The following is a 144179-nucleotide window of genomic DNA, read 5'->3' as shown; positions in this document are numbered from 1 at the left end:
AAAATGGTGAATTACATCATGGCTCGTGCTCTGAATTGCCGACAGTTTCAAGCACTTCTCGAGGAGGTTCAGGCACAGTATAATTGTTTACTTATGTACAATAATGTCTGGTGGCTAAGCAGAGGACGAGTCCTGGAGAGATGCATGCCAAATGCAAACTTTTACCTTTCAATAAAAAGTTGTTTGTATCATTGAAACCTCTGTTATTGTGTTTTTCTTTTAACGCAAAATATGTGAATGTATGAGTTGTTTTTTCTAAACTAAACCCTCAGTATTCAGGTTAAATTGCCGTATTGGCACTTGGCGATAAATAAGTGGGTTTTGGGTTGCAGTTTGGGCACTCGGTCTCTAAAAGTTTCACCATCACTGTTCTAGGGTCAGTTCAGGCTTGATTTGATCTATAACCCAGTGATTTGTTTTCTAAGGCAGTGTATTTCCACTTAATATTGATGGATTGATTGCAAACATTTCTGTGCTGCCTTTCCACCCAAGCAGGGTCCCCAAAGTGGTGAGCATTCAGACATTAAAAAGGTAAAGGTTCCCTGTGCAAGCACCAGGTCATTCCTGACCCATGGGGTGACATCACATCCCGACATTTCCTATGCAGACTTTGTTTATGGGGTGGTTTGCCAGTGCTTTCCCCAGTCATCTTCCCTTTACCCCCAGCAAGCTGGGTATTCACTTTACCGACCTCAGAAGGATGGAAGGCCGAGTCAACCTTGAGCCGGCTACCTGAAACCAACTTCCATTGGGATCGAACTCTGGTCATGAGCAGAGCTTGGACTTCAGTACTGCAGCTTACCGCTCTGTGCCACGGGCTCTTATATTCAGACATTAAAGCAGCATTTAAAATATTTAAACAATTTGATAAAAACATATAAACATACAAACGCCACCACCATCATCACCACCTTTATTAGGCATTTATCACACCATAGTCATAAAACAAGATTACAAAAACCAAAAAATCTACACCAGGGCTTCTTAAACATTTTCCACTCGGGACCCCTTTTTGCCCGAGAAATATTTTACGCGACCCCGGGTGTATAGGTATATTAAATAGGTATAAAAATCAAACATCTACTGATAATAAATAATAAAGATTTTTTTAAATTATTTGGTATACATATAATGTTACTATTTACTGTTACCAAATTTGTCACTACCCCCCATATGGAGTCACGACCCACAGTTTAAGAAGCTTTGGTCTATAGAAGCATTAAAATAATATTGTTAGTAACATTATCTAGGAGCACATACGAGCAGTTTGTGTATCATTGATACAGTTAGCAGGTATCTGGCTACTTGTTGAGTAATAAAAAATTTCTGTCTGATAAAAGATATACCACCAACTGCTGGTCTGAGAAACTCTGAGTACTCGATGACAAAGGTCTGATATAAACATTCTTCGGCCTCAAGTAAAACTTACAGTGCAGTAACATATGAATTAAGTGTTCAGGTACCCCAGCCATGCATGGACAACATCTGCCACTGAGAAGAATTATCTTAAATCTATCATATAAAATGGCTGATGGGAGAATAGTAAACCTGGCAAGCATAAATGCTCTGCGGACATCAGGTGATTCCAAATGAGATAAGTAAGTAGTTACATTTCCATAGACAGGAACAACACCATGAAACATGGGAGAACAATGTTACAAGTAGGGTTGTCAGCTTTAGGCTGGGAAATACCTGGAGAGTTTGGGGGTGGAGCCTGAGGAGGCCGGGGTTTGGAAAGGGGCGGGACTTCAATGCTATATAGAGTCCAATTGTCAAAGCACCATTTTCTCCAGAGGAATTGATCTCTGTCAGCTAGAGATCAGTTGTTGTAATAGCAGGAGATCTCCAGCCACCACCTGGAGGTTGGCAACCCTACTGCTGGCAGAAGACAACAGTAGAGGGATGCAGACAAATCTCCCTGGGGGCGGGGGGGAAGTCCAGACTTTCAATACCATGACCTAGAATGCTTTTTTCTCGGGTTGCCACCTGTCTAGCCTGTGTTGGAAGGAGGGCAAAAATCAATATGAAACATGGTCTCTGCAAATGACCAGAATGGGTGGGTATGTTAATATGGGCGTAGGCCATCCTTCAGGTATGCTGACCTGACAAATGACTGAGAGCACATCGATCGCATTGTCTGCACTTCTATTTGAGAACCAATTGCAAGATAAGATGACAAGTTTGACTGGCTTCCTGGATAGAAGAGAAGAAGAAGAGTTGCCCTATGAGGAGTGGTTAAAATGTTCAGGGCTATTTAGAAGAAGAAGAGTTGGTTTTTATATGCCAACTTTCTCTACCACTTAAGTGAGGCTCAAACTGGCTTACAATCACCTTCCCTTCCCCTCCCCACAACAGACACCCTGTGAGGTAGGTGAGGCTGAGAGAATTCTAACAGAGCTGTAACTTGCCCGAGGTCACCCTGCTGGCTTCATGTGTAGGAGTGGGGAATCAAACCCGGTTCTCCAGATCAGACTCCACCACTCCATGCCACCGCTCTTAACTATTACACCACGCTGGCTCTTCCAGCGTGAAGCTGGCTCACCCAGCTGGCTTCATGTGTAGGAGTGGGGAAACAAATCCAGTTCACCATATTAGCCTCCACCGCTCATGTGGAGGAGTGGAGAACCAAACCCAGTTCTCCAGATCAGAGTCCACTGCTCCACTGCTCCAAACCACCACTCTTAACCACCACACCACGCTTGGTGTAGCTTGGAAAGAAGGCAGTTAAGGGGAGACATGGTAGAGGTCTATAAAATTATGCATTGTATGGAGAGAGTGGACAGGGAGAAGCTTTTCTCCCTCTCTCATAATACTAGAATGTGGGGTCATCTACTGAAGCTGGACGGTGAAAGATTCAAAACAGATAAAAGGAAGTATTTCTTCTCACAACACATAGTTAAAGTATGGCACTCCTTACCCCAGGATGTGGTGATGGCTGCCAACTTGGAAGGCTTGAAGAGGGGAGTGGACATGTTCATGGAGGAGAGGGCTATCCATGGCTACTAGTCAAAATGAATGCTAGTCATGATGCATACCTATTCTCTCTAGTATTAGAGGAGCATGCCTATTATATTGGGTGCTGTGGATCACAGGCAGGATAAATGCTGCTGCAGTCGTCTTGGTTGTGGGCTTCCTAGAGGCAGCTGGTTGGCCGCTGTGTGAACAGACTGCTGGACTTGATGGGCCTGGGTCTGATCCAGCAGGACCTTTCTTATGTTCTTATGAGGCTTTCCTTTGGGATTCCTTTCAGCGGGTTTTGTCTCTCACAACTTTCCTTTGCCATCCATCAAAGGACACCTCCGCAGATTTGGTTATGTCTTTGTGCTTTAATCCTTTGCAAAATTCCTGCTTTTATGTCGCCTGGGGTGAAGAGGAAATTTCAAAACCTTACCTCCAGACTGAGTTTATAAATCAGGGGAAGAAGCAGCTCTCAATTAATAACGACATAAAAATCTCTTACGGGCACGGGGCGATTGTATCCACAGTGCAGGGAATCGTGTGTATCACCATAAAAGGCAATTTCCAGTACCCATAAAACATTTGTTAACGGGTACTTATGCAGTTTAACTAACAAATAACGGGGCCGACAATATGGGATTGTGGGCACCGACAGAAACGAGATGCGGCCGCTCGATGCAGTTCTCTGGAGCGTCAGGAGCCGTCAGATGCATTTGCATCTCAGAGCGAAAAAAGAACCGAAGAACTGGCTTTCTGCACCAGAAAATAAAAAAGAGACAGAGAGAGTGAGGCAAAGTCTGAAGCAAATGTTACCAGTTGCCATGGAGATGACGCAGGAAAAGGCTTCTCCGTGGGCAACCATCTTTTGCCCACAGAGATCAGGAGCATCGCTTTGGGAGTTCTGCAACGCATTCTTGCTAGGGATGTCAAAGAAGTCCTTTCATTTGTTGGTTTAACAGAAATCAGGGTGTTCCATGGGTTTTGTGCTCATGGGTGTGCAGGCCCATGCATGCACCATGAGGCAGAACAGCAACAATCCAGCATGGTTGACCATCTGTTGAAGTCTGAGCAGAAGTGTAGTTCTGCGTGAGCCAGCGTGGTGCAGCAGTGGTTAAGAGCGGTGGTTGGGAGCAGTGGACTCTGGAGAGCTGGGTTTGATTCCCCACTCCTTCACATGAGCGGCAGAGGCTAATCTGGTGAACTGGATTTGTTTCCCCGCTCCTCCACACAAAGCCAGCTGGGTGACCTTGGGCTAGTCACAGCTCTATTAAGAGCTCTCTCAGCCCCACCTACCTCACAGGGTGTCTGTTGTGGGGAGGGGAAGGGAAGGTGATTGTAAGCCGGTTTGATTCTGCCTTAAGTGGTAGAGAAAGTCAGCATATAGAAGCCAATTCTGCTGCTGCTGTTTCTTCCCCCTCCTCCTCCTCCTCTTCATCTTCCTCTGCTTCTTGTATTTCTGTTCTGTTTTTCCTTCGTTGACTTTTTAAAAAAAAACCTTCACTGCCTTTGTTACTCTTTGTTCCTTGAAATGTCCTTATGGTCACCTAATGGGTGTATTCTCTCAGGGACTTATATTTAATAAACTGTAATAGTAGTGGTGCAACTGTTGGCTAACTATTGTTTTCATTGGGTTAGAGACTCAGATTTACTCCCTGATATCTTCCCAATGGTACTAATTATTGGACCAACTGCTCCCAAATGAACTTGCTCATTCATTGAGATTATCTTCTCAGGTCTTAGTTAGGTGCTTCACCCGTTAGAGTTTAGACTAGAGGTGATCTTCTTCAGCCTTTGTGTACCAGTTGTGGAAGGGTTTAGGCAAGGGCTGTGAGTCTGTTTTCATGTTGGTGTTCTGCCTGAGGACAGTCATGCCCCAGTACTTGCTACAGTTATCTCACATTTTGCTCGCCAGTCGAGAGCCAAGTGATGTCTGGACCCATCGGAGTGACTTTGGATGGTTAAGAGTGGTGGTTTGGAGCGGTGGACTCTGATCTGGTGAACTGGATGTGTTTCCCCACTCCTCCACATGAAGCCAGCTGGGTGATCTTGGGCAAATTACAGCTCTGTTAGAGCTCTCTCAGCCCCACCTACCTCACAGGGTGTCTGTTATGGGGAGGGGAAGGGAAGGTGATTGTAAGCCAGTTTGATTCTTCCTAAGTGGTAGAGAAAGTTGGCATATAAAAAACCAACTCTTCTTCTAAATAGCCCTGAACATTTTAACCACTCCTCATAGGGCAGTTGCTCTAGCCCCCTGATTATTTTGGTTGCTCTTTTCTGCCCCTTCTCAAGCTCTGCAATATCCTTTTTTTAGGCGTGGTGACCAGAACTGTACACAGTATTCCAAATGTGGTCTCACCATAGACTTCTACAAGGGCAGTATGATAGCAGCAGTTTTATTTTCGTTGATGTTGCCAATCAAAAAGGGACTAGATCGCAAAGAGAGCAAAGGAGGGGGGGCAGGAAACAAACTAGTATTATTAAAGGAAAAGAAACACATTTATTAAGGGAGCCAATTACTCCTGCAGAAAAGGAAGATGAACGCATGCTGTTAAGACCAGGCAGACTCAAAGGGCAGAGATTTTCTTGTGCGACACAGATCGGCATGGGAAATGGAGCCATAATAAAAGCCAGAAGTCGGAAACTTACAGGCGCATATCAAGAAAGGAGCACATTGGAAGAGACAGCTCCGGTGTGATTGGTGGCTGGATGACGCCCGATGAATAATGCATCCGGCAGATGAATACCTGCTGCTGAAAACCTTGCAACTCTGGGGGCTGCGTCTGTGGACTCAGTGGGGGCAAAATCCCATGTAAATCTTTCCTTTTAAAGCACGATGTCTTTAAAGGGAAAGAAGGCATTCCCCTGGGATATTTCAGGTTGGGACAAAATCCAGTTAGGAGAAATTTTGCAGTGGATTTAGCCCCCACCCTTTCACATAAAAACATAAGAAAGACAATGCAGGATCAGACCAAGGCCTATCAAGTCCAGCAGTCTGTTCACACAGTGGCCAACCTGGTGCCTCTAGGAAGCCAACAAGCAAGACGACTGCAGCAGCACCATCTTGCCTGTGTTCCACAGCACCTAGTATAACAGGCATGCTCCTCTGATCCTGCAGAGAATAGGCATGCATTATGACTAGCATCCATTTTGACTGGTAGCCATGGATAGCCCCGTCCTCCATAAGAACATTCTCAGTGGGTAGCCGTGTTAGTCTGTCTGCAGTAGTAGAAAAGAGCAAGAGTCCAGTAGCACCTTAAAGACTAACAAAAATATTTTCTGGCAGGGTATGAGCTTTCGTGAGCCACAGCTCACTTCTTCAGATACTGAAGAATACTTCAGATACTGAAGAAGTGAGCTGTGGCTCACGAAAGCTCATACCCTGCCAGAAAATATTTTTGTTAGTCTTTAAGGTGCTACTGGACTCTTGCTCTTTTCTACTACTCCATAAGAACATAAGAGAAGCCATGCTGGGTCAGGCCCAGGCCCATCGAGTGCAGCAGTCTGTTCACACAGGCCTTTAGGAAGTCCACAAGTAAGACGACTGCAGCAGCATTATACTGCCTGTGCTCCGCAGCACCTAATAGAATAGGCATGCTCCTCTGATTCTGGAGTGATACTAGTATCCATTTTGACGAGTAGCCATGGATAGTCACGTCCTCCATACGGATATAAGAGAAGCCATGATGGATCACACCAAGGTCCATCAAGTCCAGTTGTCTGTTCACACAGGGGCCTACCAGGGGCCTCTAGGAAGCCCACAAACAAGACGATGGCAGCAGCAGCAGCATTGTCCTGCCAGCCTGGAGAGAACAGGTATGCATCGTGACTAGTATCCATTTTGACTAGCAGCCATGGGTAGCCCTCTCTTCCATGAACATGTCCACTCCCCTCTTGAAGCCTTCCAAGTTGGCAGACATCACCCCATCCTGGGGCAGGGAGTTCCACAATTTAACAATGCATTGTGTGAAGAAATAATTCATTTTCTCTGTTTTGAATCTCTCACCCTCCAGCTTCAGCAGATGACTGCGCGTTCTAGTATTATGATAGAGGGAGAAAAGCTTCTCCCTGTCCATACAGTGCATAATTTTAGAGACCTTTATCATGTCTCCCTTTAACCGCCTTCTTTCCAAACTAAACAGCCCTAGATATTTTAACTGCTCTAGTCCCCTGGTCATTTTGGTCGCTTCACTAAGGGACACCTTAGCACTCAACACCGCCCCCCCCAACACTAGCATTTTGTGGGGTTGATTGTTAGTGTCCCGCCATGATGCGGTGCTTCTGAGTTTACCCCCGGAAGTGACATAATAGTGTCCAGCGCATGCACAATCACCACTCCAAGCAGCATGGCGGATTGGTGGGCAGTTGCCTGCCGAAAATGCCAACCTAACAACCCTAGAGGTATTCCCCTCTTGTGGCAACCATTTTGGGTCTGGTTCCACTTTAGGGTTGACAGGTCCTTCTTTGCCACTGGTGGGAAGTTTTTGGGGTGGAGCCTGAGGAGGGCAGAGTTTGGGGAGGGGAGGGACTTCAGTGCCATAGAGTCCAATGGCCAAAGCGGCCATATTCTCTTTATCGGCTGGAGATCAGTTGTAATGGCAGGAGATCTCCAGCCCCTACCTGGAGGTTGGCAACCCTACTCCCCTTCTGGGGGCAGCCATTTTAGTGTGACACTCACCACACCCTCTCAAAATTCCACATGCACCCACAGGTTCAAAAAGGTTGGGGACCTCTGCTGTAGAGACTGTGGAAACTGGGTTGGGGGGAATTTGAAAACCAACGTCACATGAACGCATGAAGCTGCCTTATCCTGCATCAGACCCTTGGTCCATCAAAGTCAGTATTGTTTCCTCAGAATGGCGGAGGCTCTCCAGGGTCTCAGGCAGAGGTCATGAATATTTACAAGTTTTCTACAACATTTCTACTTGCTGGAGATCAATCATAACAGCAGGAGATCTCCAGCCACTTCCTGAAAATTGGCAACCCTACTTTAACTGGAGATGCTGGGGATTGAACCTGGGACCTTCTGCATGCCAAGCAGATGCTCTACCACTGAGCCACTACCCAGTGAAGGGAGAATGTGTCTTTCTTTGTGCCTGGAGTTCTGCTCCTCAGAGTTAATAAACTTCGATAGAAAACCTTTGGCTTGAATCCCCAGGAGGGGAAAGAGATTGACTCCTAACCTGTCCAGAATTGTGGGCATTGCAATCATCGCTAATTCCAAACCAGTGAAAAGCTCCCAGATAAGAGCATCTCTGCTGGGGTAGCTGATAAATTAAAAAAAAAAATCTAGACTATTAGTGAGATAACAATATCAGATCAGAGTCCACGCCATCCAAAGTCCAAAAGTAATCTCTGTTGGTAAATCTACCAAGGCCTGTCTGGGTTAATTCAGTCCTGGCAGGATAAAGCAATCTCCCTCCTCTTATCACTCGCCCCCCATGTTATCCATTCATTTGGTTAAAAATGTTTAAAAATGCAATTGCAACTAGTACTGCTAGGGTTGGCAACCTCCAGGTGTTGGCTGGAGATCTCCTGCTATTACAACTGATCTCCAGCTTTGGCAATTGGACTCTATGGCATTGAATTGGACTCTAGGGTATGTTTCTTGTACAGAAGGATTCCAAAATTCATGACAAATTTGGATTTAGGCAGAATTTCAGTGATAATTACTGATAAGGTTACCTCATAGCCGACGTTTGCTTGGTAATTCAGCACAAGAGGCTGCTATGGAGCTGTCTTCAGGCAACATGACCCCTTTGCCTACACTCCCATTCATTGCGACCCAACGATAGAGTAAAAATCTGAGAGCAACTTTATTATCAAAAGACAAGACTGACAGGAAAATGAAAGGAAGATATTAAACGATCGCGCCATTCTGACATTTGAGTTATAGACTATTCACATCGAACTGACAGGAAGAGAGCAAGAGGCTTTTTTGAATGGCAATCTGCCCTGCGACGGCTTTTCATGAATGAAGCGTGTTATGGCACCGGCTGCTGTATTAGGAAGTGGAGATGGAGCCTCAGGAAAATATACAGAGGCTGCCACTCACAGGTTACAAAATGCAGCTATTCGTGCCAATGACAAGAAAAGGAATCTCGGGGGGGGGGGGAGAGAAGAAGAACAACAACAACGAGAAGGAGAAGGAGGAGAAGGAGAAAGAAGAGAAGGAGAAGAACAGGAGGAGGAGGAGCAGCAGCAGCTGGTTTTTATACCCCAATTTTCTCTACCTTTTTTAAGGAGACTCAAACCAGCTTACAATCTCCTTCCCTTCCTCTCCCTTCCTTGTGAGGTAGGTGGGGCTGAGAGAGTTCAGAGAGAACTGTGACTAGCCCAAGGTCACCCAGCTGGCTTCAAGTGCAGGTGGGGAAACCTAGGGCTGTTGCAAAATAAAATTCAGTATAATTCGGATTCAGGCGAAGTCCGAAGTCCGAACTCCCCCGCTTCGGATCCCCGAAATTCAGGTGAGATCCGGAGTTCGGGGGAAATTCCCCCCCCCCCGCGTGCCTTCAGGGGGCTTCCCTGAAGGCATGCGGGGGGCCCTGTAAATAGATCTGAGCCTCCCGGCCAGGAGGCGCACATCTTCCCCCGCCCCCGCCTGCCTTCAGGGAGCTTCCCTGAAGGCTCGCGGGGGTGTGTGTGTCTTTAAACAGATTTGTGTCTTCCGGCCGGGAGGCGCAGATCTGTTTAAAGACCTCCCCCCGCAGGCGGGCGGTGGGGGGGAGATCTGTGCCTCCCTGCTGGGAGGCACAGATCTATTTAAAGGGCCCCCAGTGCGCCTTCAGGGAAGCTCCCTGAAGGTGCGCGGGGGGGGGGGGGGAACAGATCTGCGCCTTCCAGCTGGAAGGCGCAGATTTGTTTAAAGAGCCCAAATTAGCCAAATTTATTCAGGAACACCCTGAACTCACTGAATTCGGCTCCCTGTTTCCCCCCTTTTTTGAGTTCGGTTCAATCCAAACCAAAAATCGCCGAATCGGGGGAAATTCAGCTGTTTTTCGGTTCAGGCCGAACCGAATCGACAGCCCTAGGGAAACCAACCCAGTTCACCAGGTTAGAGTCCGCTGCTCATGTGGAGGAGTGGGGAATCATACCCAGTTCTCCAGGTTAGAATCCGCTGCTCTTAACCGCTAAACCATGCTGGGACATGTGACGACCATAGGGGAAAGGCACACCTGTCAGCTAACTAGCGGTTCATTTCTAAAAGCCCTCGTCCCACCAAAGGGCTCTTATCTTGGCCTATAGCCAATTAAAAATGGCAGTGCAAGAAAATCTCCAACAAAAACAATCACCAGTAAAATAAATTGCGGTTTGTTCCAACAAATTCTAGAAATGCTGCAGATAAAATCTTTCCTTCCCCGTGGTTTTGGCCTCCACTGTTTCTGGGGTTCAACATCAGAGTGATGTTCGGAATTCAGTCATATCACAGTTACTTTGAAGATGTGTGGTTCCTGCAGCCGACGGTGCTGACACGCTGGAGGGAATTTGACCTACCTCCTCTAGCTTTTTACATCTGCCTGGAGGCATTTGCCCTGTGCAGTTAGGTCCAGAGATGGAAAATGCTTCTTTGTGAGAGTGTGAAGGTCTCACTGCCTTGAAGGAGATATTTCCACCTACCTTTGCCCACCCAAGCACAATGGAGTGGGGGGAGCAAAATGGGGTGGGGGGACAGCATAGTGTGATGCTCTAGGAATCCCACAAATCACTATGGTTTTTACCATGGAATTTTGGGGAATTCCTTCAGTGTCCTTCCCCCCCTTCCCCGCTGCTGAGCATCACCCCTTCTATACCATCTTAGGGGGTGATTAGATTCCTGCTACCTGCAGATTGCTATTTTGGGGGGGGGGGTTTAGCGCCATTGAGTGGTATTATTGGGCTACTTTAAATTGTATTTTAAATTATATTTTTAAACGTGTTATTGTTTTTTATTATGTTTTAGATTGTGTAAGCCGCTCTAAGCCTGACCTTCGGGTTGGAGAGAGCAGGGTAGAAATGCAAAAGAATAAATAAATAAATAAATAAATAAATAAATAAATAAATAAATAAATAAATAACTGGCTCTCTCCCCACCCTCAAATGCTCCTGCCCCCCATGCCTTCCTCTAGATTGGACTAGGGTTGCCAGCTCCGGCTTGGGAAATACCTCGAGATTTTGGAGGTGGAGCCTGAGGAGGGCGGGGTTTAGGGAAGGGAGGGACTTCAGTAGGGTATAATGCCATAGATTCTACCTTCCAAAGAAGCCATTTTGTCCAGGTGAACTGATCTCTGTTGCCTGGAGAGCAATTGTAATAGCAGGAGATCTCCAGCTAGTACCTGGGGGTTGGCAACCCTACTCCTGTCCCACATGTTTTTTGTCCATGATTTCCCTCCACCTGGAGGCTGGCAACCCTAGATTGGACCCAGTCAGCTTTTTCACTCAGTCTTGGCTAAATCTTCTGCTTATTACAGCCTAGGGTTGAATTGGACTTTTTGGCATCCCCTTTCGAGGTTTCTTGTTCAGAAAAATTCCAAAATTCCCAACAGCTCCATGTTGAGAAATACCAGGAGATTTTGTGGGTGGAGCCTGAGGAGGGCAGAATTTGGGGAGGGGAGGGACTTCAATGCCATAGAGTCCAATTACCAAAGCGGCCATTTTCTCCAGGCAAACCGATCTCTGTCAGCTGGAGATCAGGTGTAATAGCAGGAGATCTCCAGCTAGTACCTGGGGGTTGGCAACCCTACTCCTGTCCCACATGGTTTTTGTCCATGATTTCCCAGAATAGTCTTTTTTGGTAGTCCAAAGAGACCTCTTCCTCCTCTCTTCACCGCTCGAAAAGTCCAAGCCAACACCCTCCACCTTACTCTTTAGCACATTTGTGCCTCGTGTTCTAACCCCGGACGCCCCTCACATATTCCCGGCAATGCAATTCTGAGGGGAAAACGAATCTATATCCTTCCTAAGAAGAGTGACCCGAACTCTGTGCTCGATACAGGCTGTGGATGCTCCGTGGATTTAGAGCCCGGCTTTACAGTTCATCTCAGCCTTGCCTAGCTGCTACAACCTGCACATACTGAAGCCCAGAGGGCAATAACAGTGCGCAAAATTGGCAACTGGGCGGGGAGCGGGGAGAGAAAGGAGTTCTGGTGTACTGCTCTGACCTTTCCTAAAAACTAATTTGTCACTTCCTAGCTTGTCGTTTTGCCACACCAAAAAAACACTGCGCTTTTTGCACCTGCTTCGTCTCTGTCGGCTCCCACTGGGCTCCGGAGAAGGGGCGAAAAGCACCGTTTGATATATATATATATTGGTTAAAGAAACTGGCTGTTATATGTTCTTCATGTATTTATTCATGGGACTGTCTTTTTTGAGCATCTGGCCTTTTCGACAGGCTTATTAGTGAAGCCCTGGAAGAGTCGGCGGCCTGCCTTTCTTAGGGCCCACGTATGCCCCCCCCCCCGGCTCCATTTCCCCTCTTTCTCTGTCACGATGCTCGTGGAAAACAGTGCACTGGAGGTGATATATGGACCATGAAATAGCCCAGGAACGGCTTCTCCTGCGCTGCTTAAACTTCATTTCATGAAGCTGATACACAACGCCATCCGCTGGAAGACGGAATGGGGATCGGCGTCCCCGCCTCAGCTTAGCACCTGCTGAGCTGATCCGATGTTGTCGTCTCTGCAAGGCACGCCACGGCAAAAGCGCAGCTATTTTTGTACCCATTTCCATTTTGAGGGATAGGAAATGGAGCTGAATGGGTGGGGGGGGCGGGCAGTGAACCGATCTGAACCAAGCTAGAAACAACGTTCATTTTAGAAATTAAATCCCAATGCGGCTTGGGTAGGGTGTGGGCTTTGATGGACCGAGGGTCTGATTCAGTATAAGCATCAGCTCCCTGCCTTACCTGGAGCTGGGTTTGTGGGGTCCGTGCCCTCCGCTTTTCCTCCTTCCATGGGGGGGGAGTGCCGGCAAGGCCGCCGCTGGTGAGCTTCTCCCCACCCTGGTTGAGCATTGCCCTGCTCAACTCCAAGGTGCGGGTAGGGTTGCCAAGTGCCCGGTGGTGGAGGGTAAAATCCCGCCAATTCACCGGGCTGCCCGCTGGCCAGCTGATGGCCGGCAGGCACTGCGGGCATGCATGAGCACATACACGCACACGTCACTTTGGGGTAAACCCAAAAGTGATGCGGACGCTCTGGGAATCTCAGAGAAAACTCTATGGAAACCATAGAATTTTGCCGGAGATCACTAGAGCATCCACGTAGCTTCTGTGTAAACCTGGCCTGCGTGCCCCCTTTTCCCAGGCTGGGGACCCCAATAAGGGGTTTTGGGGGAGGCTGGATTTTGACATGCCCAGCTAGGGGCTGTAAGGGTTGGCCTTCCCAAGTGGCAGGGGACCACACAGTGGCTGCCGTCCAAGTGGTTCCTGGATACTGCCATCGCCCAGCAAGGGTGGCTGGCGCAGCGGGCATCACATCGGGCCACCTGATGTCAGGATTCTGCCTCCATGCCTGCCAATGCCTAATGTTGTAGCTAATAAAATTGTGGCCTGTTTCAATCCATCCATGATCTTGTATTCTTATAAGGTCTACCTTGCGCTTGTATTTGCTTGGGGTTCTGGGCCTGTGGTGGGGCGGGGGTGGGTGCCACAGGGTGGAGCGGGACCTCCGGATCCCTTAATTGGCCTGGGCCCACAAGGCAGCTTCATGTATTCATGTATTCTTGCCAAGATTTGAATTCTATAGCCAAACTGAGCTTTGGATCTTCATCATTTGTGAAGGTTATGGGGTGAGTGTTTCAGACTAGGAAGCTGTTATTTTCGGTAACCAAGATTGTGGCGTGAAAAGCTAAGAAAATCTCAGACTGAAGCTCCGATCCATCTTGGCTTTATCCCACGTGAGTCAGATGCTATCTTTCCACAGCTGACTGAAAGAAAATAGAGTGTGGGGTGTGATGACCCACATTATAGAGCTAAATTTGTAGTAACAAAAAAAAAGTGAATATAACTAGACACCAAGTGCCACAAATAAATATACTGCATAAAATGTGGATATTTTAATACTTGTTGGCCTTTTATGCACAGGATGTTTCCATTGCAATCACCCTCAACTACTTTGGGGCTATTTTTTTCATTATGCTCGTCTTTCTCAACTTTTAGAAGTCACTTTGCTCTTTCCCCTCATTTACCCTGAGTTTTCTGGATGCTGTTTCTGGGGAAACACTAGGGTTGCCAGGTTCCTCTTTGCCACTGGAGGGAGGTTTTGGGGTGGAGCCTGAGGAAGGCGGGGTTTGGGGAGGGGAGGGACTTCAATGCCAATGGCCAAAGCAGCCAATGGCCAATGGCCAAAGCGGCCATTTTCTCCAGGGGAACTGATCGTTATCGGCTGGAGATCAGTCGTAGTAGCAGGGGTTCTCCAGCTAGTATCTGGAGGTTGGCAATCCTACCTCAAAATCTTGTAGGTGCTACTGGACTCGAATCTCACAGTGTTTACGAATCAGAGCAATGGCCCTATTTGCAAAGGACAGTCTACTCTGACTTTCCAACAGATACTTTTTTGTAGTCGGGCTACTTGAATTCTTTTAACTGTGGATGTCAGCGGCTGAACCTAGGACCTTCGGCATGCAACACAGGTGCTCTGTTTCTGAACTATGGTCTTTTCTCTGCACAGGCTCATGAAAGGTTGCACTGGAGGATGAAAGAAAGCGGCTAACTTAATATTTTTGTGTTGCAGTTTTGGGGTTTCAGCCTCACAAATCTCCCAGAGACTCAGAGGAAAGCTTCGTTGTTTACAGGAGGGGGGAAAATCTAATTTGGACATTTTCTGAGGAATTCACTTCTAAAAATTCTCAGCCAGGTGCAGATAAACCCTATGTTGCAACTGTCAGCCCCCTGTTACAAAGGGGCTGAGGGATGTTTTTTTTATTTTACTCGACAGGTTGCTCGAGTGTAAAGAGTGGCGTTGCTCCAGCAGGTAATTGGATTGCAATGTTAGATGTCTGGTGCTTTCCACTTTTTCATCTTTCAGATTTACAGACCTCTGCTAGCTCTTCCCAGTAGCTGGCTGAGCAGAGACCTGGTGGCAGGGTCCTCACCTCAGTTGACAGCATTCTACTCATAAAGCCCTAAAAGCGACAATGCTCATTGAATGTGAAAAAAAAATCACACCTTATAGTTTTCTTTCTTTGAAACAAAGGGAGAGCCACATTCACTTTTCCACCTTTGCAGGATCCATCCAGTTCAGGCAAGAGGCACCTGCAGCATGGTGTAGTGGTTAAGAGCAGCGGACTTAATCTGGAGAACTGGGTTTGATTCCCTGCTCCTCCACATGAGCGGCGGAGGGTAATCTGGTGAACCAAGTTGGTTTCCCCACTCCTACACATGAAGCCAGCTGGGTGACCTTGGGCAAGTCATAATTCTCTGAACTCTCTCAGTCCCACCTACCTGACAGGGTGTCTGTTGTGGGGAGGGGAAGGGAAGGAGATTGTAAACCTGTTTGGTTCTCCTTAAAGGTAGAGAAACTTGGCATTTAAAAACCAACTCCTCCTCCTCCTCCTCCTCCTCCTCCTCCTCCTCCTCCTCCTCCTCCTTCTTCTTCTTCTTCTTCTTCTTCTTCTTCTTCTTCTTCTTTTTCTCGGTTATCTCCTTTCTGGGATCAGCCTCGGCACTTTTCAGATGTGCTGGATTGTGGCTGTCACCTCGTGTTATTGTTCCAGAGACAGCAACACCAGGCAAAAACGGGTAAGTGACAGGAAAAAGCCTGTAATGAACTTGGAATACGACTCAAGCGACATCCTTGTGTGGAAAGTCATTTTCTTCTCATTGCCCTGACTGCCCTCTTTCCCCTCGCCTACCCGGACCTGAACTTTGGCTCGAATACCATCTCTCATTCCCCATAAGTGGCCTATTACAGTTCTGCTCAGCAAAGACCGCTCTTTGCTTCTGATTCCTCTTGAACTCATGCAGTCCAGCTGACATCTGTGCATTTGTGTATGCGTGTGCTTTTGCTAGGGGTGATTGCCCCTTTTAACTTTCGCTTTGCACCAAATTTACTAAGCGCAGCAGAGTGGTGAAGAAGTAGAATCCCAAAGCATATCGGCGTCTGAAAGATTATAAACCCGGCCGGTATTATCCTCAAACCTGAGAAACTCATTGTTGGGTTTGGTCCTTGCCGTACCACAGATTACACACCCTCCCCAGTTCTCCTCTGCCTCCTTCTTTGCTGCTACAAATTAGATGAGAAGCCGGTGAGCCTTGATTCGATCTTCCCTCCTTCCATCTCCAGGCTGACAACATTATTACTGGCCCTACTTATGTCAGCCGGACCATGGGGGGGGGGGTCATACCGCCACTCGCCTTCCAATGTGATCTATGCCATCCTCTGTCAACAATGCCCTTCTCCAGCTTACATAAGGGCAAACCAGTCCTTTGGGGCACATGACAATAAATGGACATCGCTTTGACATAAACAGATTTGAACACATGAACACACGAAGCTGCCTTATACTGAATCAGACCTTTTGGTCCATCAAAGTGAGTGCTGAAGGCGAGGGGAGAAATTTTAGTTTCCTCTATAATCCACAATCTGGAGAGGCAACAGCTCAATAGTGATCAAGGGTTGCCAGCTCCGGGTTGGGAAATACCTCGAGATTTGGGGGTCGGAGGCTTGGGTTTCTCCTAGGGTTGCCAGGTCCCTCTTCGCCACCAGTGGGAGGTTTTTGGGGCGGAGCTTCAGGAGGGTGGGGTTTAGAGAGGGGAAGGACTTCAATGCATCGAGTCTAATTACCAAAGCAGCCATTTTCTCCAGGTGAATTGATCTCTATCGGCTGGAGATCAGTTGTAATAGCAGGAGATTTCCAGCTAGTACCTGGAGGTTGGCAACTCTAGTTTCTCCCTCGTTCCTTTCAAATAGCTCTGTTTTTTGTTTTTGTTCTTAGATGCTTTTTTTATGCGGCAATTGGGCTTTGGGGGGTCTTTTCTCTCACTACAGCCAATTACAAAGCAGCATTTCAAGGGGCGGATATTCAGATGCTTCCTGATTTGAGTTTGGAGACTGCTGGTGCATAGACTCCCAACAGGAAAGAGTGGGTCCAGCGAGCAGCGAACCTCAGGTAAAACTCCCACGCATCAACAACCTCAGTGTTGCAGAATGGGACTTTGGCTGTTCACAACACCCACCGCCTTAGGCACGGTCACCAACTTTGGACCCTTGACTTGTTTCTCACAGGAGTGCATTCACCGAGTCTGTGATGCTTGTCATTTAATTCACTTCCTCTTCACTGCCAACAATTGGGGCCTCCCGGGATCTGCTGCGTGCAGTTACCTTTCCTCTAACATTTTCCTTCTTCCCCCGAGACATTTGAGGACATTCAAAGAATCCTTTAGAGGCCTCTTGTGTTCAAAAACTCATTCCACTGCTTCCACTAAAGTCCCCCAGCATCTGTACGGATCTTTTCAGAGCAGACATGTGACGTAGGATTGCCAGCCTCTAGGGTTGCCAACCTCCAGGTACTAGCTGGAGATCTCCTGCTATTAGAACTGATCTCCAGCCGATAGAGATCAGTTCCCCTGAAGAAAATGGCCGCTTTGGAAATTGGACTGTATGGCATTGAAGTCCCTCCCCTCCCCAAACCCCACCTTCCTCAGGCTCTGCTCCCAAAACCTCCCACCGGTGGCTAAGAGGGACCTGGCAACCCTACCAACCACTAGGTGGTAACTGGAAATCTCCTGCTATTACAGCTGATCTCCAGCTGATAGAGATCAGTTCACCTGGAGAAAATGTGCGTTTTTTCCATTGAACTCTATGGTATTGAAATCCCTCGCCTCCCCAAACCCTGCCCTTCCCAGACTCCACCCACAAAACCTCCTGCCAGTAGCGAAGAGGGACCTGGCAACCCTAGCAATAGAGCCAACATTCACAGCGGTCATTTTCTCCAGGGGAACTGATCTCTGTTGCCCAAAGATCAGTTGTGATATCGGGAGATCGCCAGGCCCCGCCTGGAGGTTGGCAACCCTACATCAGTGGAAAGTGGACCCCTGAAACGGGCGGCATAAATCAAAACAAACAGAAACACAGAAATGAAATAGAGAACATTTGCACAGCCCTTTTCTTCCACAGCTATCGTTTGCTTAAATAAAGCCGAGCGGTTTCTCGAAGGGATCCTTCTCCGTTTCCTAGCGGCTTTCCCCTTCCTGAGAGGCCACCATTCTGATGGGTTTCCACGCTCCGACAAAGATTTATTTTGATGTGGGAAGTACTTTAAACCACCCTGTAGGCGACTAACGGACAGTAGGAAGAGACATTTTTGGGAGATGTATCAAGATATATGTCCTCTTTTGCCACTCGGAAGAAGCACCTGGAAATGCCAGAAACAAACGGCCTCATTTATAAAAAGGTGCAGTTACGGAGTCAGTTAAGAGGGAACGTTGCAAACTACGCACCAATAAACGGGACGGCCTTTCACTCGGAGCCGTCATCTGCGCTTCAGATTGCGAAGGCGAGGTGTGTTGGGTTTTGACTCTGATAGACGAGGTGGTTATGCTGTCCATTAGCACCTGAGAAGTGGCTTGTCGGAAAAGAAGGGAGGTTTCCTGAAGCTCAGATGCCCCTTCCTGAAGACACATGGTTTGACCTAGCATCGTGAAATGGATTTGAGGGTCACTTGTCAACAGCATCTCGGGGATTTGGGAACCAGCTTGGTGTAATGGTTAAGAACAGTGGTTTGGCGAGGTGGACTCTGATCTGGAGAACCGGGTTTGATTCCCCACTCCTCCACATGACCGGGGGAGGCTAATCTGGTGAACTGGATTTGTTTCCCTGCTCCTACATATGAAGCCAGCTGGGTGACCTTGTGCAAGTCACATTCTCTCAGCCTCATCTACCTTACAGGGTGTCTGTTGTGGGGAGGGGAAGGGAAGGGAAGGTGATTGTAAGCCGGTAAATGGTAGAGAAAGGCATCATATAAAAACCAATTTGTCGTCTTCTTCTTCTTCTTCTTCTTCTTCTTCTTCTTCTTCTTCTTCTTCTTCTTCTTCTTCTTCTTCTTCTTCTTCTTCTTCAATGCCTGAAATCATTATATGTTATTGAAAATGTATTCTTTCACTGAAGAAATGTATTCATTCACTAAAAATGTATTGGAAACGTATTCTCTGATTTTAAATATATTCGTTGTACTCAATAAAGTATATCTGCACTCATGAACATGCCACGCTCAGCATATTAGAGGTGGCTTGTATAGTTACACCAAGCACTTGCATATGTTACAGGCCTCAAGTATAAGAGGCTCACTGTTGCTCCTTAGTTAGAAGCTAATTAAAGATCCATAGATGGCCTTAGTATGCTTGCATAAGCTGGTTTTCCAGAGATAAGAACCAGCTAGGAACCCTCTTAGTTAGCCTTGGCAGCTGCCAGGGTCCAAGATAAGAAGAACTGCAGTAATTTAGGATCAAATAGAGAAGCACCTGGGAATGTGGGTCTTCACTGCTCATTAGTGAGAATGAGATCACCATTTCTATGTAACGCCTCCAAATCTCTAATAGGGTATTCAAATCCTTAAATATCTATTATTGGTTCTATGTATTGGCGCCATGCATTTCCTCTTTTGTACCTCCCATTACCAAAGATTATATCCGTGCTTGCACTCCTTTGATGTTTGTGTGAATTGTCCTGCGCATTTTGGGCAATTTTCACCCGGAGTGTATATTGGGCCTAATAAACAAACTGCTTTGAACTATCAACCTCCTACTGTGTTATTGTCATTGGGAATTGATACAATAATACAGGCATATCACTTCTTCTTCTTCTTCTTCTTCTTCTTCTTCTTCTTCTTCTTCTTCTTCTTCTTCTTCTTCTTCTTCTTCTTCTTCTTCTTCTTCTTCTATTATTTTGGGGCCCTGTTGATGATTGTGTGATGCCTTAACATTATCACAGAACCACAGAGTTGGAAGCCGGCTTGCCAACGTCCAGATGGTGGCTGGAGATCTCCCGCCATTACAACTGATCTCCAAGCATTAGAGATCTGTTCACCTGGAGAAAATGGCCGCTTTGGAAGGTGGACCATTATACCTCATTGAAATCCTCCCCTCCCCGAGCCCCACCCTCCACAGGCTCCACCCCCAAAATCTCCACATACTTCCCAACCCGGAACTGCCAACCCTAGTTGGAAGGGGCCATGGAGGCCATCTAGCCCAACCCCCTGCTCAATGATCAGCCCCAAAGCATCCCTGACAAGTGTTTTTTCCAACCGCTGCTCGAAGACTGCCTGTGAGGCAAAATATAAAATACAGTAGGGAATATTGTCGAAGGCTTTTCACAGTAGGGAATATTTGCAAATCACAGGGTTTTTTAAAAACTGCCATCTTCTTTTAGGGTTGGGGTTAAAATTGCCAACTCCTGGTTGGGAAATTCTGGGAGATTTGGGGGTGGAGCCTGTGGAAGGGGGGCTGGGGAGGGACCTCAGTAGGCAACACTACTATAGAGTCCACCCTCCACAGCTGTCATTTTCTTAGGATTGCCAGTGCCAGGTAAGGAAATACGTGGAGATTTTGGGGGTGGAGCCTGAGGAGGACAGGGTTTGGAGAGAGGAGGGACTTCAATGTCATAGAGTCTGATTGCTAAAGCAGCTGTTTTCTCCAGGGGGACCGATTTCTGTCGCCTGGAGATCAGTTGTGATAGCAAGAGATCGCCAGCCATGACCTGGTGGTTGGCAACCCTACATTTTCTCCAGGGGAACTGGTCACTGTCGTCTGGAGATAAATTGTAAATCTGGGATATCTCAAGGCCCCACCTGGAAGTTAGCAATCCTAGGTGGGGAATATGGCTTCATGAAATAGAATCTGCTATGAATGTCAATTTCTGGCATTTATTGTTTGAAAAGATCAGCAATTCTGGACAGTTGCTGCCAGTCTGAGTAGACAATACTGACCTTGATGGTCTGACTCCGTGGAAGCAGCTTCATGATTACTACTAAAAATGGTGGAAGTCTAAACATCGGGTTAATGAGAAATGGCAAATTTCCGAAAGTTTAAAATTCGTTGAAATTGTTTAAGCAAGAGATGACAAACAACAAGAGAGAAGTTTTGAAATTAATTGGCAGCCTTTTCTTGAATTTTGGAGAAGAAAGAAGGGTAGCTAGATAAAAACAGTTATAATTACCTTGATCAAAAATAGAGTTCAGTGGGGTGGGGGGGGAGTATGCGTTATTTTTGGTTGCATTTTGTACAACTGACATTGCAGGGGTTTCTAATATAAATTAACAATGTTTGGTCTTCTATAGCTGTCTTAATCAGACACATGGTTGCCAACCTTCTGGAATTGTAACTGTTCTCCAGACTACAGAGATCAGTTCCCACTAGGGCTGCCAGCCTCCAGGTACTAGATGGAGATCTCCTATTACAACTGATCTCCAGCCGATAGAGATCAGTTCCCCTGGGGAAAATGGCCGCTTTGGCCATTGGACTCTGTGGCATTGAAGTCCCTCCCTTCCCCAAACGCCGCCCTCTTCAGGCTCTACCCCCAAATCCTCCCGCTGGTGGTGAAGAGGAACCTGGCAACCCTAATTCCCATGGAGACAATGTCTGCTTTGGGCGGTGGGCTCTATGGCATTATCCTCTGCTGAGATCCCTCACCTCCTCAAACCCCACCTTCCAGTTTCCACCCCTAAATCTCCACGAATTTCTCAATCCAGTGTTGGTATTCCTAATAAACGTTGCCATGTCTCAAACCATAAAAAGTAAATAAATACATCATGCAAAAAATAAAAAACAACCTGTTTCATGCTGAGTATTTAAGCATACAGGATCCCTGAGGATTCCTGGCTTTACAAGTTGAGTATTCTGTTAAGCTTTTCAGCTGAAGGTGTCTTCTGTCTCTATATAGGACAATGCTTGCATTTATCTACATACTGAACCAGCGGTACATCCTGATTCATGTGTCTGCATGCCAGGTTTTCTGTAATTTGCATCTCTGTGTGGAGGTTTTGGTCTGTAATGTGACAATAAAGAAAGATTGATGTACAAAGAACAAAGAACATTTGCAATGGCAGGGAATTGTCATATTCTCACATTCCCAGGGTGTACCTTGGTATTCTTTCTTTATTTCACACCGTGGTTCCTCTTTCGAGCAATTAGACCACATGCACTAGTTATGTGCTTCTGCTTATCTTAATTTCGCCATGCCCTCTCCCAGACTGATCCATTCTTCCACCAGCTTCTACTTGGAAATTCTCCATTGCTCAGCTGATGTCGTGGAACCTTGTACTTTAATTTGAGGCGTTTTAATTTTATTCATGTGTACCCCGTGTTTCTCCCCAGTGGGGACTATGGTTGCCAGGTCCCTCTTCGCCACTGGCGGGAGGTTTTTGCAGTGGAGCCTGAAGAGAGTGGGGTTTGGGGAGGGACTTCAATGCCATAGACACCAATTGCCAAAGAGTCCATTTTCTCCAGGGGAACTGATCTCTATTGGCTGGCGATCAGTTGTGATAGCAGGAGATCTCCAGCTAGTACCTGGAGGTTGGCAACCCTAATGGAGATCCAAAGTGGCTTACATAGTCCTCCTCTCCTCCCTTTTATCCTCACAACAACCCTGTGAGGTAGGTTAGGCTGAGTCTTGTTTGTGGGCTTCCTAGAGGCCCCTGGTTGGCCGCTGTGTGAACAGACTGCTGGATTTGATGGGCCTTGGTCTGATCCAGCATGGCTTTTCTTATGTTCTTATGAGTGTGACTGGCCCAAGGCCATCCAGTGAGCTTCCATGGCATGAGTGGTAGGGTTCCTAGGTGGCCGCTAATGGCTGGCAATCTCCTGGCAATTCCTGCCTCTGCCTGCCGACGCTCAGGCCCGCAGAAAGAGGGGGAGCGATTGCGTCCTTCTGTGATGACGTCCCTACTGGCGTGATGTGGAAGTGCCAGCATGACGCCAGGGGGGATGCTCTATCACTTACCCCCAAAACGTGATGCCGGTGCTTCCTCATCGTGCCAGTAGTGACATCATCAGGCACGGACATCAGTTGCTGATCCATCTCCCAACATCTCCCAATGGTTAGGTACCCATCTCCCAACATCTCCCAATGGTTGCCAGGAGGGACCTGAGAAACCCTAGTGAGTGGGGCTTTGTTCCTCTGTGACCTGAGAAACCTGTAAGCAATAAAGCTGCGGTCTTATTTCCCCATTCCGGTGTTTCTATGTCATCCTTCCTTCCTTCCTGGCTAGTCCCCATTCCAAGTGCAAGGGTCAGCTGCTGTCCCATCTAATTTGGACTCCACAAATGTTGAGTGGCGCTCAATCACAAGGGTTCCTCCCCAAAGCCACATTTTCGGTGTTGTTTTTTTTTAAAGAGCAATTTTAAAGACAATGGCATCTTCTAAACATGAGGCAGAGTCATGACAAGTTCTCAAGCTCATTCAGACATAATGACAGGGGAGCGAGCCAAAGTCTGGGTTTCTTTATCTGGAGAAATCAGTCACTTGTCTTCCAGGAAGAGGGTTCATATTCTCAGTTGGAGAGGGAAAGAATGAGATGTTAATGATGGGGGCAGAGAAAGAAAGGCAGAGGAGATGACCAAACATGAAACTTTATTTTTGTTCTCTCCAAAGTGAAAACCAGTTACCCATGAGCCCCTTTTTTGTCATCTCCCTGTTGTCGAGAGAGAGAACCAGCATGGTGTAGTGGTTAAGAGTCGTGGACTCTGATCTGGAGAACTGGGTTTGATTCCCCACTCCTCCACATGAGCGGCAGACTCTAATCTTGTAAACGGGGTTTGTTTCTAGGGCTGCTGGGGAAAAAAACGTTAAAATTCGGGTTCGGGTTTATTGACCTTTTTTTTTTATTTGGGAAAACCCGAATGCCAAATTTCCCATACCAGTAAAGGTAGGAATTTTGGTTTAAATTCAGGTTTTCCAAATAATTCGGCCATTTAAACCCATTCGAGGTATTTTTCTGGTTTGGTTTTTACCGAATCAACAGCCCTATTTGTTTCTCCACTCCTGCACATGAAGCTTGCTGGGTAACCTTGGACTAGTCACAGTTCTCTCCAAAGTCACTCAGGTCCACCTACCCCACAAGGTGTCTGTTGTGGAGAGAGAAGGGAAGATGATTGTAAGCTGCTTTGAGACTCCTTAAAGGTAGAGAAAAGCGGGGTATAAAAACCAACTCTTCTTCAGCGGGGTACCAGCATAGTGTAGTGGTTAAGAGCGGTGGTTTGGAGCGGTGGACTAATCTGGAGAACCAGGTTTGATTCCCTCACTCCTCCACATGAGTGGCAGACTCTAATCTGGTGAACCAGGTTAGTTTTCCCACTCCCACACATGAAGCCAGCTGGGTGACCTTGGGCTAGTCACAGTTCTCTTAGAGCTCTCTCAGCCCCACCTACCTCACAGGGTGTCTGTTTTGGGGAGGGGAAGGGAAGGTGATTGTAAACCGGTTTGATGCTTCCTTAAGTGGTAGAAAAAGTCGGCATATAAAAACCAACTGTTCTTCGTCTTCGTCTTCTTTTTGACTTATAAGTCAAGCAGGGTTTTGTACTACAAGTAATTATGTATTATGCTTCAGAAAACTTTGATGGATTTTTAGTATAAAAGATGAGATGTTTGTGTGTTAAGTGCCATCAAGTCATTTCCGACTTATGGTGATCCTATGAATTAATAGTAGAAAAGAGCAGGGTATGAGCTTTTGTGAGCCACGGCTCACTTCTTCAGATTCAGCTAGAATGTGATTCCATCTATCCTTTAGTAGAGATGAGTGAATTAGATGCACAATGGCAATGTAAATATCAAAAGCAAGTAAATGACATTAGCAGGCATGATTGGATTAGGTGTGATACGCAGAGGGGTAGCAGACGTGAAAAATTAGCATTGGCAACGAGACAGGAATCCCAGATCTCTATTAAGTCCAGGAGCTACAGCCAATAGAAATCAGTTCGCCTGGAGAAAATGGCTACTTTGGCCATTGGACTCTTCAGCATTGAAGTCCCTCCCCTCCCCAAACCCCGCCCTCCTCAGGCTCCACCCCCAAAATCTCCAGGTATTTCCCAACCCGGAGCTGGCAACCCTAATCACAGGATCTCTGAATCCCAGTCACCCAGGCCCAGCCAAACGTTTGCTCATCTCTGGTCATTTATGCATGGGTACTTTCACTCATATTTGCCCCCGGTCTGAATTGGTTGTTCCTTGGAGTTATGCATGAGTTTTCCGTCCATTAGAGATGACCTCGCTGCCAGCCCTCGCAATGTCCGGGTCTTCCCATTCCTCTGTTAACCCGGCTCTTCCCACTCCCCTGAGCAAAGCCCGGGTGAATCCTCAAGCAGAAAGTAAAGTGCGGGACACACAAGCTTGGTTTTGCTCACAGCCAATTACAAAGCAGAATGTCCAGAGGCGGGGATTCAAATACTTCCTGCTTCCACGGAGCTCTTTATTTTGATTGATTTATTTCCTTACATTTACATCCCACCCTCAGTCCCAGCGAATTGGGCTCAGTGCGGGTTTCTTTCTGAGCACAAGAAAGGCTCTTTAAAACCGAGGCTTGGATTTCCTCCTCCCTTTCAGATTGCTTTTTTTTTTTTTGTCGTTGTTCTTAAAATGCTTTTTTATGTGGCAATTGGGTTTGGGGGGGATTTTTTTTCACAGTAAGCACTACAAGCAAGCCAATTACAAAGCAGCATCTCAAGGGGTGGGGACTCGATTTGAGCTTGGAGACTGCTGCTGCATAGATTCCCAACTGGGAAGTGTGGGTCCAGCCAGCCACGAACCTCAGGTAAAAGCCCCACGCATCAACGACCTCAGCTGCATTGGCTCTCAGGCCCTTCTACGACTGCCGTGATGTGTGCTGTCCAATAATTGCCTTGATGCAGGCTATAAAGGCCAAGCCAACACTCTCTTCACTGCTTATTTTAACTAGAAACAAAATGGCTTGTTTTTGCACCAGGGTTCATATGTTTCCTGCTGGCTAGCAAATGCCCTTTTGCTTTGATTGTATTTTATGGGAGGCAGGTGGCCGAGAAGATGAAGCTGATTTTCACGGCCCCAAAGATTTATCGTTCCCAGTCTGTCCCCCTCTTCCTTCCCCCCAGCTCTGAATACTGCGCGAGTGAGAAGCAGCAACTGCTTTGGTAGGCTCTCTTGACAATGCTGAAACGCTGGGAGATAGAAAAGGGGTCAGCTGGTGCAATGAATACCTGTTCATATAATACCTGGAGATTTTGGGGGTGGAGGCTGCGGAGGGCCAGGTTTGGAGAGGGGACAGACTTCAGTGCCATATCCACTTTCCAAAGTGGCCATTTTCTCCAGGGGAACTGATCTCTGTTACCTGGAGATGAGTTGTAATACTGGGAGATATCCAGCCTGGAGGTTGGCAACCCTAGCTGTAGGAAATGTAAGGCTAGGCTAGATGAAGGATATTGTCAAACTATTGTTAAAGCTCTCTGGCTCTACTTGAATGTGCTCCTGTCAATTTTGCTTTTCCTTTCTGCGAGTCAAACCCATGAGTCTTTGCTTTTGTGCCATTTTCGCTTCTTTTGTCCAGAATTTTTCATGTAAATTGTACGTGTTTTTCAACATTATTTGTGTGCCAGTAAATCAGCTTTATATGTTCGCTGTAGGTATAAATGGCATTAGATTGTCCATATAAATGGCATAAAATGCTTTTCAAATGTGCACAAAAAGCATAAAAGAAGCACATGAATCATCAGTGTTGGTGATGAAAGTGGGTGGACTGAAACTGTTCACGACAATAACTTCCAGAAACAAAAAGAAAAGAAAAAAGATGATTTTCATTTATGCTTTACATTAGATGGAGCCTTGGCTGGATCCAGCAGTCCTCTACTTACATTTTCATGCATGCTATCTTGAGTCCGAGAATAAATGTGGGCTTAGATTTTATCCAGCTCTGTCCTATGGCTGCACCTTGCAAGAAAAGGATTGGACGACAGAACCAAGAATAGATCTTCCTGGGAAACTTGTCTACCGCCTACTGCAGAACTAGGGTTGCCAACCTCCAGGTGTGGCCTAGAGATCTCATGGAATTGCAACTGGTTTCCAGATGACAGCAAGCAGATCCCCTTTGGAGGGTGGACTTGATGGCATTGTTCCCCACTGAGGTCCCTCCCCTCCCCAAAACCTGCCCTCCCCAGGCTCCACCCCCAAATCTCCAGGAATTTCCCACCACAGAGTTGGCAACCCTATGCAGAACCCCTGTTGAGCTTCCACGCAAGAGGAAGAAGAAGAAGAGTTGGTTTTTATATGCCACTTAAGGATGAATCAAACCAGCTTACAATCAACTTCCCTTCCTCTCCCCCCAACAGACATCCTGTGAGATAGGTGAGGCTGAAAGAGCTCTAAGAGAGCTGTGACTAGCCCAAGGTCACCCAGCTGGCTTCATGTGTAGGAATGAGAAAACCGATACAGTTCACCAGATTAGAATCCGCCACTCATGTGCAGGAGATCATGTGGAGATCTCCTGCTACTACAACTGATCTCCAGCTGATAAGAGATCAGTTCACCTGGAGAAAATGGCTGCTTTGGCAATTGGACTCTATGGCACTGAAGTCCCTCCCATCCACAAACCCCGCCCTCCGCAGGCTCCGCCCCCAAAACCTCCCTGTGGTGGTGAATAGGGAGCTGGCAACCCTAAAGAAATGTAATTAGATGGGTAGATTGCCTGCCGAAACCACCCACCTGGCAACCCTACTCTGAACCCTCCAAATGTCTCTTGCCTTGAAAACCCTATGGGTTCTCCGTAAGTAGGGCTGGCAACCTCCAGGTGGTGGCTGGAGATCTCCGACTATTACAACTGATCTCCAGGCGACAGAGATCAGTTCCCCTGGAGAAAATGGCCACTTTGGCCATTGGACTCTATGGCATTGAAGTCCCTCCCCTCCCCAAAGCCTGCCCTCCTCAGGCACCGCCCCAAAAAACTCCCAGTTTTTCCCAAGCTGGAGTTGGCAACCCTAATACCAGAGCTCTACCTTGTCCAGGGTTTCCACAGCAGTCTTCTTTTAAAAATGCCCGGGGCTCAAATTACAGGTTACTCCCCCACCCCAAATTCATTTTAAACAATGTTTGTTCTCTTCTGCAAAGGTAACCACTGAGTTTCATTTCGAAAGAGGGGAATGGCAGGAGAGTTCATTCTTACCTTCCTCACCATTTTCTCTCTGAAAAATGCCACCCTCAGGTTGCTTTTACTGTGCCAGGGAAAAATACAGCTAGCCGCACAATTTTCCCACTAAGGGTAAAAACGGTTTGGAAAGGCTTTGTTCCATATGGAAAATGGTAATGGAGAAGAAATGGTTAACCTTATCTTCTGTGCTCATAACATGCTCCTTTTGGGGAGAAAAGCATGTTGGCTGCGTTAAAAAATAAAGCTAATGTTGATTAACATGAATATAGAAAAAAATGTGTCCCTTCTCTGTATGGTTTTTTTTAAAAAAAATTCCCAATAGTCTTGATGTATACAGGCCAATGGAGTCGAAGAATTTCTCTTGAGTATATAGAGCTGCAAGCTTTAATCAAGTAATAGGCGTAATTAAAAATAAAACGCCTGAATCTTTAATTGCAGATCCAAATGGTATCTTCAGTCAATCCGAATGATGATTTGATATATGTTTTTTGCAAAAAATAAAATTAAAAAAAGTTCAAAAATCAGACTTAACTCACCTGTGATGACCCAACCTGATGTCTGATGATTGGCCCTGATTAGAACAGGTACAAAGTGACTCATGCTCAAAACAGAGATGGCTTAAAATGATGCATGGAATCCTTAGGGCAGCCAGCTCTGGGTTGGGAAATACCTGGAGATTTTGAGGGTGGAGCTTGAGGAGGGGAGGGTTTAGAGAGGGGAGGGACTTCAATGCCATAGAGTCCAATTGACAAAGCGGCCATTTTCTCCAGGGGAATTGATCTTGGTCGCCTAGAGATCAGTTGTAATAGCAGTAGATCTTCAGCCACCACCTGGAGATCATTTGTCATTAAGGTTACCAACATCCAGGTACTAGCTGGAGATCTCCTGCTATTACAACTGATCTCCAGCCGATAGAAATCAGCTCACCTAGAAAAAATGGCCGCCTTGGCAATTGGACTCCATGATATTGAAGTCTGTGGTGTAGAGGGACCTGGCAACCCTACTTGTCATTCTGGGAGACCTCCAGCCCCCACCTGGAAGTTGGAAACCATCTCAGAACCCCAACATTTAGAGAGAAGTTGGAAGGAAAGCCTGCGTCCCTCCTGGTGTCCAACAAAGGGAGGTGTCCCCTGGACCCCTTTGCCTGTGTATGAAGAATGCCCTACACGAAAGTAAACTGATTTTCATATTTTGTTTTATGCACCCGTCCGTTGGGGAATTGTGCATTTCTGTTTGATTCATGCCAAGCAGCATCTTTTGCATTTTCATCTATATTCAACGACTAATAAACAGATGGTCAAATTAAAGAAATCCTATCAGCCAGAAAATTAAATGAATTAGAAATACACAGGAGCTCCGTCCTTCCAGCCATTCCTCTGGTAGAAGAAGTAAACAAGTCTCTCCACCTCCACCCTCCCAAATGCTGATGTGATAAAATAATTAAGCTGCTGGCAAAACCCTTCTCAGCATTAGATGTAACGTCTGTTGGGAAGAGGAACAGGACAGTGGCCGGTTTTGCAAAAGAGGATATCACATTACACTAAACATGTATCTGGCTAAGAAATGAAGGGCATTAACGCATGGGCAGAATGTTCCTGGTTCGCTCCTCTGTTATCCCACAATATTTTAATCCCACAATATTTAAGTCTGGATAATCAAACGCATGACGCCAGCCTATCCCACATTAAGTCTGACACAAGTAGCTGCTGGAGGCTCCCCGTGCGTTTGAACCAACCATATAATGTGGGATAGTTCGCAGTGCGGGATAGCAGGGGAGTGACATCGCCCAAGGATTGGCTGAGGGGTTATCCAATCAAAGGGCGATTCTCCCCCTTTTTTTCTTGGAACACCAGCGTTCCGGTATACCATCGTCTCAACCTGTTAAGCATTGATCTTCTCAGGCATAAAATGGCTTTTTGGAGTGGGGCAGTGGAATGCATACTAGAGTGAGGGAGGTGCGTTGGGGCTACTGAAAAAAAGATGTGGGTATTTTTTTGCTGAGATGTTAGAAAACCGGCAATCTGGTGAAGCTAGCATACCTCAGACGTTTACAGGCATTGCAAACGAACTCACTAGTAGAAGCTGGTGTGGATGACAGGATGGATTGTGCTAGTCCCATGGGCTGTCATTCCAGTCCCAGAGCTCTGGGTTTAGAGATCTTACTGGAAAATCCATTCCACATTTTCTTTGCAACTCTGTTTGTGCTGTAATGTATTTCAATGGAGCTCATGCAAGGCAATTGGCAATCCAGGCTCCTTCAATAGGCTATGCATCCTCTCCCATTGTTTCTAATCGGCTAGCCTGTCATTCATTTTAGTGCATCCCGACTTCACCTCTTTGCTTCGTGGCCAGCCCAGAGGAGAGGGGAAGGAAAGCCTCGTACATCGTGCCACTTCAGAGGCTCGCAACAGCACAGCGGATGGGAACGCGTTGATCAGATTGACGGACCACGTTTTGCTTCCACCCAAAGCTGGAAAGTTGTGCCTTCTCCTTCCGAGTGTAAATAAAGCTGTGTTGTGAGGGCGAGGCAACAAAACTGGCTGGGCTTATTCAAAACAGGACAAAATGGGCATTTTAATTAAAAAGACGGGACGGCCAGGAAATGTGACAAAAAATGGGTCAGCCTATACAAAAGGAAGGTAGGACAGGACTGTGCTTCAGCTGCCATTTGCCTTGGGGTGGGGGCTCAGTCCCCCCTCGCAAGTTCAGGGGGGGCTCGAGGGCTTGAGCCCCCCCCAAGTTTACGCCTATGTGAGGGAGACCAGTAAGGGGCGTGTCCTTGAACGAAAGGAGGTTAGTAGCGAGCTAGTCATGTGATTACACGCACGCCGGCGTTCCAGTAATGTAGCGAAATTAAAAAAAAGTAGCGGTTTAGCACTGAAAAGATCGCTAGAAAACAGGGATTGCTTAACCCGGTTTTTTTTGCCTTAATTCGCGACTAAGGTGGGTCCGATGCGCAGCACTTGGACGGTCGTGCGTGTGGACCACGGAGATTCGCTACTATTAAGGCACAAAAGTGAGACAAATTGGCCGTGCGTTAAGCCCCGAAGAGGGAGAATGAATCTTTAGGGTTGGTTGCCAACTCCGGGTTGGGAAATTCCTGGATAATTGGGAGTGGAGCCTGAGGAAGGCGAGATTTGGGGAGGGGAGGGACCTCAGTGGGGTATAATGCTAAAGAACCTACCTTCCAAGGGTAGGGTTTCCAGGACCCTTTTAGCCACTGGCGAAGCCTGAGGAGGGCGAGGTTTGGGGAGGGGAAGGGCTTCAATGCCATAGAATCCAATTGCCAATGCGGCCATTTTCTCCAGCGGAACTGATCTGTATTGGATGGAGATCAGTTGTAATAGCAGGAGATCTCCAGCTAGTACCTGGAGGTTGGCAACCCTACTCCAAAGAAGCCATTTTCTCTAGGGGAACCGATCTCAGTAGCCTGGAAACCAGTTGTAATTCTGGGAGATCTCCAAGTATCACTTACAGGTTGTCAACCTTATCCTTGGAATGAGTGAATAAATGAGTTCACAAGAAGGGGGAGTTCATGAACTCCATCACACGGGTGAAGAAATATTTCTGAAGCTATTTTTTCTTCTTCTAGCTATATGATGTTTAAAAAGGTAAAGGTCCCCTGTGCAAGCACCAGGTCATTCCTGACCCATGGGGCGATGTCACATCCCGATGTTTACTAGGCAGACTTTGTTTACGGGGTGGTTTGCCAGTGCCTTCCCCAGTCATCTTCCCTTTACCCCCAGCAAGCTGAGGCCTCATTTTACCGACCTCGGAAGGATGGAAGGCTGAGTCAACCTTGAGCCGGCTACCTGAAACCAACTTCCGTTGGGATCGAACTCAGATCATGAGCAGAGCTTTTGAGTGCAGTACTGCAGCTGACCACTCCGCGCCACAGGGCTCCTAATATGATGTTTACACTGCAACATATCAGGCACAAGATGTAATAGAGGCCAGCAGTTAAAAAACAAATGCTCACAATGCAAAAGAGCTCTGCTTGAAAAATTGTGGGTCTCATTTTCAGGTCCAGGAGAGAGAGATCAGTGAGTTTAATAGATTGGGTATCTGAACAGTCCCTGGTGGTGCACAGTCATGGGAATCTGTTCTTTGCATGATAAATCCAATGTGACAGCAACTGTTTTTCCTAGACTGATGTAACAAGTCAAAAAGGGCAAGAGTCTAGTAGCACCTTAAAGACTAACAAAAATATTTTCTGGTAGGGTATGAGCTTTCGTGAGCCACAGCTCACTTCTTCAGTTCTGAAGAAGTGAGCTGTGGCTCACGAAAGCTCATACCCTACCAGAAAATATTTTTGTTAGTCTTTAAGGTGCTACTGGACTCTTGCCCTTTTTGACTACTGCAAACAGACTAACACGGCTACCCACTGTGATGTAACAAGAGAATTTTTAAAAAGTGATGTGAATTCAGATAAGTTTTTTTTTAAAAAAATAGCCAAGCATGACTTATTGGAGATCCTCAACATTTTCAGATAATTTTTTTTTTCGGTTTTGGATACACTTCGAAAGAAGAAGAAAAAAACATTGAAATGAATAAAATTAGCACAGCGTTCATATATTCACCTGTCTTTTATGCATGGGAGTGTTACCTGGGGTTCGAGGCTCTCTTGACCCACACTTTTCTGTTCCAAATCCTAAAAATGCTAAGCATGTTGTTGTTTGCCCTGGAGAAAGTCCTGGGGTTTGCAGAGTACTGCAGGATCACCAGCAGAAATCCAGAAGCGTCTGAGTCCCTGCCCCTTGAAAACACTGCTTTGTAAATGGCTGTAGTGCTTACTGTGAGAAAAATGTCAACCCCCCCCCCAGCTCCCCTTTCCCACACTTTGGCTTATGCATGGAATGGGGATGATTAAACCTGGGCTGGTCTCAGGGAAGATTGAATAAATCACATTACAACAGGATCGGGAAGACCCGGACATTGTGTGGGCTGGGAGCGAGGTCATCTCTAAGAGACGGAAAACTCATGCCTAACCCCAACGAAAAGCCTAGTCAGACCAGAGGAGAAAGCAAGTCAAAGTGTCCATGCATAAAAGACCATCCAGAGTTTGATACCCCTCATCAGTTCTGTTTCGAAATATACGTCCATCCTTTATATACATCAGAATGCTGACAGAAGAAAAGTTCGGATAGAAATAAACTCATTTGCATTACTTCCTGTATTTGCTTGACAAAAGAGAATTTTAATGGGAATCTCTATGTTGGAGAAGACATGCTTGTGAGGAGATACAATTGCCACCTTCTGATGCCTAAAGGGATGCAGTGCAGAGGATAGGGCAGGTATGTTTTCAGTCATGTTGGATGGCAGGACTGAGAATCTCTCTCTGTGTGTGTGTGTGTTAAGTGCTGTTAAGTTGATTCTGACTTATGGCGACCCTATGAATAAATGGCCTACACAACCTCCTATTGTTAACAGCCTTGCTCAGGTCTTGCAAACTCAGGGCCGTGGCTTCCTTGCTTGAGCCAGTCCATCTCATGCTGGCTTTCCATGAAGTCTGACTGATATTAGTCGATCAGACTTTGCATTAAAGCCCCTGATTGCCAGTGTGACAACTTGCCTCACTATTAAAACAGCTCAGTTTCTTCTTCGTTTGGCATTTCCCAAGTAAAAAACTGTTTGTAATTTTCTGACAGAAAATGTCCTAATCCAGGTCACTTTAATTCACTCACTGCCAGGACTGCAATCTTTAAAAGCTCAATTTCTCATTGTACAATTTCAAGTTTACTTTGATTCATACTTAGGGTTGCCAACCTCCAGGTAGTAGCTGGAGATCTCCTGCTATTACAACCGATGTCCAGACGATAGAGATTAGTTCACCTGGAGAAAATGGCTGCTTTGGCAATTGAACTCTATGGCACTGAAGTCCCTCCCCTCCCCAAACCCTGCCCTCCTCAGTCAACACCCCCAAAACCTCCCGCCGGTGGCGAAGAGGGACCTGGCAATAGGGCTGTTGATTCGGTTCGGCCCGAACCGAAAAACAGCCGAATTTCTCTCAATTGCCAGGTAGGCCGAATTTTGCCGAAGCCGAACTAGACCGAATTTTTTTTTCAACAGCCCTACCTGGCAACCCTGTTCATACTGCCCACGTTCCATGTTCCTATTATATGAGAGATATGGACTTTCCTGTTGCATCTGTTCATGTCAACAACGGAATATCCTGTCAGCTGTCATGAGTCAGCCTGCTGAGGCTTCCTTGGATGAAGAGGACCTCGACACAGAGGAAGGCAGTGGAACAGAACAGCTGCAGCAGGCTGAGGAACCACAGGCAGAAGGGGCCTCCCCATGTCTACAGTCGCCCAGCACAGGGGATTTACCTGTACCAGAAGCTCACCCTCAGGCAGTGCTGCCAAAAAGCCTTCCAGAGCCGCTGAAGCAGAGACGCAAATGACTCAGGGCACAGCTGCATGACAGGAGAAGTGACAAGCTACAAGCTCAGCGAAGGACACTCCCAGGGGACTCTAATGAGGCTGATGAGCTTCACCAGGCAGAGAATGCTGTGTCAGGTGCAGCAGCCGATCCACTTCAGGGCTATTTAAGCAGGCCACTGTGGCTGACTTATTGTGGGAACAACTTGTTGCTACCACTTCACGCTGACTGGGAACTTTGCCCATGTCTGAAACTGTGTGACTGACCCCGGACTGGACCCCGACCCCCTCGTTTGGATTACGCTTTTGGTACTTCTGCTTGGAACCTGAACCGTGAGACAACCTGGCATTTGGCTTGGACCGTTCCTGACCATGCCTCACGTCTCTGGCCCTCAGACCTGCCGCTATACAGCTTTAGTCCAGTTGTGCCATTAAGAATAGCAAGACTTGTAGTTGTCCTCTGCTCTTCCCCTGTGTGTATACGTATTTTATATATTTTAATGTTTGAAATGTTTAAATATTTGGCATGTTTTAATGTTGTCACCCAAGGGACCCTGAGTTGAATTGAAAGTCAGTGTAGAAATGCTTTAAAAAAATAAATACATTGCTGGGATGGGAGATCAGCTCTAAGCTGTATTTGTAACCCCCACTGCTGTCTTTTGCCAAAGTAAATACAAGTGATATGAATTATTAATTGATAAAAATAAAATAATATGCTAGCATTCACAACAAAAATGCCATGTTGCTAGATGAACCTGCAGCAGAAATCAGCATGACATCCAAATTAATGGCAGAAAGATTCCAGGTTACCGGAATCCTTCTAATCCCCCCAAATTCTAACATTTGCAAAATTTGGTGACAGAGTGGGAAAGAGCATTGTAAAGAGTAAATTTATGTTTCTGGGAATACCAGCTTAGGAGATGTCAGTATTTTTAACAGAGCATAGTCAAGGGATCCTGTCTTGCCAATAAGAGAAGAGATAATTCTGTAGATCAAGACACTTAATCTAGATTTAAGCCATTTGTATTGATAGGACATGTGATCAACAGCTCCTCTGTGGCCACAACTTGGAATTAATTAGAAGCCTAAGAGCAAGAAAACCCAAATTCAACTAGAGAGAGGGAATCATTCAATTTAACCCTTTCAGGAAAACATGCCTGCTAGCCAGATTAATTGAGGATGGCCTCTGCTAGGGTTGCCAGGTGTGTGTGTGTTAAGTGCTGTCAAGTCGCTTCTGACTCATGGCCACCCTATGAATCAAAGTCCTCCAAAATGGTGGGAAGGCTGTGGAAGGGAGAGCATCCTGGGAGAAAAATTAAAAAGTAAAATAAGGCCTCGTCTGCCTATGGGAAATGTTTACCATAGAGTTCCTGGAGATTCCTAGAGCTACCAGAATGGGACTTGGGGGTGTGGTTGCCCCACTTCCACCAGGGGGCATGGCAGCTGCATTGTGGACCTCTTTGTCAAGGCCAGGTTGGAGTTTGTGGGTGGATATACCCAAATTACATATAGTCCTGCCAAAACACCCCTGAAGCTCTCAGATGGGGATTGCTTGAGACTATATAATCTTTCTAAAAGTGCTTTGATGAGAATCGCAGAAATTGTATTTTATTTACTAACGTTTAGATAGGATGAGGGATAAGTAATTATGTATGTATTTCTGTTTCTGATTTCATTTACATATGCAAGTATATTTTGCATCACTGTGATTCTTCCTTATTTACTCATTTCCAAAAGGATTAGATGAATTTTAAATAAAAATCTTAGATAAACACGAGTGATCTTTGGCTGGGATGCAGCCAAACTGAAATTCTCATCAGGCTGCATGAGAATGAGTGAAACTTTGTATTGTACTGTGCCGTTTGACTATGTGAAAAGTAACCCCATGAACAGACTTGAATGACATGCAACCAGCCAAACAGTCAACAAAATATTGTCGAAGGCTTTCACGGTCAGAGTTCATTGGTTATTGTAGGTTATCTGGGCTGTGTAACCGTGGTCTTGGTATTTTCTTTCCTGACGTTTCGCCAGCAGCTGTGGTCGGCGTCTTCAGAGGAGTAACACTGAAGGACCGTGTCTCAGTGTTACTCCTCTGAAGATGCCGGCCACAGCTGCTGGCGAAACGTCAGGAAAGAAAATACCAAGACCACGGTTACACAGCCCGGATAACCTACAAGAACCAGTCAACAAAATATTCCCTGTTTGTGACCAGTGAACAGAAGATGAGCAGAACAAGCAGTTTTTTGGAAACATCCATAACTTAAACATGTGGAGGGAAGGCAGCATGGTATAACCCAACCTTGCCAGATCTCGGAATCTAAGCAGGGTTAGCCCTGGTTAGTATTTGGAGGGGAGACATGCCCACTATCCAAGCTACCGGTTTCCAGGAACACAATGCTGAAGCTCCATAAATGGGGAGAAGAAGAAGAGTTGGTTTTTATATGCTGACTTTCTCTGCCACTTAAGGAAGAATCAAACCGGCTTTCAATCACCTTCCCTTCCCCTCCCCACAGCGGATACCCTGCGAGGTATCTGGGGCTGAGACAGTGTGACTCGCCCAAGGTCACCCAGCTGGCTTCATGTGTAGGAGTGGGGAAACAAACCCAGTTCACCAGATTAGCCTCCGCCGCTCATGTGGAGGAGTGGGGAATCAAATTTGGCTCTCCAGATCAGAGTCCACAGCTCCAAACCTCCATTCTTAATCACTACACCACACTGGCTCATAAGGACATAAGAACGTAAGAACATAAGAAAGGCCCTGCTGGATCAGATCAAGGCCCCAAAAGTCCAGCAGTCTGTTCACACTGTGGCCAACCAGGTGCCTCTAGGAAGCCCACAAACAAGCCCTCAGTATAGAAAGCACTGTAAAAATGCATGTTCTCCCCACCCCCTTAAAAAAAAATCGGCACTGTTTGTCTTGAGCAAAAATACTTTCAGAACAGTTTGTTCCATGATATTTTGACAGTCTGGTGAGATGAGCTGTTAGAGAAAGCAAGCAAGCTTAATATAGAATTTGGAAATAGTTTTGTTTGAGTTCTGTTCCCAAGATGAGTGACAGATCAGGGAAGGCTTTTGAAACTCTTCCTTGCTCAACAGATATACTTTTCTGAAAATGGCACCCTTATTATTTCCACAAGTGCTCGAATTGTATCCCCCCTTTCACAAGATCAGTATAAACTCTAAAAAGAGAGCTGACGTGAATGCGCAGAACGGCTTTACGCAGCTCTAAATCCTGGGAATGTTCCATGCAATTTCGACCCAGGAAAGGCAATTGAAAAAGTACTTAAAATGCAAAGTGAATTCTTCTAAATTTTGACACACTACACAAGGCATGCTAATTTAAAATAATAAAATCATGCTTTGGTGAAATATTTTTTGTGAGTGTGCATAAGCGGTTTGGAGAAATTCATTTGGAACTTCTTAACGGTATGTCGGAAAATCCCAGAAATTAGATCCAGGGAAAAACAATTATGTTTTATTCGGAGTATAAAAAGGATGGTCTGTATTTTTTCTCGTGAGCCTGGTCTTCACTTTCATTCATGCACATGTGGTCTCTCCTCCCCCCGCGCCCCAGCCCCAGGAATCGACTGATCATCTTCTCTTTTTTGCGGCGGGAAACGATCTATAATAAAGACTGGAAATGCAAGCTGCCAGCCAAACCAATTTGGAACCTTTATGTCGTTCCATATATTTCATCACAGAACCTTTAAAAAAAAAGAAGTGGATTCCTTACTCTTGCCTTCGCAAAGAGAGAGAGAGAGACAATTGTACTTGGGGAACACCGCTGAGAGAGACAAAAAATAAATGCATGCAAGCAGCGAACAGAGGAAAGATTTTACTTATACCACTGTGCTCCCCTGGAGTGAGTGTGATTATCAGCATGTTGTGATGGAAACTGTGGAGGCATGGAAATCATTCTGGGTCCATTCAAACAGCACTTTAAAAATCTTGGGAGGATTTTCATAACCATCAGGCTTGCAGTCACTCCCCTCTCATAAGAACATAAGAAATGCCCTGCTGGATCAGACCAAAGCCCATCAAGTCTGGCAGTCTGTTCACACAGTAGCCCAACCAGGTGCCTCTAGGAAGCCAACAAACAAGACGACTGCAGCAGCACCATCCTGCCTGTTCTGCAAAGCACCTAATATAATATGCATGCTCCTCTGATCCTGGGGAGAATAGGCATGCATCATGACTAGTATCCATTTTGACCAGTAGCCATGGATAGCCCCGTCCTCCATAAGAACATAAGAGAAGCCATGCTGGATCAGACCAAGCCCCATCAAATCCCGCAGTCTATTCACACAGTGGCCAACCAGGTGCCTCTAGGAAGCCCACAAGCAAGACGACTGCAGCAGCGTTATCCTGCCTGTGTTCCACAGCACCTAATGTAAAAGGCATGCTCTTCTGATTTTGGAGAGAATAGGTATGCATCATGACTAATATCTAGGGTTGCCAACCTTCAGGTACTATCTGGAGATCTCCTGCTATTACAACTGATCTCCAGCCGAAAGAGATTAGTTCACCTGGAGAAAATGGCCACTTTGACAATTGGACTCTATGGAATTGAAGTCCCTCCCCTCCCCAAACCCTGCCTTCCTCAGGCTCCACCCCAAAAACCTCCCGCCGGTGGAAAAGAGGAACCTAGAAGCCCTACTAGAATCAATTTTTACTAGTAGTCATAAATAGCTCTCTCCTCCATGAACATGTCCACTCCCCTCTTAAAGCCTCCCAAGTTGGCAGCCATCACCACATCCTGGGACAAGGAGTTCCACAATTTAACTCTGCATTGTGTGAAGAAATACTTCCTTTTATCTGTTTTGAATCTCTCACCCTCCAGCTTCAGCAGATGACCCTGTGTTCTGGTACTATGAGAGAGGGAGAAAAGCTTCTCCCTGTCCTCTCTCTATATCATGCATAATTGTATAGATCTCGATCATGTCTCCCCTTAACCACCTTCTTTCCAAACTAAACAGCATTAAGCGTTTCAATCGCTTCTGATAGGGCAGTTGCTCTAGTCCCCTGATCATTTTGGTTGCTCTTTTCTGCACCTTCTCAAGCTTTGCAATATCCTTTTTTAGGTTTGGTTTCCTTTCAACTCATCATAGCAAAGAGCTATTCAATATGACGGGAGAACCAAGTTCAAACCGGTGGGTGGAAAGTGCTGTCAAGTAGCAACCGACTTACAGCAACCATGTAGAGTTTTCAAGGCAAGAGACGTTCAGAGGTGGTGTGCCATTGCCTGCTTCAGCATAGCAGCTCTTGCCTTCCTTGGTGGTCTCCCATCCAAGTACTAACCAGGGCAACCCTGTTTAGCTTTCGAGGTCTGAGAATTGTGGTTTGCCATTGCTTGCCTCTGCGGAGCAACCCCAGACTTTCTTGGGTCATAGCTCAGTGGTAGAGCACCTGCTTGCCATGCAGAAGTTCCCAGGTTCAATCCCCAGCATCTCCAGTTAAAGAGACTAGGCAAATTGATGATGTCAAAGACCTCTGCCTGAGACCCTGGAGAGCTGCTGCCAATCTGAGTAGACAATACTGACTTTGATGGACCAAGGGTCTGATTCAGTAGAAAGCAGCTTCATGTGTTCATGTGTACTGACCATGGCTATCCCTGCATAGCTTCTATCTATCTATCTATCTATCTATCTATCTATCTATCTATCTATCTATCTATCTATCTATCTATCTATCTATCTATCTTTGCCTTCAAGTCATAGCCGACTTATGGCAACCCTGTAGGGTTTTCAAGGCAAGAGATGAACAGAGGGTTGTGTTAGCCGAATTGCTCTTTAATATGGGGATTAGCTTAAGCAATCAGTAACTAAGTATTTATAAAGCGGGGTCACACTCAGCTATACCAGAATCCGTTTAATGAGACCTTGAATAAAGGCAGACAATGGTTTCCAAATTAAATAGTGTTTATGTCCTTTTCATTCAATTCAGTGATGCACACAAACACACAAAGAATCTAGGAATATCAAGAGAGGAGTACAAGCATAGATGCCAACGTGGCAGGAGGTCGTTGGTGGGGTATATTTACCGTATCTAGATGAGGTGTTGTCCAAGTTCACGTAGACTAAGACAGAGTGAAATTTAAAGCCAAGATGGGGGCAGGGGTTCCCGTAGACTTGACCAGCAAGGTGGGAGGGAGCGTGGTTAGGCTGCACAAGACCAAACCAACAGAGTAACGGCAAAGGTGCCAGGAAAGACCTAAGGTTAGGGAGTGGGCTGAGGGCACCCAGATATATTGTTTCTCTGGGGGCGGGGAGAGGGGTTTCACCCCTCCTAGGTTCCCAGGTGACAAAAAGGTGACAAAAGGATTAAGCTGTGGCTACCGGGGTGGGGTAGTGAGAATTTGGAAATCTATTCTGATTCTGATGGCTTTTGCAACCCGGAAGGAACTGGAAATTCGCTGCTGACAAGATTAACATTCTGGAACAATGGGTGTGATCTGTGCAAACTTCCTGGGATTGCTGCTGCATGGCTGGAGGAACAACTCATCTTGATATCAGGATTGCTGTTGACGGCCCATTAAGCGGTGGATGTTGCAAGAGGGGGGGTATTTGGCACTGACTACGTGACTGTCTGCTTCTCATGAAATGGCTGGGGCTGGAACAGAGGCTGTACCGGAACATGGCTTCTCTCAGGTCCACCGGAGGCTGCCCTTGCATCCGCTTCCTAGCTGCTAGCTGCAAGGCGCTTGCAGGAGCAGCCGAGTCCGTTACAACGGAGCGCGCAGTGACCGTCCCGTAGCGTTTGGGGCAGGCGCGCGGCCAGCACAGTAGTCAAGTGCCTGCATAGCGGGTTGCCAGGTCCAGTCCGGGAGGTTTGGGCAGGCCCTCATGCTATCAGTTGCCAAGCCCTCTTTGCCACTGGCGGGAGATTTTTAGGGTAAAGCCTGAGGAGGGCAGGGTTTGGGGAGTGGAGGGACTTCAATGCCATAAAGTCCAATTGCCAAGGTGGCCATTTTCTCCAGGTGAACTGATCTCTATTGGCTGTGGGTCAGTTGTAATAGCAGGAGATCTCCAGCTAGTACCTGGAGGTTGGCAACCCTATTCCAAGGTCTCATGAGATTGGGCTAGCCTGAGCTATCCAGGTCAGGGCAGAGGAGCATAGGTGGTTTGCCTACTTATATGTCTTTTTGGCAGTCCACAGTTTAACAGAATCTACTTTCTTCCTGTCAGCTTTCTTCATTGTCCAACTTTCACACTCATACAAAGTAAAAGGGAATAAATTGACAGCATGAATGGGTCTAGATTTGAACCAAGGTGCCCAGCACAGTCATAATGTAGGGGATTAAGTGTCTGGGTTGTACTGTTTGATTTAAGACAACAGAAGAAGAAGAAGAAGAAGAAGAAGAAGAAGAAGAAGAAGAAGAAGAAGAAGAAGAAGAAGAAGAAGAAGAACCTGATGCCCCTATGCAAAACTAGGAAACCTATTAGTTCTTGTCGGAAGCATAAAAGACTGCAAAATCATTTGAATGGGACATTTTCATGCAGCAGCGGGAGATTCATTTGTCTGAGGGTCAATAGTGAGGAGATTGTTAAAGCAAGGGTTTTAAAAAAGCATCCAAAATTCCTTCTGAACCATTCGGTTCATGACTGATACAATATTCATTGGGCCCCTGGTCTTTTGTTCACCTTTCGAATGCATTACTTTGTCTGACAACTCATGGACTGAACATCGTACACGTCTTCTTTCTCAACTCTCCGTAGTCACCTTGACAAATCACCCTGTGAATCAGTGTAGACCTAATGCCAGTGTGGTGTAGTGGTTAATAGCGGTGGTTTGGAGTGGAGGACTCAAATCTGGAGAACGGGGTTTGATTCCCCACTCCTCCACATGAAGCCAGCTGGGTGACCTTGGGCTAGTCACGGCTCTCTCAGCCCCACCAATCTCACAGGGTGTCTGTTGTGGGGAAGGGAAGGTGATTGTAAGCCAGTTTGATCCTTAAGAAGTGGAACACACATGAACACATGAAGCTAATAAATAAAAATTAAAACCAAAAAACACACATGAAGCTTCCTTCTACTGAATCAGACCCTTGGTCCATCAACATCAGTATTGTGTACTCTGACCGGCAGCGGCTCTCCAGGGTCACAGGCGGAGGTCTTTCACATCACCTATTCACCTAGTCCCTTTAACTGGAGATGCCAGGGATTGAACCTGGGACCTTCTGCATGCCAAGCAGATGCTCTGCCACTGAGCCACAGCCCCTCCCCTTTCTCTGCTGGAGAAAGTCAGCATATAAAAACCAACTCTTCTTCTTCTTCTTCCTCATTGGAAGTGCTCACACAGGGGCCTTTCATTAGGTCTGTTTCTGTTGCTTCGGGACCACTTGCCCACAATCAATGGAAACCGATGAGCATGCTCACTTTCACCATTTATGCATGGCTGTTTCCTCGCAGTCACCCCGCCAACTACTTTGGGGCTTTGCTTTGATTGCGCTTGCATTTTCCGACTGTCAGAGATCGCCTCGCTCTCCCTGCGCGTTTTGCCCACATTTTCTGGATTTGTGTTTAGCCAGCATCCAGAAAACACGGGGAAAACACGCAGGGAGAGCAAAGCGACCTCTGACAGTCAGATAATGCATGCATAATCAAAGCAAAGCCCCAAAGTAGTTGGCGGGGTGACTGAAGGAAACAGCCATGCAGAAATGGCCTTTATTTTGCATATGAATCGATCGCCGCCGTCATCATCACTAAAATTAATATTTCCATTCCTCGCTGGCCTTGCTTCCCAGCTGAGTCACGAAGCCATAACACCAGGACACGACATCATGAAAGCCTTACAAAACAGCAATAAACCTCTCGCAAATTACAATTTAATGGAGCAATGCTTCGGATAAAGATCTCATTGCTCTAAATGCATTTTGGAAAAGGAATTGTCTTCACGATCTTTTCACAGAACAGCCAAAGATGGGCTCACGTGGACATCCTAAGGGAAGACGCTTTAAAAGTAGATGCCGCCTAGTTTTATTTTAAAAAAACCCTAGATGCAGCCTAGGCCAGGGTCCCCAACGTCGTGCCTGTGGGTGCCATGGTGCCCACTAATACATTTCCTGGTGTTGGCCAAGTGTTTTAGAAAGTGGATGGGGCTGGATGGGACTTTTGCTCATCAAGGCTTCTGACTATTGTTGCCAGGTCCCTCTTCGCTACCAACGGGATATTTTTGGGGCGGATCCTGAAGAGGGCAGGGTGTGGGGAGGGGAGAAGGAGAAGAAGAGTTGGTTTTTATATGCCGACTTTCTCTACCACTTAAGGGAGACTCAAACCGGCTTACCATCTCCTTCCCTTCCCCTCCAGTAAAAGACAGTAATGCTAGATAGGTGGGGCTGAGAGAATCTGACTTGCCCCAGGTCACCCAGCTGGCTTCATCTGTAGGAGTGGGGAAACAAATCCAGTTCACCAGATTAGCCTCCCCGCTCATGTGGAGGAATGGGGAATCTAACCCAGTTCTCCAGATCAGACTCCACTGCTCTTAACCAATACACCACACTGGACGTCAATTCCATGGAGTCCAATTGCCAAAGCGGCCATTCTCTCCAGGGGAACTGATCTCTATAGGCTAGAGATCAGTTGTTATAGCAGGAGATCTCCAGCTGGTACCTGGAAGTTGGCAACCCTACTTCTGACTGGCCGTTGGAGATCTGATTGGCTGTGCAGATCTTTAAAGAAAAACGGCTTTGGCCGCATGCACCACCCCAGAACAAGGATCTTCACTGCATGACTGGAAGTAAGCACTGTGTATGCAAGACAATATTTTAAAACACCATTTTCATGGAAAGAGCAAGAGTCCAGTAGAACTTTAAAGGCTAACAAAATTTCTGGCAGGGTTATAAGCTTTTGTGAGCCACAGCTCACTTCTTCAGAAAGCTCACACCCTGCCAGAAATTTTCCCACATAAATAGCCTCCTGTATTATTCAGTCTGCCAGTTATGATCTGCCTCACCTTCAGAGATAGGGTTGCCAACCTCCAAATATTAGCTGGCGATCTCCTGCTAACTACAACTGATCTCCAGCCGATGGAGCTCAGTTCAACTGGAGAAAATGGCAGCGTTGGCCATTGGACTCGATGGCATTGAAGTCCCTCCCCTCCCCAAACCCCGCCCTTCTCAGGCTCCATCCATCCCAAAAAAAACCCTGCCAGTGGCAAAGAGGGACCTGGCAACCCTATTCACAGATTATGTAGGTGGCAACCAGAGACAGGGCTTTTTATTAGTGGCAGCTATTAATGTTTTTTTATAAACATTGGGCTGGTTTTCTTTAATTCTGTGGGGGTTTCTTAGGTGCTTTTAAGTCACTTCTGACTCATGGCTACCCTATGAATTAATTACCTCTAAAATGTCCGATCATTAACAGCCTTGCTCAGGTCTTGCAAACCCAGGGCCATGGCTTCCTTGTTGGAGTTAGTCCATCTTATGATAGGTCTTCCTTTTTTTTCTGCTGCATTCAACTTTTCCTAGCATTACTGTCTTTTACTGGAGCGGTGGACTCTGATCTGGAGAACCAGGTTTGATTCCCCACTCCTCCACATGAGCGGCGGAGGTGAACCGGATTTGTTTCAGTGAACCGGATTTGTTTCCTCACTCCTACACGTGAAGCCAGCTGGGTGACCTTGGGCTAGTCACACCTTCCTTAGAGCTTTCAGCCTCTCCTACCTCACAGGGTGTCTGTTGTGGGGAGGGGGAGGGAAGATGATTTTAAGCTGGTTTGATTCTGCCTTAAGTGTTAGAGAAAGTCGGCATATAAAAGCCAACTCCTTTTTCTTCTTCTTCTTCTTCTTCTTCTTCTTCTTCTTCTTCTTCTTCTTCTTCTTCTTCTTCTTCTTCTTCTTCTTCTTCTTCTTCTTCTTCTTCTTCATCTTTTTCTTCTTCTTCTTCTTCTTCTTCTTCTTCTCCCTGTGAGTCTTGTTTTCTCGTGAGATGACCAAAGAACAATCACCTCATTTTGGCCATTTTAGCGTCTAGGGAGGGTTTCAGATAATCTGATCTAGAACCCACTGATTTGGGTTTTGGGCAGTCCACGGTAAATCCCTTCAACTCCCCTCCAACACCACATTTAAAATGATTCGATTTTCTTTTAATGCTCTATTTTAAGTAATACATGTGAATGCTTTTTATTATCATTACTTTGCTGGAGAGGTGGCCTAAAAAAATCTAAATAAATAAATTAAAGGAATATTACCGTTTTCTCAATTTATTCACTAGTGTTCTTGGAGAATTTAGAATTGGAGAACTGGTTTCATAGTGTTCACGCTGCATAAACAAAATTCTGCATTTGTACATGTTGATCATGACAAAAAAACCACGGTGGTGTGGAAGCATAAAAATATCTGAAGCAAACAGTTACTTGGCTGTTCGGCATATGTTCTTGTGTTTTGCTCGAAAGATTTCAGACGACACAGTGTGAAAGGGAACATTGCAAGATTACAGATGGTTTGGCATGAAAGAGGTTAAAATATTAGGATACAGATGGTTTAGTGAGAAAAGGTTAAAATATTGTGAGGCTGCAAATATCATAAGAATATTTAAGGATTTTTTTGCGTAAATATTGTATGCAGACTTATCAAAATCAGTGTGAGTCAGGGAGGCTTCCGAAATTCTTCTCTTTTCAACTTCTACCCAGATTTTGGAATTCTTGTCTTCTCCTCTGCAAAGCAGAACCTGTGCATTCACGAGCATCGTTGCCATGTTCCCGTGAATGCCTGCACCCCTGAATGTTTGTGTGTTTGTCTATGAGAAAGAGCCAATGCACATTCATCATACAGTTGAGACCAGGGACCACTACCTGGACAAAGGTGGTGCTTCAAACACATGGTCAGTTGTATGTGCATTGAACTAAATGTGAGAATTACTCAGTTTGTGTATAAAAAAAAGTGGACACTTTGCACAGATTACACATGTGTTCATTGTAGGGTTGGGTACCCAAGGTTTGGTGGAAGACATAAAATAATATAGTAAATAAGAATTATAGTAAATCAGAATGAAAAATATTAAAAATAATAAAACATGGCACAATGTGTTATTATTTTTAATGTTTTAAATTCTAATTTAGCCCCTTAAAATAAAAAGTATATTTCTCAAATATATTATTTTATCTCTTCCACCAACCTTGGGTACCCAACTTTTGGGTTTTAGGTTGGGATTCTTTCCCCCTTTTTCCTGTTTTTTCATTGTAGGGTTGCCAGCTCAGAGTTGGGAAATACCTGGAGATTTTTTGAGGGGATCCTGAGGAGGGTGGGATTTGGAGAGGAGAGGGGCTTCAATGCCATAGAGTCCCATAGCCAAAGCAGCCATTTTCTCCAGGTTAACTGGCAACCCTACTTGGAAGACACAAGATTAGCAATGGATAGGGTTGCCAGCTCCGGGTTGGGAGATTTTGGGGGTGGAGCCTGAGGAGGCCGGGATCTGTGGAGGGGAAGGCCTTCCATGGGATATAACGCCATAGAGTCCACCTTCCAAAGCGGCGATTTTCTCCAGGTGAACTGAGCTCTGTCACTTGGGGATCAGTTGTAAAAGCAGGAGATCTCCAGCCAAAATCTGTAAGTTGGCAACCCTAGCAATGGAGGAAGCATTTGGAAATAAGAAAGCCAGGAATGAAGAGGCCAAAACAGGGACTCAGAACAGGGATGAAAATTACTCCCAAAGCTTCCCTTTCAAGCTTCTGGAAGATGACTGATAATGACATTTAATTGCTTTCTTCCATCATGGGTTTCAAGGCAGGACAAATAGGATTCCCAGGAGGTTTCTCATGAAGGTTGTGACCAGTTCTGGACCTGCTTAGCTTCACCAAGACAGAAGATTCATATTCCAATGTGGTGTAATGGTTAAGAGAGGTGGACTCTAATCTGGAGAACCGAGTTTTGATTTCCCACTCCTCCACATGAGTGGTGGATGCTGATCTGGTGAACTGGATTTGTTTCCCCACTTCTACACGCGAAGCCAGCTGGGTGACCTTGGGCCAGTCACACTCTCTCAGCCCCACCCACCTCACAGGGTGTCCGTTGTGGGGGAGGGGAAGGGAAGGTGATTGTAAGCCAGTTTGATTCTTCCTTAAGTGATAGAGAAAGTCGGCATATAAAAACCAACTCTTCTTCTTATTGTTCTTATTAACGGCAGTAGAAACAAGAAGGAGAAATGCCTGGGAAAGACCCCAGGCTGTGGCTGGGGGTTATGTTGGACTCAGCAGGTCATGAGTTTGCCTGACTCAGCTGAGAGAAGAAGGGGAAATTGGACAGATGGTTCACGTCCACTTGACCTTTCCGTTCCAGTGAACACTGTGATATTGTATTAACATCCATACGGTGAGATTGAGTTCGTAGGGATATTGCAAAACGAATATCTAGCAGGTACACCCACTCCTGGCAAGATTCAATTTGGACACCAAAGATTAGTTTAAATAGATTTTGTTCCTGGCTTGGTGTGCCCTGTTCTCTTGCACATGAAGCCTGCTGGGTGACCTTGGGCTAATCACATTTCTCTCCGAACTCTCTCAGCTCCTCCTACCTCACAAGATACCTGTTGTGGGGAAAGGAAGGGAAGGAGATTGCAAATGTGTTTGATTCTCCTTAAAAGATTCTTCCTTAAGTGATAGAGAAAATTGGAATATAAAAACCAACTTGTCTTCTTCTTGCCATGCCCTGGGGGAAGAGTTTCCAGAGTTCTGTCTCTGAGCTTGATGCTAAAATACCAACTGTGGTCATCTCTTCAATCCAACAAGGGCAGGGTTGCCAACATCCAGGTGATCTCAATGAATTACAACTGATCTCCAGACTACAGAGCTCAGTCTCCCTGGAGAAAATGGCTGCTTTGGAGGGTGGACCGTATGGTATTATATGCTGCTGAGGTCCCGCCCTCCCCCAATGCTCCCCCTCCCAAATCTCCAGGAATTTCCCAACCGGGGGTTGGCTGGCAACCCTATATGGGAGCCTGAGAAGTCAGGCAGCCGTTCTGCTTCACTTTGCCCTCCTGTGAGAGCGAGGGTACCGCTTCCTGTTGGTCTGAGTCAATAGCTTAGATCGCAGGGCTTCAGCAACAGCTATAAACCTCTCTGAGTATCCAAAATCACTCACTTTAACCCCTGGAGTAAGATACCACTTGACAAATTTTCCAGTTATGTGAAGGGATCAAGTGAGAGGAGATTGATTGCCAGAGGAGTTTTCCTGTTCAGTTCCTGATGGACTGGAGTCACTCCTTCAGGTATTTCCTTTCCCTCTGCCTCATTTAAGGTTGCCAGCCTCCAGGTGGGGCCTGGAAACCTTCCAGAATTACATCCTGCTTTGGAGGATGGACTTTATGGCACTGTACTCTGCTTAGGTCCCTGTCCTCCTAGGGTTGCCAGATCCAGGTTGGGAATTACCTGGAGATTTTGGGGGTGGAGCCTGAGGAGAGTGGGTTTTGGAGAGGGGAGGGATCAGCGTGGTGTAGTGGTTAGGAGCGGTGGTTTGGAGCTGTGAACTCTGGTCTGGAGAACCGGGTTTCATTCCCTACTCCTTCACATGAGCGGCGGAGGCTAATCTGGTGAACTGGAATTGTTTCCCCACTCCTACACACGAAGCCAGCTGGGCGATCTTGGGCAAGTTACAGCTCTGTTAGAGCTCTCTCAGCCCCACCTACCTCACAGGGTGTCTGTTGTGGGGAGGGGAAGGGAAGGTGATTGTAAGCTGGTTTGAGTCTCCCTTAAGTGGTAGAGAAAGTGGGCATATAAAAACCAACTCTTCTTCTTCTTCTTCTTCGCCATAGAGTCCAATGGCCAAAGTGGCCATTTTCTCCCTCCCCAAACCCCGCCCTCATCAGGCTACACCTGAAAAACCTCCCGCTAGTGGGGAAGAGGGACTTGGCTGCACTTGTGCAACAATTCTGATTCAAATGTCTCCAAGCAGGCCCGGTTTTCATCAAGTTCCAAAGGAGGTATAGCTCGGCAAGCGTTCATTGACAGCCGCCAGTCAAACTCAGAGCTGTGGAGCATTTGTGCTGGCATCTGGGATGCTTTTCGAGCCACGCAGGGTAGAGGAGCGCAGCCGCCGGGAGAGGCAGCGATGCCTCCATTGCTTTCGCTTTATAGGCGGCAATAACTGCCCCCGAAGCGGAAAATTTATGACCTCACCTGTCTTTTTATGGAATTTGGCCCAACTGCCTTGTAATTTAAATGCATGGACTCATCATCAAACTGACTGAGAAACCAATGAAATGCCAGCCAAGGCATAAATCCCGCTCGCGTCCATTGATTCACAGCTTTGCGAAAAAATATAAACACGCCGCAAAAAAGTCTAATAGGCAAACATATGAGGGGATCTTGGGAGAGCGTCGCCGCTCCCATATCAATGAGCAACGCAAGGTGTCTTTGATGGGAACGAAGTGCAAATGACCCCATTTTCTCTAGCTATCGCCGTTTTGGGTTATGTTACCCTGCCTCATGACCCAACCAGAAGGACCGTCAAGGTGACTTACCAAAGCACGCATAAAAGAGTTTTTTTAAAAGAACAGAATTAAACACAAAGATAAAATAGATACAGTGAAACTACAGTGAGGCATAAATATGCCCAATTTGAAACCAGTGGGTTGCCAACCACCTGGGCGGGGGGAGAGAGATCTGTTCCTTTAATAGTAGGGTTGCCAACCTCCAGGTACTAGCTGGAGATCTCCTGGTATTACAACTGATCTCCAGCCGACAGAGATGAGGTCTCCTGAAGAAAATCGCTGCTTTGGCAATTGGACTCGATGGCATTGAAGTCCCTCCTCTCCCCAAACTCCACCTTCCTCAGGCTCCACCCCAAAAACCTCCCACCAGTGGTGAAGAATGACCTGACAACCCTATTTAATAGAGGCTTCTTGCGGTATGATTTATTTCCAGGCCATGAAAACTACGTCTGCACATTTCCACATATTAAGCCTCTATTGAAAAGACAGGGCATTCCCCTCCCAGGCTGTTGGCAGCCCTATTGGGACATGTGGATCAATCTGATGCATGTTTACTCAGAAGCAAATCCCACTGAGTCAATGGGTCTTACTCTCAGAGCCAGTGTGGTGTAGTGATTGGGAGTGGGGAACTCTCATCTGGAGAACCAGGTTTGATTCCCCGCTCCTCCACATGAGGGGTGGACTCTAATCTGGTAAACCAAATTAGATTCCTCACTCCTCCACAAGAAATCTGCTGGGTGACCTCGAGCAAGTCACAGTTCTCTCAGAACTAGGCTTGTACAAAAAATTGTAAATTTTAGATTCGGGTTGATTGGGTCTGGGTTTTTTTTTTTTTTTTTTTTTTTTTTGTAAATACAGAATAAGACGAATACCCATACCAGTAAATTTCGGTATTCAGTTTATTTCTAGGTTTACCAAAAAATTCGGGGCCATTTTAGTTTATGGGAATTTTTTTCGAAGCTCTTGTGAAGGCATTTTTGGAGGCAGAGTCCCCAAATTTGCAGCGTGGCTGCAAGGGACTCTCCTTGGACAGTCACTGAGGTTTGGTGAACTTTGGGACAGGGGGTCCAATTTTATGAATTTCTCTGAACTATCTCAGCCCCACCTACCTCACAGGGTGTCTGTTGTGGGGAGGGGAAGGGAAGGTGATTGTAAGCCAGTTTGATTCTTCCTTAAGTGGTAAGAGAAAGCTGGCATATGAAAACCAACTCTTCTTCTTCATCATCCTCCAGGTGGTGCCTGGAGATCTCCCAGAATTACAACTGTTCTCCAGACTAGAGAGATTAGTTCCCCTGGAGCAAATGGCAGGTTTGAAGGGTGGATTTTATGACATCATGTACCTGCTGAGGTCCTCTCCCTCCCCAAACTCTATATTCCCAGACTCCGCCCCAGAAGAAGAAGAAGAGTTGGTTTTTATAAGCTGACTTTCTCTACCAAATAAGGAAGAATCAGACTAGCTTACAATCACCTTCCCTTCCCCTCCCCACAAAAAAGGTAGGTGGGGCTGAGAGAGCTCTAAGAGAACTGTGACTAGCCAAAGTCATCCATCTGGCTTCATGTGGAGGAGTGGGGAAACCAACCTGGTTCACCAAATTAGCGTCTGCCACTCATATGGAGGAGTGGGGAATCAAACCCAGTTCTCCAGATCAGAGTGCACTGCTTCAAACCACTGCTCTTCAGCACTACACCATGCTTGCACATTTCATTGTACAACTGCCTGCTTATATGAGAGTTTTCCCCAGGAAGCAGGCTTCAGTTACCTGCCTCTCCCTCTGTCTCCTCTGCTAATTCCCAAGCTTAAAGTGGAGACTGCCTATCTTGGGTAACAAATCAGACTAGAAGCCATCTACGACCCTTCTCAACAGATATTCTGTTGCAATCTTGTCGTTTATTTATTTGCCATTTTACTGACATCTCACTCCTCTGAAGCTACACTGAAATTTTGGAGGCTGTACCCCCCCAAAATGCGCTCCCTGCAGCCATGGAATGGCTCGAATGTGTGCTGTAAATGGAATAAAAATGCACATTAAGGGGGGGGGACTCCTTTCGGGGCCCATATTTCGCCCCCCCAATCCCATCTTTACAAAACTTGGGGGTTCTTGTAAGAAGGGTCTTTTGAAGCTACGCTGAAACTTTGGGGGCTCTCACCAAGTACACCCCTGCCTTACCCTGGCATGTTCCCTACTTTGAGGAAAAGCCATTGCAGTCATGGTGACTTTTTATTCCCCTTGGACTCAGGCACACGGCTTGCATTTTAACATGGCATTTCTTTCCCCTTCCCCTACCTTTATGCTTCCCTTCCATAAAGTTTACAAACATCGGAGATGCTCAACGTGTTCTCTCAGTTAGTGTAGTCAAGCACTACGCGGGGACAATGCATGACTTTACCGGTGATTATGTTGATTTACCGAGAGGCACAGCAAAGCCATTGAAAACTTTATGGCATTTTAAAGCTAAAGGTTTCAGTGCAACTCTCCTTCCCCACGTAGAATGTGCCAAAGGAACACAACTTAAGTTCTTCCTATTAATTTTTCTCTCTGAAGGGACGTGCCCAAGAAGGTATAATTCTCAATACCAACTGGTGGGAGGGGGCAAACAGTGGAGAGGGACTGCTACGAAAGAAAGAAAGAAAGAAAGAAAGAAAGAAAGAAAGAATGAAAGAAAGAAAGAAAGAAAGAAAGAAAGAAAGAAAGAAAGAAAGAAAGAAAGAAAGAAAGAAAGAAAGAAAGAAAGAAAGAAAGACAAAAAAGCATTCAAGCCCTTTTGGTTCAGACCTAAATTTTCGATCAATCATATTTATTATAGTCATAGACCATCAAATAAAACAAAATATTACAAAATACATGGTAAAACACAAATATTCAGGATAAAGCAGAATTCAAACATTTTAAAGGAACATAGACATTACTGAAATAATCAATATACACAAATTCATAGGGTCAATACAAAAAAAACAATCTATAAGTTCCAAACATTATTCATCCCATACTTCCATAGCTATTGTATATATTTGGTCCAGCACTGTCTTATTTTTATTGCTAACCAAGCAAATCTAGAAACTCCAAATGTTAAGACCTAACTTGTATCTGACAGCAATAATTTAAGGCATTGTTTCCTCCAAGATCTCCTGCTATTATTACAACTGATTTCCAGCTGGTAGAGATCAGTTTTCCTGGAGAAAATGGCCTCTTTGCCAATCGGACTCTATGGCATGGAAGTCCCTCCCCAAACCCCGCCCTCCTCAGGCTCCGCCCTGGTAACCCTAGTAATAGAGATCAATTCACCCAGACAAAGTGGCCACTTTGGAAGGTGGAGTCTAAGGCATTATACCCCATTGAAGTCCCTCCCATCCTCTCACCCTGCCCTCCTCAGGCTCTACCCCCAAAGTCTCCAGGTGTTTCCCAACTCAGAGCTGGCAACCCTATCAACCATCCTGCACCTTTCTAAAAACCTGTTTGGCACCCCCATATGCTTGAGGGTAGCTTAATGCAAATTGCTCTTTTGATCGGACTCCATTCCAAGCTGCCTTAAAGGGGAGGGGGGAAAAAGGACCCACCTCAAGTTATTATTCAGCTTGTCAACGTTGTGTTATCTTACACATATTTTTTTTTTTAAAAAAAATGCTTTATCGACTGATAATACTGTGAGAGAATGTTAGCGGGGTGAAAATGACCTTTCAGTTTCATTATCTTTCCCTGTTGATGTTCTTTGGCTGAGTTTACCTGTGGAGAAGCGGGAGGTGGTTAGAATTACAATCCTGAGGCAGCATGGTACGGTTTTCTGCCTCATAAGGTGGGAGACTCCCTTCTTGGTTAAAACAATGACTTCTGAATTTTTCCTCTTCTAATAGCTTTTTTTAAAGGACCTGTGTCAGAGTTAGGGTTGCCAGGTCCCTCTTTGCCACCGGCAGTAGGTTTTTGGGGTGGCGCCTGAAAAGGCGGGGTTTAGGGAAGGGAGGGACTTCAGTGCCATAGAGTCCAATTGCCAAAGCGGCCCCTTTCTCCCGGGGGACTGATCTCTATCGGCTGGAGATCAGTTGTAATAGCAGGAGATCTCCAGCTACGACCTGGAGGTTGGCAACCCTATGTCAGAGAAACATCTGCTCAATGACTGCCTTTTGCATTTTTTAGTTGGAGACCCCCATCTTGCTGGCCCCTTTTCAGAAGATCAAAGGTACAACCTGATACCAGCTGTACCCAGCATTACTTTCTCTATTCAGTGGCTCTAGGGTTCTACACAGGAAGCAGGGGAGAGGCTCGAAAATGAGGACTTGAAACTTTGTCTCTCCTTCCAGGAGGGAGAGCCAGCGTGGTGTAGTGGTTAAGAGCAGTGGTTTGGAGTGGTGGAGTCTGATCTGGAGAACCGGGTTTGATTCCCCTCTCCTACACATGAAGCCATCTGGATGACCTTGGGCTAGTCACACTCTCTGAGCTCCACCTACCTCACAGGGTGCCTGTTGTAGGGAAGGGAAGGGAAAGTGATTGTAAGCTGGTTTGAGTTTCCCTTAAGTGGTAGAGAAAGTCGGCATATAAAAATCAACTTCTTCTTCTTCTTCTTCTTCTTCTTCTTCTTCTTCTTCTTCTTCTTCTTCTTCTTCTTCTTCTTCTTCTTCTTCTTCGCAGTAGAAACAAGAAGGAAAAATGCCTGGGAAAGAACCCAGGCTGTGGCTGGGGGTTATGTTAGACTCAGCAGGTCATGAGTTTTCCTGACTCAGCTGAGACAAGAAGAGGAAATTGGACAGACGGTTCACGTCCACTTGACCTTTCCATCCCAGTGAACACTATGATATTGTATTAACATCCATAAGGTGAGATTGAGTTCATAGGGATATTGCAAAAAGAATATCTAGTAGGTACACACGCTCCTACCAAGATTCAATTTGGACACCGAAGATTTGTTTAAATAGATTTCGTTCCTGGCTTTGCGTGCCCTGTTCCTCTCGTGACGGGGATGATGCAACTCATAAGCCAAGAAATGAATTTATACTTTCCTCGTCCAATATTTGCAGGTTACCTTCCTGCCCACTTAGAGAACTGAAAGTCTCGGCATGCATGCACACACGCACAAATCCACCCACTGTCATATATCACATAGTTTACTAGGATCTGGCAGCAAGGCAGGAAAAGTATGCAGAGATGGGGTGTTGTGTGTCAGGTGTGGAGTGAAGACACTTTGGTTCAAATCCTTATCACTGAATCTGACTTGGGTTTTTGGATGAGGTGCCATCCTTCAGCCTACCCTACCTCGTAGGGTACTTAAAAAGGAGAGTTGGTTTTTAGATGCTGACTTTCTCTACCACCTAAGAAACAATCAAACCGGCTTACAATCACGTCCCCTTCCCCTCCCCACAACAGACACCCTGTGAGGTAAGTGGGGCTGAGAGAGCCCTAAGAGAGCTGTGACTAGCCCAAGGTCACCCAGATGGCTTCATGTGTAGGACTGGGGAAACAAATCCAGTTCACCAAATTAGCCTCCACAGCTCATGTGCAGGAATGGGGAATCAAACCTGGTTCTCCATATCAGAGCTTCAAATGGAGGGAAACCTCGCTTGGGGTGCTCGCTTGGAGCTGCCATGACCCCATGCCAGTGTTGGTGCCACGGAAATGGTGGCTCCTACACTGGCGCAGGGGCAAACATGCCAGGGTCCAGATACCTCCGGCCACTGCCACCAGTGCAGCCTGGCAGGGCTTTTCCAGAGAAGGGCAGAGGCCTTTCCCAGGGCGTTCCCAGAGGTAGAGATGCCTTTAGGCAGCTTCCACAGCCCTTTTGCCCCAGGAATGCCCTTTGGAGCAGTGGCAGGGCTGCGGCAACTTTTTAGGTGACGCAGCCCTGTTGTAGACAATGGGGGATCCCCCCCTTTTAGGTTTTTAAAAAATTCTTCATCATCCCCTTTTTCCTCCGTGGTGGCCGGGAAGCCCCACTCCTCCACATGAGCAGCGGTCTCTAATCTGATGAACCAAGTTGGCTTCCCCGCTCTTCCACATGAAGCCTGCTGGGTGACCTTGGGCTAGTCACAGTTCTCTCTGAACTCTCTCAGCCCCACCAGCCTCACAAGGTGTCAGTTGTGGGGAGGGGAAGGCAAGGCAATTGTAAGCCGCTTTGAGACTCCTTAAAGGCAGAGAAAATGGGAGTATAAAAACCAACTCTTCTTCTTCTTTTCCTTTTCCTTCTTCTTCTTCTTCTTCTTCTTCTTCTTCTTCTTCTTCTTCTTCTTCTTCTTCTTCTTCTTCTTCTCCTCCATGTGGTGGGTGGATATCACCTGGGATTACAGCTGATTTCCAGGTGACAGAGATCAGTTCCCCTGGAGAAAATGGCCACTTTGGAAGGTGACTCTCTGGCATTATACCCCACTGAAGTTCCCTCCCATCTTCTCCCCAAGGCCTAGACTCCTCAGGCTCCATCCCCAAAATCTCCAGGTATTTCCCAACCTGGAGGTGGCAACCATATAATTTCTCCATGTTTCTGGCAGAGCAGAGATTTGAACTCGGCATTCAGAAGGACATGATCAGGCATTCTATCCCCTGCACTGAACAGGCTCATTGGGAAGCGGGAAGTCCCATTTGAAGCTGTGCAGATTCTCTGTCAATGTACCAGATGGATTGAAAAGACATAAAATGAGCAGCAATTGATCTACAGCGCATCTGAGAGGAAAGGTGAATCGATCTGCCTCTCTGGACATTGTGATTCTGCTAACTTTAGTCACAACGCTTTATCATGTTTAATAATGTCAGCTTATTGGGCAGCAGGTTGAAAAATGGGATTGTTTTCCTAACAAACTTATTTGGGCTCGAAGTCAAGCCTAATGATAATTTCTCCGATGTGGGGAACACAGGCATCCTCTAGATGATTAAACATTATTTTTAATCTGTTTTTGGGGGGAGGGAAGTAAATACATTTCTTCCTTTGTGTCTGTAACGCTTCCCAAGATGATGACACCAGGGGAAAGATGGTAATTGAACAACCAATTAAGGTGTTTAGGAAAGAGGACATGAAATTTGCAGTCATCTGACAAATGTGTCCAGGACATTAATAATGTTCTGATGTGTTTGTGGAGTGTAATAGGCTGGGTAACAATGAGAAGCCCCGGTAGAGAAAACTTGTAGCAAAAGAATGAAACACCCGCCCCCCGGGTAGAAAACAAATTGGGTGATTTCAAGTAATGTTCATCCAGCTTGCCACAGCTTGGCAATTATTTTTGTTCAATTGAGGGAAATTGTCTTCTTCTCCCCCACATTCAAATGATGTCCCCCCCAGCATGATTATTCCGTCCCTTCTACTTTGCTTGATTATGAGATAAGGCAGGGAGAGCCAAGCCCTGGTGGTGGTGAAGGACTTCCAAAAGTATTATAGAAGGACATATTTTTGCAAGACCTAGGCTCATATGAACATTGGAAGTTGCCTGCTGCTGGGTCAGACCAGATTTGCCAACTCCAGGTTGGGAAATTCCTGGAGATTTGCGGGGTGTAATCTGGGGAGGGCAGAGTTTGGAAGAAGAAGAAGAAGAGTTGGTTTTTATATGCTGACTTTCTCAACCTTTTAAGGAGAACCAAATCAGCTTAGAAGAAGAAGAGTCGTTTTTTACATGCAGACTTTCTCTACGATTTAAGGAAGAATCAAACCGGCTTACCATCACCTTCCCTTCCCCTCCCCACAACAGACACCCTGTGAGGTAGGTGAGGCTGAGAGAGCTCTGAGAGAGCTGTGACTAGCCCAAGGTCACCACAGCTCCAAGAGAGCTGTGACCAGCCCAAGGTCACCCAGCAGGCTTCGTGTGGAGGAGTGGGGAAACCAAACTAGTTCACCAGATTAGAGTCCAACACTCATGTGGAAGAGAATCAAACCCAGTTTTCCAGATTAGAGTCCAACATTCCTAACTGCTGCAACACACTGGCTCACGCTGGAGAGGGGAGGGACCTCAGTGAGGTATAATGCCACCATGCAAAGCAGCCATTTTTCCAGGGGAACAGATACTCGTAATTAGATCAGACGTAATTCTGGGAGATCTCCAGGCCCACCTGGAGACTGGCAACCCTGTTATGGGGATTGCTGGGGTCTCCAATATTTAGATGGGGAAATTAGCTTATTGGAGACTGAATGTAGAGCTCTAATGAGAGGCTTGATTTAAAATGAGGTCTTTGACCTATGTATACAAGGGATGAGCAAATCGGGAGGAACAGAATAGAATCATAGAATCATAGAGTTGGAAGGGACCACCGGGGTCATCTAGTGCAACCCCCTGCATGATGCAGGAAATTCACAATTACCTCCCCCCACACCCCCAGTGACCCCTGCTCCATGACCAGAAGATGGCCAAGATGCCCTTCCTCTCATCATCTGCTTGAGGTCATAGAATCAGCATTGCTGACAGATGATAAACCAGCATAAAGGGAAAAAACCCCAATAAAGCAGGCTTTCTTTATTTGGGGGAATGAAAAGGGGTACACACACACACACACTGAAAGAATGCAATAATTCAACACAACCGTACACAGATGCCTAATAGAGACAGGGTAATTGGAATTTATAGCTACCTTCAGAGATCTTGTGAGAAGTTCCAAGGAGAAAGGCTGCAGCAACGGAATCGATCGGCGACCCCCCACTTCATGATAAGGAGACCGTACTATGGCACAGGGCAATCATTTGGATACAGGAAAAACGAGTAGAGGTTTCCAATGGGAGGGACCCTATATTTATACTAAAATTCTGCCCTAAGGCAGGGTGACTTCACCGGAATGGGTGGTCAGGGTGCACAAAGGTATGATTGCTTCTCAAGTACAGAAATATCACAGGGAGAAAAGGCAGGGGCTAGACAATCCAGAGAATAATAGGGGATCAATGATGGGCAAGTATTGAGCAATTATTGATATCAGGAGTCTGCCAGGTGCAGGTGGGTGAGGTAGGAAGAAGTATTAAAAAGACGGGATTAGCCTGTTCCCAGGCTGTCCCAGAAAGGGATTTCAGGGTGTGAAGGGGAGTGAGATTGTCTTCGGTCTCTGGTCTTCAGGCAGATCTTGATGGAGCGGCCCTCTTCCATGGCTCAGGGGGAGTTATGAGGCAGAGGCTGGAAAACATTCTTCCTCCCAGTGGCGTGGGACCATGTCCAAGATGGAGTTCAGGTCACTTCCATTCCTGGGTGCACGGCGCTGCATGCCCGCTGTGTGGTTCTGATCCAGTCCTGCGCTGTGTGCTCTCGGCATAGTCCTGGTCCAGTCCTGGACACATGTTAGGGTTCCCAAATGCCCGGCGGTGGTGGGCAAACCCTGTTAATACACCCCATTGCCCGTCGACCAGCTGAGGGTCGGCGGGCAAACGTGCACACCACGGCACATCATTTCCAGTTTACACCCGGAAGCGCCGCATTGCGAGGGGCCTTTTGCCACTCAAACTGTGAGTGGTAAAGGCCCCTCGTGATGCAGCACTTCAGGGTGGAAACCGGAGGTGACGCACTCACATTGGCACAGCCGCGCACACGCGATCTCCTCAACTCTGCCCCAGAAGCCTCCCACCGGAGGAGAGGGGGAACCTGGCAACCCTAACACTTGTCCATGTGTGCCAGGTATGCTGGGAATGAGAGTCTATGGCCCCAACCCAAGGTCAGACCATCCTGTTCAGTGTTCCCTTCAGTCCATTTTCTCCTTTATTTTTCTCCTGCCCCCCAGCTAAGACCTTGGGAGGCAGAGTGTTGTCTGTTTTGTTCATGTAGCAGCTCTCCAGGGTCTTTCCTGACCCTTGAGGGGAAACTCTGAGTGCAATCCTCAGCATCTTTATTTGGAAGTAAGTCTCTTTGAGCTTAGTGGGGCTTACACCGTAGTAAGTGTGCTTAAGATTGCAGCCTCTATCTCTCAGCTTGTTCCATTTGTGTGTTCCTTTCAACGTGGAAGTGACATCATTGAACCGGGTGTGCGGATTGCTCCCCCCCCTCCAGTTCAGCTGACGTGCTTCCACTAGCCAATTAGCTGTGTGGCCTGACCAATGCAGCATACAGTGGGACGGTGACATCTTGTGGTTTGGATGTTATGCTTGAGAGTAGGGTTTCCAGGTCTTTCTTCGCCACCTGTGAGAGGTTTTGGGGGCAGAGCCTGAGGAGGGCAGGGTTTGGGGAGGGGCTTCAATGCCATAGAGTCCAATTGCCAAAGCGGCCATTTTCTCCAGGTGAATTGATCTCTATCAGCTGGAGATCAGTTGTAATAGCAGGAGATCTCCAGCCAGTACCTGGAGGTTGGCAACCCTACTTGAGAGCCAGTATGGTGAAGTGATTAAGAGGGATGGTTTGGAGCGGTGATCTCAAGAACTGGGTTTGATTCCCCACTCCTCCACATGAGCGGCGGAGACTAATCTGGTGAACTGGATTTGTTTCTCCGGTCCTTCACATGAAGCCAGATGGGTGACCTTGGGCTAGTCACACTCTCTCAGCCTCACCTACCTCACAGGGTGTCTGTTGTGGGGAGGGGAAGGGAAGGTGATTGTAAGCTGGTTTGATTCTTCCTTGAGTAGTAAAGAAAGTTGGCATTCTTCTTCTCTTCTAGTGGTTTAGAGTGGTGGTTTAGAGTGGTAGACTCTAATCTGGATAACCGGGTTTGATTCCCCACTCCTCCAAATGAGCGGGGATGTTAATCTGGTGAACCGGGTTGGTTTCCCCGCTCCTACATATGAAGCCAGCTGGGTAACCTTATAAAACCCAACTCCTCCTCCTCCTCCTCTTCTTCTTCTTCTTCTTTCCATAGTAGAGGAGCAACCTGGCTCCTTCCCGAATCAATACCTACACTCGCCATTTGGCCTTGCTGGTCCTCAGTTTTAATTGCAGCTTCTCACAAAAATTTGTGAAACTGAAAGCAAACAAGTTAAAATCTTGCCGCCTCTTCATCTTCCATGTTTGCCTATAAATCCTCATTTCTTGCAATTGCTATAGGCTTAATATCCAAAGTGATTTGGCTCCTGAGAGCGAAAAACAGCAAGCAAGTGAATGGAAAGATAATGAAAGAGGAAAGGAAAGGGAGAGGGTGTCAAGAAAAGAGCTTTCTTCATTATCTAAATGGCAAAGGAGCCCTGCTTATTCCCCAGTTAATATCCCTCTAGGCCCCATCCATAGCAAGAAGCCATATGTTTAACACAATTATATTGGTTCTTATTTTTTCTCTATAATTTTTTTTTAGCACCTATAGGGCACTTCAAAGCTATATTTTGTATAAAAAGAGTCAAATGTTTTTAGGACTGGGGGAGGGAGACCATTTCTGGATGGAATTAGCAATTCTAGCCACCCGTTTCTGATGCACTCCTCCGCTGATCATAAACATTTCAGCTGCTCAAGGGAAAGACCCACTCGTGAGATGCTGACAAGGACTGCGACTTCTGTAAGGAACAATGATGGAAGTACAGTTTGCCTCAAGGAACGGGCCGTAGTCACTGGAAGAAGTGCTTGCCACAAGTAAAAGCATGGGTGCCAGTTCTGGGTTGGGAAATACCTGGAGATTTTGGAGGTGGAGCCTGAGGAGGGTGGGGTTTGGGGAAGGGAGAGAATGGGGTATAATGCCATAGAATTCACCTTCCAAAGCAGCCATTTTCTCCAGGTGAACTGATCTCTATCGCCTGGAGATCAGTTGATTAAGAGCGGTGGACTCGAATCTGGAGAACCGGGTTGGTTTCCCCACTCCTCCACATGAGCTTGCTGGCTGACCTTGGGCTAGTCACAGTTCTCTCTGAACTCTTTCAGCCACACCTACCTCACAAGGTGTCGGTTGTGGGGAGAGGAAGGGAAGCCAATTCCAAGCTGCTTTGAGACTCCTTAAAGGCAGAGAAAATGGCAGTATAAAAACCAACTCTTCTTCTTTTCCTTCTTCTTCTCCACAAGCAAGATGACTGCAGCATTATCCTGCCTGTGTTCCACAGCACCTGGTATAATAGGCATGCTCCTCTGATCCTGGAGAGAATAGGTATGCATCATGACTAGTATCCATTTTGACTAGTAGCCATGGATACTCCTCCATGAATATGCCCACTCCCCTCTTCAAGCCTTCCAAGTTGGTAGCCACTAGCCATCACCACATCTTGGGGCAGGGAGTTCCACAATTTAACTATGTGTTATGTGAAGAAATACTTCCTTTTATCAGTTTTGAATCTCTCACCCTCCAGCTTCAGCAGATGACCCTGAGTTCTAGTATGAGAAAGGGAGAAAAGCTTCTCCCTGTCCATTCTCTCCACACCATGCATAATTTTATAGACCTCTAACATATCTCCCCTTAACCCCCTTCTTTCCAAGCTAAACAGCCCTAAGTATTTTAGCCATTCCTCATAGGGGAGTGGCTAGGGATGCCAACTGCCAGGTAGTAGCAGGAGATCTCCTGCTAATTCAACTGATCTCCAGGCGATAGAGATCAGATCACCTGGAGAAAAATAGCCACTTTGGCAATTGAACTCTATGGCATTGAAGTCCCTCCCCTCCCCAAACCCCGCCCTCTTCAGGCTCCCCCCAAAAAACCTCCGCCAGTTGCAAAGAGGGACCTGGCAACCCTATCAGTGGCTCTTGTCCCCTGATCATTTTGGTTGCTCTTTTCTGCACCTTCTCAAGCTTGGCAATATCCTTTTTTAGGTGTGGTGACCAGAACTGTACACAGTATTCCAAGTGTGGTCTCACCATGGATTTGTACAAAGGGTCCTGTCCCAAATCTCCCAACCTGGAGCTTCCCTACCTGGAGCTGACAACCCTACCCCTCTATCCCCTGCTAGTGGACAGGGGAGACCTGGCAACCCTACTCTTGGTCCACTTAGAGTGCTGGATCAGTGTTTGGGTGACCTGGTTTCCACCCCTGTTTAGTTGAGAAACTCCCTGGGTAACTATAGACAAGTCATTTATCTCCCAACCTGACCTACTTTGCGGGGGTTTTGTGGGGAGAAAATGAAGTATTTCCTCTCACAACGCATAGTTAAATTGTGGAACTCCCCGCCCCAGGATGTGGTGATGGCTGACAACTTGGAAGGCTTTAAGAGGGGAGTGGACATGTTCATGGAGGAGAGGGCTATTCATGGCAACTAGTCAAAATGGATACTAGTCATGATGCATACCTACCCTCTCCAGGATCAGTGGAGCATGTGTTATTACATTAGGGGCTTTGGAACACAGGCAGGACTAATGCTGCTGCAGTCATCTTGTTTGTAGGCTTCCTTGAGACACCTGGTTGGCCACTGTGTGGAAAGACTGCTGGACCTGATGGACCTTGATAGACCTTGGCCTTATGTTCTTATGAGAAAAAGAGGCACAGAGCAAATCTAGCTCTACCTTGATTTGGACCCCTTTGTGGAAATAAACATGAGGAAAGAACATATCGACTGAAAATACATCGTGCGACTCTTATAACCTCGTGATCAATATTCTGGACGCACTAGGCTGTTGTGTCACAAACGATTCCGCCGTCGCGATCCTAAATAGATTTCTTTAGAAGAAAGTTCCATTGATAGAATTTACTTCCAAGTAAGTATGCTTACAACATACCAATAATTTATTTTCCTTCTTCCTCTGCAGCTGTTCCTCCCTGACATGTTTTCAGTCTAAGCACAACCCGCAAGAAGGGGAGAGAAAAACGGCGAAACAATAACGGGGGAGAAAAAGTGTTCGTTCTGGCATCACATCTTGCGATCAGGAACGCGATGCCCAAAATCAAAAGATGGCCCTCGAGGGACACGGTTTCGCTCACGTCAGTTCAAAATTCTTTATGTCGACCTTTCGAAAGAACACAGTGCTTTTCTTCTTGTTTTTTCCCAGCAATGTTCTGAAAAGCGTCTGGATGTATTTTGAGAAGTCGAGCCTGGGAAATGGTTGTTTTCATCTGGGGGGAAAATTCTTAAAGTTAAATTCACACATTTTTATCCAAGCGACAAGCCAAACGGACCACTGATCTGACCTGATATGGAAATTCATAATGTTCTTAAGTAACGCAGACATAATTGGATGTGTCTGCGTATGCCTTCAGGCAGCAAGAATAGGGGTTGGACGGGGCCCTGATTTGCCCCAAGGAAAAATATGCAACTAAATAGAGGATGTGGTGAAGATTCATTTAAAAATATGCATGTGGAGCGACCTCATTTGGAATATTGTGTGCAGTTCTGGTTGCCATATCACCAAAAGGACACTGCAGAGCTGGAAAAAGTACACAAGAAGGGAACCAAGATTATTAAGGGCTTGGAGCACCTTTCTTGAGAGGAAAGGCTGAAGAGTCTGGGATTTTTCAGTTTAGATAGGGTTGCCAGGTCTGGGTTGGGAAATACCTGGAAATTTTGGGGGTGGAATTTGAGGAGGGTGGGGTTTGGAGAGGAGAGGGACTTAATGTCATAGAGTCCAATTGCCAAAGAGGCCATTGTCTCCAGTGGAACTGATTTCTAACCACCAGGAGATCAGTTGTAATAGCGGGAGATCTCCAGCCACCACCTGGAGGTTGGTAACCCTAGGTATGGGTGAGCCACTTAAGGACAGCAGCTGACTGTATCCAACACTTGGAGACTTTCATTGCCCAATAAAATGTTCCGAAGACCTCAGGGTATCTGGAGCCCACTGCCGTACATTTTGCATCAGGATTAATGGTCTGGATTCCAATTAATTTTAGTAATTCCCCTAGAAAAAGAATCTGATTGATTCTAAGCCTTCTTTCTACATTGCATTATCCCAGGGTTTGCTAATGTATTTAACTGTAGCCAATTCCACCCTCCTCAAAAGTGGGCAGCCCAAGAAAGAATCCCCCAAATGTTCCTTTCTAATTAAAATATTCTCAAATGCAGTTTTGTGGTGTTTGCATACTGAGATTGGCTCAACTTGATTCCCCCCCCCCCGACAGAATGAGCACAAGTTTTCTTTAAAAGGGAGGCTTTCCCCCCCTTTGCCTGAGTGCTTGCATTTTGTAAAATAATATTACTTCTCATGCAGACTTATCTTCTGAGCTAGCATGATGTTGTGGTTAAGAGTGGTGGTTTGGAGCAGTAGACTGATCTGGAGAACCGGGTTTGATTCCTCACTCCTCCACATGAGCGGCAGACATTAATCTGGTGAACTGGATTTGTTTCCTTACTCTTATACATGAAGTCAGCTGGGTGACCTTGGGCTAGTCACACTCTCTCAGCCCCACATACCTCACAGGTTGTCTGTTGTGGGGGAGGGGAGGGGAGGTGATTGTAAGCCAGTTTGATTTTTCCTTAAGTGGTAGAGTAAGTCAGCATATAAAAAACTTCTTCTTGTTGTTGTTATGAAAGAAGAAGAAGAGTTGGTTTTTATACCCCGCTTCTCTCTACCTTTACGGAGTCTCAAAGCAGTTTACAATCACCTCCCCACCCCTACAACAGGCACCTTGGAGGTAGGTGGGGCTGAGAGAGAGTTCAGAGACAGCTGTGACTAGCCCAAGGTCAACCAGCTGGCTTCATGTAGAGGAGTGGGGAAACCCAACTGGGTTCTCCAGATGAGAGTCTGCTGCTCTTAACCAGTTTATAGGGCTGTGCAAAAAAGAAAAAAAAACATCAGTAAATTTCGGGTTCGGGTTTATTGGGGCCAAATCTTTTGAGTAAGTCCGAAATAAGCCAAATCCCCATAACAGCAAATATGGGAATTCAGCTTATTTCTGGGTCCCCCCCCCAAAAAAATTGGGCATTCATGCCTATGGGGATTCTTGCAAAGCTCCTGGGAGGCATTTTTGAGGTAGCGCCTCCAAATTTGCAGCATAACTGCAAGAGATTCTCCTTGCCTGAACCCCCAAGTTTGGTGAAGATTGGGTCCGGGGGTCCAGTTTTATGGGGTCTGGAAGGGTGTGACTAGCCCCTTCCTCCTCCATAGAGAAGAAATAGTGAAGTGGCTACGGTCAGATTCTCTATTGCGAACTTCATTATGTTTCTCTATGGAGAAGCCCGGCAAACTTTCCCACCATTGAAAACAATGGACCATTGAAAGCAATTTCAGCATACCTAAATTCCTGTATACAGCATTAGCATATTCTGGGGCTTGGATTTCCTGACCCCAGCTTTTTCAGTTTGTTGCCCGGGATCCTGGTCTTGAAAACAGTGAGGTCAACTCTTGATCCTGCCTCTTCCTGGCTCTGGGTTGGGAAAATACCTGGAGATTTTTGGGCCTGAGGAGGGCGGGGTTTTTGGTGGCAAATGACATCCTGTGAACAGTCTTTTATTATAGTCATCAAAAATCTGATTTCAAGAGATGGTCATAGTGCGAGGAAATGAAATCTCTACTCGGGGCGACCTTCAGTTTGAGAGCAGGTTTTTAGGGTGGTAGTGGTGATATCGGAGCCAGCCAAAGTCATGACCAAGGCAGCTCTTGTGAAGGAGATTGTTCATCTGTGCAGGTGTACAGTCTTCTTCCGAACGAAGCCTGTTCAGCAGCTGTTGAAGCTGGCTCCTTTTAGTTGGGAGTATATCCCTCTGGACGGGACTAGGTGAGCCCCGTCTTTTAAATGACCCTACTGCCTACAGACTACCCTGATCCAGATCACGCCATTGAATGGTGATGGATAGTCTGGTCAGACCAAGTTGGTTCTGATTACACAATATTACCCTACCTCAAAAGGGCCCCTACTATGGGGCCCAAACAAAACCAGTCAAAGATAGAAAAATGGGAGAAAGCACAGAGCTGTGCATCTGAGCAAAGGTGAATAGTCAAAAGGTGAATCGTCTATTCAGCTTTGGGCAGATTCTCAGGTTTTGTTATTTGGTCAACCAGAAACCTGAATATTGCCGAAACAGCTAATTTTGAGTTTACTTTCTGCTCGGGTATATCAATATGCACAACCCGATTCTGGCCTGATCACTGGGAAAGCATGTCATTAGTTCCCTGTGTGGGTTTTACAAGACGTTTTGTATTAGACTGTTTGGATTTGCCAGAACGACAAAAAGTGGGGACAATTTTACCAGTCTAGATTAAAAAAATGTTTTTTAATCTGAAACATTGCCTTTTAAAAATTAATTCATACCCCTATCTAATTTCTAATCATGGATATTAGAGATAAGGCAGGCAAGGAAAACTCTCTTCCGCAGGAGGTAAATCCCTCCAAATACCGTCTAATTTGGCTCTGAAAAAGACCGTGTTTATCGACGATTCCCTCGCATCTCCCGCTCTCACTCAAATCAGATTAACTGGGCATTGGGTTTAATAACAAATTCCACTCAGTATTCTGGAAGGACAAGAATGGTCCTTTGTCTGATCTTTGACAAGTTCCCTAATCAGTGGAAATGAGGTCCAGGGGGCGAATATGCTAATGCCTTCTAAAAGGAATTTATTGGGAACCAGTTTCACAACATCTTCCTTGTTTCTTGGCACCCTTCCGTTACTCAAATGAGAAATGCAAGTGGCATGGGAAGTGAAACTCCCATGGAGTCTAGTTCTGAATGGCTCCTTGTGCCATCAAAGTATTGTCATGCAAAACAAAAATAAGTAAATTTTGGGTTCGGGTTTATTTGGCCCAATCCCCCCAGCCCCAGTAAACCTGGAATAAGCTGAATACCCATACCGGTAAATATGTTTGTAATGATTTTCTCAGTGTGTTGTCTTTACTTCTGAGCCACTGTGCACAGGTCACTGGAGAAGAGCTGCTATGACATAGAGGATAGAGTGTAGCTCTAGGGAGACCTAGGTTTAAATCCCCACTTCAACCACAGAAAACTCTCTGGGTGACCTTGGCCAGTTACATCCTCTAAGCCTAACCCATCTCCCATGGTTATTGTTGTGAGAAAATAAAGGAGGAGAGAATGGTTTTCCAAGCTGCTTTTGATCCCCATTGGGTAGAAACATACATAGATAAAAGCTGCCAAGTCACAACTGATCTATGGCAACCACAGCAAGGGGCTTTCAAGAGGGAGAAGCAGAGGTGGTCTGCCATTGCCTTCCTCTGCAGAGCCTGGGTGGTCCCCCGATCCAAATATTGACTCTGCTTAGCTTAGGAGATCTGACAAGATCAGGCTCTAACTTGTCACCTTCCCGCCACTGTGGAGAAAACCAGGATATCAATGAATAGATAAATGCATGCAAATGTGTGAGAAGAAGTAGAGAAAATGCTCTAAAACAAACAAACAAGTAATTCTAGCTTATGCAGGGTGTTGGCGGTCTCCAGGTGGAGATGTTGATCCTCATGATCAATATCTCTATGAACTTTCTGAGTGTTAAAGTATGCCAATTTTGTTCCTTTTTATTGACCTATGCTGTCATTGTGAGCTTTCCCTCCCTCCCTCCCTCCCTCCCTCCCTCCCTCCCTCCCTTCCTTCCTTCCTTCCTTCCTTCCTTCCTTCCTTCCTTCCTTCCTTCCTTCCTTCCTTCCTTCATCAAATATGAGCTGGAATAGAGATCTCATGATGAAGGCAGTTTTTACTCTCAAAAGCATACACCCCCCAAATCTCGTTGGTCTTTACGGTGCTGCCAGACTCAAATCTGGTTGTTCTACTACAGATCAGCATGGCTACCCTCTGAGCCGCTTTTCATTTACAGCATCTACTGCACCGAGAAGGTGAAAAAAAAATGCCACCCTTTCCACTCACTCCAAATGTTTCACGGTGCAGAAGAGTAGAGAGAGGGAAAGAGAAATGTAAAGCACACTAAAAAAGGCATTATCTTTAATGAGAGTCCTCTTAGGCATCTCCCGGGAGCGGTTCTATCCTCCGCTGGGATTGATCATCTCTAGAAGTCTCTTCTGCAACCTGGATATATCTGGCAGCTGTTGTCAGGCACTCCAACAGCAGGACTGAAATATACGTACGCCCTCCTAGTTAATCGGCAATAATGATGAACAAATAACGGCCATTGCATTCGTTTCCTTTTCTCGGCAGGAAGCCAGGTACACCATGCTGGCAAGGCATGCCAGTGCTAATGGTTGCTCTTTGTAATGGCCTGGGGTGTTTTCATGTTAATGTCCATAATGATCTTGGGCAGTTGACGTAATGAGTTGGCGTTATGGGAAGGTCAAGCAACACCTCTCCTGGAGGGTGGCAAAATTATGGTTTTTTTGCCTGCTTCCAAGGCATAGGAGTACAGCTCTGTTTGAGGCTATTATGTCCGCTTAACCTAACAGGTGCTGGAGAATCTCGTCTTTCGATGCCTGAAAGCAACGCTGATTTTGCTGCATGCTGGCTAACAGACCAACCAAGATCAACACTGCTTTAGCCACCAGAAATGGATAAAACTCTTATACGGAAAACTAGATGTAAGCCGCCCTGAGCCCTACTCTGGTAGGGATAGGGTGGGATAAAAATCTAATAAAATAAATAAATGAATAAATAAAATGCAAGTCCCTGACCTGGATGACCCAGGCTAGCTGATCTCGTCAGAAGCTAAGCAGGGCCAGTCTTGGCTAGTATTTGGATGGGAGACCACCAAGGAATACCAGGGTCACTACGCAGAGGAAGGCAATAGAAAACCACCTCAGTTAGTCTCTTGCTTTGAAAACCCTATAGGGTTGCTATAAGTTGGCCTTGACTTGATGACACTTTACACACACACAGGCAATGCAACAGCTATAACAACGTTCTAAGAATGAAATCCCCGTGCATACGGCAAAGCGTGGGACTTGCAAGCTTGTTTTCTCTCACAGCCAATTACAAAGCAGCATGTAAAGAGGTGGGGATTCAAATACTTCATGCTTCCTGGGAGCTCTTTCTGAGTGGAAGAAAGGCTTTTTTAAAACCAAGGCTTGGATTCTCCCCCCCCCCCGCCCCGCCTTCAGATTGCTCTGTTTTTTTGTTTTTGTTCTTTGTTCTTAAAATGCTTGTTCATGCAGCAATTGGGTTTGGGGGGGATTTTCTCTCACAGTAAGCTCTACGAAGTAAGACAATTACAAAGCAGCATTTACAGGGGCAGGAGCTTGGTTTGAGCCTGGAGACTGCTGGTGCATAGATTCCCAACAGGAAAGTGTGGGTCCAGCCAGCAACAAACCTCAGGCAAAACTCCCATGCATAAATGACCAATGACACCTTTTTTGGATTTCTCCCCCTGTAAAAAATCATTCATTTAATTTGCCTTGTGGGTGAATTTCACACACAAAATAAGGTTGAGCATTTGCGATGACTCACCGTGGGGATCTCACATACCAGAAAGAGTTAAAGATCCAGCGCAGGATTTTTGGAGGTGATGTATTTTTGCTGTTCCCCTGATCCCCTGGGCAGCACAATCAAATGTTTAATCTCTTTGAAGATTTCTATTCCCAGAGCATAATCTGTGGATTTGTAGGCCGACTCAAATGAGTGTGACTGAAGTTCAACAAAAGTGTAATTGAGGTGTATGCCCTCCTGAACCTTGTGAGGTGCAACTTACGAGTATTCTCATCCAAGTCCAAGGATCACTGTTTTGTGTCTTTCTCAATTAGTGGCAAAAAGCCAACCTCAGTCTCTGGTAATTTCCTAATCGAAATTTTCTCCACTGGCCAAAGCTGCCTTGAGAGACAATCCATAAGGACAGAAGACCTTCGCAGCGTGACACCAAGAGTCCAGCATCCTCCGTCCTACAAAGTCTGGTCAGATGGGGCTGGGAATAACCACACAAAAGGCCACAACCCTCTCCTTTGTTTTGCTCCCATCATCTGGTACCCATCTAGGGTTGCCAACTCCAGTTGGGAGAATTCCTGGCGCTTTGGGGATGGAGCCTGGGGAGGGACCTCAGCAGAGTATTTTGCTATAGAGTCCACCCTCCAAACCAGCCATTTTCTCCAGGGGAGCTGATGCCTGTCATCTGGAGATCAGCTTCAATCTCAAGAAATCTCCAGGCAACCCTATACCCATCATTTCTTTTACCGTCAGAGATCAGCTACTTTTGAACAGCTGGCTGTTGGTGGATCTGTCCTCTACGAATGGGTCCTGTCTCCTTTTAAAGCCCAAGGAAACCAGTGGCCACCATCTGTTGTCATCATCATTATTATTGTTATTATTATTATTGTTGTTGTTGTTCATAGAATCATAGAGTTGTAATGGGCCATACAGGCCATCTAGTCCAACCAACTGCTTAATTCAGGATCAGCCTAGAGCATCCCTGACAAGTGCTTGTCCAGCCTCTGCTTAAAGACTGCCAGTGAGGGGGAGCTCACCGCCTCCCTAGGTAGCCGATTCCACTGTCGAACAACTCTTACTGTTACTGTAAAAAAAATCCCCCTAATATCCAGTTGGTACCTTTTCTCCCGCAATTTAAATCCATTATTGCGAGTCCTATCCTCTGCTGCCAACAGGAACAGCTCCCTGCCCTCCTCTAAGCCCTTCAAATACTTCAAGAGAGCAATCATGTCCCCGCTCAACCTCCTCTTCTCCACCCTAAACGTTCCCAGCTCCCTCAGCCTTTCATGTTGTTGCTGTTAAAATTGCTACCTTGCTCTCTGTCCCAACCAAATGGTTCAAAACCATCAAAATACAACACATATAAAACCAATTCAATAAAAACTCTAACACAGGATTAAAATTAATCAGCCACCAATAGGCGCCTGTTTGCACATTGGCCCATAATTAGGGTTGCCAGGTCCTTCTTCTCCTCTGGCGGGAGGCCGTTTTATTAAAAGCGCAAGTAGTTTGCTTAAAAGTGCACCGAAGCGCGAGTGTCCCTTCCAGTTTAGAACAGGACGTGCCGCCTCGCAAGGGGGCTTATACCTCTAAGTTTGAGTGGTAAAGCGACCCTTTACCACTCAAACTAAGAGGTATAAGGCCGCTTGCGAGGCGGAACTTCCAGTTTAGAACCGGAAGTGACGTGCGCGGTATGTGCACCCTAGAGGAAGGCCAGCCATGATAACACACCTTTGCTGCCCTCAACCATAGGCCTGTTCTTATGGCAGCATGAAGATATACTTTCTTTCTTCCACCCTAAATCCACTGCCATTCTCTCTACAACATCTATTCTGGTATAAAGCTCTGACCACCTCTTCCCGGTAATCATCTTTTATTTTTCTAAATGAAAAAGGCTCAGACTAGGGTTGCCAGATCCTGGTTGTGAAACACCCGGAGATTTTTGGGGTGGAGTCTGAGGAGGGCAAGGTTTGGAGAGGGGAGGGACTTCAATGCCATCGATTCCAATGGCCAAAGCAGCCATTTTCTCCAGGGGAACTGATGTCTATGGGCTAGAGATCAGTTGTAATAGCGGGAGATCTCCAACCACCACCTGGAGGTTGGCAACCCTAGATTCACCTTTCCTCATAGGTAAGAAGGTGGTGGGGAGAGTGTAGGGCTGCCAACTTCCAGATACTAGCTGGAGATCTCCTGCTATTACAACTGATCTCCAGCTGATAGAGCTCAGTTCCCCTGGAGAAAATGGCCTCTTTGGCCATCAGACTGTAAGGCATTGAAGTCCCTCGCCTTCCCAAACCCTGCCCTCCTCAGGCTTTGCCCCAAAAACCTCCTATTGGTGGTGAAGGGGGACCTGGTAACCCTAGGAGCATGGCATTCTGGGAGACAAAATTAAAAAGAAAAAGAAGGTCTTTTAACAGTGTCTTCCCTTCTATTACAGGGCAAGGTGTTTCCATGTCGCTTTCAGAGATGCCTGACAGGTTGCTGTCTTACTTTACTAAGATCCCCCAGGAACAAACACAATGACTGCTCTGCAAATGAAGAGAAGCTTGGAGGGTCCATCTGCCACCCTGGCAGGGAGGCTGCAAACTGCTGGAAGGAAAGAGAGGTCGAGTGTAACAGAGAAGAGGTCACTGCTTCATGTCTCTGCATTTTAGGCAATGCTATTTGTGATCGGGTGGCTGGAGAGGAAAACAACAAAAAAACCAGCTCCTTAAACATTATTTATGTTGATTTTTAGATCCAGCAATCTGACTCATTCTCTCCCCCCTCCCAAGGCTGGTGTGTGTTGGTTGCCAAATATTACTTTATACCCTGCCCTGAGCCCAAGGGTTAGGGTTTCCAACCTTCCAACCTCAAGCAGAGGACTTTCACATCACCTACCTGCCTAGTCCCTTTAACTGGAGATGCCGGGGATTGAACCTGGGACCTTCTGCGTGCCAAGCAGATGCTCTGCCCCTGAGCCATGGCCCCTCCCCTAAAAACTCTAACTCCTTTAGGAGGTTTGCAGGACTGCTGATTACACTCTACACAATCCCAAATTTTTCCTTCACAGGTCAATCTATCTTGGCCCAACTTAGACAACCTGCAGGAAAAAGGCATTAAAGATAAGTCTTGCCAAAGGTAAGCCTTTGGCGAAAGGAAGATGACAATGGCAAACCAACTGTGCTTTTCACTTGCCTTGAAAGCCCCTTTCTGGGGTCTCAGTCAGTTGTCTGTGACTTGACAGCACTTTACACACACACACACACACATACACACACACACACGAAAACCAGTTCTTTAAAGAACAAACCATTTTCAGAGTGCTGGGACCTTGTTCCTGAAATAATCCTATGAAATCCCTTTTTTCCTGAAATAATCCTATTAAGTGAACTCAATTTACTGTCCACCTGGGAATTTTATCAATGCTAGAGCCTTTTTAAAAAACATTCCATATGTGATTAAACAAATCTCATTTACCAACGCGGTGAAATATCATAGAGACCAAAGCCTTTCAAGAGTCTCCTAAATCAAAGTGGCAGGTTTCCAGGACAGAAGGTGAAAAGGACCACTTAGAATATGAATAAATGAATGAAAATACGAAAGGGGTAGATTTGAAGAGCATGCTTTGAACTCTTAAAAGATCTCTTAAAAGATCGATGCAGCCGTCTAGGGAAGGGTGGTCGCTTAAAAGCAATGCTCCACCCTGTGTGGGAAAAGGGTCAACATGAAAGACCATTTTCAAGTTTTCATCCTCCTGTTTTGACCCCAACCCCCCCATTTTAAATTTTGCTTCTGCCCTGCCCAAACCGAATCCATGATTCATAGGGCTGCCAACCTCCAGGTAATAGCTGGAGATCTCCTGCTATTACAACTGATCTCCAGCCAATAGAGATCAGTTCACCTGGAGAAAATGGCCGCTTTGGCCATTCGAGTCTATGGCATTGAAGTCCCTCCCCTCCCCAAAGCCCACCTTTCTCAGGCTCAGCTCCCAAAACCTCCCACCATTGGTGAAGAGGGACCTAGCAACCCTACCCACCACTTATCTGTTCCACGCCTGCCTGGGGATAGGAAGTAGGGGGAGATGTACTCTCTGCATTTGTCAGGGGAAACATGTTATTGAAAATGTCTGACGGTGAAACTCCTTGGCAATTATACAGATTAGTTCTCCGTTCCAGCAGGGAAAACACTCCCAGAACAAAATGATCAGAGCCTTACTGTCTGCGTTGATGGGCGGATTCGCTGCTTATTCATCTGTCGACGATGTGCGGATACATTTTTAACGGGATGTCCTCAGATTTCTTGCTTTCCTTTTTTCTTTTTGGTCCACCCTCTCCTTCTGCTGCAAGAAACTGGATCCTCCGTTGACTCATCTCTATTTCAGGGGCCCTTATCTTTCTCCAGCTTTCCATTTCTGCTTTCTGAAAGGCTCTCTTCCCTTTGGGGGCCGATTTCTCTTTCCTCTGCTGTTCTTTCCCCACAGCTGACACGCGGGTTCTGGACTTTCTGCCGCCCCAAAACGAAAGCTGTGATAGATGATGGTGGTGGTGGTGGGGGTTGCATCTGCGTATAGAGAGTTCCCGTCCTGTTCACAAATGGAAAGGTGACCAGCAAATATATGAAGTGGGGGGGGGGGAGTCCATTTGTTTTGCCTGCCAACTTGTCCCAACAGCAAGAGGAACGAGGCCCTCGAAACCAACCAGCGACACTGTTTCAACGAATTGTCACAACCTGGATCTGAGCTTTCGGGAGTCCTGGTGCTGGAGGACCCTATGTTGAATATTCTCCATTTTTTGCTATTAAGTTCAAGTATAGCACTTACTGCCAAACACTAATATTATTTCACTGATGCTTGGCACCTTATGTTCCTCTGGCAAGCGGGGATGATTGGACCTCCACCGGTTTGGCTCATGTCCTGCTCATGATCAGGCTGCCGATTTTTTGATGAACTGTTCATCTGTTCGTGTTGACCCATTTGGCAGGTTGCTTCAGTGTATTCCTTCCTTACGGCGCAGCCCAGAGCAACTGGCTTTTCATGCGTGCGTGTTCTGGCACAGTCCGATAGAGTTCTCCCCCCCCCCCCCCCCGCTGTCCTTGCTTAAACAAGTTTTATATCATTGCTAGCATCCCTGTCTCCCTTAGGGTTGCCAACCTCCAGGTATTAGCTGGAGATCTTTTGCTGTTACAACTGATCTGCAGCCAGTAGAGATCGGTTTCCCTGGAGAAAATGGCTGTTTTGACAGTTGGACTCTATGGCATTGAAGTCCCTCCCATCCCCAAACTCCGCCCCCCTCAGACTCCACCCAAAAACCTCCCGAAGAGGGATCTGGCAGGCCTAATCTCCCCCCACCCTCTGCTATCTGTGGGGTTAAATCTGCTCGATGGGTTTTGCATTGGCTACTTCTGTGACTATGCAAGAGCCATCTTGATTTTATAGTTGTTATGGTCATTGTGTTTTAATGTTGAAGCTTTTATGGTTTTATGTGGTTTTAGATGTTGTTACCTGCCCTGAAACCGGTCTGATTGGGAATGAAGGTGGGCTATGAATCAAACAAACAAACAAACAAACAAACAGATGCTGATTTATTACCTTAGGCAGTTCCTGAGTGTGTCATGAGTCAGCCTGCAGAGACCTCCTCTGACGAAGAGGAAATAGAAGCCGGAACAGAGGGACATCCTCAGGCAGAAGTCCCACAGGAACAACCACAGGGCCTACAGCCTGCCAGAGTAGAGGATCAGCCAAAGTCAGGAGATGACTCACCATGCCTGCAGCCTGACAGCTCAAGGACTCCAGTTGAACCTGACACCTTGCAACATGCAGGGTCTCCAGAGGCCTCGCCAAGGCCACTGGAGCAGAGAAGAAAACAGGTCCGTCTGGCAATGCAGCAGAGACGGCAGAGTGCTAGACTGAAGGCTTTACACAGGAACCTCCCCAGTAGCAGTGATGAGGAAGAGCAGGGCTGAAGCACCACCTGTGAACTCAGCCTCATCAGCATCAGCTGGCTCTGCTACAGCAGCAGGGGAAGGGATTTAAGCCTTCAGTTAGGCTTGGCTGTTGTGCAAGCAACTTGTCACCAACCTCTTTGTGTACCGGCCTTGTTTCCCTGCTATCCTTTGGATTCCTGGTATCCTGACTTCTTGGGCTGGCTCTGACTAATGCCTTGGACTTCCCTTGCCTGTATTGATAACTCGGACTCTGCCTTCACTGTGAATGACCTTGGGCTGTTCCTACGCTTACAGCTTACAGCCCTCACTCCTCGCCTGCACCACGACAGAGTGGGAGGGCGTCTTGGCCATCTTCTGGGCATGGAGTCGGGGTCACTGGGTGTGTGTGGGGGAGGTAGTTGTGAATTTCCTGCATTGTGCAGGGGGTTGGACTAGATGACCCTGGTGGTCCCTTCCAATTCTATGATTCTATGAAATAAATAAATAAAATATTGATCTGCTTGGCAGGCAGTTGTTTAAATAGATAGTTTAATGAGTCACAAATCACATAAATCAGTCATTTAAAACATTGGTTTTTTTTTAAAAAAAAAATCCCTACCAGTCTGTGTTGGTTTAGATAGTCTGTATTGACGGTAACAGATGCTGATCTGTTTGGGCTGATGTTCCCGGTTCATCTTGAATATTCCTGGGATTATGCTGAAAAATCCCAGATATATTTGTGAGAGCTGAATATATTGGGAAAATATGAAGGTATTTTGGGGGTATATTTTTGGCTCGGTTATACTCAAACACATGACTTTAAATGAGGCTGAATTGCAAATACGAAGGATGTTGAAAAGAACAGGGGCCAAAAACAGGAAGTGTATTTTTAAAAAATGATGATGAAGAAGAATTGGTTTTTATATGCCGACTTTCTCTAGCACTTAAGGAAGAATCAAACCAGCTTACAATCACCTTACCTTCCCCTCCCCGCAACAGTCACCCTGTGAGGTAGGTGGGGCTGAGAGAGGGTGACTAGCCCAAGGTCACCCAGCTGGCTCCATGTGTAGGAGTGGGGAAACAAATCCAGTTCACCAGATTAGCCTCTGTTACTCATGTGGAGGAGTGGGGAATCAAACCCAGGTCTCCAGATCAGAGTCCACAGCTCTAAATGAATGCTCTTAACCACTACACCAAGCTGGAGAATACCAAAGCAACGTAGATGCTTTTTCATTTAATTGTAGTATGCCTGTCATTGGAACTGCTGCAAACTTAGCTTTAAGAACATAAGAACATAAGAAAAGCCATGCTGGATCAGAACAAGGCCCATCAAGTCCAGCAGTCTGTTCACACAGTGGCCAACCAGGGGACTCTAGGAAGCCCACAAACAAGACGACTGCAGCAGCATTCTCCTGCCTGTGTTCCACAGCACCTAATATATTTGGCATGCTCCTCTGATCCTGGAGAGAATAGGGATGCATCATGACTAGTATCCATTTTTACTAGCCGCCATGAATACTATTCTCTTCCATGAACATATCCACTCTCCTCTTCAAGCCTTCCAAGTTGGCAGCCATCACCACATCTTGGGGCAGGGAGTTCCACAGTTTAACCACGCATTGTGTAAAGAAAAATTTTCTTTTATCAGTTTTGATTTGAATCTCTCACTTTCCAGTTTCAGCAGATAACCTCGTATTCTAGTACTATGAGAGAGGGAGAAAAGCTTCTCCCTGTCCACTCCGAATCATGCATAATTTTATAGACCTCTATCATGTCTCCCCTTAACCGCCTTCTTTCCAGGCTAAACAGCCCTAAGCGTTTTAACCGCTCCTTATAGGGCAATTGCTCTAGTCCCCTTTGATTCAGCTATCTGCATTCATAAAAACACCATCAAACTAGTTGGAATCTAAAGCTCACCCAGGCTAGTAAGTATTTTGGGGCTTAGCAGGTGACAGGGCAGCTTTAAGGGAGTTGTATTTCCTCCCTCCCGCACGCCATGTAAAAATCTTACCCAATCATCCACGACCCTGGAGTAGAATCATTCTTGCACACTGTGCAGATGCAAAAGCCCCCACAAGGCAAGGAAATGAAACTCCGCCATCACCGTTATTGTACAGCTGCCAAGTTGTCTGATGGCTGTTTGAAGTGATCGGCGGACAGTATTAGTCATTTGGCTCACCGGTGAGTTTGGCTGTCAGACAAGGTATTCAATGTGCTTGTTGGGAATTTTACAGCATCTCTAGTGGTAAATTGGTTGCTATAGCACGACGATCATCCGGGCTCTAATGACCTGTGGATGAGGGCTCTGTGGAAGTCCTAGTGGAACTTCAGAAAGCAGCTAGAGGACTCCATCAACTGAATCTTTACCATCTCCAGAGCAGCCCTGGCATGAATTGCGAATTTGCTCTAATAATGCTACTGTGGCAAGAAGGTGGCATGATGGATTAGCCTGGTCTCACCAGATTTCAGGAGCTAAGTCGGGTCTGTACTTGGATAGGAGACAACCACAGAAGCTCTGCAAGGAAGAAGAAGAGTTGGTTCTTATACCCTGCTTTTCTCTACCTATAAGTGGCTTACAATCACTTTCTCTTCCCCTCCCCACAACAGACACCTTGTGAGGTAGGTGGGGCTGAGAGAGTTCAGAGAGAACTGGGCCAAGGCTTCATGTGGAGGAGTGGGGAAACAAATCCGGTTCTCCAGATTAGAGTAGTAGTTAAAAGGGGTGGACTCTAATCTGGAGAACTAGGTTTGATTCCCCACTCCTCCACATGAAGCCAGCTGGGTGACCTTGGGCTAGTCACAGTTCTATTAGAGCTCTCTTAGTCTCACCTACCTCACAAGGTGTCTGTTGTGAGGTGAGGAAGGGAGGGCAATTGTAAGCTACTTTGAGACTCCTTAAAGGTAGAGAAAAATGGTATAAAAACCAACTCTTCTTCCTTTTCTTCTTCTTTTTCTTCTTCTACAATTAACTGAGTACATTGAGAGAGCACTATGGGCTTTGCCTACACTGGGAAATTGGCATTGTTTTAGAACAAGACTTTAAGAAGTATCTGTGGCTGATGTGGCACTAAAACATGACTTACCACTGAAAGATCACCTTGGAGAACATCATGTCAAGTAACATTACATGATATGCTTGATGTTAAAGTTGAGGCTGGAAGGAATGAATGCTGAAAGAGGAGCTGAAGTTTTGGGAACATTAAAGAGTTCAGGAGAGTAACACAGATACAATACAATGTTTGCAAAATTTACAAGGGGCAAATCAGGTGCCCTTTGTATTGGCACTGCAGAAAATGTCTTTATGTATGTTTGTGTGTGGCATATGATTTGTTCGGTCCCACAACTCTTGCTACCACATTGGACTTCTAAGAAGGAGGCTGTGATAGCATACATTTTCATGAATGGCCGTTTTTGCCATCATTCAGTTAGGAGTATCCCGATTTTTGAAACTATGTGTTTATCATTAGGCTGCTGAAAGGCCCAAGGTACAGCCTGAAGACCAATGAGTCTTAATCTGGTCAGTGTTTGGACAAGGGTTGGTCTTAATCTGGTCTTAATCTGGTTGGTGTTTGGGAAGGGATGGAGGAGGGGATATGGTGGGGTTGCAGCATCAACAGTGTGATGACCTCACTTCCAGGGAAAACGATAGGGTAAAACCATACTTTCCAGCAATGCCTAGAACTACCCACCATCACTTCCAGATTTCTCCTAGAAGTGACATTGTCATACCAGCAATGCTGTCAGGAGCATATGCTGGAAGCTGCCTGACCCCTACTGGGGGCTTGACAGCCATAGTTTGGACAGGAGACCACCTGGGGACTGTTGCATCCCATGAAAGAGAGAAGACCTTATAAAGATAACAGAGCTCTGTTCCACTTTAAATTGTTTTATATTTTGAGACCCCCCCCCTCATGCGAGCTCATATCTAGAAAACAAAGAGCATTGTTCGCAAAATACAAAGCCCACGAACCTTTGCTGGCAAAACTCTCACCGAATCACTTCTCTGCATTCGTCTCTGTGGTTTATATCCCTTGAATGACCTACACTCTCTAGTCGGAAGCATCCTTTTTATGATTCCTCCTATCTCGTAAAATTCCAGCGAAACAGAGGTGGTTGGTACTTTCAATTCTGAGAAGTACAGTTAAGTGCCTTCCTTGCAATCCAATTGCAAATCAGTCATATGTTCGGGAAATAGAATCTTGTATAGGTAGTTTCTTTCTTTCTTTTTTTAGAGCCTTCTGCTTGAGAAAACTAGCTCAAACTAGCTCTGAAACTTCCAGCCAAGCTCATCAGAATTGCAGGGAAGGCCAATGTATTCTGAAATGCCAGCGTTGCATTTTCAGGAGTGGTGGAAGAGATGTTTGCTCCTGGCTCCAGCTTAGAGTTTCCAGCAATAGCTGGTACCCTGGTGGGAGAATTCAGGGAGTGAACACATGAAAAAGGTAAAAGGTAAAGGTCCCCAAGGGGTGGTTTGCCAGTGTTAGCCAAATTGCTTGGTTATGAATATTTATATGAGGAATTAGCAAATTAATAACCAGCAATGGGCATAACCGCAGGATCTAAACTGTGTCTACCAGAGTCCGTACCGTGACCACAAAAACAAGGCGGAAACAATGGAATTAAATTCAAAAAGGTTTTTACTTGGTTATATGTTCACACACAAAAAAAAAAAAACCAGATTCTTACAAAACACACACAGAGCCTAGAGAATAAAAGGTGACAGAGTAGAGACATTCGCCAATGTGGCAGTTTCCCTTTGAAGAGGGGCAATACTTCACCTGATCCAGTAGAGGGGACGTCCGGGGTTCTGTGCAGCTAGTAAGCAAAAAGGGGAATGGGGACGGGGGTTCCCGGGGCTTGATTCGCAAGTCGGGAGAGAAGTGTGGCCGGGCTGTGCAAAACCCACACCAGCAGAGTGACAGCAAGTATAGGAGGGGAAAAGGAAACTCTCATATGGCTGAGCGCGACCCCCGTTACAGTTTTTCTGGGGTGGGGGATGATGGGCGTACCCCCTCGTGGTTCCCTTAGCAAACAAAGGTAGATAATAGCATTAATGGTCGGCTGCTAAGGTGGGGCAGGGGGCAATTGAGACAGGCTAACCTAAACCTATTGACTGTGCAATTCCGGGAGACTCGGGAGACGATCGTTGATAGGATTATCGGGTCGGAGACAAAGACGTGAACAGCTGTGTCCAGGCGATTCACTTCCTGGTTGGCTGAGGGGCGATCTCTCGGGCGTGATATCTCGGAGGCTTCCGATGAACCATTAGTCATGCAGATGGAAGGGGAGGAATGCTGGCTACGTGTCTGGTTGTTCCTTGTGAAATGGCTTCTGCTGGACACTCGAACAGGGTCACAGGAAAATAGATTCCCTCTGGTTCACTCAGAGGGGTCGTCCTGCCCGTGGTTCCTTCATGCCTGTTTCACTGGACGGTGCGTGAGCCCTTCCCTTTGTGCTTGGGGGTTTGGCATACGCCTAGAACGGTGATGACACGTGTATAGATGGGTGCCAGATAGCATAGTCCGGAAGGTGGGGGCCCTTTGGCTACATCAGTGCCTTCCCATGACAGACGCAGAGTTCAAGGACTTCCCCTGATGTTGTCTCCTGTGATTCTGATTGGGTTGCCAGCTCCAGGTTGGGAAATATCTGGAGATTTTGGGGGTAGAGTATGAGGAGGGCAGGGTTTGGAGAGGGGAGGTAACTCAATGCCATAGAGCCCAGTGGCCAAAGTGGCCATTTTCTCCAGGGGGGCTGATCTCTGTTGCCTGGAGATCAGTTGTAGTAGTGGGAGATCACCAGCCACCACATGAACACATGAAGCTGCCTTATTCTGAATCAGATCGTTGCTCCATCAAAGTCAGTATTGTCTGCTCAGACTGGCAGTGGCTCTTCAGGGTCTCAGGCAGGGGTCTTCACATCACCTACTTGCCTAGTCCATTTAACTGGAGATTCCAGGGATTGAACCTGGACCCCTTTGCATGCCAAGGAGATGCTCTACCACTGAGCCACAGCCCTTTCCACATAGAGGTTGGCAACTCTAGATTCAGAGGCTAACTGAATGTGGAGGTTCCCTTTAGTCACTATGGCTGGTAGCCATGAATCTGTCTCACTCCCTTTTAAAGCTGTCTTATGTATGTGGCAATCACTGTATCCTCTGATAGCGAATTCGACATTTTAATCACTCACTGTATATAGAAGTATTTCCTGTTGTCCGTCCTGGATCTACTGCCCATCAACTTCATTGGATGTCCTCGAAATAGTTGGATGTCAACTCTCTCCACCCCATCCATAATTTTATAAACTTCTATCACATCCCCTCTTAGTTGTCTCTTTTCTAAACTAAAAAGTCCCAGACTCTTCAGCCTTTCTTCATAGGGCTGGAGCGTCAGCGTAGTGTAGTGGTTAAGAGTGGTGGTTTGACTACTACTACTACTACTACTACTTCTTCTTCTTCTTCTTCTTCTTCTTCTTCTTCTTCTTCTTCTTCTTCTTCTTCTTCTTCTTCCCCAGCCTCCCCCTCCTAAAACTAAAAAGGCAACCCTGGATGTAGGATGTATAAGTACATTTTGAATTTTTCAAACATCATTCTACTCAGTCACAAAGACAGTAATATGGACATATATTTATGTTCTTGCATAATGGCATAAGTGTATTCAGAATTTTATCTATTCAGACCACTGAAGAAGGCTGAACAGCCAAAACACATTTGGTCTTAGCTTTCGTATTATTGTCTGGTTGGATTTTTGGGTTTATTTGTTTTGAATGTTCAATATTTACGATAGATACATAGAGGCTTGAACAGGGCTGTGCATAAGTTGTTTATTTGTGTTTGTTTTAAGTTTATCATACATTATTTATAAGATCTCTTATATCAATATTAGTCCCATGTTTCATGTTGATTCTTGACCTTAGGGTACCTTTATCCTCCCTCAAATCTCCAGGAATTTCCCATGCCAGAGTTGGCAACCCTATGATGGGATCATCTGAGAATACCTGCTTGTGGGGGAGGGGGAAGGAAAACCTGTGGGCTATGGAGCGGTTTATGATCTTCTGCTGGCGTGGCCCTTTGCTAAAATTTCTCATGTACAGATGGGACTGACCCGCGCCAAATGGTGCAAGTCTGCTCCTGTCACGTGCAATTTATCTCTCAGGGCCGATCCTTTCCTAGTCTCGCAGTATCCTTAAAGAAAAACCTGGAGGGGGTGGGGGTGCAGGGAGGAAAAAGGCTCGAGATGATTTTCCTCTTTATTCTTCTGCATCTTTATCACTCTCCACCTCTGACAGATTTTTCATCATTTTGACATTTTCACGTTCGCCCCTCGTAGGCAATGGCTGTTAGTGCCTCATTCGCACAGATAACCTTGAACAATTACGTTGTTTCCAAAGTCCTCTCTGCTTGCAGGATGAGAAGAGGGAGGCTTTGCTGGCAAGAACTTTCATCGGCACTATATGTTTGCTTCAGTTCAGATAGGGTTACCAACCTCTAGGTACTAGCTGAAGATCTCCTGCTATTACAACTGTTCTCCATCTGATAGAGATCAGTTCCCCTGGAGAAAACGGCTACTTTGACAATTGGACTCTATGGCATTGAAATCCCTCACCTCCTCAAACCCCGCTCTCCTCAGGCTCCGCCCCGAAAACCTCCTGTCAGTGGTGAAGAGGGACCTGGCAACCCTAAGTTCAGATCTTACGAACTCAGTAATAATTGCATTGCAAAGTCAGAAAATGGATTCAAATGTACGCTGCACTGTCTCTCTCTTCTCTGTCTCTCTCACCTCTTTCTCTCTTCCTGCCAGGTGAACTGATCTCAGTGCCATGGAGCCCAATTGCCAAAGTGGGCATTTTCTTCAGGTGAACTGATCTCTATCAGCCGGAGAACAGTTGTAATCCCAGAACATCTCCAGCCACCACCTGGATGCTGGCAACCCTATTCTCCCCTCACCTTCACTACTTCCTCCTTATGGTATGAGCAGCCAGCATCATTGCCTTGATCCCATAAGAACATAACCAGACCCCTGTTGGAAAAGACCAGTGGTCCATGTATTCCACCATTTGCCACAGAGATCACATGAATACATGAACACATGAAGATGCCTTATAGTGAATCAGACCCTTGGTCCATCAAAGTCAGTATTGTCCACTCAGACTGGCAGCAGCTCTCCAGGGTCTCAGGCGGAGGTTTTTCACATCACCTACTCGCCCTAGACCCTTTAACTGGAGATGCCGTGGATTGAACCTGGGGCCTTCTGCATGCCAAGCAGATGCTCTACCACTGAGCCACGGGCCTTCCCCAACAAACAGGGAGGAGGCCAAGGCCTTCCACATGATGTTGCCTTCCAGTGTTGAGTTTCCAAGGTTTACTACCTCTAAATGTGGAGGTTCCCTTTACCCAATGGGCCTGGCAGTAGGGTTGCCAACCTCCAGGAGGTGTGTGGAGATCTCCCATGATTACAACTGATCTCCAGTCGATAGAGATCAGTTCCCCTGGATAAAATGGCCGCTTTGGCCATTGGACTCTAGGGCATTGAAGTCCCTCCCCTCGCCAAACCCTCTTCAGGCCCCACCCACAAAATATCCAAGTAATTCCCAGCCCGGAGCTGGCAACGCTACCTAGAGGCCCAGCCATTGATGAACCTTTCGCCCATGGATTTGTCCAACCATTTTCTCCAGGGGAATGCCTGCAAAAACCATGGTGCAGCCCCATATCACTCAATGGGGCAATTACACGGGGTTTCAGAGACAAATTCATTTCCCCCTTCTGAGCTGGGCCACCAAGATGATATCAAGGGATAGAAGATTTATGACTCCTGTTTTATTTGGCTATGAAAACACCACCCTAATTAGCTGCATGAAGTCTCCTAATTGGACCCAAGAGTTTCATTAGTTATAGGACATAACCTTTGAAATGTGAAAGGGTTTGTTAAAAAAAACCTTTAAAAATGAACACCTGATAAACACTCACTTGCAAAGGAGTCTTTGAGCACTCTCCTGTTTTCTGTTATGCTAAAGAGATGCGTGAAAGTCCCTTGTGCCCAAGAACGGTGCTTTTAAGTTAACCTGGATAACTGCTATTGAAGTGGAAATGTGATTAAGGAAGAGACCAGGAACCACTCCAAACCCCAAACCTTACCACCCTCCACTTACCCATATAAGGAAGATACAAAAAAGAAATTCTCTTTCTCTCTCTCTTTCTCTCTCTCTCTCTCTTATCTGTCTGTTTAGTACATTTTAACTTCAGCATGATGTAGTGGTTAAGAGCAGTGGTTAGAAGTGGTGGACTCTAATCTGGGGAACACATCCTAGATTGACAGCTCCTTGGAGGGAGGGTATACAAAAATGTGGTAGACAGACAGATGAACAGACAGGCGATAGATAGATAGATAGATAGATAGATAGATAGATAGATAGATAGATAGATAGATAGATAGATAAAGAGAGAGAGAGAGAGAGAGAGAGAGAGAGAGCCACTGCCGGTCTGAGTAGACAGTACTGACTTTGATGGACCAAGGGTCTGATTCAGTAGAAGGCAGCTTCACGTGTTCATGTGTTCATGGCTAGATAGATAGATAGATAGATAGATAGATAGATAGATAGATAGATAGATAGATAGATAGATAGGAGAAAGAAAGAAAGAAAGAAAGAAAGAAAGAAAGAAAGAAAGAGAGAAAGAAAGAAAGAAAGAAAGAAAGAAAGAAAGAAAGAAAGAAAGAAAGAAAGAAAGAAAGAAAGAAAGAAAGAAAGAAAGAAAGAAAGACACATCTTTTGTATGCAGAAGGCCTCAGATTCAATTTCTACCATCTCCAGGTATAGGGTTGCCAGGTCCCCCCGGCAACTGGTGGAGGGTTGGAGGGTGGGGATGCCAGCTTCAGGTTGGAAACTCGTGGAGATTTAGGGCTGGAGCCTGGGGAGACCATGGACCTCCACAGGGTACAATGCCATAGAGTCCACCCTCCAAAGCATCCATTTTCTCCAGGGAAGCTAATCTCTGTAGCCTGGAGATGAAGTGTAATTCTGGGGGATCCCCAGGCCCCATCTGGAGGCTGGCATCCCTATCCAGTTATAGGGAAAGATCTCTGCCTGGATGCTGGAGCACTTCTTGTTTGACAGAGGAAGTGATAATGAGATTTTTATATTCACGGCCGATCTTCTCCAAAGCCTATTTCCTTCTTTGGTTATTCTGACTGATGTGGAAATCCCACCTGTGTTTCCAGGAAGAAAAACCTTACATGGCAACCTTCACTCTCCCCCCGGCACTGTTTTGTGAGATGCTGCCCACCTCCGGAAGCAAAATACTGTGCCAGATGAAGTATTTCTTCACGCAAAGCATAGTTAAATAGTGGAACTCCCTGCTTCAGGATGTGCTGAGGGCTGCCAACTTGGAAGGCTTTAAGAGGGAAGTGGACATGTTCATGGAGGAGAAAGCTATTCATGGCTACTAGTAAAAGTGGATACTAGTCATGATGCATACCTATTCTCTCCAGGATCAGAGGAGCAAGCTTATTATATTAGGTGCTGTGGGACACAGGCAGGATGGTGCTGCTGCAGTCGTCCTGTTTGTGGGATTCCTAGAGGCACCTGGTTGGCCACTGTGTGAACAGACCTGATGGACCTTGGTCTGATCCAGCATGTCCTTTCTTATGTTCTTATGAACTTTGGTCTGATCCCTCAAGGCAGTCTTTGACAACCCCAGCTTCTCAAGCTGGGCCTTCCTCTCTCCCTCTCTCTCTTGTTTCCCAGATTTACTTTCCAATTTAAGAGTTTATGGCCTCAAGGCATCCTCCCGCTGGTCGGCTATTTTACTTTCTTACACACTTTCTCTCGCAGGCCTTAAGCAAAACGAAGCAATCAAAGCAAACCACAGCTCTCTGGTTTACATTTCTGTTGCCTACCACTGCAGCAGCTCAAATAATCCAGGCGGGAGGGGAATGCATTATTAATGTCCAGCTGTATGAAAGGACACAAGCTGGCTTCTTGGCAGACAATCCCGGAAGCCTCCTGCCGATGCCCCCTTCTTCCGGCAAAGAGAAGCCCCGGGCAGACTGGGCAACAGATGCGAGAGTACAGAAGCCCACCCAGCGAAGTCCGTGGAAGGAAAGGTTGCTGATCACGACTAAGCTTGCAAACTGAAGAGTGAATGACGTGTCTCTCCCATGACGCCCGTCAGAAACTCTTTGCCATTTTCTGATCTCAGCAGCATACTATTTGATCAACGAAAAGGGTTATCATTAGGGGTGTGCATATTGGGAAATCAGAAGGAGATCGAGACTGAGAAGGGCAGCCATGAAGGAGCCAGGAAAGTTGTAAGGACAAGTCTCTGGCAACCAAGATCAAGTTAACTCATGCCATAGACTTCCCTATTACTATGTATGGGTGTGAAAGCTGGACAATGAAGAAAGCAGACAGGAAGAAAGTAGATTCCTTTGAAATGTGGTGTTGGAGGAAAGTGTTACGGATACCCTGGACCGCCAAAAAATAATAATAATCAGTGGATTATAGATCAAATCAAGCCTGAACTGACCCTAGAAGCTAAAATGACTAAACTGAAGCTGTCGTATTTTGGTCACATCATGACACGACAAGAGTCACTAGAAAAGACGGTCATGCTAGGAAAAGCTGAGGGCAGCAGGAAAAGAGGAAGACCCAACAAGAGATGGATTGACTCAATAAAGGAAGCCACAGCCCTCAATTTGGAAGACCTAAGCAAGGCTGTCAAGGACAGGACAGACCTGATGGACCTTGATTCATAGGGTTGCCATGAGTCAGAAGTGACTTAATGACACTTAAGAAGAAGGAGTAGAGTTTACCATGCTTTCCTATGGAGAATGGGGGCAACCCCCTTGGGCAAGGAGGGTCCCTTGAAGCTACCCTGAAAATTTGATGTCTCTACCTTGAAAACCCCCCCCCCCAAAGAGCTCCTTAAAAATCCATATATACTATAATGGACCTGATTTTTGGGGGGAAGCCCGGAAATAAAGGCAAAATACCCATTTTCTGGTATGGGTATTCGGCTTATTTTGGGTTTCCCCAAAAAAACTTGGTTCATTTTCTCACTTCCAATGGGGAATCTCCCACTGCCATGCTTACTTTCCTACTACTGTTGATGTTTGTAGAAGGAGAGAAAAAATGGGGGCGTCTGACCCAGAAGTTATGTCGCTTTCAGGATATGCTCTAGGAACCCCTTGATCTTTATGGCATGAGAACTCTCTTAACAGTGTAATCCTAAACAGAGTTACTCCAGTCTAAGCCCACTAAAATCAATGGGTTTAGACTGGAGTCACTCTCTTTAAGATTGCACTGTTTAAGATTGCACTCAGGAAGCACAGGTGGAGGGCTGTTACAAGGAGGAAGCAGACTTTATGTTCTTATTTAGATGTTTATACCCCTCCCCCCTCCCCCATGTAGACTTAAAAATGGCTCAAAGTGTGGTGTGGTGGTTAGCAGCATGGACTCTAATCTGGAGAACTGAGTTTAATTCCCCACTCCTCCACATCAGAACTGGGTTTGATTCCCCACACCTCCACATGAGCAGCGGATTCTAATCTGGTGAAAATTTGATGTCTCTACCTTGAACCCCCCCCCCCCGGAGTTCCTTAAAAAAATGCATATATACTATAATGGACCTGAGTTTTTTTGGGAAAAAAGCCGAAATACCCATTTTCCGATATGGGTATTCGGCTTATTTTGGGTTTCCCCCCAAAAAAACTTTGTTCATTTTCCCACTTCCAGTGGGGAATCTCCCACTGCCACACTTACTTTCCAATTTAAGTCCTACAGCATGGTGTAGTGGTTAAGAGCGGTGGTTTGGAGTGGTGGATTCTGATCTGGAGAACCAGGTTTGATTCCCCACTCCTCCACATGAGTGGCAAAGGCTAATCTGGTGAACTGGTTTTGCTTCCCCACTCCTCCACACGAAGCCAGCTGGGTGACCTTGGGCTGGTCACACTCTCTCAGCCCCACCTACCTCACAGGGTGTCTGTTGTGGGGAGGGGAATGGAGGGTGATTGTAAGCCGGTTTGAGTCTCCCTTAAGTGTTAGAGAAAGTTGGCATATAAAAAACAACTCTTCTTCTTCTGAACTGGGTTGGTTTCCCTACTCCTACATATGAAGCCTGCAGGGTGACCTTGGGCCAGTCACAGTTCTTTCTGAACTCTCTCGGTTCCACCAACCTCACAAAGTGTCTGTTGTGGGGAGAGGAAGGGAAGGAGATTCTAATCTGCTTTGAGACTCCTTAGAGGTAGAGAAAATCAGGGTATAAAAACCAACTCTTCTTCTTGTTGTTCTCTCCTCTTCTGACAACTCTATAAGGTTTTTATGTGCCAACTTTCTCTACCACTTAAGCAAGAACCAATCTGGTTTACAATCTCCTTATTTTCCTCTCCCCACAACAGACACCTTTTGAGGTAGGTGGGGCTCTAAGGCAGCTGTGACTAGCCCAAGGCTACCCAGCTGGCTTCATGTGGAGGAGTGGGAATCAAACTTGGTTCTCCAGATTAGAGTCCACTGTAGGGCTGTCAAAAAAAAAATTCGGTACAGTTTGGATTTGGCCGAATTTGACCCTTGTGGGTTCGGTACGTGCCGAAGTCCGAACTCCCCCGCTTCGGATCCCCGGTAATTCGGGGGGATCCGGAGTTCAGGGGAAAATTCGGCCCCAGCGCGCCTTCAGAGGGATTCCCTGAAGGCGCGCGGGGTCCCTTTAAACTGATCTGAGCCTCCCAGCTGGGAGGCGCAGATCAATTTAAAGGACAGCCCGCCCCCCTTCAGCGGGCTCCGCTGGAGAGGCTCGGGCTGTCATTTAAACTGATCTGCGCCTCCCGGCCGGGAGGCGCATATCAGTTTAAAGGGCAGCCCGCGCCTCTCCAGTGGAGCCCGCTGAAAGGTGCGGGCTGCCCTTTAAACTGACCTGCGCCTCCCAGCTGGGAGGCTCAGATCAGTTTAAAGGGCAGCCCGCGCCTTTCAGCGGGCTCCCCTGAAGGGGGGCCGAATTTGCCGGATTTATTCGCGAACTCCCGAACTCGCTGAATTCGGCCCCCCCGGTTGCCCGCCAGTTTTGAGTTCGGATCCGTCCGAACAGAAAATCACCGAATCAGGGGAAATTCGGTTGATTTTCAGTTCGGACCGAACCGAATTGACAGCCCTAGTCCACTGCTCCAAACCAACACTCTTAACCACTACACCATGCTGGCTCTCCTGGCTCGCTCTACCTCCTGTGATCAGTGTCAGGGGCATCACACCAATAAAAAATGGCTTCCTTAACCCCGGGAAGATAGAATAGGCACAGGAGCATTTTTACTCATACAATCACATCAATGTATTTTTCAGTGCTTTGCCAATGGGCAGACATGCATCGGTCACACAGAGTAGAAATAAGATGCAACAGTCCTCAAAGGATTCCCAAATACCCGAGGTTCCAGAATTCATTTGAGAAATCCTGTAATTAAACCAGAATGTGGGAGGATTAGAACTCCCCTAAGAGAAAATTCAGGAAGAATGTTAAGAAGTTGCATGCCAAAAATCATCTCCTCCCTGGCATTTGTATTAATGCAACCCTCGGTATTCGTGTGTTTAGAGTAAAGCGATTTCTTGATGCTGCTTGTGATTGAGGGGTGCAGGAATGGCGGTCAAGCGTCAATTTTGATTTCGATCAATGCACTTGAAGTAAATGAAACCCAAGTCAAAGTTGCTGCAGCAAATTAAAACCCCTCCAAAGGTTGTGAATTCAATTTCGTGAGCTCCCTGAGAGGAATCAGATTCTCCAATTTGCTTCCCAGACTTGGAGAGTATAGTTTGTGGGTGTACATTTGTGTGGCCTCAAGGCAGTGTGGGAAATCAGCATACTAATGCTAATGAGGGAGTGTGTTATTTATATCTTATATGGAAATAAGGTCAGAGCTGAAGTAGACAATATTCACTAATGTTGCAGAATCAATCACTGTGGACTTAGAGATGGCCCATCCATGTAGAAGAAGAAGGGTTGGTTTTTATATGCTAACTTCCTCAACCACTGTAGAATCAAAGCAGCTTGCAATCACCTTCCCTGCCCCTTCCCTCAACAGACACCCTGTGAGGTAGGTGGGGCTGAGAAAGTGTGACTAGCCCAAGGTTACCCAGCTGGCTTCATGTGGAGGAATGGGGAAACAAATCCAGTTCACCAGATTAGCCTCCACCACTCATGTGGAAGAATGGGAAATCAAACATGATTCTCCAGTTCAGAGTCCCCTGCTCCAAATCACTGCTCTTAACTACTACACCATGCTATACCAACCCTGATTGGCTTCTCAGGTCTGACAAGGTCAGGCTATACTTGCCACCTTCCCTCCAATGAGACCTTTAGTTGCATCTGACCAGGACAGACCAGGCTAACCTGATCTTGGCAGATCATGGAAGCTAAGCAGGGTCGACCCTAAAAAGGTGGCATAAAAATATTTAAAATAAATGAAAAAGTGACTGAATATAATGGTGATTGTGCAGCAGATGTGTTATCCCTAACAGAGTAGGAAAAAGATGGCTCTTGCTAAGTATAACAGCCTGGAGAAATGTTATATCAAATGAAATATGGGTAATCCAGGCTCTTCCTTTTGAAACTTCTGATGACATCCCCTTTGAGAAACGAATAAGCATTTGGCTTATTTTCGGGTTTCCAGAAAATGTTTTGGCCCTGGGGGTGTCATTTTTCATAGTACAGTCCCCAAATTTGCAGTGTAGCTTGAAGGGACGCACCTTGCATAAACCCCCATATTTGGTGAAGATTGGGTCAGGGGGTCCGATTTTATGGTGTTCAGAAGGGGTCACCCCCTCCTCCATAGAGAAATATTGCAAAGTTTGCAATGATTCTCTATGGAGGGGGGCAACCCCTTCCAGACCCCATAAAATCGGACCTCCTGACCCAATCTTCACCAAACTTTGGGGAACATGCAAGGAGAGTCCCTTCAAGCGATACTGTGAATTTGGGGGCTCTACCTTGAAAGATGCCCCCCCCCAGGACCTGAAAAAGCCAAATAATTATTCAACTTTTTCTGGAATTGCCTATTTGGCTTTAGCTTTCTCCCCAGATTTGTGGATTTAGTAAACCTGAACTGGAAATTTACCAAAATGGCTAATTTTGGGTTTCTTTTCAGTTCGGGTTTATCGATATGCACAGGCCTACAGGGGTGTCACACATAAGGCCCAGGGGCTGGATCCGGCCCCTTGAGAGCTCTTATCCGGCCCACGAGGCAGCCGAGGCAGCTACCCCCCCACCCCCCGATCCTGATCTTGACTGCCGTGGCATGGCCCAGCCTGACCAAGTGACATTTATGGTATATCCAGCCCTCGTAACAAATGAGTTTGACACCCCTGCCCTACGGGGTCCTCGTGAGCCAGATGTGACTTGACAGCATCTTCCACCCAAAAAGAGAAAAGGATGAATGGGGTGTATATCCTTGGCCTAACACCAAGACAGCTTTCCAAGTTATGTTTTAGAGCACAATTGTCATCACTCTACAGACATATCTAATTTCTTCCCTTCTTGTTTGCCACCATTCTTTCAAATGCATGTTATGCCAATGGCACCTTGGAGAGCTCCCTGGTCATCCATTACGCTTGTGGCGCCTCCCATGTTCGATACATTATCGCTGTTAATTAAGCCATCCATTTTAGTGGCATCGGCTGTCCCAAACCGCCCTTGTCATGTCGGATATGAAAAATCTATTGTGGCGGGTGGGGTCAAGGAATAATAATGTCTTAACAACTGCAGAATATCCTGAGATAAGAATAGACGCAGTTTCAGTCCCTTAAGGTGTCCTTTACTTTAACGTTTCCCTTCCCTGCTGACTCCGACCCAATTTTGTACATGCAGTTGATCATCTCATAAGGATTCCAGAGTGCTTTGTCGACTTAAGCTTTGTTCAGAAATCCATTTGTCTGTCTTGGAACCTTGTCACTCGTGGGATGAATCATGGTAATTCTTTGAAGAGGGCAAACCACGCCATCCGCAAGAGATGATTTACGTGACTAATTATATCCATGATGTTAGAGTTCTTAATTGGCTTTGCATTTCTCACTGGACGCCTCCGAAATGCCCAGGCCTGGTAAAAACCCAAAGGAGACATGTGCTAGTGAGAGCCAGTGTGATGTAGTGGTTAAGAGCGGCGGACTCTAATCTGGTGAACCAGGTTGGTTTCCCCACTCCTACCCATGAACCAGCTGGGTAGCCTTGGGCTAGTCACAGTTCTCTCCGAACTCTCTCAGCCCCACCTACTTTACAAGGTGTCTGTTGTTGTTGGGGGGGTTGTGATTGTAAGGTGTTTTGAGACTCCTTAAGGTAGAGAAAAGTAGGATATAAAAGCCAATTCTTCTTCTTCTTCTTTTTGACATGCTTGCTAATTTGCTCAAAGAACTCCTATAGACTGGTGAAGCAGGACTGCAGAAGCCATGTGGATTTTTTCTTAGCAGGCTTTGTTCCTCAATGTCCTTAATCATTGTCTCTTTAACCCCGCTTTCTTCTAATTTACTTGAAACATATGTTAGGCTAACTGGCCTGTAATTTCCAGGATCCCCTCTGGACACACTTCTTAGGAACTGGGATGATGTTTGTGATCTTCCAGTCATCTGGTAATGAGGCTGATTTTAGCAGCAAGTTAAATATACTTGTTAGCTGATGAACAATTTCAGATTTGAGTTTTTTTTACGAACCCTCAGGTGTTTCCATCTAGACCAGCAGACTTTTGGGTTTTTAATTTCCCCAAGAGTTCTAGGACATTATCTCTCATCCCCTCAATCTGAGGTCATTTATGCATGGGAGTTTTACCTGTGGCTTGTTGTTTGCTGGACCCACACTTTCCAGTTGGGAATCTGTACCAGCAGCCTCCAAGCTCAAATCAATCCCCCGGCCTTTTAAATGATGCTTTGTAATTGGCTTTCTTCACAGTGGTCACTGTGAGAGAAAATCCCCCCCAACCCAATTACCATATTTAAAAAAGCATTTTAAGAACAAAAAACTGAGCAATCTGAAATGGGGGGTGGGACCAAGCCTCGGTTTTAAAAATCTTTTGCTCAGAAAGAGCTCTGAGGAAGCCAGAAGTATTAAAATGTCCGCCTGTGGACATGTTGCTTTGTAAGTGGCTGTGAGAGAAAGCAAGCTTCTGTGTCCTGTGTTTTGCTTTCTGCATGGAGATTTCAGCTGGGCTGAGCTCAGGGGAGGGGGAAGAATCGGTTTAACAGAGGAATGGGAAGACCCGGACATTGCAAGAGCTGGCAGCGAGGTAATCTCTAATGGACGGAAAACTCATGCATAACTCCAAGGAACAACCGAGACAGACTGGGGGTGAACATGAGTCCAAGTACCCATGCATAAATGGCCTGACTCAATCAGAAGTCCTGCTGGGCAAAAGCCCCATCTAGCCCCACCCACCTCCTAGAAGTGCTTGGCAGGCACCAGAAAAGGTGTCGGCGGATGTCATGGTGGCCACGGGCCTCGCATTGAAGACCCCTGGACTAGCACCTTGCTTTTTCATGGGAAAACACAATGTTGAATTAATTCTCTGCCCACCACCAGTTGCTGAAGTTTTAAACATGTGACTGTGGAATCACAGAATAAATATAAGAGCATAAGAAGAGCCAGCATGGTGTAGTGGTTAAGAGCGGTGGACTCTAATCTGGAGAATCAGGTTTGATTTCCTACTCCTCCACATGAGCGGCGGATGCTAATCTGGGGAACTGGGTTGGTTTCCCCACTTTTCCACATGAAGTCAGCTGGGTGACCTTGGGCTAGTCACAGTTCTCTCTGAACTCTCTCAGCCTCACCTACCTCACAAGGTGTCTGTTGTGGGGAGAGGAAGGGAACGTGATTGTAAGCCAGTTTGATTTTCCTTTAAAAAGGTAGAGAAAGTCAGCATATAAAAACCAACTCTTCTTCTTCTTCTTCTGAATCAGATCTGAGGTCTATCTAGTGAAGCATCATACTTCCAACCCTGATCAGCACCTCGTATTCAGAGGTAAACTGCCACTGAACATGGAAGTTCCATTCATATATGTCGGCAAATAGCCATTGGAAGGCTATTGTTTCTGCCAGCAAAGAAACACAACCTCTTCACTAATGGACAAGTTATAGTTGGCTTTAAAAAGGCACAAGACACATACAGGACAGGTCTATCAACGTTTATTGTACACATGCCACAAGCAAAGCAGCAATATTTCAGTCTCAAAAAAGCCAACTTAACACATTCTGCCCCTCCCCTTTTCTCTTGCTCTTCTTCCTCTCCAAACTCCCCTCTCCTTCATTCTCCCACCCATTTTCTGTGCATAGGAGGAACTTATTAGAATTCATGCAGATGTCCACTTTGGAGTGCAGAAAACCTTCAGCAAACTCGGGAAGGCTTTGAATGGCAAACAGCCCAAGAGCAGGAGGACGAAATGCCCGGCAAAGGTCACCACGAAATCTTGATCAAATGCACCTGACTTCTCCAGCCATCTAATTAGGCTATCTGCATTCTCGCTCGATTGATAGAAGGAAGCATGAAATTCAAGGAGAGGAAAGAGATGGAGCGCAATCAATGGGGTATTTGTATTCTTCGGTCAATGCGAGTTGTATTTTTTAATCAGCGTAACATTGATCCCTCCAGTTGAAAGCAGGTGCAGGAGTCTGAAATGTCGACATTCGTTAATTTTCCTGGCTAGTCATGCCATTTTCCATTCTATCTCAAATGCGGGTCTCGAATTCCAGCTTTGGGAAAGGGCAGAGCTGAAAAAGGGCAGTGGTACGTAGGAGAAGTGCTTTCAGCCCAATCCTAAGGAGGGGTAGTTCTGCTGCAGCTGGGGACGGCATAACCACACCGCCTCCTGAGCGGCTTGCTGCCAAATTGCTCTCCATAGAGTTCCACAGGGCTATGCCTGCCATTTTGCAGTAGGGTTGCCAACCTCCAGGGGGTGGCCAGAGATCTCCCGTTATTACAACTGATCTCCAGGTGACCTAAATCAGTTCCCCTGGAGAAAATGGCTGCTTTGGCGAATGGAGTCTATGGCCTTGATGTCCCTCCCCTCTCCAAACCCTGCCCTCCTCAGACTGCACCCCCAAAATCTCCAGGAATTTCCTAACCCAGAGTTGGCAACCCTATTTTGCAGGCATAACTCAGCATAACTCGGCCTGCAAAAAGGGGCATTCCAGTGCCAAAGGGGGTTAGGGAGCTGACTAATGTTAGCTCTGCCCCCAGGAACACCCCCTTTGACACTGGCATGAGCCCCTGTGCCAGGATAACGCTGCTGGCGAGGCTGTGCCAAGAATCCTGCTCCCCAAATTCAAGAAGCCTGCTCACACAGAGGCCGGCAATGGCAAACCACCTCTGAACATTTCTTGCCTTGAAAACCCTACAGGGTTGCCATAAGTTAGCGATAACTTGACAGCAAAATAATGCAATCACACAAGGCTAGACAGAAACAGAAAGAGGGGATTATGGTTGTGCAAAAAAAAAGAAGAAGTAAATTTCAGGTTCAGGTTTATTGAGCCTGCTTTTTTTCAGTAAACCAGGAATAAGCCGAATACCCATACCAGTAATTATCGGTATTTGGTTATTTCTGGGTTTACCAAAAAGTTCATGTCCATTATAGTCCATGGGGATTTTTTTGAAGCTCCTGTGGGGGCATTTTTGGAGGTGGAGTCCCCAAATTTGCCGCATGGCTGCAAGGGGCTCTCCTTACATGGTCACCGAAGTTTGATGAACTTTGGGACAGGGGGTGCAATCTTATGGGACTTGGTGAGCCCCATCTTTTTTAAAAAAAACCTTATGCTTGATCCAGATGAATCTGCTGAATGATTGGTCAGACCAAGTTGTTTCCGATGACCCCGACCTCAAAAGGGCCCCAACTATGTGGTCCTAACAAAAATTGCTCATTCAGCTTTGGGGAGATCCCCAGGTTTTGGCATTCGGTAAACCCAAAACCCAAATATTACTGAAACGGCTAATTTTGGGTTTGTTTTCGGTTCGGGTTTATCGATATGCACAACCCTAGGGGGAATCAGAGATGACCACATTCCTGAAGTTCCCTTTCTCCATTAGCTTTTTTGTTTGAGCTTCTGGCAACTTTATCCATGTCAAGAGAGAACATAACTGCTTTTATCCAAAGAATATCCCATGTCATCTGTGACTGAGGCTGACACAAGTCGTCTCCTTCACTCTGATCCTGTGTTCTTATCGGCTTATGCCTCACTTTGTCCCTTGATTGCTTTCCACAAAGGGTTGGAAACTGGACGGTATCACAGATTGGGTGGAGGAGATTTCTTTGCTTACTTTATAATCCATTCGATCCACTTGCTCTGCAATGTTTGCTATCATTTTGAAACTGTTTACAGTTCCCTTTGGCTCCAATTTGCCGCTGCGGCTGATTGAATTGTTTTAGGGTTTGTCACACTTTCTGTTCTCGGGTTTGTCCAACGAGCAGTCTGGAGCTTTTAATACCTTTCCTGTTTCTCTTTCATGTAAAAGCTTATTGCTCTGTTGAAAGCGTTCCACATGGTTGTTCTCCTGAAACTTCCAAAGGGTGCGATTCACACCCACCTTTTGAAAAAGCTGTGGTTTGGGGGGCATAACCATTGGAAGACTTGGGTATTGGTCCAGGTCATGAGAGATACTGCCACATTCACATTCCATGGGCTGAGGATACCACTCTTGAAAGGACACAGGACTCACTTTCAATATGAAGATGATTGCTGTAGAACCGACTGTTCTAGGGCTCAGATATTCCAACCGAGACAGGGGAGAACTCCCCTCTATTCACATCAAAATCCCCCTTTTCACTAGAAGAACAAGATTCCAGTCCAGTAACACCTTAAAGACTGACAAGAGTTCCAGGGTATAAGCTTTTGAGAGTCACAGCTCCCTTTGTCAGACATATGTTAGATACAGGTTGCTTATGCATAGGTACTTTCACTCACATTCATCCCCGGTGTGTCTCAGTTGTTCCTTGGAGTCATGCATGAGTTTTCTCTCCGTTACAGATGACCTCGCAGCCAGCCCTCACAAATCCCGGGACTTCCGGTCCCTCTATTAACCCGATTCTTCCCTCTCCCCTGAGCTCAGCCTGGGTGAAATCCCCATGCATAAGACAAAGCACAGGACACCAAAGCTTGGTTTCTATCTCAGAAAGCATGCAACCAATTACAAAGCAGCGTGTAAAGAGTTGGGGATTCAAATGCTTCCTGCTTCCTCGGAGCTCTTTCTGAGCAGAAGAAAGGCTTTTTAAAACAGAGGCTTGGATTTGTCCCACACCCCCCCCCCTCTTTTCAGATTTCTCTTGTCTTTGTTTTTTTCTGCTTATAATGCGTTTTATGCAGTAGTTGATTTTTTGGGGGGGGGGATTTTCTCTCACAGTGAGTTCTACAAAGCAAGCAAATTTCAAAGCAGCCTTTAAAGGGGTGGGACTTGATTGGAGCTTGGAGACTGCTGGTGCATAGATTCCCAACAGGAACCTGCCCAGCGAGCAGCAAACCTCAGGTAAAACTCCCATGCATAAATGACCAAAAATGTCCTTCTACTGCAGACCAACATGACTACCCGTCTGAAACCATCTTTTCGGTGAATCCCTTGTTATCATCCCATAGGGTCAGCCTGTAACTGAAACAGACAGATCCAAAATTCCCCAGTGGAACTTTTCTCATTGTAAGTCCCCTGTGTGAGTCTCTTCACCTCAAGAACTCAAGAGCTACTGCCATGACTTCTGTGAGAATTTTATGGGATCCCCTTCTCAGATGCACTGAGCATCTTAACTCAGCATGGGTGTTAGTCGGGAGATCCAGCTTTTGAGTTATTTCACACATTATGGATCAGCAAAGCCAGGTTTGCCACTCAGCATGTACTGGGACGGGGGGGGGGGGGCTGCTGCAAGTGTACATGGATGGCATGCAGAAGGTCCCAGGTTCAGTCCCCGGCATCTCCGGTTAAAGGGACTAGGCAAGTAGGTGATGTGAAAGACCTCTGCCTGAGACCCTGGGAAGCTGCTGCCGGTCTGAGTAGACAATACTGACGTTGATGGACCAAGGGTCTGGTTCAGTATAAGCCAGCTTCATGTGTTCATGTGTATTCCAGTGTTTGTGGTGTAGTGTTTAAGAGTGGCGGCCTCTAATCTGGAGAACCGGGTTGTTTCCCCACTTCTACACATGATGCCAGCTGGGTGACCTTGAGCTAGTCACACTCTCTCAGCCCCGCCTACCTCACAGGGTGCCTGTTGTGGGGAGGCGAAGGGAAGGTGGTTGTAAGCCGGTTTGATTCTTCCTTAAGTGGTAGAGAAAGTCGGCACATAAAAACCAACTCTTCTTCTTCTTCTTCCAGTTTTTCAAAACAACTACAATCAATTTGAGTTTTTTTCAAAACTCAATTTTTTTCAAACATTTTTACTTGGAGGTGGCCATGCTAAACTGCCCTTCCTTCCCTTGACTTCAAAATTTCATTTCAGTGATGGATATTTGTCCATGCTGGAATGTTGCCATGCAATTGTGCTTAGTTCTTCATCACATTTGGTGGATGACATGCAGTGGCGTTAAGTGTTTGACAGGTGATGGATGATGAGAGTTTGTCTTTGATGATTGCCAAACCAATGCAGGGATTCTAGCAAGCCTGAAAGATGTGCAGTTTGAGAAACATCTCCACTTAAGTTAAAGCATCTCAGGTTGCAGGGATTGGGAAAGCCCTTTCTGTGCCTAAGACACCGGAGAGTCTCTGCCTGTCAGAGTACATAAGATTATAAGTGTATGGGCCACTGATAATTTGTGACTAAACTCACAGTAGGGAAAATACTTCCTATGACAAATTCTGTCAGTTCTCTCCCCCACGCCCCCGGGTAATTCCTTTCACACAGTCACTCTTCTTCAGGCTTCTGTCTATGGTGGCTGTTTATCATTAAGACTACAAAATCCATGGTGCAGCATGATTGTGAGTTTTTTTAAAAAAGAGTTCTTTATCTGAATCGTAGCACTGGGGAATGGAAGGATTCTAAAAGCAGGGGGTCCCCAGTGTGGTGCCCATGGGTGCCACGGTGCCCAGCAATACGTTTTCTGGTGCCTGCCAAGTGTTTTTGGGAAAGTGGGTGGGGCCATGTGGGGCTTTTGCCTAACAATGCTTCTGATTGGTCACTGGAGATTTTGATTAGTTCTGCAGATTTTTCAAAAATGTTACTTTGGCAACAGCCACCGCCGCACCACAAGGATCTTCGCTTTGTGACTGAAGGTAAGCTGTAGCAGCCCTTTTGTGGCTGTTTGCATCTCCTGTACCAGCCATTTTGTGGCTGCCCCCCCCTCCCACACACGCACAGCAGACTCAAAAATGTTGGGGACGGCTGCTGTTCTAGGGAGTGATAAAATATCACAGGGGCAGATTTTTTAAAAAGAAATTTTGTTTTTATTCGCTAAAAAGTGGATGAGAACATGGATTTCCTCCTGTATTTTTTAGGGGGGAGGCACGTTCTTTTGAATAAAATGTGACGCAGACAAAAGATTATCTGAGCAAGTTGAGAATCTTCTGCCTACCCCCTACACACCAGTAATTATCAGGAAAGGTTTTAGCTGCTAGGCAAGCTTGCATATTAACCACTCTCCTGGTTGTATTCCAAAGCTGTCAGAGGAAGAGCTAGCAGTACATAAAACCTGAAATTTGATCCCCTAAGGGTTGGACCAGTTGTACTGCTGAAAGACTACTACGTACAACCGTTACTTATCTTCTCCTGACTGTCTGATCTTAAAAGACAACCTTGCTGCAGACAGCAAATTATTAACATTATGGAAAAGGAGCGAGCGGGAGATTGTCTTCCCTTGAAATAATGAGAATGCTAAAGTAGGCAATCTTCCCAAAGACCGGCCTGTAATTAACTAGGTGATGTTATCGCACGGATAATGGTTCTCTAATTTACACCTCTTTCATCCTAATGAACCAATCATGTCCTTCAGAGCTAGATGAAGAGATGGAACCAGAGAGGCTGATTTAGTTTCGTCCCAGGTGGGAAGCAACTTTTGAAACATACTTTGTGCAGAGGAGGAGCTGGGAAGTTATGTGAAAGCTGAAGGAGATTTAGGTCCACGGCCTAAGCCACCAGGAAACCTTCAAAACAAGGCAAAACCAGGAAACATTGGCCATCATTGTAAAGAAAAGTAGCCTTTCTTTTCTTTCTTTTCTTTTAAATTACCAAAGATTGGTTTTAGGCTTAGGCCTGCTATGTTTTAATATCAAAACTCTGGGAGCTGATGACCGAAACAGCTCTCTTGCAAACCATTCCCGTGGGAAGCCACTTCTATTCCCGTGGGAAGTCACTCCAGTTTGGGGGGAAGGTGGGAAGGCAGGAGGCTGCGATCTCCGCTTCAAAGCAAACCTTCCTATTGTAAAACAGCTATCTGTTCTCGAGGTGACAATTCTGTCAGAAGCCTGGCATCTCTAGAGCCTGAAAGAGCCCAGATGTTTTGCATTGCTGCAGAAATGCAAATTCATCCTTAGCTTCAAAGGCATAGAGATGACATGCCAAATATTTTACAAGCTTACAGCATTCTCAACGATTCCATTGGGTGACTGGCCATCACCTGATGAGATTGAAGAGATAAATATGAACCCTGTTCTGATCACAAACTATGGAGCTGGGACATGCGGGCATGTCCTCACTTTCAGCAACTTCTGTGGCTCGTCCCCCTTAAGGGACAACTGTGCATAACTGGAACTCTGCTTGATGGAAACGATCCTTACTTTTGGACCCTGGTAACTTTGAAGCAACTAAAGTCTTTGTCTTTGTAACTTTCTTGCAAACCCTGCCTATTTTGCCTGAACTTAAGAATTACTGTGAAGTTAGAAATTACTAAAAGCTTTCTTGTTTTATGCTATCTGTCTCACGAATATTTTCCTTTACTGTAATGAGCACATCTCTTTAAAATAAACTTTTAGACTTTACCTTGAAGTCTATGAAACCTTTTTGGGTCTCAGGGCTAAATCTAAGTGCCTGAGTGTGTGTGTGTGTGTGGAAACCACCTACCTAGTGTTTTGTGGCAACAAGCCTCCCCTGGCAGAAGCTCTACTCGGCAGGGATGGTTTTTGCCTGTTTTGACTTTTGGAAACTGGCTGGGGAAGAGTAGCTCTCAGCTCATCCCTGGAAAAGCCAGCCTTTTGGAATTGAGAGCTGGTGGCAAACTACCTATACTGCGCCCTAGGGGGAATCCTAGAGCTCAGCAGGTGATTTTGGGTTTTCTTAGGGAAACATTTGGTGACTTTTGACCCAAAGAGGAACCGGCTTGCTGGAGAGTAGACCGGGTCTCCTCGACAATCATGTTCCTCAGTGGAACAGGCTTCCTTGAAAGGTTGTAAGCTCTCCTTCCCTGGAGGTTTTTAAGCAGAGGCTAGATGGCCATCTGTCAGCAATGCTGATCCTATGACCTTAGGCAGATGATGAGAGGGAGGGCATCTTGGCCATCTTCTGGGCATGGAGTAGGGGTCACTGGGGGTGCGGGGGGGAGGTAGTTGTGAATGTCCTGCATTGTGCAGGGGGTTGGACTAGATGACCCTGATGGTCCCTTCCAACTCTATGATTCTATGAAAAACAGGAATCCTACAAAGGGGTATAACATCCCAATTAAATAGATAAAAACCTTAAAACAATATTTAAAATAGCCCTATAAAACAGCCGTAGAAAGCAGAAATGTTCTAAATTATCTAATGCGCCTCTGAGGTGTAACATACAGCTACACCCAGCCGAACTGATGGATCAGATCCCAAGTTGGATATAGGGAAAAATAGCGGTGGAGGTTAGGGGAGGCCAGCATTTATATATAAGGGAACCTTACTGGCCACACCCATAGGCCTTGCAGAATAGCTCTGTTTTACAGGCCCTGGGGAACTCTCCAAGGTCCTGCAGGGCTCTGGTCTCACTAGAGAGGCTATCCCACCAGGCAAAGGCCAGGGCTGAAAAAGCCCTGGTAAGGCCTCCCGGTGTTTTATCATTTGCTCCAGTCCCCATGGTGGACATGTTGTGATTGGTCCTACCCCCTCCCGGTTGTCATTTTGTTGTGTTCCCTACTATATTCTCAAAAGGCCAAAAGGGCCCACAGGTTCAACAAGGTTGGGAAACTTTGCCCTACCCCATCAGCAGTTAGTAGTGGAAACAGATATACAATTTTCTTCTGCTGGTATCATATCCTGGCACTCAGGTCTCTTCATTTTGAGCTCTATGAATTACTCAGAGTGATATACAAGCACTATTCTTGCTTGTTGTTTGTTTTATAACAGTATTGACACCTTGAACTATCTATTGATATTTCCCCCTTGGCTCTAGTTGTGTTTCCCCATAGTGCCTTCAGTGTGTAGCCATTCCACCAGTCATCGTTTTTTTTTAAAGCTGATACAGGTCTTCGGAATGTATCATCCTTATTGGTTTTCTGTCTAATTCCATATTGATTTTAAAACCACACAGTCAAATAGACTTCGCTCACCTGGACTCCTTCTCTACCTGTGAAGAAGAAAGCCAAGGAACACTGCTCAGTATTCCCAAGGCACTCAGATTACTATCATGATTCTTTCTTATGTACCATCAGTGGAACCCACCTTCAGGAACAAGAACACAACATACCAAAATAATAATAATAATAATTTCTGAAGTTCAAAGTACACATAACTGCAGCAGATCCCCCTGGAGTATGCCATTGATCCAACAGAGGGAGGGTCCAGGCCTCAGTAGAAGAGCTTTTGCTTTGCATGCAGAAGGTCCTAGGTTCGATTCCCAGCCCTTCCATTTATAAGTCTGGTAACTGGTGAGACGACAAGAGCCACTGGAAAAGACAGTCATGCTAGGAAAAGTTGAGGGCAGCAGGAAAAGAGGAAGACCCAACAAGAGATGGATTGACTCAATAAAGGAAGCCACAGCCTTCAATTTGCAAGATCTGAGCAAGGCTGTCAAAGATAGGACATTTTGGAGGACTTTCATTCATAGGGTTGCCATAAGTTGGAAGCGACTTGACGGCACTTAACACACACAACTGGTGAGAGCCAGCGTGGTTAAGAGTGGTGGACTCTAACCTGGAGAACTGGATTCAATTCCCCGCTCCTCCACATGAAGCCTGCCAGGTGACCCTGGGCCAGTCACAGACCTCTCAGAACTCTCTAAGCCCACATGCAGGCAGGCAATGGCCAACCACCTCTGAGTGTCTCTTTAAAAACCTACAGGGTTGCAATAAGTCAGCTGTGACTTGACGGCACTTCCCACCGCCAGTAGGACATGTGAAAAGAAGAAGAGTTGGGTTTTTTTTATATGCCGATTTTCTCTACCTTGTAAGGAGAATCAAACCGGCTTACAATCTCCTTCCCATCCCCTCCCCACAACAGACACCTTGTGAGGTAAGTGAGGCTGAGAGAGTTGGGAGAGAACTGTGACTAGCCCAAAGTCACCTAGCTGGCTTCATGTGTAGGAGGCCAGCAATTGATGGGGAACTGAAGCTGACCTCAACCGTAGGCCTGGCAGAGTATCTCAGTCTTGAGCCCTGTGGAATTCCCTAAGGTCCCGCAGGGCCCTGATCTCATTAGAAAGGCTATTCCACCAGGCAGGGGGCAGGGTAGGAAAGGCCCTGGCCCTGGTCGAGGCCAGCCAGACACTCTTTGGGCCGGCTCTCATGCAGACACTTGAGGCAGCAGAAGTATGAAACAAACATAGGACAAGGGGCATCTGTCCATCCATTAGGGATGCCAGGTCCCTCGTCACCATCAGTGGGAGATTTTTGGGGCAGAGCCTGAGGAGGGGAGTTTGGGGAGGGGAGAGACTTCAGTGCCATAGAGTAGGGCTGTTGATTCGGTTCGATCCGAACTGAAAAACAGCTGAATTTCCCGCAATTCGGCGGTTTTTCGGTTCGGACGAACCGAACAAAAAGGGGGGGAACTGGGGAGCCGAATTCGCCGCGTTCGGGGTGCTCCCGAATAAATTTGGAGAATTTGGCCCCATATAGATTCGGCGAATTTCCCCCCTCCCCGCGCGCCTCCAGGGACCTTCCCTGGAGGCGAGCGGCGGGCCCTTTAAATAGATCTGCGCCTCCCGGCCGGAAGCTTCCCTGGAGGCGCGCAGCGGGCTCATTAAATAGATTTGTGCCTCCCGGCCGGAAGGCACAAATCTATTTAAAGACCCCCCCAGCCCTGCCGAGAGTCCCGGCAGGGCTGGGGGGGGGGTCTGGAAACCCTCTGCGCTGCCTGCGCAGACAGCGCAGAGGGGCTTGTTTAAAGGGGCCCCCGCACGCCTTCAGGGAGGCGCAGATCTGTTTAAAGGGCCCCCCGTGCGCCTTCAGAGAATCCCCCTGAAGGCACGTGGGGGCCCGAATTTTTCCCCGAACTTCAGATCCCCCCGAATTTCCAGGGATACGAAGTGGGGGAGTTCGGACTTCGGCATGGCCCGAATAAAAGCGGACCGAATTTTGCCGAAGCCGAACTATACCGAATTTTTTTTCAACAGCCCTACCATAGAGTCCAATTGTCACAGCAGCCATTTCCTCCAGGGGAACTGATCTCTATCAGCTGGAGATCAGTTGTAATAGCAGGAGATCTCCAGCTAGTACCTGGAGGTTGGCAACCCTACCATCCATAGAGTGCATCCTTACTCCCTAACAGAATGGGTGGAATGAGTGGTGGTGTACTGAATGGTTGGAATGGACAAAAGGGAACAATACAGACTGACTTAGGATGCTCACAAACAGGCAAACTGCTCAACAAAACATTACCTCTCAACTGGCAACCTGTGAGCCAAACCAGCAGGTGTTCAAGGATACCGAAATACAAACTTGTAAGCCTCCCTCCCTGTTCCTTAGGTTTTTTTCTTGCCCAAAGCAAAACCTCCAAATTCACTTCAGATTCCAATTTAAGCAAAAATCTTGGGTAACTTTAGAACACATGCCTTATACTTATACCCTTGGTCCATCAAAGTCAGTATTGTGTACTCAGACTGGCAGTGGCTCCCCAGGGTCTCAGGCAGAGGTCTTTCACCTCACCTACTTGCCTAGTCCCTTTAACTGGAGATGCTGGGAATTGAACCTGGGACCTTCTGCATGCCAAGCAGATGCTCTACATCTGAGCCACAGCCCCTCCCCAAAAAGAAACCCCACATGAGAAACGTCACTAACCTGATCAACATTCCTTCTGCTTCTTGAAATCCGTTATTTCTCCCACCTTGAAATTTCCTGTTTGCTTTGAATGCTGCTTGGGGAACTCGAACGAAAAAGTCAATTTGATCTTTAGCAAGAAAACAAACATTTGTGCAAAATGTATCCGAAATCCTTTGAGAAGAACAAGAAGAAGAGTTGGTTCTTGTATGCCGATTTTCTCAATCTTTTAAGGAGAATCAAACTGCCTTACAATCACCTTTCCTTCCTCTCCCCACAACAGACACCTTGTGAAATAGGTGGGGCTGAGAGAGTTTGGAGAGAACTGTGACTGGCCCAAGGTCACCCAGCTGGCTTCATGTGTAGGAGTGGGGAAACCAACCTGGTTCTCCAGATTGGAGTTCACTGTTCATGTGGAAGAGTGGGGAATCAAACCCGTTCTCCAAGTTACAATCCACCACTCTTAATCACTACACCATGCTGGCTTGCACTGTATTATTATAATTATAACTGTATTATTAGATCAGGTTTGCACTGTATTATTATTATTATTATTATTATTATTATTATTATTATTATTATTATTTGTTAAGTTACAGCCCTTATGTAACCCTGTAGGGTTTTCAAGGCAAGAGATGTTTGAAGGTGGTTTGCAATTACCTGCCTCTGCATCGTGAACCTAGACTTTCTTGGTGGTCTCCCATTCAAATACTAACCAGCACTGACCCTGTTTAGCTTCCAAGATGTGATGAGATCAGGCTAGCCTAGATTATCCCGGTCAGGGCAACAATTAAATACAATCAAGTCACAATAGATGTACGGTGACCTGGAAGGGTTTTCAAGGTGAGAGATGAACAAAGGTGATTGCCATGGTCTGTCTCTGTGTCAAGACCCTGCCTTCCTTGGTGGTCTCCCATTAGGGTTGCCAGCTCTGGGTTGGGAAAGACCTGGAGATTCTGGGGGTAGAGCATGAGGAGGGAGGAGTTTGGGGAGGGGAGGAACTTCAATGGGGTATAACGCCACAAAGTCCACCTTCCCAAGCAGCCATTTTCTCCAGGGGAATTGATTTATGTCGTCTGGAAATCATTTGTAATAGAAGAAGAAGAGTTGGTTTTTATATGCCGACTTTCTCTACCACTTAAGGCAGAATCAAGCCGGCTTACAATCACCTTCCCTTCCCCTCCCCACAACAGACACCCTGTGAGATAGGTGAGGCTGAGAGAGCATGACTTGCCCAAGGTCACCCAGCTGGCTGCGTGTGTAGGAGTGGGGAAACAAATCCAGTTCACCAGAGTGGGGAATCAAACCCGGTTCTCCAGATCAGAACTCCACTGCTCCAAACCACTGCTCTTAACCACTACACCATGCTGGCGGGAGATCTCCAGCTACCATCATCTTTTCAATACACTCCCTTAGTGGGGGGCATACGCAGAATCATAGATAGACACTGGCACATGTTGACTACACTGCCTGACTGCTCAGAACCGCCCCTTCTGGGCTACAGAAGAACGATGTCCCTTAAGGACAAACTAGTGCACACAGATAACATCGAACGCCCCATTAGTAGTCTTAGAAGGGGCCATTTTCGTTGTGGCTCTTGTGTTATGTGCCCGTATGCGCTTCCTGTCAAAAGCTTTACATGTGTGAAAACTGGACTAACTTTTGAAATTAAATGCCATACTGATTGTAGCTCTGTTAATGTTATTTACGCCGTTCTGTGCCCGTGCCCTCTTGTTTATATAGGCAAAACCAATCGATCCTTAAAAATAAGGATCGGAGAGCACAGATCGCGCATGCGCAATTCAGTTTTAGAAGCTCCGATCGTGCCCCATTTCATTCAAGCCAAACACCGGGATACTGATCTTAAATTCTTTGCTCTTTGGCAGTATCAGAAAAGACCATTTAATAAAGAAAATGTGGATAAGATTTTGAGTCAAAAAGAATCATACTTCATAATGTTGTTCAATACTATGATCCCTCATGGATTGAACTCGGCGTGCGATTACTCAGCCTATTTGTGAATTGGGTGTAACCTCATATGAAATTAAACAGCGTTTCTATAAATACTCTCCTCAACTCTACCCTGAATCCCATTATGAACTGAGTCATTGACTTGAAATTATTTGAATTTATTGTAGACGTGGAAAAGTTGTCAGTAAGTATTTGTATATATGAATGCTTGCGTGTTGTGTTTTACACTAATTTAATTAATTATCATCCAATGATACGTATTTGTAATAATGATGGATTTTATTAGAAATAGAAACATCGTGGGATAGCCTTAAGAGCAGCAATTCTTCTACATTCTTCAGCAAAGGGATCTGAAAAAAAGAAGATATTTAATTAAGAAGAGGATATATATTATTTATGGACTATTATTTTGTACTGATGAAAAATAGTATGAAACAGGACATTTACCAAAAGCCTGTCTGTATCTTGTCCTAAATACTGTGACCTTTATGGTACTTGTATTTTGTCCTATATACTGTGACCTTTATGGTACCATATGCTTGTGTGAAGGAACACAAGATAAATATATTTTATTTTATTACTATCATTGGATTATTTTCATAATACAGTGTTTATAGCCATAGAGATTGCTAGCATTTGAATAACCACCTGGAGGCTGGCAACCCTATCTCCCATCCAGATTCGTATATGGTGTTTATAGAAGAAGAAGAAGAAGAAGAAGGAGGAGGAGGAGAAGAAGAAGAAGAGTTGGGTTTTATATGCCAATTTTCTCTACCACTTAAGGAAGAATCAAACTGGCTTACAATCACCTTCCCTTCCCCACAACAGACACCCTGTGAGGCAGGTGGGGCTGAGAGAGCTGTGACTAGCCCAAGGTGAGTAGCCCAATGCGACACATATCATTGATGTGGAAAATGTATGTAAATGAATCTTTCAAACCTACACCGGAATGCAGAGAACCACCAACAGGAAAAGATAAATAAATATAAAAAAGGAAATGAAAGAAACAACTTTTTTTCCCCTCCTCTCCACAACCACAGAAAAACCCGAGGGTAATCTTGGCTATTGGGAGAAAAAAACTCTGAAAGAGCTGAGACACGGTATAAGTTCCATTCACCTTAGAACTGATTGAAAAAGTGCATTTCGAAGCTTGGAGGGGTAGGTTTTGCTGCTGCCTTCATTTTCTGTTTGAGAGGCCATAAAGCATTTGGAGGAATATAAATTCCAGGAACCGTGCTTGTAGAGCTGCAGCATTTAATAGTTTGTCAGCATTTCCCATATTTCCAAGAGGTTTATAACATGGTCATAAAAATTCACTGAAAGATAGAACTTAGTAAGACTGGATAAGTCCTTTCTCGATGCTTTCCTTCCATTAGAATTCGCCCCCCCCCCCCCACGCAAAAAAAAAATCTTTAAAGATTTTTAAAAGAAGCATGAATGCTTTGGGAAGTGAATAATATGTAACTGGTCATTTGGGGTGATAAAATCCCTGCTGAATTGTTAAGAGAAATAATATTGAGAAATATTCGGAAGGGAACATTTATTTATTTTTTCCTTGTTAGGATTCAAAACAGCTTTTGGAACACCGTTCTCCCCTCCTCTGTTTTCTCATGGCAACAGCCATGTGAGTAGGGTTGCCAGCCTCCAGGTACTAGATGGAGATCTCCTGCTATTACAACTGATCTCCAGCCAATACAGATCGGTTCCCCTAGAGAAAATGGCCACTTTGGCAATTGGGCTCTATGGCATTGAAGTTCCTCCCCTCCCCAAACCACACATCCCTCAGGCCCCACCCCAAAAATCTCCAGGAATTTCCCAACCTGGAGCTGGCAACCCTACCTGTGAGGTAGGCCAGGCTGAGAGTTTGTGATGGGCCCAAGGTCACCCAACAAGCTTCCACGGCAGAAGTGGGGATTCAAACCTGGGACTCCTAGCCTGCTGCTCTATCCAATACTCCTCTCTGACTCTCGGGGAGGCCATGTCTCCTTATTCTCCAACTTCCACTATTTCCCCAGGTAGGGTTGCCAACCTCTGCCTCAAAAACCTCCTGCCGGTAGCAAAGAGGGACCCGACAACCCTACACAGCGTCCTATTGCCAAAGCTGCCATTTTCTCCAGGTGAACTGGTCTCTATCAGCTGGAGATCAGTTGTAATAGCAGGAGATCTCCAGCTAGTACCTGGAGGTTATTCAGCCAAAGGGCAATCACTATGGCAAAGTAAACAAAATAGAAAACCAATGATATTAAAGCAAAGCTTGCGTTATTTTGTTCCTTCACAAACACTGTTATTTGAACCACAAGTATATTACAGGACCAACAAACACAAATCAAGACAGAATTCCGGTATTCATTCTGTTTCAAAACTTTCCTCAGTTGGATATTGTTAAGGTCCATAAAAAGGTAAGTATTGTCCTCAAATAATAATCTTGTATTTCTTTTCTTTTCCTTTTCAGGTGCTTCTTCCTTTTATATTGAAGAAGATGAAGTTCATAGGCAATGAAGCTCACAGGCACTCCCACGCTGCTTCTATTTAAATTAGTTAAACATAGTTTACAAAAATATCATTGGAAACCATACAGAGTATTAAACATACATGCAAAAACTATACAATAAATACTTACAGACAACTTATCACGTCTTCTAAATCATTATAAATTCTCTCTGAGTCAATTTCTTTATATTTTGGTGGGATACTAAAAGGGAATCAGGTTCCCTTTTAGTATCCCACCAAAATATAAAGAAATTTGTGGTTCAAATAACAGTGTTTGTGAAGGAACGAAATAATGCAAGCTTTGCTTTAATATCATTGGTTTTCTATTTTGTTTACTTTGCCATAGTGATTGCCCTTTGGTTGAATAGCTTCTTAATGCAATCCAAGTTTACTTGCAAGTTGTAATTAGTACCTGGAGGTTGGCAACCCTTGTAGACAATACTGACTCTGATGGACCAAGGGTCTGATTCAGCATAAGGCAGCTTCATGTGTTCATGTGGTCATGAGATCTCCAGCTAGTACCTGGAGGCTGGCAACCCTACCTGGTAGACACCTGGATGTGAAGGAAGACAGGTCTACTCAGAAAGTTCCTGGTCTGCTGAACTTGAAGAGGAGCCTGCTGCTAGAAATGAGGCAGGAGGATCTTCCTCTGGAGCATCCAGAGTCTATAAACCTTGGGAAATGCAGGGAACTGTGGAGAGATCCTCTTCCTCTGAGGAGAACATTCTCACAGAAGCAGGCTGGGATAGGGCAGGCCTTGACAGTTAGGGTTGCCAGGTCCCTCTTCGCACTGGCGGGAGGTTTTTGGGGTGGAGCCTGAGGAGGGCGGGGTTTGGGGAGGGACTTCAATGCCATAGAGTCCAATTGCCACAGCAGCCATTTTCTCCAGGGGAACTGATCTCTATCAGATGGAGAACAGTTGTAATAGCAGGAGATCTCCAGCTAGTACCTGGAGGTTCCACGAAAAAAACCCAGCACCAAAATCACAATATTATGAAATATGCTACTGTATTAAATCACATAACAATAGAACAATAGAACCAACAAGGGTGACCCAACACCTACAAGAAAGATATATACAAAATATATGCACAAGACTGGGAACGGAGGTGAGGTAGTTCCCAGTCTTGTGTATATATTTTGTATATATCTTTCTTGTAGGTGTTGGGTCACCCTTGATGGTTCTATTGTTCTATTGTTATGTGATTTAATGCAGTAGCATATTTCATAATATTGTGATTTTGGTGCTGGTTTTTCCGTGGTTTCCCATTACAGCACCAGCCTTATTTTGTTATGGAGTACCTGGAGGTTGGCAACCCTACTTGACAGTGCAGGTGGTATTCATGGTTTTCAATACAAGCTCCTTGTATTAGTAAATTAGCACACAAAGGACAAAGGTTCTGCTTAGCTTTCCCCTGACAGGCTATTTTACTGCATTCAGAGACCTTTGGGAGGAAAACTCTGCAGGCGAGATCAATGTGTTGATTTTGTGCATCTTTTAAAAAATATATCCATTGTTGCCTGTCCAGGTCAGAAATTCTTTTCCAAAAGATAAAACAATAGGTAGCATTAATCTTTGAAGAGGTGAGGATCTAAAATAAGGACGGGAAAATAATTTTCTCCAAACTGTAATTTCTCACTTGGCTTCACCCTAGTTTGCTGCCGACTGTCATCTTGTAGGTTTATTGGGAATTTAGCTAGGATCGGATCGTCTACAGAAAGCGGACTTACATTCATCAATAAAATATCTGACTCTGGGCTTTTCACAAGGTCAGCCATCAGATAATACTCTGGGAAAAAATGCTTTGTGTCGGTTTCTCTAGCTTTGACTTCACCGTCCTTTTACCAACACGCCTTCCCCTCAAAGCAAAATCTTTAGATTTCTGCCCCTCTCTGTCTCAGAAGATGCTTTTTCCATGTTCTATGCCCTTCCTCCAAGGAGCTCAACATAACACAGCTCCATTTTATCTTGCTTGACAGAACACCATTTTACTCCTATTTTTATCCAATTAGAACCCATTGAAAAACAAACAAACAGCATCCAGCCTTTCTAAACCATGTTATGTACGTAAGTGCCGTAAAGTTGCAGGCAACTCATGGTGACCCCGGCAAGAGACTTTGAAGGCATACATTTGTGTAACGTTTCTAAGTTCCAAAAAAAGAGACCAAAAGGATGAATAATAGAATGGGAAGGGATCACCAGGGTCATCTAGTCCAACCCCCTGCACAATGCAGGAAATTCACAACTACCTCTCCCCCACACACCCCCAGTGATCCCCTAATCCATGCCCAGAAGATGGCCTCTTATGATCTGCCTAAGGTCATAGAATCAGCATCTAGGGTCATAGAATCATGGCCATCTAGCCTCTGCTTAAAAACTTCCAGGGAAAGAGAGGTTACCACCTCCCGAGGAAGCCTGTTCCACTGAGGAACCGCTCTAACTGTTAGAAAATTCTTCCCAATGTTTAGACAAAAACTCTTGATTTAATTTCAACCTGTTGGTTCTGATCCGACCTTCTGGGGCAACAGAAAACAACTTGGCATCTTCTTCTCTATTTTTTCTATTTCTTCTCTATTCTTCTCTATTCTTCTCAAGAACTTGAAGATGGTTATCATATCCCCTCTCAGTTTTCTCTTCTTCAGGCTAAGGAGGAGTATTTCAAACAGCTTTAATCTAAGGAGGAACTCAAACAGGTTTATTTCACCATTGTTTGACAACAAGTTATTTTCTATGGGATCAAGAATTTTATGAACAGATTGATGGAGTAGCTATGGGAAGTCCACTCAGTCCAGTAATAGCAAACTTTTACATGGAATATTTTGAAAAGACAGCATTAGAATCAGCACCTTACAAACCTACAGTCTGGTTCAGGTTCGTAGATGATACATTTACCATTTGGAGCCATGGTGAAGAAAAATTAATGGACTTTCTAAACCATCTTAATAATATCCATCCAAACATTCAGTTTACCATGGAAAAGGAAATTGAGGGTAAACTCCCATTTCTTGATACCCTTGTCATCCGTAAAACAAACCTTCAGTTAGGTCACAAGGTCTACCGGAAACCAACTCACACAGATCGCTACTTACACAAAAACTCCAACCACCACCCCCGACAGAAAAGAGGAATAATCAAAACATTAATGGACCGTGCAAGACGGATCTGTGAACCACAGTTTCTCAAGGAAGAAACTAATCAACTAAATCACGCACTGCTAGCAAACGGCTACTCCAAGAATGAAATCAGAAGGGCCATTAAACCAAACAAAAATCAGAAAACTCAAGAAAAACAGTCTCCCATAGGAAAGGTATTCTTGCCATTTATTAAAGGAGTCACTGATAGGATGGAGAAACTTTTGAAAAAACATAACCTACAAACAGTGTTTAAACCCACCAAGAAAATACAACAAATGCTACGATCAGCAAAAGACAAAAGAGACCCCCTCACCTCTGCAGGAGTATATCGTATACCTTGCAGCTGTGGAGAAGTTTACATCGGGACCACAAAACGCAGCATACAAACAAGGATAAAAGAACATGAAAGATACTGCAGACTTGGCCAACCTGAGAAATCAGCAGTGGCTGAACATGGACTGACACAAACAGGACACAGGGTCTTATTCCAAGACACTGAAAGACTGGACAATTCTACCAACTATTTTGTCAGATTGCACAGAGAAGCCATTGAAATTCATAAACATCAGCACAACTTTAACAGAAAAGAGGAGAGTTTAAGAATGAATAAGGCTTGGCTTCCTGCCCTGAAAAACCTCCAGACAAAGACAACATTCAACAATAGCCATACAGATTAGCTTTGGATTACACACATTAACAGACCACTTCTGGATACAATGGTTCCATATTAACATACCATACCCTCATTAGCACATTATCTTGATACTACAGGACAATACTTTTGCAGGACAATACTCAGCTCAAACCCAACCCCTTTCTGACTATATATTACTCTTCCTACACCCTTGACACTGAGAGACACTGTCCTTCAGTGTTACTACTCTGAAGATGCCTGCCACAGTTGCTGGCGAAACGTCAGGAAAGAAAATTCCAAGACCACGGTTACACAGCCCGGATAACCTACAAGAACCAATCAAACAGGTTTGTTCAAGAAACTCTCAACTAACTGAACTGCCTAGCTGAACATGGGACCTTAGGGAAGGTCTTCAAATTAACACGCTAGACGAATGTCAGGGGAAATCTTGAAATGATAAGCTCTATCACAACCATCTGTGAAAAGCCAGGAGAGTGGGAGCCTTCCTGACCTCCTCAGGCAGGCCATTCCACAAGGTGGGTGGGGGGCACATCGGAGAAGGCACATGTACGGACAATTGTTGGTTTTGTTCATTTGCAGCTTGGCACCTGCAGATGAATCTTCTCAGATGAGTGAAGATGTCATGGATGGCTCTGACATGCATGGCTAAGGCTTTCCTGATCTTTTCAGATCTTATTAGATCTGGGAAGCTACTCAGGGTCAGCATGATTAGTACTTGGATGGGAGACCACCATGGTTGCTATGCAAAGAAAGTCAATGGCAAAGTGCTTCTGCTCATCAAATGCCTTGAAAGCCGATGGTCCTGGGGCTGCCATAGGGTTGCCAGGTCCATATTTGTTACTGGCGAGAGGTCTTTGGGGTGGAGCCTGAGGTGGGTGGGGTTTGGGGAGGGGAGGGACTTCAATGCCATAGAGTCTAATTGCCAAAGCGGCCATTTTCTCCAAGTGAACTGATCTCGGCTGGAGATCAGTTATAATAGCAGAAGATCTCCAGCTACTACCTGGAGGTTGGCAACCCCTAGGTTGCCATGCTTTGGTTGCAACTTGATGGCACACTCTTCTTCTTCTCCAGCCAGCATGGTGTAGTGGTTAAGAGCAGTGGTTTGGAATGGTGGACTTTAATCTGGAGAACCGGGTTTGATTCCCCACTCCTCTAGGAAGCCCACAAACAAGACAACTGCAGCAGCATTGTCCTGCCTGTGTTCCACAGCACCTAATATAATGGGCATGCTCCTCTGATCCTGGAGAGAATAGCTATGCATGGTGACTAGTATTCCTTTTGACTAGTAGCCATGGATAACCCTCTCCTCCACGAACATGTCCACACCCCTTGGCAGTCATCACCACATCCTGGGGCAGGGAGTTCCACAATTTAATTATGTGTCGTGTGAAGTAACACTTCATTTTATCTGTTTTGAATCTCTCAACCTCCAGCTTCAGCAGATGACCCCGCATTCTGGTATTATGAGAGAGGGAGAGAAGCTTCTCCCTGTCCACTCTCTCCATACTATGCATCATTTTTAGACCTCTGTCATATCTCCCCTTAACCACTTTGGTTGCAAATTGTCAGCACACTACTACTACTGCTGCTGCTGCTTTTGTTGCTTCTGCTGCTGCTACTACTACTTCTACTACTACTACTACTATGATGAGTGCTGCCAGTGGCAAAATCACATACACTCAAAACATAGGTCCTTTTAACTTGTAAATGAATTAGGAATTCCAAGACTATGCAGTGTTCATGTTGGTGGGGGAAAATCAGGCATTGTAAGTGGGAGAAATGATTTTTGAGCACTTTATTTTCAAGAATCTCAGTATCACTGTGCCTTTGCCTCTAGACTGTTTCAGTTTTCGGCATTCCTTTGAGCGAGTACAGAACTCCTAAGCCCATCCTAGCTATAGGGGTCTCACGGCATTTGATCCAACCTTGGCCGGTACGTCGGAAAGGATCCAATTGCTACGTCCGATATCTCAGCACATCAAACGTGGCAGTTCAGGCCTCTAAGCCATGACAGGGACGTAAGCCTCAACAGATGCGATAAACAGGTGCTAGGAAATGTTCTTTTTGCCTGCCGCATTACTTTTTCCTCCTCCATCATCCAGATGCACCAAAGGCCTGGGGTACAAATAATTCTCTCCTGCCAGGCAACAGCCTAAATGGCTTTGTATTTCGGCTGGGAGCCATCATGCATATGGATTTCGCTGAAGATCTAGCGGAGGCACCCTTTGATCAAGAAGCTTGTTCATGAATAAAAGTCTGGGTACGGAAGGGGACTCAGGGGTATATGCTGGCTTCCTTGCCTGGCTCTTCCGAACCTAAATCCAGTCGAGTGGCTCGCTGCAATAAACCAGGCGAGATTTCCTGGGAACACGTCACACCCGTGCAGAATTTCAATCGTCACTGCGTGTCACAGTGGAAAGCTGGATAGCTATGATTCAAAGATCCTTCTTCTCTTCTGAAAAGCTTCAACTGATCAAAAAGGAAAGATACTTACCTATGATCCAGACCTGGAAAAGAAAAGAAAAAAGTTGAAATCATTGGAAAACTGTATAGTCCTAGAGACTTTCTATATAATTGATAACTCCTAGAGATAGACTATTTTTATATGTATTTGTAGTTGCATGTGATGTGTTACACTGTGTTTTGTACTTGATATCTTGCACGATATATCTTTAGCCTATATTTTGATAACCATTGGAGTTGTTACTGTGTCAGACTTTTGGCAACCACCAGGTATTAGCTGGAGATCTCCTGCTATGACAACTGACCTCCAGCCGATAGAGATCAGTTCCCCTGGAGAAAACGGCTGCTTTGGCAATTGGACTCCATAGCATTGAAGTCCCTCCCCAAACCCCGCCCTCCTCAGGCTCTGCTAGGGTTGCCAACCTCCAGGTACTAGCTGGAGATCTCCTGCCATGACAACTGATCTCCAGCCGATAGAGATCAGTTCCCCTGGAGAAAAGGGCCGCTTTGGCAATTGGACAGTGCAAATGGCATTGAAGTCCCTCCCCTCCCCAAACCCCGCCCTCCTCAGGCTCTGCTAGGGTTGCCAACCTCCAGGTACTAGCTGGAGATCTCCTGCCATGACAACTGATCTCCAGCCGATAGAGATCAGTTCCCCTGGAGAAAAGGGCCGCTTTGGCAATTGGACAGTGCAAATGGCATTGAAGTCCCTCCCCTCCCCAAACCCCGCCCTCCTCAGGCTCTGCTAGGGTTGCCAACCTCCAGGTACTAGCTGGAGATCTCCTGCCATGACAACTGATCTCCAGCCGATAGAGATCAGTTCCCCTGGAGAAAAGGGCCGCTTTGGCAATTGGACAATGCAAATGGCATTGAAGTCCCTCCCCTCCCCAAACCCCACCCTCCTCAGGCTCTGCTCCAAAAACCTCCCGCCAGTGGCGAAGAGGGACCTGGCAACCCTCCCTGGAGATGCTGCTACAAAGCTGGTTGGATGGTTATTTATCTCATAAGAACATAAGATCTTTCCACTGACCTCAGAATAAGTTCCAATTAGATGGAAGTGTTGTTTTTGGTTCTTTTACCATAACTCATCCATAGTTATTTGTTCTGCTTGATGTCTCCAGCTTCATTTCGAGGCAGTTCCCTAAATGTACATTTTCAGACACGACATTAATTTGTTGGGTCCACCCCTCCCCCTCAATATAGACGGAGGCAACTATTATGTTTATGAGCAAATCTATATGAACAGTGATGGAGGAAAAATGAAGCAAAGTGAATTCATTTTCTTTCTTTCTTTTAAAAAAAGAACAACATATTTGGGGTGGGGAGCTGAGTTCATTGGAAGGTCAACTTCCAAACCCACCACCCTCCTCCCAAACTATTACAAAATGCTTTGCAGATACAGAGAAAATAACTTCTTAAGATACAGTACCTGACAAAATATAATTGAAATGAGGAAATGGAAATTTATTTTAGGATGATGAGAATACTCAATTACAACACACATCCCATTCAGCCAGCTCAACACATTTATTTCCATCATCCATCTTTTTCTTATTCTTAAAAAAAAACATAGAAAGAAAAGAAAAAGAAAAATGAAGCATGGTTTTGGCAAGCTGCGTACAATGAAAGAATGGTAGAACTGACAAGCTAGATTTAAACACCCAACTCTGAAACTTTTACTCGAGAAGTCCACACTGCCTGAGAGCTAATATGGCCAGGATCAGGCTGGTTGGATTGCAAAATAAAGGTGATCCTTGTGTGAGAGGAAGTCACTTCTCACACATGGGCATAGGGGTGTTTTGTGATGCTTGAGGGTTTCCCATTCAAATTGATGTGGTTCAGTGGTAGAGCTTCTGCTTGGCATGCAGGGAAGGGGGCGTGGCTCAGTGGTAGAGCATCTGCTTGGCATGCAGATGGTTCCAGGTTCAATCCAGGCTTCTCCAGTTAAAGGGACTAGGTAAGTAGGTGATGTGAAAGACCTCAGCCTGAGACCCTGGAGAGCCACTGCTGGTCTGAGTAGATAATACTGACTTTGATGGACCAAGGGTCTGATTCAGTAGAAGGCAGCTTCATGTGTTCTTGTGTTTAGGGAGGGCCTGTGGCTCAATGGTAGAGCATCTGCTTGATGTGCAGATGGTCCCAGGTTCAATGACTGGCATCTCCAGTTAAAGGGACCAGGCAAGGAGGTGATGTGAAAGTCCTCAGCCTGAGACCCTGGAGCGCCGCTGGTGGTCTGAGTAGACAATACTGGCTTCGATGGGCCAAGGGTCTGATTCAATATAAGGCACCTTCATGTCTGTTCATGTGTGACTGGCATGTATTTGGAGGGGAGACCTCCAAGGAATACCAGAGTCATGACGGACAGGCAGACAATGGCAAACCACCTCTGAACGTCTCTTGCCTTGAAGACCCTACAGGATCACCATAAGTCTCTCTCTCTCTCTCTCTCTCTCTCTCTCTCTCTCTCTCTCTCTCTCTCTCTCTCTCTCTCTCTCTCTCTCTCTCTCTCTCTCTCTCTCTCTCTCTCTCTCTCTCTCTCTCTCTCTCTCTCTCTCTCTCTCACACACACACACACACACACACACACAATGTTATTTAATTAGCAGACCTGGCCATCCATTACCCTGAAGGAGAATTGCTTTCCCATCCTGGGCAGCCATAAATGCAACTGTGAGGCAGAAGAGAATTCAACTCTGCCACCAGCCAAAAAAAATATCACACAGACGCAAAGCTCTTTGACCGCTGCTCGTATTGGAAGATGGCATGGCAACTGAATTGGAGGCTCGGCTCACAGAGGACCCTGGCTGAAGAAGAAGAGTAGGAGTAGGAGTTGGTTTTTATATAGCAACTTTCTCTACCATAGGGTTGCCAACATCTAGGTACTAGCTGGAGATTTCCTGCTATTACAATTGATCTCCAGCCAATAGAGATTAGTTCATCTGGAGAAAATGGCCTCTTTGGCAATTGGACTCTATGGCAATAAAGTCCCCTCCCCATACCCTGCCCTCCTCAGGCTCCACCTCCAAAAAACTCCACCGGTGGCGAAGAAGGACCTGGCAACCCTACTGTAGCACTTAAGGAAGAATCAAACCGGCTTACAATCACCTTCCCTACCCCTCCCAACAACAGACACCCTGTGAGGTAGGTGGGGCTGACAGAGCTCTAAGAGAACTGTGACTAGCGCAAGATCACCCAGTTGGCTTCATGTGGAGGAGTGGGGAATCAAACCTGGTTTTCCAGATCAGAGTGCACTGCTCCAAACCACAACTCTTGACCACTACACCACGCTGGCTCTCCTGTAGAAAACCATAGGTTTGCCTGCCCAATACATCAACCACAAAGTTCCCTCAGCGTTTGTTATCTGCACTGGAATAAATGGCAGCCATTCATAGACACTGGAGAAAATAAAGCAACACACGTGGGACACTGGGATGATGGTGTCTGCTCTAATCTCACCCTTCGTTCATGACAGCCCCTGCCCCTATTTGCATTGTCCCACTTCTTCTGTTAACGTACTTGTACTATCAAGTTGCAACCGATCTATGGTGACCCCAGCAAGGGGCTTTCAACGCAAGTAAAAAGCAGAGGTGGTTCAACATTGCCTGTCTCTGCAGAGTCTTCCTTGGTGGTCTCCCATCCCAATACTGACCCTGCTTAACTTCCAAGATCTGATAAGGTTGGGCTATAACATACCATTCCACACCTCCTCTTTCGTTTATCTCTATCCAATGTTCTGTTTCCTGATGGCACTAGAGTATGGATGCATTGAAGACTCTGGCTAGGGAAGGGCCATGGCCCAGTGGCAGAGCATCCGCTTGGCATGCAGAAGGTCCCAGGTTCAAACCCCAGCATCTCTAGTTCAAAGGACCAGGCAGAAAGTGATATGAAAGCCCTCGACCTGAGATGCTGGAGAGCTGCTGGAGAGCTGCTGCCAGTCAGAGTAGACAATACTGACCTTGATGGACCAACAGTCTGATTCTGAATAAGGCAGCTTCATGTGTGCTTGTGTGTGTGTTATTATTTAAGGACAGTTCAGGTAACCTATCTATGTGCAAATAATGTTCTATTGACATTAGAGCGTTGTGTCAGGACCTAGAAAACCCAGGTTCATATCCTGTACCATAGGTCACCACATTCTTCCTGGTACACGTAAATGTTATGTATGATTCTACCATTGAGTTTCAGTCACCTTTAATGGCATGATAATAAAATAGGAGACACAAAAATACATGAATCTCCATACTCCATACTCACAATTCAACAGCATAACTAAAATGATTCTACCATTCCACACTAGGCTTATTAGATGGGTTGCTTAAAAATCATTTTGATATCATTTTATATGCCGCCAGCTTTGGGCCAGATTCCGGAACTATTATGCAGATGTTTCTTTAAAAGAAATCCTCGTAGTATTGATGCCGCCAGTCTTCCCAGCAAAGCAAAACGATACTGCGTATGGAGGAAAAAATCTCTTCTGCAAGTTCATATCTGGCGGTTGAGTCTGCGTTGGAACAGGGGCTGTGTTTATTCTTTTACAGACACCAACTCACTTTCAATCGAGCCTGCTCAGACAGAAAATAAAGAGAGAGAGAGAGAGAGGAAGAGAGAGAGAAGGAACACAAAGAAATGGGATCAATTTTTAAACTTGTTTTCCTTTAGTCCACCTTCTTTCCTCCAGTCTCCCTCTTGTGAAGAATCAACAAAGCAGAATGTGGAAGAGCTGTCCTGCCTTGCCCTCCTTAGGCATCAAACAAAACCCTTCACGTCTTAAGGTGAAGGGTGGTGATGCATTAGTTATAGAACTGCCTGCCGGGCAGAGCCTTGGCTGGCAGACAGCGGGCATCACCGCACAGGTATTAATCTCTGAATTGGGAAACACTGGTTGCTCGCCTGCAGGACAGCATATATACCACGCATGGTACAGCGAGAGTGGACAGGGAGAAGCTTTTCTCCCTCATAATACTAGAAGGCGGGGTCATCGGCTGAAGCTGAAGGTTTAGAGATTCAAAACGGACAAAAGGAAGTCTTTCTTCACACAGCACATTGTTAAATTGTGGAACTCCCTGCTGCAGGATGGGGTGATGGCTGGAAGGCTTTCAGAGGGGAGTGGACATGTTAATGGAAGAGAGGGGTATTCAGGGCTACTAGTCAAAATGGATACTAGTCATGATGCATATCTATTGTCTCCAGGATCGGAGGAGTATGCCTTTTATATTAGGTGCTGTGGAGCACAGGCAGGACGGTGCTGCTGCAGTCGTCTTGTTTGTGGGCTTCCTAGAGGCCCCTGGTTGGCCACTGCGTGAACAGACTGCTGGACTTGATGGGCCTGGGTCTGATCCAGCAGGGCCTTTCTTATGATCTGATGTTCTCTCCAGGATCAAAGGAGCATGCCTATTATATTAGGTGCTGTGGGACACCAATGCCGTGGAAAACCACCGCTCTTGACCACTACACCACGCTGGCTCTCAAGAGTGGTGCAGCGGTCGGATCCGTGAGTGGCTGGGTCCCATGCTATCGCAGAAAAATAACTGTCGGGGAGTGGCCCATGCTGCCGCTTGACAGACTGTGTGTAAATGCAAATATGGCAACCCACGGTGACAGGAAATCCCTGCAAACACAAGCCATGCACTTGACAAGCTATTTAGAGGCTCAGTTCTATTCAGGAGAACTGGCACCTTCCAAGTTAACATGGCACAGGAGTCAAAAATCATCTCTTCCCCTTTTGTTTCCAGACTGTCTGTTGGGCTTGTCAGAAACGCTGCGCTGCCCCATTAACTACTGGGCCCCCGCGACAGATTTAAAGCGCAGGCGCCATAAAAGATGCATCAGGCATCCGCGGGGAGGGAACGATTCCCTCTGAGCGCTTCTGCTTCTTGCATTGTGTTTTTACAAGCTTCCACCCATCAACTCATCAAGTGCAACAAAGGCTTGTAATAAAACACAGGACGGTAACCATCTTCCGAAATGTGATTAAGCGACAGGCACCTGTTTACACATGCTTCTGCTCGCCACGTCGGAAAATCTGTTTTGTTTTTGTTCTTTTTTTTTGTTGGTTTTGTTAAATACTGCATAGGGAGACATTGCAGAATTCGGGTCCAGTATGCCCGTTGGGAGGAGTTAAGGGCTCCTGGCCTGGGAGGAGAACGGGTCCTAGAGAGAGAGAGGAGAGAATAGGGTTGCCAGGTCCCTTTTTGCCACTGGCGGGAGGTTTTTGGGGCGGAGCCTCAGGAGGGTGGGGTTTGGGGAGGGACTTTAATACCATAGAGTCCAATTGCCAAAGCAGCCATTTTCTCCAGGGGAACTGATCTCCATCGGCTTGAGATCAGTTGTAACAGCAGGAGATCTCCAGCTTGAAAGCCCCTTGCTGGGGTCGCCAGAAATCAGACTTGACGGCCCTTTACACACACACATTTCTTCATTCTGTTTTCCCCAACATTCACACTCTGTTTTTCAGCTGGGAGGTGAGGGAGAGAGAAAGTGGGGGGAAATGTGAAATATAGCAAGTTGTTACTTAATTGTCCCTTCAAGGGATTTGCCAGTTTGCTTTCAGTCTGTGATGGAACAAAAGAAATTAGGAATGCTAACCAAGGAGGTTGCTTAACAATTTCTTAATCGGTAGAGAAAACTTAGGACTCCAATTACTGTACTGGATAAACACGATCAATGGAAACACAATCAATTTGCATTAACTACAGAGTGAACATGAAGAAGGTTTGGGGGAAATGCACTGGAAGTCAGAAAGTCCTTGATTCAAATCTAATTTCTGCCATCCTTAAGCAAGTCATTATCTCTTATCCTTTACCTTATCTGCGATGGAGGCATACTAATGCCAGCTCAGCTTTCTAATGGTGGGATGAAGGAGGAGGAGGAGGAAGCAGAAGAAGAAGACGTATACTGTCCAGATCACGCAAAGTGATGGTATTGCTTTGCTCTGCTCTGGTTAGACCTCACCTAGAGTACTGTCTTCAGTTTTGGGCACTGCAATTTAAGAAGGATGTAGACAAGCTGGAATGTGTCCAGAGGAGGGCAACAAAGATGGTGAGGGGTCTGGAGACCAAGTAGTCTGATTCAGAATAAGGCAGCTTCTTGTGTTCATGGAGGCCCTGTTCTTCAGGTACACCCCACCACAAATATTGGTAGAAGCCCATCCCAATGTGCCTAAAATGCTTAATTTGTTTATTTACTTCATTTATACCCCACCTTTCTCTTCACTGGGAACCCAAAGCAGCTTACATCATTCCTCCATTTTATTCTCACAACAACTCTGTGAGGTAGGTTAGGCTGAGAGTGTGTGACTGGCCTAAGGTTACCCAGCTAACTTCCATGGCAGAGTGTAGATTCAACCCTGGTCTCCCAGATCCTAATCTGGCATTCTAACCATAGTTAAATTGTGGAACTCCCTGCCCCAGGATGTGGTGATGGCTGCCAACTTGGAAGGCTTTAAGAGTGGAGTGGACATGTTCATTGAGGAGAGGGCTATCCATGGCTACTGGTCAAAATGGATACTAGTTATGATGCATACCTATTCTCTCTAGTATCAGAGGAGCAGGCCTATTCTATTAGGTGCTTAGGAACCCAGGCAGGAGGGTGCTGCTGCAGTCGTTTTGTTTGTGGGCTTCCTAAAGGCACCTGGTTGGCCACTGTGTGAACAGAGAGCTGGACTTGATGGGCCTTGTTCTGATCCAGCAGGGGCTTTCTTACATTCTTATGTTGACCACTCCACCACCCTGGCTAGTTGTATCCTCAAGCTGTCAGCAACCCATTAGAAACACATTCTTCACCATGTTAAAGAAACACAGCAAATATTAAGGATGCCAGCCTTCAGGTGGGAGCCGGGGATACCCCAGGATTACAGCTCATCTCTAGACTACAGAGATCAGTTCCTCTGGAGAAAATGGATGATCTGGAAGGTGGACTCTCTGGCATTCTACCCCACTGAGGTCCCTGTCCTCCCCAGGCTCCAGTCCCAAATCTCCAGACATTACCCAGTCTGGAGCTGGCAACCCTGTGCCCACCTGTGACCTGGAAACCATAGTAAATATATACTAACAAAAGGTAGACGGTGTATACTTGCTTGCAATTTCTCTGCTGTGCACAAGACAATCTGTTTTCTAAAGACATTTTCAGTCACTACTTCATAGACAAAGCCCCGATGGCTGTTCAGAATAAAACTCTGGGCCTGTTAAAATTGGATTTCCATCTTGCTAAGACTCTTCAAGGTGCATATAAATAATCTCTGTTGCATTTTTCAAACTGATAACAACATTTGTTTATTATTAGGGGGTTTCGCCCCCCTGGTTTGGACTGCACGGTTGAAACAGTGGCTCCTAGAACCTGAAAGACCATGTCTTGGCTGAGAAATTATTTCAATAATGAGGTCCTGCATTCATGCGCATGCTAGCCACTGGCAGAGATGTTAATTTACATGCCTCAGACCTGCTTCTGGTTTGCATACCAATTTTTTTTTTCCAGAAGCACGGCATTGTGGATTGGGGGCTTCAGCAACTGGGGACATTGCTGGCATTCAAACGTCGTGACAACTGGCAATTAAGCTCAGATTTTCAAATATGGTTGCCAACCTCCAGGTGGTGGCTGGAGATCTCCTGGTATTACAACTGATCTCCAGCCAGTAGAGATCAGTTCCTCTGGAAAAAAATGGCTGCTTTGGCAATTGGACTGTATGGCATTGAAGTCCCTCTCCTCCCCAAAAACTCCAGGTATTTCCCAACCTGGAGCAGGCAACCCTATTTTCAGAGATGGGCATGAACAATATTATTTGGCATACTAATGAGTCTCCCGCCTAGGGTTGCCAACCTCTGGGTACTAGCTGGAGATCTCCTGGTATTACAACTGATCTCCAGCCAATAGAGATCAGTTCACTGGGAGAAAATGGCCGCTTTGGCAACTGGACTGAGAAGGGCAGGGTTTGGGGAGAGGAGGGACTTCAATGCCATAAAGTCCCTCCCCTCTCCAAACCCTGCCCTCCTCATGCTCCACCCCCCAAAACTCCCACCAGTGGCAAAGAGGGACCTGGCAATTCTACACAGAGCCCACCCTCCAAAGCAGGCATTTGGACTCTATGACATTGAAGTTCCTCCCCTTCCCAAACCCTGCTTTCCACAGGCTCCATGCCAAAAACCTCCCGCTGGTGGACAGGGGGGTCCGGGGAACCCTACTCCCACCCTACTCCTCCAGGTGGTGGCTGGAGATCTCCTGGAATTATGTATGATCGCCAGATGAAAGAGATCAGATCCTTAGAGAAAATGGCCACTTTGGAAGGTGGACTCCATGGCATTATACTCCATTGAAGTCCCTTCCCCAAACCATGCCCTCCTTAGATTCCACCTCCCAAATCTCCAGATATTTCTCATCCTGGGGCTGGCAACTCAAGGCATTACATTTGGCTGAGGTATCCCTGCCTTCTTGTTCTGCCCAAATCTCCAGGAATTTCCCAACCTGGTGTTGGCAGCACTAATTGATGAATGCTTCTGGGTTTGCAAAGTCTTGGAATAAACTTCCATTTGGAATGCAGGTGCCTGGATATGCTGGAGTTTGTCTCCCACAAATTTGAATTTGGGAGACAGCATGGTGTAGTGGTTCAGAGCGGTGGTTTGGATCGGTGGAGTCTGATCTGGAGAACCGGGTTTGATTCCCTACTCCTACACATGAGTGGCGGAGGCTAATCTGGTGAACTGGATTTGTTTCCCCGCTCCTCCACACGAAGCCAGCTGTGTGACCTTGGACTAGTCACAGGTCTCTTAGAGCTCTCTCAGCCCCACCTACCTCACAGGGTGTCTGTTGTGAGGAGGGGAAGGGAAGGCGATTGTAAGCTGGTTTGAGTCTCCCTTAAGTGGTAGAGAAAGTCGGCATATAAAAACCAACTCTTCTTCTTTAATTGTAAACCTTAGCTTAATCTCAGGTTTGAATAACAGTTGGTTTAATTTCAGTTTCCAATACAGGGTTTTTCTTTTCTTTTCACTTTAGTGAATTTTGCTTATGGCAGTAATCTTATGATGCTCACAGATGCACTGGGGAACATAAATCCACCAAGGAGGATGGGGACCAATTTGCATATGTGTGCTTGAGTTGTTTTGTTCCATAAACGGCACCAATGGGAATGTATGCTGCGAGCTAATGGCATACGCTTTGTTTCATGCTTTGTGGGATCACTGGATGGAACATGTGGCTGAAGCTTACAGCTGTGGGTCAGTGGTAGAGCATCTGCTTGGCATGCAGAAGGTCCCATGTTCAGTCCCTGGCATCTCCAGTTAAAGCACTGGTTCCCAACCGGGGGTCTGTGGACCCCCAGGGGTCCATGAGAACTAAATTAAGGTCCGCGAAACAAAGTTATAAACCCATAATAAATTAATATTTTCAATTAAAAGTTCTCTATTATAAAAATATATATTCAAATATTATTTTAAGTTTAATGTTTAACTAACAGTTATGATTAAAGTTTATTTTCAAATTCTCTGAATTTTTATTTTGAACCTTGGGGTCCCTGCACCGAACAAAAAAGTCCTAGTGGTCCCTGGTCAAAAAAAGGTTGGGAACCACTGAGTTAAAGGAACCAGGCAAGTAGGTGATGTGAAAGACTGAGACCCTGGAGAGCTGCTGCCAGTCTGAGTAGACAATACTGACTTTGATGGACCAGGGGTCTGATTCAGTAGAAGGTAGCTTCACGTGTTCATGTGTTCAATGTGGAGTCACCAGGTGATACCCATGCTGGAAAGGGGGCAGCAGAGCCAAAATCTTGAAGACCCATTTGAGAGTGAGGGTGTGTGACTGTTCTTCTGTTACTGATAATACGTAGTTCAAGACTCCAAAAAGTGTGGGGAAAGGAAAATGAGCTGGTATTAACAAAGTACAGTTTTGTGGTAATAAAGATTTAGGATTAGGATTCCCAGCACTGACATATACCAAGATATTTTGGAGGTGGCGCCTGGGCAGGGCAGAATTGGGGAGGATGTGATGTCACTTCTTGGTGATGCTCTAAGCCTCTTTGCCTAATCTCTATGGTCTTTACCACAGAGACTAGGGCAACTTCCTAGAGTGTCACCATGTAGAGGCAATTTTTTTCTTCTGCTCCTCAATTCCATGGGTGTGTGAAAATGGGGTCAGGGGTTTGTAAATGGGAGGCCTTCTTAGGAGGTTTACTAATTATTTTATTTATTGATATCCCACGTTTCTGATCTGGAAAGCGAGCGTGGTGTAGTGGTTATGAACAGTGGTTTGGAGCGGTGGACTCTGATCCGGGGAACCGGGTTTGATTCCCTCACTCCTCCACATGAGTGGCTAATCTGGTGAACTGGATTTGTTTCCCCACTCCTACACATGAAGCCAACTGGGTGACTTTGGGCTAGTCTCAGTTCTCCAAACTCTCTCAGCTCCACCTACCTCACAGGGTGTCTGTTGTGGGGAGGGGAAGGAGACTGTAAGCCAGTTTGATTCTTCCTTAAATGGTAGAGAAAATCAGCACATAAAAGCCAACTCTTCAAAAAAAAAAATCCCTGCATTGGCAAGCAAACATTCCTAGGAATCACTAGAAACTCCATGGTTTTCTCTATGGCTATTCCTACCTATGTCACTTTTTTTTTACTGGAAGTGACATGACACCATAGTCAGCGTTGCTCCTCCCCCCTCCCATATCCCCATTCACAGCCCTCCCCCAGCTGTCAGGCACTGCCTGTCAACCATAATGTGATGACATCCCTTCTGGCTCCGTGCAATACCAGCCTGCCAAGTGGCTCCAGGTTAGGGCTGCCAACCTCCAGGTGGTGGCTGGGGATCTCCTGCTATTACAACTGATCTCTAGCCGATAGAGATCAGTTCACCTGGAAATGAAAGGCCGCTTTGGCCACTGGACTCTATGGCATTGTTCTCCCTCTCCCCAAACCCTGCCCTCCTCAGGCTCCACCCCCCAAAATCTCCAGGTATTTCCAAACCTGGAGCTGACAACCCTCTACCTGCACTATATAAGGCCCCCTTACTCTCATACCCAGTTGGCAGAATGATGGGTAGTTTGCTCGTTTGTAGATCAATGCCTCTATAGACCAAACATGTCTCTTTTTAAATAAAATTGCACATCTGCTTTTCCATTCTACCCAAGAAAAATACATTAGTCTTCATTATATCTCTTTTCTTTTTTAAAAAAAATTCTGCTAAACAGCAAAACTGTCCTTGTATGACCTTTCTCAAATCAAGAAATTGCTTCTTTCCCCCACGCTTTAAGACTCTATCACCGCACTATGAAGGAGTTCCAGAATTCAGCTTACATAAATAAATCTGCAATCTAAAGGGAGAAATAGTTGCTTATGTGAGCATGAAACTTGCTTTAAAATGGAGACCAAGCAGTGAGATGGATGTTGTTCCTTGGACTGGCACAGCAAAACGGGCGCAATCTGACCAAAGAAATGAGAGGAAAAGACATGGAGGATCTTAAACATACAAAACAAAACAAACACTATTAATTGTGTTATTTTAAACAGGGTGTTAAAAGCTCACAGTCACAGTTATCAGAGTAACTTGGAGGGTTGCCAATGCCGGGTTGGGAAATTCCTGAAGATGTGAAGGCAGAGCACAAAGGGGGTGGGCTTTGGAGAGGGGAGGGACTTCAGCAGGATACAATTCCATAGAGTCCACCCTGCAAAGCAGCCATTTTCTCCAGGGGAACTGATCTCTGTTCTCTGAAGATCAGTTGTAATTCCCGGTGATCTCCAGGCTAGAGTTGCCAGCTCCAAGTCGGGAAATACCTGGAGATTTTTAGAGGGGAGCCTGAGGAAGGCGGGGTTTTTGCCCTAATGAGGGAATGATGTTCTCCGATCCTCAGTTTTACCGCACGTACCGTTGAGGATAGGAGACCATCGTTCCTGCATTCGGGCAAAAATTAAAGAAATGCCCCTAGTGGAGCATTTTTAAACACATGCCACATGGAGAACCATCTCTCCTTTTTTGTACTGTGGCAATGCAAACCGGCCCCATATGAACATCACAACATACAAAAGATTCTACTACAATACGAGATGAGATTTATTTTTTTATTTAAAACACTGGCTCCGGGAGGCTTGAACACAGAGTTTGACTTTTCATGTTTCCTTTAAATTTATCACGATCCTGTAACTTTAAGATTAACTGAAAGGGGATCATCATTCACCACTAGCATGACTATTTAAACTTCGTGGTAATTGGATTTTACATCCACTAATTGAATTACATTTTGGAACCCTCGTAGGTCGAAAAGAATTTCTGAACTGTGGAGAAATAGTATGTATATATTGATGCATTGTATAATTTATGTTAAAATTTCCATACAATTATAAATGTAAAATAATAATTTATGTCTGTTTTTGTAGCATGTGGTTACCTTGGCAATTTGCCATAAATATTAAGACAACTATCATCGAGACATAGTCTCTACTACAAAATTCTTGGACTATTAAGCAACATTAATCAAAGAGCTGAAGAAGGCTTCTACGAAACGCAGCCAAGATCTAGAGGGCGCGTACTCTTTCTGGACTCTCTTTCTAAAAATTCTTGTGATTTATTTATGTTGCCTATATTGTATTCAGCAGGACCTGTGCTTCCTGTAGTGTTTATGGTGAATGTACACCTGACTGAACAATGATGAATGAAATATGATTTGTATATAATAGATTAGAATAGATTAGGATTACTATTGAATTTCAAATACATTGTTTATGAATTACTAAACAATATTGAGACATATTGAATTGTTTTGGAGCCTACGTGCTGTCTTGGGATTACTAACCTCCAGGTGGTAGCTGGAGATCTCCCGCTATTACATCTGATCTCCAGCCGGCAGAGATCAATTCGCCTGGAGAAAATGGCAGCTTTGGCAATTGGACTCTATGGCATTGAAGTCCCTCCCCTCCCCAAACCCCTCCTCAGGCTCCTCCCCAAAAATCTCTAGGTATTCCCCAACCTGGACCTGGCAACCCTGGGCGAACTCATGCATTCAGGGCCTTTCACACTTGGGAGGCAGCATATGGAAGCAACGTGAGGTGCTCTCCACTAGGGAATGGAATGTTAGCTGTCCAAATGTGGAGTTGGATGGACAGTTGAGATAGAACTTGAAGAAGCAGAAGCGGAAGCAGAAAAAGAAGGAGGAGGAGGAGTTGGTTTTTATATGCTGACTTTCTCTACCACTTAAGGAAGAATCAAAACAGCTTACAATCACCTTGCCTTCCCCTCCCCCAAATAAGCACCCTGTGAGGTAAGTGGGGCTGAGAGAGTGTGACTAGCCCAAGGTCGCTCAGCTGGCTTCATGTGCAGGAGTGGGGAAACAAACCCAGTTCACCAGATTAGCCTCCGCCGCCCATGTGGAGGAGTGGGGAATCAAACCCAGTTCTCCAGATCAGAGTCCACTGCTCCAAACCATTGCTCTTTACCATTACACCACACTGGCTCTCGTGTTACTTTTAATATGCCGACTTACTCTACTTTTTAAGGAGAATCAAACCAGCTTGCAATCTCCTTCCCTTCCTCTTCCCACAACAGACACCTTGTGAGGTTGGTAGAGCTGAGAGAGTTCCGAGAGACCTGTGACTGGCCCAAGGTCACCCAGCAGGCTTCATGTGTAGGAGTGGGGAAACCAACTTGGTTCACTAGATTAGAGTCCACTGCCCATGTGGAGGAGTGGGGAATCGAACCCAGTTCTCCTGATGAGAGTCCACTGCTCTTAACCGCTACGCCACGCTAACTTCCTTTATTTTTCAATTGTCAGTGTATCATGTAGTTTACCCTGGTTGCTTTCTTGTATGGGATGTATTGATGAAATTAATCTGCAATTTGCTGTGTGGAGCCTCATGCGACAGGAATATATGCTGTGGGTGGGTGGGGGAGCGGAGAAGCAAGGCATGAGTTATGATTATTTGTGTGTGACCCAGCTCCTAGGTCTATGAATTCCCATCTGGCCCTGAAGGCTGATCACATGAGGAAGCCAATCTCAAGGGAAGGGTGGGGGAAAAACACACTGCATTTTTTATAAACTGAGTAAAGGAACCAAGGATTGGAAGGGGGGAAATCTGCCAGAGTTACCAATGCACGATGGGTCAGGCCTGTGATGAACAAGTTTGTTTATTTTCATTTTCAGGGTTTTATTGTCGCTTACCCATGACAAATCTACTTTGCCCCTCAGAATCTATTTTCCTGCCACCGCAAATGTTCTGGAAGTTCACACAGCATCTTTCATTTTCTCGGCCGTCCCTTCAGAGACCAAATATGCAATGTTCCTGATAATGAAACTATATAACACCATATTGCAGGCCCTTTCGCCAATCCATTCTGTGTACATAGCCGAGCTCTAAAGATACCTTTCCATTCATCATCCTTGATTGCAGGCAGAGCTTCCATACAAATTTCCAAAAGTGGGGGGTAGAAAGGATGCTCTCAATAGATAATTTGGTTCTTTTTCAGCTGGATTCATATTCCTGCAGCTCAAGAGCAAATGAAGCCCTCCTGGTCCATAAAGTTGTCAACTCCGTTAGAACAAAAGAAAGGCCAAGCTGGATCCGACCAAGGTCCAGCAGCCTGTTCACACAGAGGCCAACAGATGTCTCCAGGAAGCCCACAAACAAGATGACCGCAGCAGCATTATCCTTCCTGGGTTCTACAGCACCTGAGATAATAGGCATGATCCTCTGATCCTGGAGAGAATAGGTATGCGTCATGACTAGTATCCATTTTGACTAGTAGCCAAGAATAGTGCTCTCCCCCATGAATATGTCCACTCCCCTCTTAAAGCTTTCCAAGTTGGCAGATATCACTACATCCTGGGGCAGGGAGTTCCATAATTGAACTATGCATTGTGTGAAGAAATACTTTCTTTTATCAGTTTCGAATCTCTCACCCTCCAGCTTCAGCAGATGACCCCGTCTTCTAGTATTATGAGGGGTCATCTGCTGCACAATGCAGGAAATTCACAACTACCTCCCCCCACATCTGCCTAAGGTCATAGAATCAGCATTGCTGACAGATGGCCATCTAACCTCTTCTTTAAAACCTCCAGGGAAGAAGAGCCTACCACCTTCCAAGGAAGCCTGTTCTACTGAAGAACTGCTCTGTTAGAAGCCTACAAGCAGGATGACTGCAACAGCATCCTCCCATCTGTGCTCTCTGCCAACTGGTACAAAGAGGCACACTACATCTGGGATTGGAGGAAGTAGATGTCCATCATGACTAGTCCATCATGACTAGTAGCCCATCCTATGAGTTTGTCCACTCCCCTTTTAAAGCCTTCCAAGTTGGCGGCCGTCACCACAATCCCTTAATGCCAGCTGACAGCAAGGAGTGATTTTAGTGCTGCTGCATGCACATAAATCTGCCAGGAGATCCAACCCAAGATGTGTCCACCACAGTTCCAGAAATGCTTTGGGCAAGCCGGAGCTACATATTCATCAATTGTTCCCAACACTGACAGATTTCTGGCTGCTGTCTCTTGTAAATGTGACACAGTGTATGCCTTTGGGGGAACGGCTTGTTAACATGTTGCTGGTGCGCGTAGCTCGAGTAATTCTTCTGGGCTCCACTTCTGGGTTCTCTGGGCAACTGGGGCTGATACATCTTGTCTTTAATGCCCACGTACATCAAGGCAAGCGCTTGAACCTGAAAATACCACATGGGGCTCAGCCTGACCTTTCATAGGCTGGTGGGGTTCAGTTTTGAACTGTTGAGGGCAAGTGGTAGGACAACAGCAACATTTCCCTTTGCATCGGGACCACCTCTCTTGGTATATCCCCTGAAGAGCATTACGCTCTGCTAATAATTACTTGTTGGCGGTCCCCAGCCCGAGGAGTGTGTGGCTGTCCTTGACTAGGGCTAGGGACTTTTGGGCCCTGGCTCCGGCCTGGTGGAATGCTCTGACGAGTAACATCAGGGCTAGGGTTGGCAGGTCCCTCTTTGCCACCTGTGGGGGATTTTTGGGGCGAAGCCTGAGGAGGGTGGTGTTTGGGAAGACGAGAGACTTCAATGCCATAGAGTTCAATTGCCAAAGCAGCCATTTTTGTCCAGGTGATCTGATCTCTATCAGCTGGAGATCAGTTGAATTAGCAGGAGATCTCCTGCTACTACCTGGAGTTGGCAACCCTAATCAGGGCCCTGTGGGACCTGAAAGAGTTCCGCAGGGCCTGTAAGACAGAGCTATTCCACAAGGCCTATAGTTGAGGACAGCCACAGGTGAGATCAATGCTGGCCTCCCTACTCCCCCCACTTTTTAGTCTACTATCAACTTATTGGGGGTGGATAGCCGACCCACTTTTGAGCTGTGTTGTTCTGTGGTTGGCATCATTTGCTTCAGTGGGCACTTTATATATACGGCTACCATCTTTTTAAAATTAAGGAATGGTTTTATGGTTTCATAGGTTTTATTGTTATATTGTAAAATTTTAATGTTGTAACCCGCCCTGAGCCTGGCCTGGCCAGGGAAGGGCAGGCTAGAAGTATGAAAATAAAATCTCATTACCTTCTTGACTTTGAAAACACTGCCAGGTAGGCTGGTGCAGATTAAACAAAGACAGCGGATTTGAGTAGATTGTTTGGCCCTGAGCAATTGAAGGCACCTAGAGCAGTAAGCCTTGGTATGAGAATATGTTCCCAGCCTGTCTATATGGTCGTCTGCAAAATGTTGAGGATTATGGATATGCATTAGTAGAGCGGTCGTCTACTGGAGGACTCTACACTGGAGACCTCACTTCAAAAAGGATGTGAGCTGAATGGAGCGGGTGCAGAGGAGAGCGACAAGGATGATCAGGACCTGGAGACCAAGCCCTACGAGGAAAGGCTGAGGGACTTGGAAATCTTCAGTCTGGAGAAGAGGAGGTTGAGGGGGGGACAGGATTGCTCTCTTTAAGTATTTGAAAGGCTGTCACTTAGAGGAGGGCAGGGAGCTGTTCCTGTCGGCAACAGAGGATAGGACGACATAAGAAGATAAGGAAAGGCTATGCTGGATCAGATCAAGGCCCATCAAGTCCTGCAGTCTGTTCACAAAGTGGCCAGCCAGGTGCCTCTAGGAAGCCCACAAACAACATGACTGCAGCAGCACCATCCTGCCTGTGTTCCAGAGCAGATAATACATTTGGCATGCTCCTCTGATACTAGAGAGAATAGGTATGCATCATGACTAGTATTCATTTTGACTAGTAGCCATAGATAGCCCTATCCTCCATGAAACCGGAAGTAACATACCAATGTTGGCAACATTCCTGAGGTCACCCCCATGTCCCCACTCCTAACCCTCCCACTGCTTGCCTGGCAACCCTAGAAGGAAGGGGGTTGGTCAGCCCTTCCCATCATTTTCCTGGTCTAATATTTGTATGAGAGGGAAACATAAGGGGGTACCTCAACACCGTCTCAGGGATCTGATACCTCCCCCACCAGCTTCATTTGTGTTAAATTGCAGAATATTTTGTTACCATTTTTTTCCACATCGGCCTTAAGAATTAGGCTTCAATTTGCATCGGAAGAATATGCAGTGTTGTGCTTATTGTGTTTTAAGCCCATCCTTCCATATTCATTTCTCTGTAACACAATCGGTCCATTTGGGGTGCCTTGCGGATATGACTGAGATTAACCGGCTTTCAAACTTGGGATTTATTATTCAAAGCGCACTCCACATAATGACAGTTTTCCACTCAGGCTATTTAAAACGCTCTCAATAACGACTGCTGGATACCCAAAGAACGTGAAACCATTTTGCCCTTTTCGTTTTAAAAAAGGTAACAAAAAGCTGCACCAAATTGAGTGGGTTGTCCAAATGGAGAACCCGGATTCTGCATTCATCGCAGCAGGTTTCCCTGTAATGACAGCTAACAGGTTTCCCTTAATGGCAGCTAACAGGTAAATCCTGAAAATGACCTCTGGCTGACGTAATTTTTCTCGAGTGCATTCAGGTTTCAGGAATAATCTCAGGAAAAGGGAAAGAGGCAAATAAAAAAGAGAAAGGAAAGGGAACACACTTCTAGGGGTAGAAGAGATGGGATTCTCCGCAGTGTGTAGGGGCAACAATCACCTTTTCCCCCGTGACCTCTATAGTGTTTCCTCATTTCAAGGCAACACACCCAATAACTCTGAGAATGAACCCAGTTAAAGAGACAGTCTTTATAACAAGAAAGTACAAAAAAATCATTCTTTTTTCCCTGTTTGCATGCTAAAAGTTTGCCTAAGCTTCCCCTACCATCACTCTTGGTATGGTTCCTAATATTCTTCTTCAGTGGATCTTCTTAATGTGGAACATTTACCTTATCATCATTTTTTTTTTAAAAGGACAGGCATTCTAGCTCAGGGGTTCCCACTTTTTTGAGCCAGCGGGTGCCACTGGAATTCTGATATAGGGTGGTGGACGCAACCACAAAACAGCTGCCACAGGAGATGGAGCTAGCCAGAACTGTTTAAGCCTTATTTATTGCTTATTGTGGTTTTATTGTATTGTGTTGTGTTGTTTTAATGATGTCCGCTGCCCTGAGCCTGGCCTTGGTTGGGAAGAAGCCGGGATACAAATAGAAATAAATAAATAAATAAATAAAAATGTCAGAGGTAAGCCACAAAATGTCAGGGAGTGAAGTTTTATATAATTCTGCTAGTAACTCTTTAACATTTCAGGCAGAAACACTGCTTAGCAGAGATGACCCCTTTCTAAATAAAGACATAGTTTAAAAACATTTCCTTGCTTCCTTACAGCTTATCTTCAGTCACGCAGTGGAGAGCCTTGTGCTGCGGTGGTAGCTGCTGCCATTGCATTTGAAATCTGCACAGCCAATCAGCTCTCCAATGGCCAATCAGAAGCCTTGCTGGACACAAGCCCCACCTGGCCCCACTTACCTTAAAAAAAAAACATTTGGTGGGCATCAGGAAAGATATCAGCGGGTGCCATGGCACCCACAAACACTACGTTGGGAACCCCTGATCTAGAGATATATAAAGCTCTGTGCTGTGAAGAGAGTGGACATAAGGGGGAAATGGTATACGGTACTCCCATGTAGGGGTGTGCATATTGAGATGCCAAACTTAAAAAAAAAACCCACCAAAAATACCTTTTTGGTATTTTTCGAGGGTGGGTTAAAACTGAAAAAAAAAATTGCAGAAATAAAAGGGAGCTGAAAAAGCGCATCCCGAATACTGCCGAATTTATTCAGGAAGAAATCCACACCGCCGGCCTTCTCTGGACTACCGGGGGGGGGGGGCAGCATGTATCCTATTTTTTTGGGTTCTGATATTTTTTGGGTTTGGGTGTATTGACCCGGACATTTTCGAAATATCTGGGTTTTCTGGATTTTTTTGAAATTTCCAGGTTTAATAAACCTAAAACCAAAAAAGACCAAAAAGAAATTGGTGCACACCACTACTCCCATGATGCTAGAATCTTTGGTGAGGAGCCAGAATTAAATTGATTTAGAACCGACAGAAGGAAACATTTCTTTATACGATGCATGAGTGTCCTTCAGTATTACTTCTCTGAAGATGCCTGCCACAGCTGCTGGCGAAACGTCAGGAAAGAAAATACCAAGACCACGGTTACACATCCCGGATAACCCACAAGAACCAACGAACTCTGACTGTGAAAGCCTTCGACAATACCTTAGAAAGCTGTTTACAACAGGACATTTTGGAGGTCATAAATTCATAGGATCATCATAAGTTGGAAGTGACTTGACAGCACTTAACACACACAGTTTTCTGTATGAGAGGAGGATTCAGTCATACGAACTTGCCTTCTATTGAAGAAGAGTTGTTTTTTACATGCTGACTTTCTCTACCTTTGAAGGAGAATCAAGCTGGTTTACAATCACCTTCCCTTCCCCTCCCCACAACAGACACCTTGAGAGGCTGGGAGAGTTCAGACCGAACTGTGACTAGCTCAAGGTCACCCAGCTAGCTTCATGAGTAGGAGTGGGGGAACCAACCTGGTTCACCAAATTAGAGTCTGCCACTCAGGTGGAGGAGTGGGAAGTGAGACCCAGTTCTCCAGATTAGAGTCCTTCGCTCATAACCACTACACCCTGCTGGCTCTCACATCACTGCTCCTGCTAATCCCATATTGTCTACTCTGATTAGCAACAGCTCTTCAGGGTCTGAGAAAGAGGTCTCTTATATACCCAAGGTCTTTAAAGGGGAGATGCCACCTGCTTGGTGTTCAGGTCTTAACAGAGAGGAACCGCGATGTGAAAGAGTTACATTGCCTTTTAAAGCAAATATAATTTTTTAAAAAATATGCAAGGCGAAATGTGTCAAAAGTTTTGGCGTAGTAAGAGAAGCATAAAGGAATCCTTCAGATCAAAGAGCTGAGAGCAAGGTCAAGCAAGATCTCTGCAGGGGAATGGATTAAACTGGAATGTTAAATTGGGTCCTTTAATGACCATCCTTAATTGAGGTGGGACACCTCTTGTAAGTTGCTGTCAGTATTGCTGAATGTAAGAGGAACAAAGGAATACACCCACAAAGAACAAGAGAGGAGAAAGTGAAGCTCTGTGTACAATACATGTGTGAAAAGGCATATGCAGGTAGAAGTAAAGCTGAATGGAGCATGCTGGCTGTACTGTGCATATGTGCATTTGCCGTAGGATTGTACAAGGAGAGGATGTGCCCATGATAGGTTGAATATGAATAATAACAAGAGTTGTTTTTTTATACTAGCTTTTCTCCCCGCTCCACCACCTGAAGCCTGCTAGGTGACCCTGGGCCAGTCACAGTTCTCTCCAAACTCTTTCAGCCCACACGGAAGCAGGCAATTGTAAACCACCTCCAAGCGTCTCTTTCCTTGAAATCCCTACAGGGTCACCATAAGTCAGGAGCGACCTGATAGCACTTTCCACCATAATTGCTTAGGAACATGTTTTCAGCCCCCCACCCCCCCAAGAATAGACCCCAAAGCTGGTTGGCAATGCTAGCATTTTTCTCTCATAATTTTTCAGTGTGAAAAGGTAGTTTCAGGATCAAAAAATGGAGATCTCTCACGCACACCTTGATCATCTTTTTCATGAGCCGTTTGCACATATTGGCCAATCGAGGATCACGTAGGCAACATAATGATGTTACATGACCATGCAGATAATCCTACTTAACAAAATAACAATGTTGCAAGGCCAGACCAGAGAAAAGGCAAGAACTATTGCCCTTGCTCAAAATGGATTTCCTGACAATGCCATGTAACCCATCAGATTTGGCTTTGTGATGACATCGTGAACCCAATTCAGAATGAGTCTGGTGCTCATTACTGACTCATGGGGTGACGTCTCATCCCAATGTTTACAAGGCAGACTTTGTTTACGGGTGTGCTAGGCCAGGTTGTCTTGGGTTACTGCCGGCTACTGGTCTTGAGAGCAGGTCCCGCCAGGAGCTGGAAACCAAGATAAAGTCGGTGTGCAGAGGCAAAGTCAAAAGTCCGGTCCACAGGGTCAGAAGTCCGTTTATCAATGTCTAGTAGCGTCAGCAACAAAAGTCAGAGATCCTTTTGCAACAATTGCTTTCGCAACGTCTATCTGTTCCAAGCATGGTTTTAAGCTGTTTCTCTTTGCCTTAGTTCTCATCAGACAACTCACAGCCTTGGAGCCGTCTTCTTAGTGTCTGTAGGAGCGCACTTCCCCTTTTACTTTGCAACTCCATTCTCCCTTTTTGCCTGTGCTGTGAGTGGCTTCGGGTGAGCTGGGTGGATCCTGCTTCTGTGGAGTTACAGCTGCATCTGGTTGTGCCGAAGGAGGTGATTCTGTGTTGACTTCCAAATCCTCAGCAGGGCTGGTGTTTACTCCTACCTGTTGTCCTTCACCCTGCCCTGCATTCTCAGCTGCCTGAGGTGCAATTCCCGTTATTTCTCCCTGCTCTGCCTCTTCCTCTGATGAAGCTTTGCCTGTTGAAGTCTGGGCCATGACAACGGGGTGGTTTGGCATTGCCTTGTCGTCATCTTCCCTTTACCCCCGGCAAGCTGGGTACTCATTTTACCGACCACGGAAGGATGGAAGGCTGAGTCAACCTTGAGCCGGCTACCTGAAACCGACTTCTGTCGGGATCGAACTCAGGTCGTGAGCAGAGCTTTTGACTGCAGTACTGCAGCTGACCACTCTGCGCCACGGGGGTCATTCCCACCTTGAATGAGCATACCTTTTTCACATTTCACAGTTCTCCCCTGCCCCCAAGAGCTGAAATTGGCGCCTTTTGTCAGAAGCACAGAGGTGTTTTTTTTTTTCCCGGAAGACCCCCTCCATGTTTTAATTCATCTTTAACGGTGACTATTTTCCTTCTTCTTTTCTGAACGGCGTACTGCAATGAGCCAAATTTGCTGGAGGCTCGCTTACTGAGTGTGCAGTTTGTCATGATCTTTCAGCCCAACTAAAGGCATTGCTCCTCCCTAATGAGAAAGATGCATTTTACTCAAGACTAAAGGTTTTTTTTTAAATTTAATTTGCTAATGATGATTAAGAGGGAGGCGAAATCAGCACTGAACGCAGCATTTCAGAGGCTGTTACAGAGAATCCCATTGTCAGATCTACAGGGAGAAAATATATGGACATAAGCAACCAGCAAAAAGACCCATGCTCCCCCCTCCCCAAGTAGGGTTGTGCAAAAAAATGGGGGGGGGGTAAATTTAGGGTTCGGGTTTATTGGGCCCAATTTTTTTGGGGAAACCTGAAATAAGCCAAATACCCATACCGGTAAATATGGGCATTTGGCTTATTTTCAGGTCTTCCGAAAAAATTCAGCCCCAGAGGGGTCATTTTATGAGGTAGACCCCCCAAATTCGCAGCAATGCCTGAAGAGACTCTCCTTGCATGAACCCCAAACTTTGGTTAAGATTGGGTCAGGGGGTCTGATTTTATGGAATTCGGAAGGGGTCAACCCCCCTCTTCCACAGAGAAATATTGTGAAGTTTGCAATGATTCTCTATGGAGGAGGGTGACCCATTCCCCATAAAATTGGATCCCCTGACCCAATCTTGAACAAACTTTGGGGGATGTGCAAGGATAGTCCCTTCAAGCTACGCTGTGAATTTGGGGGTTCTAACCTTGAAAAATGCCCCCCCCCCCCCGGACCCAAAAAGCCAAATAATCATTTGGCTTTTTCCGGAATTGCCCCTTCAATGTCATGGCCTCCATCTGACTCAGATGCATTCCCACTTTTAAAAAATGCAGGAGGAGGAGGAGGAGAAGAAGAAGAACTGGTTTTTATATGCTGATTTTCTCGACCTTTTAAGGAGTGTCAAACTTTCTCTTCGGACAACAGATACCCTGTAAGGCAGGTGGGGCTGAGAGAGCTGTGACTAGCCCAAGGTCACCCAGCTGGCTTCAAGTGTAGGTGGGGAAACCAACCCAGTTCACCAGATTAGAGTCTGTTGCTCACGTGGAGAAGTGGGGAATCAAACCCGGTTCTCCAGATTAGGGTCCACCGCTCCTAACCACAATACCATGCTGGCAAAGGAGGCCCAATCTAGGGTCATTAAGAGAAGTTATCTTCATTTCTCTTCCCTCAGTTTTATCTGGAAATCCAGCAATGCATTTCGTTTCCTCTTTAGTCAGTTGCTAGTCAATTCTGTTTTGATCAAAGGAAGAGAGGAAGGGTAGGAAGGGTGGTTCTGTGGAATTTCAAAATTTCAATCTGTAGATGCTCAGAGGCAGGCAATGTCTTCCCAGACTTTCCTGTCCTCCTGCTACAGAATCAGCCTGTGGTGTGCAACATAAAACAACTGCAAGGGCTGAAGTAACAAAAAGGGTGCTTTGATTTCTCTACAAAGAGAAATGAAAGAGAAATGAAAGAAAAATCCCTTTTTAAAAGAGAGGAATCAGTGGCTATAATCTAAAAAGGTGAATTTTGGGAAAAAGAAATTCCCCTCCCCATAACAACACAAGCCCATTCACAGATCTCCTGACATCATGTCTAATCTGGGTAAGTCAACTGCTTCAGGGGTTGCCTTGTGAGCAGAATGCTACAGACCAGTCATAGAAGTTTGTTCTGTCAGTGTCATTGAGAACAAGCAAGCGCTAAAGGCAATTTTATTTGAGAACAATTGTGCATAGAAGAGCAAAAAAAAAGTTGCCAAATAAGGGAGGTGGTTTTTTTGTTACTGTGAAAAATATTCTTTAAAAACCTCCACAACACTGAATCATTTCAACTCCATCCTGCACAAAACCCAACTAAACTATGGTAAAGATTTATTATAACTGTGGAAAATGCCACACATTATCTTTTTTGAAAATTTTAAACTTTTAGATCCTATTTTGGTTTCAGAAGGAGGAGGAGGAGGAAGAGGAAGAGGAGGAGGAGTTGGAGTTGGTTTTTAAAGCCTGATTTTCTATACCTTTAAGGAGTCTCAAAGCAGTTTACAATTGCCTTTCCTTCCTCTCCCCACAACAGACACCTTGTGAGGTAGGTGGGACTGAGAGAGCTCTAAGACAGCTGTGACTAGCCCAAGGTCACCCAGCTGGCTTCATGTGGGGTAGTGAGGAAACCAACCCAGTTCTCCAGATCTGAGTCTGCCAGAGTGGTGTCGTGGTTAAGAGTGGTGGACACTAATCTGGTGAACTGGGTTGGTTTCCTCACTCTTACACATGAAGCCAGCTGGGCGACCTTGGGCTAGGCACTTCTCTCTGAACTCTCTCAGCCCCACCTACCTCACAGGGTATCTGTTGTGGGAAGAGGAAGGGAAAGTGATTGTAAGCCTGTTTGATTCATGTGAAAACCAACTCCTCCTCCTCCTCCTCCTCCTCCTCCTCCTCCTCCTCCTCCTCCTCCTCCTCCTCCTCCTCTTCTTCTTCTTCTTCTTCTTCTTCTTCTTCTTCTTCTTCTTCTTCTTCTTCTTCTTCTTCTTCTTCTTCTTCTTCTTCTTCTTGGGGAGGAGTGGGGAATCAAACCCAGTTCTTCAGATCGAGTCCACCACTCTTAACCACACCACCACACTGTCTCTCATTATTAAATTTTTGACATCAATCATTTTACAATCAAGGAAGGGGGGATGATGATTAAGCTCAAAACCCGTCAAGATCCTGTTCCATTTGAATGTTCGTTGTCTCTCTTGTGTTGCTGTCTAGCAGGAGCTTCCTTCACAGGCTAATGTATATATCCTCACATCAAAAGGCTGAAAATGCAACGTATGACAGGTCTGAATGTCAGGTCTGTTTTTGTCTCGGTTTAGAAGTGTAAACAACCCTGATCTTCCTCTCAAGTAGATAGGAACATGTGCCTAATCAGGCAGGAATGAAATGTCAGAGTAAACATCAGATACTCGGCAAGCGCCTTGTCTCATTAGCTATACCATTTTTCATCATGAGAAAATATCGTTATGTTTCATACTACAGAAGAGAAAGTGGCATTCAGTGTGAAAGAAACGTTGCATTAACACTGAGAAGTTACTACAGGGTTACTACTGCAGCTATTCTGGGCAATGGATAGGGTTGCCAGGTTCCTTTTTGCCACCGGCGGGAGATTTTTGGGGCAGAGCCTGAGGAGGGCAGGGTTTGGGGTGTCGCGCACAGCTTGTCTGCACTTCAGGAGTTTACCTGGTAGCAACTTCACACCACGCAGTTCTGCTATGTACAGTTTACTTACAATATCTACACAGAGCCCTTTAGCTGTTATCATTCACAGCTCTGAGTAACAAAGTGCTTCGCCAGCACGTATATTTCAGGCAAGAAGAAAGTTACATTCGATACACAGACTTATATATACATTCATGACCAATCACAGTTCACCTGAGATGAGCCATTCTGGAAATCCCCATTCCTGGCTGTACAAACTGGATCAGACCAGCATACTCACATGACTTAGCTGCTACTCTGATCAGCATGATATGTTTAGCAAACTGCAGACTAGCCAGAACTTAGACATATGTTGACATGGGGAGGGGAGGAACTTCAATACCATAGACTTCGATTGCCAAAGTGGCCATTTTTCTCCAGGTGATCTGATCTCTATCGGCTGGAGATCAGTTGAATTAGCAGGAGATCTCTTGCTACTACCTGGCAGTTGGCAACCCTAGCAACGGATCAACTAATGTAGTCTTTGTAGTCTTTCATGCAAACAACTTCCCCAGTGCTTAGACTGAGAAGGTTTGCAAGTAGCTGCAAGTCATTGTAGCTGCTACAGGGTTACTACTGCAACTATTCTGGGCAATTACGGTCCAGGTCCTTCTTCGCCACCAGAAGGAGGTTTTGGGGGTGGAGCCTGAGGAGGGCGGGGCTTGGGAAGTGGAGGCACTTTAGTGCCATAGAGTCCAATTGCCAGAGTGGCCATTTTCTGCAGGGGAACTGATCAGTTGTAATAGTGGGAGATCTCCAGCTACTACCTTAAGGTTGGCCACCCTATTGCTAGGCACAGAGAGAAGCTTTAGTGGGGGTGTTGGGATAGGGTTGCCAACTCCCAGGTACTCCCCTCCCCAAACCCCGCCCTCCTCAGGTTTTGCCCCTAAAACCTCCCGCCAGTGGTGAAGCGGGACCTGGCAACCCTAGCGGCAATTGCAATCCTATAGGTAACCCTTGATTAGACCTTGAACACATGAAGCTGCCTTATACTGAATCAGACCCTTGGTCCATCGAAGTCAGTATTGTCAGACTGGCAGCGCCTCTCCAGGGTCTCAGGCAGGGGTCTTTCACATCACCTACTTGCCTAGTCCCTTTCACTGGAGAGGCCGGGAATTGAACCTGGGGCCTTCTGCACGCCAAG

Source organism: Euleptes europaea, chromosome 9 (genome assembly GCF_029931775.1).
Source record: "Euleptes europaea isolate rEulEur1 chromosome 9, rEulEur1.hap1, whole genome shotgun sequence".
Classification (NCBI taxonomy): Eukaryota; Metazoa; Chordata; class Lepidosauria; order Squamata; family Sphaerodactylidae; genus Euleptes; species Euleptes europaea.
This window is presented reverse-complemented; position numbering follows the sequence as displayed.